This window comes from Callorhinchus milii, unplaced genomic scaffold (assembly GCF_018977255.1).
Source record: "Callorhinchus milii isolate IMCB2004 unplaced genomic scaffold, IMCB_Cmil_1.0 Scaffold3, whole genome shotgun sequence".
Lineage (NCBI taxonomy): Eukaryota > Metazoa > Chordata > Chondrichthyes > Chimaeriformes > Callorhinchidae > Callorhinchus > Callorhinchus milii.
In genome coordinates this window covers 6,293,743-6,437,921 of record NW_024704744.1, presented here as the reverse complement: position 1 = coordinate 6,437,921, position 144,179 = coordinate 6,293,743, and the positions used below count along the sequence as shown (strand labels likewise).

Here is a 144,179-nt window from a genome sequence, read left to right as displayed (position 1 = left end):
AGGGATAGAGGGAGAGTGTTCTAGAGCTTCAGGGTGTAGTGGCTGAAAGCGCAGCTACTGTAGGTGGAAAGGAGATCATGAGGGACAAGTAGGAGTCTGGAATCAGTCAAGCAGAAAGCAACAGGAAGTGGATTGGGGGTCAAGCAGGTCGAAGAGTTAGGGAGGTGCCAGGGCACGAAAGGATTTGAAGATGAGCGAGAGGATTTTGAATTTGATCCATTCGGTGATAGGGTACCAGTGGAGTCTGGCTAGAATTAATACGATGGGCGTATGGAGTTCAGTGTAAAAGTTTAGCTTTCCCTTCTTTCAAAGCACATCTCAAGATGTACCTTTGGACTGTGCTTTTGGTAATTTTCCCCTCTCCACCGCCACCCCACCCTCCGTGACCCCCACTCTCAGTTCAGGTGCCCATCCAGCACTGTAAATGTGCTGTAGAATGTCCATTTGATGTAAAATATGCCATTGTAATTGCATGGTACTTTATGCCGTTCAGGCTATGTAATGAAGTCACTGAGCTAAAGCCTTATTTATCTGTGATCCTTGACTCTATGTAATAAGCAACTTTCCACTTTGGGCTGAGATGACAGATAATTTGGTTCTTCATTCACACCAAGTTAATGTTTTCAAATTGGGGCCAACTAACTTATAATAATTAATAATAATAATAATAATTCTTGCATTTGATATAGCATTTTATCACATTGTTGAGACATCTCATAGCGTTTCATAGACATACTGTAAAGTGAATTAACTGTATATTTTATATAAATAATAATAATAATATTATATTATATATATATATTATAAATATATCATATTTTATATATTTCATACAGTCTTAGAATTGTGTGACAACATTTTGTTTTCTTTAAGGGATTATTACTATTGGAAAGTGATCCGCCAATCGACTAATAACCAGGTTCCTACTTACTGCTAGGTAAACAGTGATGCGTGGAGTAAAAAATACTTGCCGGAAGTTTCATCCTGCTCGGGAATTAAACCCAGGAACTCTCGCTCACAAAGCGAGTGCTCTAACCACTGCCCTACAGGACTCCACATCAGGAAACAGGTGAGTGTCATTTCACAGAACCTAATGATCGCTGTAGCTTCTGCACTTTAATGGTCCTCATTATTGCTGAATTTTTAAAATTTGCATTTAAATTGATTTTTAAAAATTAATTATGCATGTTTTACATAAACAGAACACTGGGTCGTACAGCATTTATTCAGGAGAAAGACCTTGATAGTTCATTCATGACTTCACCGCTTGTGAATTGTCACAGCTTCCGCGCACGCAGGACCAGCCCCCACTCCCCATTCCATGCAGAACGCACAATTTGCAGCTGGTGACCCTTGTGCAAGCGTTTTACGATGCCACCCCGAGTGAAAGCTTGCTATATAAATGTTTTTGTTGTGTGCAAAATTTGCGAGTTGTGCTAATGCACGTAGATGATTCTGGAATCCTTTTCATTGTTTGTTGATTACATCTCTCCACCATTTCAGCTGCTGTCCCCCTAAACTCTGGAACTCTCTCTCCCAATCCCTCCGCCTTGCCCCATCCTTCCCCTCTTTTTTATCATGACTGAAGATCTTCCTCTTCGACCATGCTTATGGTCATCTCCTTCCTCCCCTCGGCTTGGCACTAGGCTCTGCAATTGTTAAGCGGGCCGAGACGCTGCCCTGCGTAAAGCTGACCATATATATGCAAGTTGTTGTTGTTTTACTCAATGAAAAATTATCTGTAGATTTGCGCATGGTTAATCCAGCTCCCTATTGTCACCCGCCGTTAGTGTCGGCTACATCAACTGCCATTGGTGCCAGTCACATCACAACAACTTGTATTTATATAGTGCCCTTCATGTGGGTAGCATCTCAGAGTGCTTGCATATCACTTGCTTTGAGTATCAGTCACATAACCTACCATTGGTGTCAACAGGTTTTGACACCACACCATTGAATCAAATGATCAAATTATCAAATTAATGCATGCAACATGTTTACAACAAGAACAACAACTTTGATTTATATAGCGCCCTCCACGCCGGATGGCGTCTCAGAGCGCTTTATAGTAACGGATCCCGGGGCCTAGCCAGGGGGAGGGGGAGGAAGGTGACCAAAGGCGCGGTCGAAAAGAAAGGTCTTCAGCAGAGACCTGAAAATGGGAAGGGAGGGAGCGAGACGAAGGGAGTGAGGAAGGCAGTTCCAGAGCCTCGGGGCATAGTGGCTGAAACCACGGCCGCCAAGGGTGGAGCGGAGGACTCGGGGGACGAGGAGGAGGCCAGACCCGGAGGTTTACAACAACAACAACAACAAAATTACATTTATAGAGCGCCCTTCATGTCGGGAGGACGTCCCAAAGTACTGGAATTTATTCATATAAAAAGTTTTATTTATATAAACCTGAGGGTAAAACAGTTCAAATCTCTTCACGTAAGAGGCAAGATCCTAGTCAACCTCCCGCAATATCTCTCCATGGCTTTGATGCCTTTTCTGTACAATAGAAGCAACGATCCAACTGTGCCCTGTCCAATGTCTTTTTCAGGTTCAATAATGCTTTCTTGCTCTTGTGTTCAGTCTATTCCATCCAGCAGTATATACAAAAACCTACATGCTGTTTGCAAGAAATGTGAATTTGTTAGCAGTAATAGAATCATCTCAGTCACTGATGACACACTTGTCTTAATGAATATTTGACTTGGGAACTGTTATGTCAGACTATGTGCCAGCCTGGCACAGTGGTAGCACTCTCGCCTGAGTCAGAAGGTTGTAGGTTCAAGCCCCACCTTGGGACTTTGAATTCACAGTGTACATTAATACTCCAATGAAATGCTGAGGTGTGTGCTGTATTGTCAGAGGTTTGGTCCTTTGGATGAGACATTAAACTAAGATTCTGTTTGCCTGGTGTGGATGTCAAAAATCTCATGGCACTATTCAGAAAGAGAAGCAAATTTCTCCCAGTATCTTGACCATCATGGAGTCTGATACATATTGGTTAGAACACACACCTTCCAGATGAGAGGCCCCGGGTTAGATTCACGATTACCTTAAGCAAGTTTTGTTACGTAGGAATGCAGTTGCTAGTTAATTGATGGATAATAATAATAATAATAATCCTTGCATTTGATATAGCGCATTTCACGTCGGGAGGACGTCCCAAAGCGCTTCACAGAACACACTGTAAAGTGAATTGACTGTATATTTGTGGGCGAACGCGGCAGCCAATTGCGCACAGCGATGTCCCACAAACAGTCGTGGGTTGAAAATGACCAATTTATTATTGGTTTTGGTTTTGGAGGGATTATTATTAGGCTCTGTGTGGAGTAACGAAACTTGCCCAAGGTTTCACTCTGCCTGGAATTGAACTCAGGAATTATTACTCGAGGATCACTTTCCTCGAGTAATAATCCTTCCAAAAAATTATATATATATTTGGTGAAGTTCTTTGAGACATCTTGAAGACGTGATATGTAAAATGTACTAATTATTATTATTTTATTATTATATGATGCCTTCACCCGTCACTCCCTGTCCTGTGTGATCTCCTCCAGCCCTATGTTCCTGCCAATGCTCTCCACTCTTCTAATTTAGGTCTACAGCTCATTCCTCACTATCATCCTTCCAACCATTGTTGGCTGACCTCCACGTGCAGTTCCTCTGCTCTCTGGAACTCACTGCCTTTACCTGCTCCCGCTCTCACAAGAACATAAGAATTGCTAGACGATAGAAGACCAAGGTACATTCAGTTCGCCTTCCACCATCCTGGCAGTCACATACACATATCATGTCCCAAACTATGTACTGTATCCCAAGATATCATTTCCTAAAAGTAATCCATCTAATTGTCTCCCTGGCTTCAAAACCCTCTTAAAATCTCTTTAAACGTGCCTTTGGTCAACATCCTAAATTCCTCCTCCTCCTCCTCTCCCTGATCAGTGATCCCTGCTGTCTCTGTGAAGTGCTTTGAGGTGTTCATCCTACATGAAGGTTGTTATTAACGTGCAAGTTGTTATTGCTGAGAGGTGACGTTGTACATTAAACTTGATGGAAGGTTGCAATAACACAGCAATATAGCCATAATGTAGGAGGAATGGTCATAAATATGAAAAATATATGCAGATTGCAGTGAATATACCATGATGGGAGAGGGAGAGGCAATGCACTGGGTTGTACAATTTGCATGAGTTGTAAATATTCACATTTGCAAACACTGAATACTGTCAGTAACTAGATTTAGGTCATCCTAATCTGGGAGAACTCCTGTTAATATTCACATATCCATTGCAAATCCCATCACAAATACAGCATGATGGCTTCACTTAACTTGCGTTTATATAGCATCGTTAAGTAGGACAACATCTCAGAACACTTTGCAATGGCGGGGTGGGACACTGAAGTAGGAGGAAAGGAGGGAAAGTGACCATAGACACAGAGGGTTGAAGAGTAGGTTTCCAGGTGAGATTTGAAGATAGATAAAGAGGGGCAAAGTGGGAGGGGTTTGGGTGCAAGGGGGAGAGATGTGGGTAGAAAGATCCAGAGGTTAGGAGCATAACAGTAAAAATAATCCTACATTTGATATAGTGCCTCATTATTTTGTCGAGATGTCTCAACACAATCCATCATCCAGGGACTGTGCCCGGGAATCAGGGAAATTTGGTCACCCTATTGTGGATGTGTATAAAATTTTAAATAGGGTCGAAAAAATCAACCAAGATCAACAACAACAAAAATGACTGTAAAGCGTCCTTCACTCAGTGTAGTGCTTAATTAACACTTTAGAAGGCAACAAGACAAGAACAAGAGGACATAGAGTTGTGAAGGGCAATTTCAGAACAGATACCAGGAAGGTATTCAGAGGGTAATCAATGACTGGAATAGGTTGTCAGGAAAGGCTGGTTGAGGTCAGGACACTGGATTCATTGAAAAAGCAGCTTGATGTTGTGAGGGGTGATGGTCGGGTGGGTGTTCTGGGGGAATGGGATCAGATGTGATGAAGGGCCTTCTTCATCGGGACCAACCTTATGATAATTAGGACTACAACTCTCTGAAATGCTGCATAAATAGGGTAAATCTAAACTCAGTTTGAAATTTCTCCCCAGAAGTGTCCAGCCTACAACTGAGGTTGAGGTAGAATCAATAATCATTTTTAAGACGGTTTAAGGTGTCTGAAAAGACAAACAATAAAAGAATAAGGAGAAAGTGACTGGATAAATGGATAGGTTTTATAGAGTCACTGTAGGCAGCATGTGCTCCTTATGTACTGTGAATTATTACCATCATGCCAAGAGAAATAGGAATCTCAGCTTTGGAGACATCTGTGAACACAACTTACATTGTTTTTAAAAATGCTGATTTAAAAACAACCCACAGAATGCGATGTGAACCAAATTCAGATTCTGAGAGGAATGACATTCCATCTCAAGCGCCCAAGGACGAGTTCATAGTCTGGTTGTTGCTTCAACAACAACGAAAACAGCAACAACAAATTACATTTGTATAGCACCAGCCCACAGTCCCTTCGCTACCTCCCTTGCCTCCTTCAAGGTCTGTCTCAAGATTCTCCTCTTTGACAGCGCCTTTCGTCACTCTCCTACCCCTACCCTTCCTGGCCTCCAGACCCCCTGATCCCAACTCCTAGCTCGGCCCCAAATTCCAGACTGTCCAGCGTCTTGGGACGTCTCCCGATGTGAAAGGCGCTATACAAATGTAATCTTGTTGTTGTTGTTGTTTATGTTGGGAGGACGTCACAAGGCACTGGACATTCAGGGATTTGGACCCGAGCTGGGAGTTGGGATCAGGGGGTTTGGAGGACAGGGAGGGTAGAGGTAGGAGGGTGATGAAAAGCGCTGTCGAGGAGAAGGGTCTTGAGACAGACCTTGAAGGAGGCAAGGGAGATAGCGAAGGGACTGTGGGATGGTCACACACCGAGCAACAGAGAAGGGGAAGGGAGAGGTGACAAAAGGCATGGTTGAAGAGGTAGTAGGTTTCACGGTATGATTTAAAGATAGATGGAGACGGGGTGTGAGATGGAAGATAGAGGGTGGGAGTTCCAAAGGTTGGGGGCCTATTTGAAGTTGAGGTACACATCAGCCATGATCTAATACAATGGTGGAGAGGCTCGAGGGGCTGAATGGCCTACGCTTGTTCCTATGTTCCTAAGACTATAGGCTCTGCCATTGATTGCTGGGTGGAGGGGGTGCAGGGGAGGTGCAGCTGGCCTGGGTTAGCCAACAACAACAAAATTACATTTATAAAGCGCCTTTCACGTCTGGAGAACGTCCCAAAGCGCTGAACAGTCAGGTTTCGGGATCCGAGCATGGGGGAGGGGTGGGGTAGGGGTGAAGGAAGGCTGAGAGGTGGGAGGGTGAGGACCAAGCGGTGTTGGGCGAGCAAAGTAGTTGGGACAAAGAAGTCAAATCGCAATGATTAAAATAAAAATGTCAGAACGGTAAGTTCCCTGGCAAGTGCACTCACACATAACTGCTCGTTTTTAAAATATTAAGTAAAGCATCGCAGCAGCCTCCTAAGAAGCCAAGGAGTGTTTCTCACCATCCATAAATGAGAACCATTTGGTTCCTTGGAAGTTGTTCACCTGCAACAGTGTTTTTCTTTATGTTGGAGTCGAACTGGAGAAAACTAGAGAAATTTTTAGAGGCACTCTCTAAATAATAATAATCCGTGCATTTGATATGTCATTGAGATGACATACAATCATATCTTTAGAGTGCAATGCCACACACATTTACATTTGTGTAGCACTTTTTATATCGGGAGGACATCCTGAAGATCTTAAAGCGCTTCACAGAACATATTGTAAAGTGGATTAACTATGTATTTTGTAGGCAAAACAAAGCAACCAATGACCCACAAACAGTCGTGGATTGAGTGACCAATTATTTTTGAGAGATTGCTAGCCCCGGAAAATGATCCGCCAATTGACTAACAACTGAGCTCCTATTTACTGCGAGGTAGACAGAGGCATGCGGAGTAAGGAAATTTGTCTAAGATTACCCCGCCCGGAAAATTGATCGTTTGTCCTCTTGCTTGTGAGGCGAGAGTGCTAACCACTAGTCTATGGGACTCTACATTAGCTTGGCAAATCAACAGGGAGTGGGAGCCAAGAGGGGTGGGGAGGGGAAAGATGACCGAAAACGCGGTGCGAGAGATGCATCTTGAGACGGACCTTAAACTAGGTGAGGGAGGGAGGGAATGATTGGGATACAATACTGTATAAGCATCTCGGAACTCCCTAACAACTGCATTTCATATTCAAATACCGCTGTACAGTACAACATTAAGGACTGGTGACAGCCCATGCTTCAGAAGCTCCCTGAAGTACAACACAGAGTCTTTGTTGTGCGTTACCTTTCCTCTGGCACACCGTGTTCATTTGTTATCTTAACAACTCTGTGCCCACTGCACACTCGGGTGACAGCCTTCTTTCAGTAGCTAAATTTACACTGTACCTGTAGAGGCTCCGGAAGAGATTTTGTGCTGCTCTTAATTAATCGCCGCCAGTTAGAGAAGAACACTGAATTGATAATAAAAATAATCCTTACATTTGTTATAGCGCCTTTCACCTCGGAAGGATGTCTCAAAGTGCTTCACAAAACTTGTAGTGGTGTAACAAGATTGTGTAGTTTGTAGGCAAACGCAGCAGCCAATATGGGCGCAGCAAAGAACCACAAACAGCCATGAAAAGAATGAACCAATTTTATCTGAGACATTGTTGGCCAGGACACAGGGAGAAACTCTCTTCTCCCTTTGTGTAATGCTATGGGATCTGCCTTAACGGGTCTCATCCAAAGGACGGCATGCCAAACAATGAAGGAGAACCCCAAGTACTGTATTGGAGCTTTAGCCCAGACTGTGTGAAACTAAAGTAAGTCCTAACCTGGGGCTTGAACCCACTACCTTTTGGCTCAGAGGCGAGAGCGCTACCAGCTGAGCCAGGCTAACACACTTTTTGCGGTGCTTTATAGTGCTTCTTGTGATATTCACAAGTTATTCGAGATATTATTATCATTATAGCTCATTCTGCAAAGGGGTTGCAGATCTTAATTGGCATTCCCACGGGTATTTGTGCCCCACATGCAAGATTCAATATTTACAAGTACTGTAATTAGGACAAGGAACACTTAGCAAAAACATCATCAATTTCAACCTCTATAAAACTTCACTCCTGGGGCTCTCAATGGGAGTCTGTGCATGCATGTGTGTTTGTGTGTGTAGAAATTAACCAAATTATTTTACCTGTAGCTCAGTGGTTAGAGCATTCACCTTGCAAGCGAGACACCTGGATTCAATTCCAGGCAGAGGGCGAAACCTTGGGCAAGTTTCCTTACTCCATACGCCTAATAATAATCCCTCCAAAATAAAAAAATAATAAGTTGGTAATTTTCAATCCACGACTGTTTGTGGGACACTGCTGTACATAATTGGCTGTCGCGTTTTGCCCACAAATATACGGTCAATTCACTTCACAGCATACTCTGTGAAGCACTTTGAGAAGTCGAGAAGACGTGAAAAGCGCTAATCAAATGCAAGGATTATTATTATTATTATATCATTGGTTTCTTTACACCCTTCTTTACTAACTGTACCCTTTTCATCCACTGAAACCCCCTGAATGTTACTTTCACACCGAGAAGACTGAAGCTAAAATGTTAATAATAATACGAATTGTTACATTGGATACAGCAACATTCACGTCAGGAGGACGTCTCAAAGTGAATATACATGGGGGCGATTGTATCATGACATCCCAAGGCGCTGGGCAGTCAAGGGTTTACACCTGAGCTGCGACCAAAGTCAAGAGGGGTGGAGGGTAAGGAGGCTGATAGTGGGAAGATGACAAAAGGCTTGGTTGAAGAGGAAGGTCTTGAGGTGGGACTTGAAGGAGGCAAGGGAGAGGCGGAGAGCCTCCGGATGGAGTTCCAGAGGGTGGGTGCAGAAAGGCCCGATCTTTGATTGTGGAATGGGCAGGACAGGGGACGTGGAGTAGGCCAGTACTCAGGGAGGTGGTCACACAAGTAGGGCTGAGCAAGACCCAGGAACAATACAGAAATAATTCTTCTGCTCAGCCCGCTCCATGTGATTGATCGGTTGATGTAGTCAAAGCGCGTTATTCCTCCCCATTCAATAATTTCATCCGATCACATATAAGTGCGCTTATAAATAACTCTCCTGCCATTTTAAGAGCATATTCTAATTTCACAATGTTGAAGCTGTGTTATTTATACTTTAAACCTGCACTAGAATGGTTCAATGTTACGTTGCGCAAGCAGATATTTGCAGCAATTATCTTCTTCATCTATTGACATTTTTAGCTCATTATCCTCCTCTTATCTCAAATGGAACTGTCACGTCTCCTCCAGGGTTAAAGCTGCCTCCGAGAAGCTTAGTTTTGTCTCTGTGTAAATCAGTTCTTTTCCCTTCAACAGCTAGTAATTCCCCATAAAGGCAAAGTCAGTTCAAGATTTAGAAATGACTTGTCTGGCGAGGTGGGAGGGAGTGGTGGCGCTTTGATATAGCATCTTATCAAGTCTTTGAGACATCTCAAAGCACTTCACAGATTATCCTGTAAAGTGAATTGACTGTATATTTTGTGAAATATGGCACAGCAATGTCCCACATAAAGTCATGGATTGAGTGACCAATTAATTTTTTTTATTATTATTATTTTTGGAAGGGATTATTGCCCCCGGATAGATGATCTGCCAAGCAATTAACAACCGGGTTCCTACTTACTGTTAGGTAAACAGAGGCGTGTGGAGTAAGGAAACTTGCCTAATGCTTTGGCTGCCTGGGAATTAAACACAGGTCCTCTCGCTTGCGAGGTGATTGCTCTAACCAATATGCTACAGGATTCCACAATTTAGTCTTCCCTCAGTCCTTCTGACAGTCGCTACATAAATGTAAATTGCTGCTGTAATTTTGAATCAGGTTTCACATAGCTCTTTTTAACGACTGTTAAAAAACAGCTTCAGAATTAAGTTGCAATTTAAGAATTTTACCAAAATTCTGCATGATCTTGAATGACAAGACAATTGCCTTAAGGTCTCACACCATAGACTGCTGAAACCCTCATATGTGCATTCATAACATCAGGACGTGACTCTGCAAAGTACTTGCTTGTCGGCCTCCCAAACTCCTCCCTCCATAGGCTGTAGATGATCCAGAACTCTGCAGCTCGTGTCCTCTTTCGCACCAGGCTCTGTGACCCTATCACCCCCATCCTCGCCCGACTCTACTTGCTTCCCATCACACAGAGAATACCGTTCAAGATCCTGGTCCTCACCTTCAAATGGTACGTTGCTCCCCCTACTTCTGCGACCTCCTAACTCCCTACAACCTGCCCCCTCCCTACGCTCAGCGGGCTCCGGCTGGCTTCACGTCCCCGCCTCGCCCCCCTACCATTGGCGGGAGAGCCTTCAGCCACTCTGCCCCCACCATGTGGAACTCCATCCCGCAGTCCCACCGCCTTTCCCCTTCCTTTGCCTCTTCAAGACCCATTTCAAGACCCTCCTCCTCGACCGAGCCTCCAATCACCCTCTTTCACCCCTGCCATCCACCCTCCCGATCCCAAACCCCAGCTCGGGTCCGAAACACTGATTGTCCAGCACCTTGGGAGGTCCTCCTGATGTGAAACACACTATTCAAATGTAATTTTGTTGTTGTTGTTGTTGTTGTACTAATCCTCTCTCCTCTAACCTCATGGCTTTTCATGATAAAGTACAATACAATTTATATTTATCCAATGTATTTCAAGTCCTGAGAACACCTCAAAACTCTTAACAGCTTTCTTAAGCCTTAACACCTGAGCTGGGAGCTGAAGGACGTGGGGACGGAGAAAGATAACCAAAGCAGGGGGCATGGAGAAAGGCAGGTGCTCGCTAAGTGGAGGGAGCGGTTTGGTGAGTGGGGTTGAATAAGGTTACAGAGGTAGCGATGGGGTGAACCATGGAGGGATGTTAAAATGATAACATTCGATCCTTTGGGTGATAGGGAGCCAGTGGAGCCAAGCAAGGATTCAGGTATAGGGTCACGGAACTTGATACAGACGGGCACTTTGCTTTGATCAGCCAGATGTCTGAGACATCCACAAACCCATCACCATGCTTAAACACATCCAAACCAAACTGAGAGCTCTGTGCATCCCATCTACTCCTAGAAATTGCTATGTATTGAAATGGAATTCCGATAGTAATGAACTTTGACAGCTCTGGCCAAACATCTTCACAAACATTCGCAATGCTTGTCAGCAAGCAGAGGCATCCACTTCTTCGCTGTGGGCTGAGCTCAAAACCAGGACCTGTATAATAATATAATAATCCTTGCATTTGATATAGCGCCTTATCACATCATTGATACGTCTCAAAGTGCTTCACAGGAATTACTGTAAAGAGAATTGACTGCGTGTTTAGAGGGTAAAACACAGCAGCTATTATGCACAACCGTGTCTCACCAACCGTCATGGATCGAAGTGACCAAATTATTATTATCTTTTTTTAAGGATTATTACCCTTGGAAAGCAATCTGCCAATCGACTAATAATCAGATTTCTACTTACTACTAGGTAAACAGTGGCTTGAGAAGTAAGGAAACTTGCGCAAGGTTTCGTCCCACCTGGGAATTGAACCTGGTTCCTCTTGCTTGTGAGGTAAGTACTCTAACCACTAGAGCTAGACCTAGAGGTGAAAGGTCATTGTCCCAGCCATTTGGTGTTCAAGAGCTCTCATAGCCCTTTGTGCGAACCCACTCCCAATGTTGTATGTATTACCAAAATCAATAATAAATTGGTCATTTTCAATCTATGATTGTTTGTGGGACATTGTTGTGCGCAATTGGCTGCCGCATTCGCCCACAAATATACAGTCAATTCACTTTACAGTGAAGCGCTGTGAAGCGCTTTGGGACGTCCTCCCAACGTGAAAAGCGCTATATCAAATGCAAGGATTATTATTATTATTATTACATTTGATAAGTTCAAACAAAAGATTGCAGAAAAGTATTGAGTGTTGCAGGTCCATTCATTACCCCAGAGTCTTGGCATCAGTTTAGAATGTGTTCTGTGTTGTTTCAAGAGGTCCTCTCCCTATAGGACAACTATGCATCTTTAAATCACCATTAGTCATGGAAGAATGTAGCAAAGATTTCACAGGAGACTTCTGTCAGGGTTTTCACATCTGGTGATTCCTGCAAACTGCAAACTTCATCAAATTTGCATGCATATACATTATTCACTCAAGCACATCAGACTTGAACACCCATTACTTTCCTCCCTTCCCCCCTCCTCCCCTTCGAATCCTCATCAGGCTCCACTGGTTCCCTGCACTTCTTGTCCAAAGCAACACTGTGTGACAACCTGGCGCAGTGGTAGCACTCTTTCCTCTGAATCCCATTTCGGGATTTGAAATCATACAGCACTAAACTGACACTGTAATGCAGTGCATTTTCAGATGAGACGTTAAACCAAGGTCCCATCTGCCTGTTCAGGTGGATGGTAAAGATCCCATGGCACTATTTGAAAAGAAAAGGAAGTTTCTCTCTGTGTCCTGGCCAACAATCCCCCAAATAAAATTGTGGAATAATGCTGTGCGCAACTAGCTGCCACTTTTCGCCCACAAAATACACAGACAATCCGTTTTACAGTATACACTGTGAAGCACTTTGAGATGTCTCAACGACATGATAAGGTGTTATATCAAATGCAAGGTTTATTATTATTACTATTCTCAGAAGCAAGACGTATGCTGGCTGAGACTCCTAATAACCTGAGTCACATTTCCTGACAAGATCTGCTGGTGGCACTGTAGAAGGTTAGGATAACATTTCTAATTTGACAGCCCATTGACAGAGAGTGTTCCCTGCAAACCCATTTCCATCCCCACCCCCTAAAATCACGATCCTTGTTAGAATGTACGTCCTTTCCCTCCCTTCATACTGTGACCATTAGTGAATCACAAGGGGTCAGGCTCAGCCGAACGTCCAGAATTAGCTAAGCAGGATGTGTCCCTCCAGGGAGAGTGTGCGTGTTCCATTCCAAAAATCTATCTCCGGGATTTGCACGTGAAGGTGGGATGTATGGAATTCTCCATTTGGTTTGGATACTCTTAAACATAATGATGGGTTTCCACATGTGTCAGACACCTGGCTGATCATAAAAAAAATGGTGGGGCACGGTTCAAGACAAAGCAAAACACCTGAACACACATAACAGACGCGCTCACGCAACAAGCTCTTTGACTTTTTTTGTCGTACGGACGGCTGGATCATGTGCATCTTTGGAGAACAGAATGAAATGGCAGGTTTCTAGTGAGCACATCAGTCAACATCCGAATACAGATGGATGTGGTACCCTGACCAATGGTACTACAATTTCCTCCAGTTGCCAAAATGTTAATGACTGTCGTTACCTGAACAGCCAGCGGCAAAGCAGTCACAGTCACCGAGGAACCCTCAAGATTTGGCGCTATCAAAGCTTGTAACTAGGTAATTACCTCCCCAGTGAGCCTAAACTCTTGGACCCTCTGCTCCTCAGATAAGGTCATCTTCTCCTTGTTATCCTCCCACGTGCCTGCACTTCCTGTTCTTTCACAGACAAGATTTGTTTCTGTGCAGCTGTGAATGACACTGTAGGTTTTGCAATACTGTATTTATTCAACTGAAGCTGTTAATAATGAACCTTGCATTTGACGTTGCACCACCGATAGAGTCACAACAAAGCTCTTCACAGGTAATTGCTGTCAACTGTACTAATTGTGCATTTGTAGGCGAATGTGACTGTCAATTTTCCTACAGTAAAGTCCCACAAACAGCCAGAATGTGAACCATCAATTTATCTGGAACAGGGTGATCCAACTGGCAGCCCGCGGGCCAATTTAATCTGCCTCCCCCCCTCCCCCCACCACCCTCTGTTTCATCTGGCCCACTCACTCCCTCCATAATCAGTAAAGGTTATCTTTCTGGAAGGGAAACACAAAAATATTGCTTCTGCGGCCTGTTGACATTTCTCAAATAGGGCATCCGGCCCTCAGCAGCCAAAGGTTAGACCACCCTGATCTGTAAGATTGCTGTCCAGGACACTGGGAGACAATCCCTTCTCTTCTGTTTTTAAAGTAGTGCTAATAAGCTCAGTTTGTCTTCTCATCTAAAGGATGGCACCTGACAATGCTACGTTCCCCCAGCACTACACTGGTCTGTCAATCTGGACTTTGTTTGACCCAAGAGTAACTCAAAACAGAGATATTGTAAAGAATCGTAGAATCTGTAGCACAGGAGAAGGCCATTTGTCACATCCAACTAACTTGGTGCTAACCAATCACTGGTGCTGATTCCCTCATCTTTCATTGTGGTCTGTTAGATTCTTATACCTTCCTGTTCAGGTGGATGTTAAAGACCCCACTGGCACTGTATGATAAGAGAAGGGAATTTCTCCCAGTGTCTCAGCCAACAATCCCCCAGCAATTCACCCATGGCTACTTGTCGGACTTTGCAACATGGAAATTGGTTTCCACATACATCTATTTCTGGAATATTCATGTGATAGAAGGAATGCACGGAATTCTCAGTTTGGTTTGGATACTCTAGGTATGGTGACGGGTTTCCACATGTATCAGCAATGACAGAAACCGCTATGCAGAAAACCCAAAAAACAACGGCTGACCCAAATCAAAATCTGCAAATATTCTACGCACACTTTCTAGTAAAATCCTTCGAAGCTCTTTCAGATGTTTTGAAACTGTGGTAAGGTGCCGTGTTGAAGGTAAGGATCATTATTCTTCCTCTTCAAATGTTCATCCTTTGAAATGTTGCTCTGTTTTCAGCCTCGATCACCACTTTCGCAAAACAATTTATATGGTTGCAATAACCCTATGCTTGGAGAAAAGGTACCTCAACCATTTCCCCCACCTTAACATTTCTAGTAGTAATCATTGTAGCAGTGGTGTGGCTCTGTGACACCTTACCCTCTACCACCCCTCCAGGCTTTCCCTCAAAATCCAACTTGTTTACCCTCCCCCCAAGCCGTCCCCCACCTTCCTCTTGGATATCTTCACCCTCCTATTTTCCCTCCACCTCTGCTCTGAACGCCTCCTCATCTTCGGCGACTTCTACCTCCACTTCACTCCTCCTGCTCTAACTCTGCCGACTTCTCCTCCCTCCTCTCTTCCCTTAACCTCTCCCTTCTCATCCATTTCCCCACTCATGACAGTGGCCACCCCCTTGACCTGGTGATCACCTGGGGCCTCACCATCTCGGACATCACCATCATCGAAAAAGCCATTTCGGACCACCACTTCATCTCCCTCAATACCTCCATACCCTTTCCCCTTTCTCAACCCTCTACCATCCCATACTGTCCGTGGAAAAAATTTCCTCCTTCTCCCTCTCCACTGACCTGGAGTCATCTGAACTCCTACAGTTCTGGCCTTCTCTGCCTCATACTCCTGTAAATCCTCCAGGTACACCAGCCATCTCCGTTCCCTCAAGGTACAAGTGCGAGCTGCCGAACGCGCCTGGACCAAATGCAAACTAACGGTCCATCGGCAGATTTGGCTTCACCACACCAAGACCTACCACTGCGCTCTTGCCTCCGCCAAATCCTCCTTCTACTCCAAGGTTATCTTGGAGGCAAAGGGCAACCCCTGGCTTCTCTTTTGCACCACAAACCGTCTCCTCATTCCACCTTCCCACGCCTCGCCTATCCTCTCCTCAAACTCCAACTGTGAGGAGATGCTGGACTTCCTCAAATCCAAAATCGAGGGAATACGTTCAGCCACTGCTGCCCCATCCACAGCCACCCCCACATCACCTCTCCCTCATGACCCACCCGCCACCCATCCCCCCCTATACTCCTTCGACCCTATCTCTCCCTCCTCCCTCTCCGCCATCGTTCGCAAACTCAAACCAACCACCTGCCCCCTTGATCCCATCCCCACCTCTCTCCTCATCTCCCCAGCTCCACCTTCTGGCCCCCCTCCTGTCCGATGTCATCAACCTCTCCTTTCCCACCGTTCAGTTCCCACCCCTAAAAGCAGCCGTCATCAACCCCATCCTGAAAAAACCTTCCCTGGACCCATCCCTCCTCTTCAGCTACCGCCCCATCTCTAACCTCCCATTCCTCTCCAAGGTCCTGGAACAAGTTGTCGGGTCCCAGCTCCACTCCTTTCTCTCTCGCTACTCCCTCTTTGAACCCCTCCAATTCAGCTTCCGCGCTGACCACAGCACGGAAACAACCCTGGTCAAAGTCACTAATGACATTCTGAACATCTATGATCAGGACTCCCTCTGCCTCCTTTTCCTCCTCGACCTCTCTGCCGCCTTCGATATTGTCGACCACTCCACCCTCATAAACCGCCTCTCCTCTTTACTTAATCTTCACGGATCTGCCCTTGCCTGGATCGAATCCTATCTCTCTCACCATCTATGGTTTCTCCTCCAGCTCCCGCACTCTCACATCTGGCGTCCCCCAGGGCTCTGTCCTTGGCCTCTCCTCTTTAATATCTACATGCTCCCCCTTGGTGACATCATCCGCAGACATGGGTCAACTTCCATATGTATGCGGATTACACACAACTCTATCTTTTTGCCTCCACCCTCCACCCATCCAGGACCACTGCTGTCCTGACAGACTGCCTGTTGGACATCAAGTCCTGGATGAGAGAAAATTTTCTACAGTTGAATATGAACAAGACTGAGGTCCTCATGATTGGCTCGTGCCAGCGCCTTGCACTTCAGGCTCTGGCAACATCAATCTCCATGGTTGCACACTTCAACTCACCGAGCCTGTCAGGAACCCAGGTGTCTTGTTTGACTTTTCTTCCCCACATCCAAGCCAAGACCCACTCTGCCTTCCCTCACCTCCGGAACATTGCCCGACTCCGCCACTACCTCACCCTTCAGGCCGCTGGAACTCTTGTTCATGCCTTCATCACCTCCAGGCTCAACTCTGCAAATGCCCTGCTTGTCAGCCTTTCCAACTTCTCCCTCCACAGGCTGCAGATAATCCAGAACTCTGCAGCCCGTGTCCTCTCCCGCACCAAACTCTGTGACCCCATCTCCTCCATTCTCGCCCAACTCCATTGGCTCCCTATCCTTCAGAGGATCCAGTTCAAGATCCTGGTCCTCACCTACAATGCCCTCCATGGCCTCACCCCACCCTACCTCTGTGATCTCCTAAGCCCCTACCAACCCGCCCGCTCCCTCCGTTCAGCCGGCTCTGGCCTTCTCCACGTCCCCCGACCCACCCCATCATTGGTGAGAGAGCCTTCAGCCACTCTGCCCCCAACCTCTGGAATTCCATCCCCCAATCACTGTGCCTCACCCCCTCCTTAGCCTCCTTCAAGTCCCTCCTCAAAACCCTCCTCTTCGACCATGCCATTGGTCACCCCCCTTCCCCTCCATTCCCTTCTCCAACCCTGACCCCAGCTCGGGCCTGAAATGTTGTACACTGTCCAGCGCCTTGCGACATCCTCCCGACATGAAAGGCGCTATACAAGTGTAATCTCGTCGTCGTTGTTGTTGGTGTAGTGACTATCCTGAATTTGTGTCCCCAACTTAATGCTTATATTTTTTGATACAGGATATACTGTGAAATGCAGTGATTGTGTGTGTTCTGTGGGCGGCAGCTAATTTGTGCACAGCTTGTTACTCATTTCGCAACCAGACATCAAAATAGGAAATCGATACGCATCCAAATTAATCTCTTTCCTATCCCTCCCTTTTGCAGACCCAACAATTGGCCACGATTTTTCCCCACCCCATAATCATATCCTTCCGTGTTAAACCTGTGAAGGAATGTGCAGTGTGTAGTTAAAGCCACTTCTACTCATGTTTTTTGCTGAAGCAACACATTTCTGCTTGGCTGTAGGTGGCCACTAGATTCACCCTCCATTTCAGTGTTTGCAATACAAAGCTGCATCCCCTGAAGTAATTATTTCAACAGGACTTTATTTAAATACAAAGGCACTTTTGTTCACTACAAAAACCACAAACAACTCAGATTGTATTTCATTCTAAAAATACGATCAGTATAAAGTTGGACATAGTCAAGGTTGAAAAGAATAGAAGACATACAAATACCACACATTTTATATTTATACAGCACCTGTCATATCGGGGGGATGTCTCAAAGTGTTTGATTGAGCTGAGGGGTGGAATCCATCGAGAGTGTCTTTGATAATAATAATAATAATCCTTGCATTTGATATAGCGCTTTTCACTGTAAAGTGAATTGACTGTATATTTGTGGGCAAACGCGGCAGCCAATTGCGCACAGCAATGTCCCACAAACAGTCGTAGATTGAAAATGACCAATTTATTATTGTTTTGTTTTTTGGAGGGATTATTATTGGGAGTGTGGAGTAAGGAAACTTGCCCAAGGTTTCGCCCTCTGCCTGGAATTGAACTCAGGTCTCTCGCTTTCAAAGCGAGTGCTCTAACCACTGAGCTACAGGACTCCACTTGCATAATCCTTGCATTTGATATAGCGCTTTTCATGGTCTTTCAGACATCTCAAAGCACTTCACAGAATATATTGTAAAGTGAATTGACTGTATATTTTGTGGGCGAAATGCGGCAGCCAATTGCACACAGTAGTGCCCCACATACAGTCGTGGATTGACTGACCAAATTATTTTTATTTGTTTAGTTATTTATTGATTGGTTTTTATTTTATTTACTTTTATATAGTACATAATAATTATAAACATTATTAACAGGCATATTATGTAACTTACTATTAGGGAGCACTTCTATATAAATTATTGGTATTGAGTCTCTCTGTATAAATTATCAATAGTGAATGTCTATGTATAAATTATTAGTAGCGAGTACCTCTGTATAAATTATCACAGCGAACGTCTCTGTATAAATTATTACTTGCGAGCAACTCTATACTCAGGCTGTATAGTGCTTTAGTCAGACCTCATCTAAAGTACTGCACACAATTTTGGTCACAATGATATAGGGGGCTGCTCTGGCCCTGGAGCTAATGCAGAAGAGAGCGATGATAATCCCCCATTAGTTTGGATTCAGCTATGAGCAATGATGTGACAAGTTAGAGCTCTTCACTTTTGAGATAATAATAATCCTTGCATTTGATATAGCACCTTATCACATCTTCGAGACGTCTCAAAATGCTTCACAGAATATACTGCAAAGTGAATAGACTGGAGGAGATGATATCTTATAGGGGACCTTTTTATTGGGAATTTTTAAAAATATTAAAGAGTTTGAAAAAGTAAACTCAAAACAATACTTTAAGATACAATACAATTTACCTATCATTTTATGTCATAGGACATCTGAAAGCATTTGACACTGCTGGCCGAGTATCATCGGTGGGTGAGATTTCACCCTGCTCTCTGGAACTCGTGCCCTCATTTTCTCCCCTCTCTACCTTCAAAACACACCGTATTAATAATAATCTTTACATTTGATATAGGGCTCCATCACGTCGTTGAAGCGTCTCAAAGCGCTTCACAGGAGATACTGTGAAGTGGTTTGACTGTGTAGTTTAAGACTTATCTTTTGGACCGCGCTTTCAGATGTCTTCCCTGGTCCCCACTCTGGCTGCAAGTCAGTTGTGTGAAAACCCTTCAGACATTCTCGCATTATATAAATTATATCATTAATAGTTGATTGAAAGCCGGGGCGAAGTGACAGATCGGTCCTGCTGTGAGAACTGTACTTGCCTCTCTTTACGGCTGCTGCACTGAACTGCAGGCAATTGAGGGGGTGGGAGGTTGAAAAAAAACTCCCTCGTTGGGAAAACAGTAGCATAAGTGTTGCCTCAGGACTTAAAGTACATCTCCTGCAGGGAGACTCCAATGCACCATGCACATCACGCCAGTCTGCAGGACCTCAGTCCTCTTTGCAATCTGTTTCTGCTCTAGCAAATAGGGATGCCGCTGTGCGAGCAACAATGCAGGATTGAGCCGAGCCTTAAATCACAGCTTAAATTGACTGAAATGGGCTGAAATTAAGTCTTGAATAATTTTGACCTGCGGGCTCTTGTTTCATTGCGAGATTCATCCTCCACGGTTAAGAGAGCTCGGAATAAGGCAGCCGGAGCTATTCCATAAGTGGCCTATATAAAATGCTGTCTCTAATGGAGCACGCACTACATTTCTCATTTCACTCGCTATTATTCTATTCCTTTCCTGCGAGTCGAAGGAGACAAGTTCAGTGCAACCTGTGAGATATTAAAACATTTTTTTTTGTCAGATGAATGTCTGACACGTGCGGAAAACCCATCCACCGTGCTCAAGAGTAAGTATTCAAATCAGACTGTTTGTGGGACACTGCCTGTGCGCAAATTGGCTGCCATGTACACCTACAAATACAGTCACTTTACAGAAAATCTGCATCTCCACTTATATATACAGTCAATTCACTTTACCGTATATTCTATCAAGCTCTTTGAAACGTCTTGAAGACGTGATAAGCCGCTATATAATATGCAAGAATTATTATCATTATTATTATTACATAATCTACGTATTATAATAATAATAATAATAATAATCCTTGCATTTGATATAGCGCTTTTCACGTCGGGAGGACGTCCCAAAGCGCTTCACAGAACACACTGTAAAGTGAATTGACTGTATATATGTGGGCGAACGCGGCAGCCAAATGCGCACAGCAATGTCCCACAAACAGTCATAGATTGAAAATGACCCAATTTATTATTGTTTTTGGTTTTTTGGAGGGATTATTATTATTAGGCGTATTATCTACAAATGGAAATTTCCGTGTCTGGAATGGAATGCTCACTCTTTCCCCTGAGGGATACATCCTGCTTACCAAATCCTGGAGAGTATTAGGTGTAGTCTGACACAAGCCAAGGCTAGGGAGATCACAGAGTGTGGGTTGGGGTACTGCTGGACTTAAGCCAGTTAAATTTGCATGGCTTGCCAATGAGAGCACTGTGAGAAGATTCTCGTGCTCGTCCAGCTAGGAGAGGTGTGTTATACAGAAGTGTTCATGACTAATAGTCTCACGACTGATGGGTGGAGTCCTGTAGTGTAGTGGTTAGTGTGCTCGCCTCACAAGAAAAAGGACCCGAGTTCGATTTCTGGGGGGGGGGGCGAAATCTTAGGCAAGTTTCCGTATTCTCCTTCCTAATACTAAGTAGGAACTTGGCTGTTAGTCAATTGGTTGATTGTTTTCTGTGGATAATAATCCCTCAAAAAAAAAGAAAAATTTGGTCCTCAATCCACGACTGTTTGTGGGACACTGCTATGTGCAATTGGCTGTTGCTCTTCACCCACAAAATACAGTCAATCCACTTTACAATATATTCTGTGAAGCGCTTTGAAATGTCTCAATTACACAATAAGGTGCCATATCAAGTGCAAGGATTATTATTACTTTTAATAATAATTTATACAGATAGCTTCATTATACAGGTGGATGGGAGGAGAGGCAATCGAGGAGAAAATTAACTTTCATTAAAATTGAACACCACAAAGATAAAATTATAATGGCAACATTTATGGATCTGTCCAGCTAGGACCTCCCTGTGCACTAGGATTTGTTTTGCAGGGCTGAGGACAATAAGAGCAACACCAAATTACATTTATACAGCATCAGGAAGATGTTCCAAAGGTGCTGACAGTCAAGGGTTTTCACCCGAGAGGGTGTGATTGGGAGGGAAAGATGAATGAAGCCATGGTGGAAGAGAAAGGCTTTGAGATGGACCTTGAAGGAGCTGAGGGAAGGGGTGAGGTGAGTAGACTCTGGGATAGAGTTCCAGAGAGAGGGGACATACACGTGGAGTCTTGTAGCTCAGTGGTTAGAGCACTCACTTTGCAAGCGAGAGACTGGAGTTCAATTCCAGGCAGAGGGCGAAACCTTGGGCAAGTTTCCTTACTCCACACGCCTAATAATAATCCCTCCAAACCAAAAACAATAATAAATTGGTCATTTTCAATCCACGACTATTTGTGGGACACTGCTGCGTGCAATTGGCTGGCGCGTTCGCCCATAAATATACAGTCAATTCACTTTACAGTATATTCTGTGAAGCGCTTTGAGACGTCTGGAAGACGTGAAAAGCGCAATATCAAATGCAAGGATTATTATTATCATTATACAGACTGAAAGCCCAACACCAATGCTGGGGTGGGCAGAGTAGGGGATGTGAAGCATGCATTTATAGGTGAACATGGCAGCCTATTTGCACCCAGCAATGTTCCACAATCAGCCATGAAATGAATTACTGATTTTATCTTGGTGGATTATTGGTTGGGACACCAGGACATATTCCTTTGGCTGCCACCTTCATTGATCTGAATAGCTCTAGCAATGAGATATTAGCATTCTGCTTTGTCTTCTGCCTGGCTTTACAAGCCATTTTTTCGGTACCAGTGCAGTACAATACGACTCCACCAACACCAAACACCTCCACCCCCCCATATCAGCTCCAAGTACTACATGTGGAGTCCTGTAGCTTAGTGGTTAGAGCACTTGCCTCGCAAGCGAGAGGACCCGGGTTAAATTCCCAGCAGGGCAATACCTTAGGCAAGTTTCCTTAATCCACACACCTCTGTTTACCAAGCAGTAAGTGGGAGTCCAGTCAGTAGTCAATTGGCGGATTGCTTTCCGGGGATAATAACCCCTTAAAAATAATTGGGTCACTCAATCCACGACTGTTTGTGAGATACTGCTGTGTGCAATTGGCTAGCACGTTTCACCCACAATATACATAGTCAATCCACTTTACAATATATTCTGTGAAGGGTTTTGAGACTTCCCAGCAATGTAATACAGAGCGATATCAAATGCAAGGATTATTATTATTAAATCCAGGATGAATTATCCTGAGAACATTCAACATCAGCTGAACTTATTTCACATCTAACTACTGAATTGAATATTCAGAAAACTATGCAAATGAATTAATTGCAATATCCATACCTAGTACCAGGTTAGAGTGCAGCCGTGAAGCTTTTCACTGTTTACATACAGAGCTACTCCAAGTGCTACAGGCTTTGTTCTCTAACCAGACAGAATTAATTATTTTCAGATTAACACTGAGGGTTATAAATCTTCATATGTCAGTGAAGGGATATTAGGTTTTACACCAACCATTCTGTACTCTGTTGTACTGTTAGATAGATGTTATTGCTTTTAAGAATTACTAGCTTGTCACTATTCTGGGCAGGTGTCAACCTGGCTCAGTCGGTAGTACTCTAGTCTTTGAGTTAGAAGGTTGTGGGTTCAAGCCCACATCGAGACTATGAATCCTCAATCTGAGGCGAAAACTAGTGTGGGGGTTGGTGCTTCTTTATTGGAGCTGCTTCCTTCAGATCCGACTTTAAACACTATTGAGATAGATATTAAATATCCCTATTTGAAAGGAGAAGGGAATTTCTCCCTGTGTCTTGGCCAAGAATCCTCCAAATAAAAAATGATCATTCACTTCAAGGCTGTTTGTGAGACATTGCTCTGCAAGCTGGTTGGAAGTACAATCACTACCTATTACAGTAAATTGTGTAAACCACTTAAAAACATTTTGACAAAATGATAAGGCATTATATATGCTGGTATTATTATTATACACAGCCATATTCCTTTTATCCACCACTAAATCTAAATTCAACATCAGATCCCTATGGATTTCATGCACTTTACAAATAAATATCCTCCTAAACGTCATCTTAATCAATCAGGCACTTTAATTCCCGGTCTGCTGTTGGGTCCAGGAAAATAGCAGACTTCCTGGTGTGACCATTTTTTTCAGGTTTCATCCTGAAATTTCTGAGCCTTAATCTTGAAGACGTTAAGTTAAATCTAGTCTCCGAGCCACCGAATATCATTAAAGGACTTGTCCCTGCTAACTCTAACTGAAAACAAAGGAGCAATGAAGCTTGATAATGTTTTTCTCTGGACATAACCACTTAGCTCCTGTTAACCCAACGATCAAAGCCCTAATGGGTAGAATGGTCCTCGTGGACAAGCAGTGGATAACTTGTTAAGACGGTGCTTTCAATGGCAAACTATGCATTTTTAGTTGGTTAAACTGCAGCAGTTAACCCAATCTACATGTTTGGGTCCCAAGCCTTGCCAACCTGCAACTGGTACTCTCTGAAGCTAAGTAAACAGTGTGCATCCCTCTGGGTAGAGTGCACACTCCATTCCTGACATTGGGATATTCCCATGCATAGGTGGCGTGGAACTCTGTCTGGTTTGGACACTCCTAGAAAAAAGAAAAAAAAACATCAGTTAATAATCCTTGCATTAATGCAGCTGCTAAACACATTGTCAAAACATCTAAAATAACATCACAGGATCTATTGACAAATTTTATCCTGATACCTGGAGAAACTCACTTCTCTTTTTGAGCAGAGCTGTTGGGATCTTTAACATTGCCCTGAACAGGCAGACGGAACTCAGTTTAAAATCTCATCCAAAGGACAGCACCTCTGGCAATGCAACAGCCCCTCCAAGCATCATACTGGAGTGTCAGCCTAGACTAGAACTCAAAACCCCCGATGTGTGAGGGCTTGAATACACAACCCTGCAGAGCTGCAGAGCTATGAGACAGCATGAGTCGATATTTACGGCATTACAGATGCTAAACGCAGCCATTAACAGCATAGAATCATCTACAACACCTTTGCCTGGAGCACATGCGTGGGTTAAACACTGTGCCATATGTAAATAAAATCCGCACTGATCATCAAAGTACAAATACGCTATAAATAACATTGTGGCATGTGTGGCCTCATCTACGGGAGCTTATACTTACATTGAAACCCAGACAAATATGCTAAAAAGGCCAAATGAACATGGTTCATCAGGGATAATGACCATCATTAGCGCTAAAACAATACCAGTTTATCTCTCAATGCTACTGACGTGTGTGATAATCATATAACCATTAATTTGGGTGCAGTGACATGTGAAACCCTATCAGCCTGTGATAACCTGGAAAAACACAGCACATTAATGCCTTACAGTCAAGGGCTTGTAGATTGCATTTGCCTAATCTTAATCAGGGATCATTGTTGTGTGTCCCGTTACTATCCCGTTGGGGATTTTCTTTCATAAATAATATTCCGCATGACAGCCAGAGGTTAAAGGTGGCAAATGTCACTGAATTCAGTTGATTTGTTTTTTTTTCACTCTTAGAGGTGGAACCAATTGGGATGTTTAAAAGGCTTAAATAGATACTTAAGAAGTGAGGGAGTTTTGCAGGGCTGCGGAGAAAAAGCAGGAAAATTGGATTAAAAGATGTGGCTTGATCGCCTACAAATACACAGTCACTTCACAGTAAAAATCCTCTGAAGCGCATTGATGTTTCAAAAATGTGAAAATAATAATCTTTCCAATTGATATCACAACAACACCAACTTGCATTTATATAGCGTTCCTCTGCAGGGTAGCATCCCAGAGCACTTATAGATCTTTATTACTTCGTTGAGACATCTCAAAGTGCTTCACAAAATATATTGTAAATTGAATTGACTGTGTATTTTGTGGGTGAAACACGGCAGCCAATTAAGCACGGCAGTGTCCCAGAAACTGTGGTGACCAATTTTTTTTTGAGCAATTATTACCCCCAGAACAACCGGGTTCCTACTTACTGATAGGTAAACAGAGGCGTGTGGAGTAAGAAAATTTGTCGAAGGTTTCGCCCTGCCCAGGAATGGAACCCGAGTCCTCCTGATTGTGAGGCGAGCACACTCACCACTCGATGGGACGCCACAATTTAAGACGATATAATAAGGTGCTATATCAATTACTACGATTTATGATCCAATAAACTAACCGGGTAGTCTCAATGGGCTGCTCATCTCCTGCTCTTTGACTACAAATATACAGTCAGTGCACTTTGCAGTAAAATCATTTTGAGCTTTGAGATGTTGTGGCAATGTGATAAGGTGTCATGTGAAAATGCAAAGATTATTATTATATTCTTAATTTGTATTTATCTCCTCCAATATTAAAACCAAATCAATGCATATGCCAAGCGTTATCTGTCAAAGAATAAATCGTGATTGGGAAACTCAATAGGTTTTCCTGTAATAATAATTCTTGTATTTGGTATAGCGCCTGAACACACCATTGAGACACCTCAAAGCATTTTACAAGATTTTACTAAGAAGTGTAGTGACTATATTTGTTTCGCCCACAAATATACGGTCAATTCACTTTCCAGCATATTCTGTGAAGCACTTTGAGACATCTAGAAGTCGTGAAAAGCGCTATATCAAATGCAAGGATTATTATTATTATTATTATTATATGAAGTCCTGTAGCTCAGTGGTTAGAGCACTCGCCTCGCAAGTGAGAGACCTGGGTTTGATTCCTGGCAGGGTGAAATGTTGGGCAAGTTTTCTTTCTCCACATGCCTCTGCTTACCTCGTAGCAAGCAAGAACTTGGTTATACAATAAATATAAATAATTCTTGCCTTTGATATAGCGCCTTTCCCATCTTCCAGACGTCCAAATCGGTCGTTAGTTGATTGTCGGATCGCTTTTCCGGGCATAATAATTTCTTCCCCCAAAAAATAATAAATTGGTCACATCAATCCATGACTGTTTGTTGGACACTGCAGTGTGCAATTGGTTGCCGTGTTTTGTCCACAAAATTTACAATCAATTCCATTTATGGTATATTCTGTGAAGTGCTTTGAGGTGTCTCAAAGACGTGATAAGACCCTAAATCAAATGCAAGGATTATTATTATTATAGATATATATGTAGGAGAACACGGCAGACAATTTGTACGCAGTCATGAGGTGAATGACAAACTTTATTTGGGGGCTTATTGGCAAGGACACTGGGGGAAAAAAAAGTCACTTTTCAAATAGAGCTATGGGATCTTTAAAGTCCACCTTGACAGGCAGACGGAACCTCAGTTTAACATCTCATCTGAAAGCAGGCATCTCCAACAGAACACCCCCAGTACTGGATTGGAGTGTCAGCCTGGGCTGCAAGTTCAAAATCCCGTCATGGAGCTTGAACTCACTACCTACTGACTCAGAGGCGAGAATGCTATCAACTGAGCCAGGCTGACAATCTAGATTTAGTGTTGTGGAACCTGGCTTCACCTGTTACAGTACGAAATCTATCACTGATAACTCACAGGTTGGCAAGAATAATCACTGGCGAGTTCTCAATTTTATTATGAGTATTTACTTTGTTGTACTTTTCAATCACCCCTTACATGTCAAGCAGCATGCATTTGATTACTGAAGTACACTCCAGGAACTGTTCGGAATCAGTTTAGTCATTCACAACAACACATTACTGCACCTGAGGTAATACATCTATGGGTTAGTGCAATGGACATTTGAACAATCGGTTCTTATCTAGAAGTATTACTCTGAAGAGGAGATTGATGTTTGAGCACAGATTACTGTTTACACACGTACCGCAAATTACCCTCATTTGATTTTATTCAAAATGCTACAAACATCAAATAAATATTCGCGATAATAGTCATTGATTTCTTTCCGTTCCATTTTGTGCAAACTGATGTGTAGGAATAAATGACAGTATTTCCCATTCTGTGAAATAATTCTATCACACATGTATTGTCAGATGCACGGTTGAAAAGACCAAAAGCATGGTTGAAAAGAAAGGTCCCAGGGCGATCTTTACAGATGAGGAGGAAGGAGCAAGGTGAAATCCAGAGAGCGGGGGAAGAATGGTTGAAAGCTCCCTGCGCCAGAGCTCTCCCTAGGGACATGAAGGATGTTGGGATAAGTTCCACCTGGGTTTAGATTTACTCTATTTATGTCACAATTTAGAATGTCCAGAATTTTACAAAATCTTAAATACAACAACAACAACTTGCATCTTCTTTCGGGATAGCGTCCCAGAGTGCTTGACTGTCTTGCCTTGACTGTACAGTCTTAACCGTAAAGATGATATTCTGTAAGCTATTTTAAGAAACAACTGGGAAATAGGCTGCAAAGTTAAACATCAAAGTGGACAGCAAGCCAACCATAGAATCATAGAATTATACAGCACAGAAGGAGGCCATTCGGTCCATCGTGTCTGTGCCTGCTCTTTGAAAAGAGCTATCCAAATCAATCCCATTTCCCCGCTCTCTCTCCCCATAGCCCTGCAAATTTGTCCTCCCCAAATAATTATCTACTTCCCTCTTAAAAGTTATCAAATTGGCTTCCACCACCTTTTCAGGCAATGCATTCCAGATCCGAACAACTCACTGTGTGATAAGATTTCTCCTCACCTCCCCTCTGTTTCTTTTAACAACTAGTTTAAAATGGTACCCTCGGGTTACCAATCCTCCCAACGTTAGAAATAGTTTCTTCTTGTTCACCCCATCGAATCCCCACATAATTTTGAAAACTTCTATCAAGTTTCCTCTTAACCTTATCTGCTCCAAGGATAATAATCCTAGCTTCTTTATCCTCTTCTCATAACTGAAATCCCTCATTCCTGGTACCATCCTGGTAAATAATAATAATCATAATAATCCTTGCATTTGATATAGCGCTTTTCACGTCTTCTAGATGTCTCAAAGCGCTTCACAGAATAGACTGTAAAGTGAATTGACTATATTTGTGGGCGAATCTCCTCTCACTCTCACCAATGCCTTGATATCCTTCCTAAAGTGTGTTTCCCAGATCACAGTACTCTAGCTGAGGCCTAACCAGTGTTTTATACCCTCTATCATGGTCTCGAGAATCTGGTTCCTGTGCTAGGCTGGTTCTCACTACTCCAGGACATTGTTGATGATAGATCAGTCAGCCTGGTTTTTGGGCAGGTGTTAAAAGAGTCAGACTGGGGCAGGGATTAATTCCACTGGGCTTCTGTTAACCCAGTAACCTCTAATGGATAGGGTGGTAGGAAGCTTACCAGAAAGTGACTTTAATTGGCAAGCTACTTCGGTTTAGCTGGTTAGACTCCAGCGGTATCCCAACACACGGATCTCCAAAAAAAATGAGAAGATGCTCCTGGAAATGAATTTATGCGGATTTATGGGAGTATTTTTAAACTGATGAGAGGAAAATGATAATGCACACGCAAGTAGTCCATTTAATTTCAGAGTGATTGAACAGAATTTGAGTGCATAAACTATTAAAAAAAAAGCACTATATCGTCATCTGAGCAGGAGAATGCACACACAGGGACTCAGGAATGTAATTTTCAATGATCGGTGTGTTGTAATATCATTGCAACTCAGGTAATAGATTTAAAATACTGAATTCTGAAATAGTCAATATCCTTCATTGTTCAACAAATTGGTTTAATTATTTTCAAACATCTGATTTGTAATAATTGTTTGATACATCGCCTTTTTATGCTTTCTTTGTTCAGCAGGACCACCCTACCCATTAGGGCTTTGGGTTGCAGGCCGATGAGCCAGGCTTAAACTACTCAAAGTACTCCACAGTTCTTCCAATGAGACATTGCTTCACAGAGCTTTCTGCAAAGTGTTGTGACTGTGCATTTTTAGATGGATCCAGCAGTCAATTTACACACAGCAATGTCCCACAAACAGCCATGAAGTGAACGACCAATTTAACAGGAGGATTATTGCTGCTGATGACAGCACATCCAGCCTGGTTCATTGAAGAACTTAGAAGCGCAGACCAGTCACTGGGGCAGGGAATCATCCCACTCAGTTCCTGTTATCCCTGAAAACCAAAGCCTTAACAGTTAGGGTGGTCTAGCTGGACAAGCAGCGGGAAAGCTGAGCCAGACAGCAATATCAATGGCATGCTATGTGGTTTTAGTTAGTTAGACCGCAGCAGTACGTTAACTCACACACAGGCACTCACACACTGGGAGAAACTCCCTTCTCTTTTTGAGTAGTTTTGTGGATTCTTTAATGTCTACCTGGGATCTCATCTGAAGATCAGCAGCTCCAACAGTGCAGTGCTCCCATAACACTGCACTGGACTATGCACTGAAAGTCCTCGGCTTATCCTTGTGTTTGAGGGGGCTGTGCAGCTGAAGGGAAAATAATTTATACAAAGTTGCAACAATAATAATAATAGCAGTAATAATAATACAATACAACACAACACACATTTACATTTATTATAGTGCCTTTCACGTTGGTAGGATGTCCCAAGGCACTGGACAGTCCAGGATTTGCACCCAAGTTGGGGGTGGGGGCTGGAGGGATGGGAGGGGTGCAGGGGAAGATGGCAGAAAGTGCAGCCAAAGAGGAAGGTCATGAGGTGGAACATGAAGGAGGTGAGGAAAGAGGCGAGGCAAAGGGCCTCCGGGATGGAGTTCCAAAGAGTGTGGGCAGATTGGCTGAAAGCTCAACTGTCGATGGTGGGGCTGGACATGCAAAGCAGAGGGAGTGGCTGGTATAGTAAGGTTTGAGGAAGTCATAGAGTGAATTCATGGTTTGGACAAGAAACTTGAATTTGCTTCCCTGGGGGATGGGGAGCCTGTGGAATGTAGCGAGGATGGGGGTTGATAGGCTGATGCATCCAAGTATAGAAAAGGACACCAGCTTCCTAGTAACTGTCGTGAAATTGCCCTTCAGAACTCCAAACCAACGTCCTCTTGTTCTTCTGCCGTATTGCATCCTAAAGTATTGTTGAAATGCTCAATGTTGTCATTTCCATCATTCGATTATAATAATAAACCTTGCATTTGATATATTGCCTAACCTTGTCATTGAGACGTCTCAAAGCGCTCCTCAGAATATATTGTAAAGTGAATTGACTGATTATTTTGTGGGTGAAATAGGGCAGTCAATTGTGCACAGAAGTGTCCAACAAACAGTCCTGCATTGAGTGACCAAATTGTTGTTTTTTTTTTTGGAGGGATTATTACCCCAAGAAGAGATATGACAATCGACTAACAATCGGGTTCCTACGTACTTCTGAGTAGTGTGGAATAAGGAACTTGCTAAGGTTTCGCCCTGCCTGGAAATCGAACCCGGGTCCTCTCGCTTGTAAGGCGAATGCACTAACCACTGAGCTATAGGACTCCATGATTCACAAAAGCACTACCACTCTAATATTTATATTAGAATTGCTCACACGTTTAGAAACATTAACACTTCAGGTGGGCTTGGCAGCGGTGAAAAGCACTTTGAAAAAAACACTCTTTGTGGCTAACCCCAAATTAATAGAAAGTGCCTCTGGCAAAATTCACATATTTTCCATAAAAATCCTCTTACGGAAAAAAAACTGTGATTTAATTCTATAACACTTCACCAGTCACTGGGGGTACAGGCCAATTGGCATTCCCCCCAGAGAGACCACTTTGAATTTGCTTTCGGTTCACAATTTCCAGCATTTCCTTCAATTCAAAATGGAGCTAAATCCTCTGACATTTGCAAATTGCAAATTATTATCCATCGTTTAGCACCTGTTTTAATGCTGAACTATAAAGTGGTAATGTCTCCCGACAATTTTGTGCAAACTTCCATCTCACCTGAGAATCCAAAGTGCCTGTGAACAAATAAGGTTGAACAGCGTGGAATAATCTTTACTTTTCATGGGTTTAACAATCCTTGCATTTGATATAGTGCCTTTCACGTTGTGAGAACTTTTCAAAGCGCTACGCAGGACCTACTGTAAAATGTAATCACTGGTATTTTTGTAGGCAAATGCGGCAGCCAATTTGCACACAGCAAAGTCCTACAAACGGAGGTGAAGCAAATGACCAAGAAGTTCAGGGGTTTAATAATCCTTGAATTTGATATAGAGCCTTTCACATTGTGAGGATTTCTTAAAGCGCTACACAGGATCTACTGTTAAGTGTTGTCACTGGTATTTTTGTAGGCGAACTTGGCAGCGATTCTAATGGAAGTCTGGTGGTGCCTTTGTGAATTGAACGATGAACATCAATTTCCCAGGCAGGGCGAAACATTAGGCTAGTTTCCTTACTCGACATGCCTCAGTTTACCTCGCACCATTTAAATAGCACTTACCTGGTTTTAGTCTATTGATGGATCGTTTTTCCAGGGGTAATAATCCCTTAAAAAAAATTGGACCATTCAATCCATGACTGTGACCAAACCATGTTCTGGAGGGATGTGCAGTTGTTTCAATGGCTGAGTGGGGAGTGGTACAGCATTAAACCATACAGACCATCTGACAAACTCTCTTAACCCCAGTTCTAAGATCACAGATGTAATATTTAAAGTAGTGCAAGAATTGTGGAAAAGTTCCAAATTGAGCCTGAATTTTGAAAGCTTTTTTTAAAAAAAGATAACTATGGAAAAACAGCTTTTACATCAAGATCGAATTCAAGAATTCTCCACAATTCTGCACCATCACAGATTATAAAACAATAGGCTTCAGGCTGACACAATGGGACGTTTCAGTCTCCAAAATCTCAAGAAAGGTCGCAGTTTAGGATGTGAAAAGTAGTCTTGAGGGGCTTGAGCTGGAGAGAAGACATCAGACAGGATTCCTGCACTTGGTTGCTATCGAGTGATCACGTTGTTGAGATGTCTCAAAGTGCTTCACGGGATAGTCTGTAAAGTTGATTGACTGTATTTTGTGGGCAAAGCACAGCAGCCAATTGTGCACAACAACAACAACTTGGATTTATATAGCGCCCTCCACGCCGGATGGCGTCTCAGAGTGCTCAGTGCCCCACAAACAGTCGTGGATTGAGTGACCAAATTATTATTATGTTTTGAAATATTGAAGGGATTATTGAAGGGATTATTGAATGTGATCAGCCTAACAATTAGGTTTTTACTTACTGCTAGGTTAACTGAGGCATGTGGGGTAAGGAAACCTGCTTAAGGTTTCCCCCTGCCTGGGAATCGAACTCTGGTCTTCTCACTTGTGAGGCGAGCGGTCTAACCACTCAGCTACAGGAATCCACAAGTCTCAGAAGAAGGACAAAAAGCCAAAAGCCTTTAGAAGCAGAGAAAAAATTGGCAAGAAAAAGCCACACAGTGTCTTTGATTATTGCAGACATGTCTCTGAGTTAATGGAACCCCAGCGAGACCCCACTCAGGAATGCCCGCCAGCAATATAGTTTTAATCCATTTAACAGCGTGGTGGCATCAGGCAATAATGAAGATGTAAAGAACAAGGGATCTTCATTTTTCTCTCTTTGTTCCAATGCTTTTCAAGTGGACAAAAAAAGAAACCCCACCAAAATCCTGATTCTTCCAGCACTGAACGAGGAAAGCAAATGAATGGGGAGAAATTCCACCTGGATCTGGATATAATTTATTTATATTGCATTTCAGAGTGCGCGGATTTTTGGCAAATAAGTCCTTAACCAGTCCTCAACCAGCTTTCCGTGAGATTTTAACTTAATAATTATACAATTAGTAGCCTCAAAATCAAGACCTAATTCAATAACCTGGCAAATTCTGAATGCCTTGAAATGCCTCATGGAGTAAATCTACTCACTGCCTATAAAATACAATCCCATGCAGCCCCATAGCATATTGGTTAGTACATTCGCCTCGCAAGCAAGAGAACCCGGGTTCGATTTCTGGGCGGAGCAAAAACTTAGGCAAGTTTTCTGACTTTGCATGCCTCTGTTTAGCGAGCAGTAAATAGAAACCTGGTTCATAGAATCATAGAATCATACAGCACAAAAGGAGGCCATTCGGCCCATTGTGTCTGTCCTGGCTCTTTGAAAAGAGCTATCCAACTCAATCCCACTGCACCACTCTCTCCCCATAGCCCTGCAAACTTTTCCTCCCCAAATAATTAGCTACTTCTCTCTTAAAAGTTGTTATCGAATCGGCTTCCACCACCCTTTAAGGCAATGCATTCCAGATCTGAACAACTCGTGTGAAAAAAATTCTCCTCACCTTCTTTCTGTTTCTTTTAACAATTATTTTAAATCCGTGTCTTCGGGTTACCGACCCACCCGCCAGTGGAAATAGCTTCTCCTTGTTCACCCTATCGAATCCCCTAATAATTTTGAAAACTACTATTATATCTCCTGTTAACCTTCTGTGCTCCAAGGAGAATAATCCCAGCTTCTCTACCTCTCCTGATAACTGAAATCCCTCATTCCTGGTACTATCCTGGTAAATCCCCTTTGTACCCTCTCCAATGCCTTGACATCCTTCTTAAATTGTGGTGCCCAGAACTGAATACAATACTCTAGTTGAGGCCTAATCAGTGTTTTATAAAGGTTCATCATAACTTCCTGACTTTTGTATTCTATGCCCCTATTTATAAAGCCTAATATCCTGTATGTTTTTAACAGCTTTATCTATCTGTCCTGCCAAAATTTACTTATATGAAGCTCCAGGTCTCTCTGTTCCTTCACCCACTTTAAGATTATACCATCAGCTGATACTGCCTCTCCTCTTTCTTACTCCAAAATGCATCAACTTGCATTTCTCCACATTAAACTTCATCTGCCACGTGTCTGACCATTTTAGACTTCCTATGTCCTCTTGCAGTCTTGCAGTCATATCCACTTTTCAATATATTCTGTGAAGCGCTTTGATACGTCTCAACATCAATATCAAATGTAAGGGCTATTATTATTATTATTATTTTTGTTGCATTTCAAAGTGTGCGAATTTTGGCAAATTCTTAAATACATTCCTTAATCTTTAAAACAACTTTCGGTGAGATTTTATTTCAATAATTTACACAAATAGCATCTTAAAAGTTAAGATGGCATTCAATAATCTGACACATTCTGGATGCTACATGGAGTAATTCTACTGACCACCACCAACAACAACTTGCATTTATATAGCGCCCTTCATGCTGAGTCCAAGAGCTCTTGAAAATAGTCACTACAGTTTACAGTTAGCCCTGTGAAGTGCTTTGAGGCATCCTCCCAAAGTAAAAAGAACTGTATCAAACGGTTGGATTATTATTTATAAAAATCTGAACTAAAGTGGAATTTCTCCCCAATATTTGTGCTTTATTTGGAATTGAGTCGATGCTTTATAGTGGGCTTGGTAGTCTGGTTCCTGAGTCAGGTGTGTCCACAGTACTCCAGGGCACTGCTGATGACACACCTGCAAGCTAAGGCCCTACAGCACCAATAATAATAATTTGGTCACTCAATCCATGACTAGGACACTGCTGTGGGCAAAACTGGCTGTTGCATTTCACCCACAAACTACACAGTCAGTATATTTACAGTAAATCCCATGAAGCACTTTCTCTATGATGGGATAAAGTGTTATATCAAATGCAAGGATTATTATTATTGTAAAAAAACTGTGAATTGCCCGTGAGAAATGCTGAAACAAAACACATATTACGGACAGGAAAGAGCAACAAGCCTGAGCCTAACTGTAAAAATGATAAGCTATTAAGACAGTTCAAGAGAAAAGTTCAAGAAAGAGGGTGGCTAGGTGAAGACTTTGAAGTACATAAAATATAAACTCAGTGCGAGTCAAAACAGGAGGGCAAGGGGACAATACATGAAAATTAGTGAACCACACACTTAGAATAGATACCAGGAAAAACTTATTTTTTTGGTCAGCCAGGTGTCAGACACATGCGGAAACCCATCATCATGCTTAAGACTCAAGGATATCCAAACCGAACGGAGACTTACATGAATCCCACCTACACATGGAAATCCCAGAGATAGATTGTTGGAATGGAATGAGCACTCTTTCACTGGAGGGATGTCTCTTGCTTACCTAATTCTGGAAAGTATTAAGCGCAGGTTGGTAAGAGCCAAGGTTGGGGACACCAGAGTGTGAGTTGGGGGTAAGCAGCTAAAATCACATAACTTACCATTGATACTACTGCACGGGAATCTTTCCTGCTGCTTGTTCAGCTAGGACCAGCCTACCCATTAGGGCTTTGGGTTGTAGGGTTAACAGGAGCTGAGTGGGATGTCTCCCACCCCCAGCGACTGATCTGCCCCTCAAGTCCTGCCAATAAGCCAGGCTGGCTGTGCTGTCATCAGCAGTGTCCTGGAATACTGCGGACCTGCCTGCCTCAGGAAATGGACTACCGAGACCGCCACAGAGGGCTGGCTCGATTCCGCCATTCCATTGCCAGGCATGTCACCTTGGAGCCAGTTCAGCTCCAAGGACACCCCATTTAGCCGCAAAAAACTACTGAATAAAAGAGTGATAAATGCTTGGAATGATCCAGCAAGCGAGGGAACACATTAGGGCTAACTTAAAGTAAAGCTAGATAATATTAATAATAATAATAATAATAATGCTTGCAAATTTGATATAGTGCTTGATCATGTATGGAGGACATCTCAAAGCGCTTCACAGAACAAAATGTGAAGTATAGTGACTGTGTATTTTGTTGGCGAATACAGCATAGCAATGTTTCAAAACAGGGAGACTGGGACAGATATAGATTAAAACATTTTGACTAAAGGGGTGATAAAAGCTTGGAATATCTACTAAGCAAGGTAAGCAGAGATAATAATAATATTAATAATAATCGTTGCATTTGATATAGAGCCTTATCACGTTGTTAAGATAAACACATCAGGGCCAATTTACAAAATAACCAGTTGGTGTGATGGGAGAGTTAATACAGTAGAGAGATGAGCTTCAGTGGGCTGGATGTCTCTTTTCCTCATCCCCACTTTCACTTTGTTCAGGGGTGAATTTTGGGAGGTTCAAATTGCAAGATCAGAAGAATTTATTTGAATGAACAAGGCTCTTTGGCTCATTTGATCCCTTCCTTGAAGAACTCCTTCTAACCTCCCATCGCAGCATCACGATTCCAGTGCCCTGACCTCAACTACCCTTCCTGATAATCTGTTCCAGTCATTAATTTCCCACTGGATAAAGAAATAAATTCTGGTGCCTGTCTTGAAAGTGCCATTTGCAAGCCTAAACCTATGTCCTCTTGTTCTACTGTTTTATTGCATTCGAAAGTAAAATGCCTAGGTCAAGGTAACAAGATAACAAGAGAGATTTGGACAACTACTTCCATTTATATAGAGCTTTTTGGAGTGCTCTGTGGAAGCGAGGTTGGATGCTGAGCAAAGGAGAAGGGGTAGATATAATAATAATATTAATAATAATCTTTGCATTTGATATAGCACCTTATCATGTCTTTGAGATGACTCAAAGCGCTTCACAGAATGTACTGTAAAGTGTCTTGGTTGTATATTTTGTGGGCAAAACAATTATCTTATTGTGCTGAACTTTAAGTAGTGCTGGCAGATAAATGTGAGGAGCGTTGGCTCTTAGCAATATAGATAATCACAGGCGCGGTTGAAGAGGTAGGTCTTCAGATGGAATTTAAAGAGGGAAGGAGGTGGAGGGATTGAGGCAGAAAGTTCCAGATATTAGGGGAGTAGTGGCTGAAGTCACGGTCATTGTTAGTGATGTTTAAAGCTAAGTAGAAAGCATTGGGCGCCTGTGGTTCTTACAGATGTGGAATGTAAGAGCAGGTCTCTTGCTGAGAGATGGACTGGAAACTTTGTGCTTAAGTTATCAGCAGCAAAGCTCCCTTCTGAATTAAAGATACAAAAACTAGATATCTATATATTGTCCTCATAACATAAGAAACATCAATACATACCAATAAGTTACACGTGTTTATACATAGAGTATATATTTTTGAAAATAACTTTTTAGTTAGTTCATTGAATGGAATAGCAACCGACCCACCATGAAGCTTCTGAGGACTGAAATTTTACCTGGTTTTACCTTTGAGACCAATCGCCTTGACGTTTAAGATTGTACAGAAAAGTCTTAAACAGACGGTTTTCCACAGTTTTTAGACAGAAAGAACGCTTTCTGGAACCCTGAGCCCAAATAAGACCACTTTCCTCATTGAGACTGAAAGTATTTTCCATTACGTGCGAAACGGTTTTAAATCTCAAGACGATGGTTTTAAGACCAGGTGGGACTCTACACTTACACTGCCATTGCCTACCTGAACCGCACGATGCTTTGTCCTGCATTTTCCATGGTTAACCTGCTACCAGACACCTGAAAGGGAACACAAAGAAAAATAGGCTTGAGAGACGCAGAAACACAGAATGACTCACACTTCACACATTTAAAGCAGAAACGTTTAACCCTTTTTAACGCAAAACAAATTACACAACGATAACAATCGTGAAACAAAATCTCTCCGCATGCACCTCCAGCCGCAAGACTTGCAAGCTGAATATCTGCCTGATATTATATTATTTTTTCATTGTTACTATGAAAAAAGTAAACCAATCACAAGGACAAAAAAGTGCCGCTGTTTTGATATTTAACATAAAGCTACAGTAATAAGGAAAGATCAATAACACTTTTGGTTATCCTGAGAAAAATGATCGCAATCATATTCTTGTGTCCTTTTACAATTTAGTTTACACATTGTTTAGCAAGAGTTGCATTACTATTATTGGTAAATTTTAGTTTTGTTTATAGGAAGCAGGGTTATATATATACATTGATCGATACATACATTGACAAAAAGACAATTTGGTGATATTAGTTATTGCTAATTAGCTGTTTTATTAACCTACGTTCCTACTTTTGTTTATTAAATTTTGGAAGGTTTACTTTTTTAACTGACAGTAACTGTGTAATTGAAAAGATTTATAATAACGATTGCATGTGCAGCAAAAATTATAGAGTTATTATTAGTGTTACCTTGTACTTGCAGGGTGTTTAACGTTTAGTCATCCTTTGAGTCCTGCGATATATTCCCTTAATAATCAGCCATCATGTCTGATTGCCTCAAAAGAAATACCATCCCTCTAAACTGCCTTCACCATCCTTGAAACTCAGATTCACATTAGGCACTGAAAATTACAAATAAAGTTTTTAAAAGTTGAGTAAAAGAACAAGCTGTGGGCAATGACACTTGACGATTTCCTTGTAAAAACAACTGCTCGAATCTCAGTAATCCATTAAATGCGCTCTTTTGAGTCAAGACAAGAATGGGATATCCATGTAATGTTCACATGTTGATGGGATATTGAATGTGCAGGAAAACTCAAAGGTCCAACAAGCTAGGCATTTAGACAATCTAGAGTGGGAAGTGATAATCTTACCTCATTAATCTCCATTACATTGTCATGAGAGACATGCTAATACAAACAAGTCAATTAGAGTTTGGTGTTTAGCAAGATCAATCTTATAGGATAGTTTAAAATCCATTTATTGTTCTAAGCATTTTTTTTCAATTAACATATTATACATTAAAGGTTACGAAGCACGAATCACGTAACAGTTTAGCAAATGAACGTTTAAATTATTTAACATCCATAGGGTGTTAATACAGCGTTTATAATCTTACCACAAAATGAAAAGTTCTTAAAACCAACTAAGGGTTCATTTGGGTTTATATTGTAGAAAACAGTTTAGGCATTTCCTGCACAACAGAAGCAGCAGACATTTAATGCTAGAATGAAATAATTCAGAATTTTAGTTCTTTACAAAAGATTTCAGCTTTATTGACAAATTATGGCAAATGTATTTGACAAATTAAAGTCACCTATTTAGATAAGCTTACACATGGAACTTTATGCAATTTTACTACCACATACAGGTTAAAACACTGAACAGATCACTTTAATAAAGTTAGCTACATACATAGCTGATTGATTTCAATTCCATTAAACATCATTTGTTTTTAAAAAATAAATTTACAAACTAAATATTGAACATCTCGAACTGACAAATATTAAAATAAGACAGTTTAAAACAACTTATCTACAGCTTGATTATCACCTATTTCAAAAAAAAAGTCTTTTTCACAGACTTTTACTTCACCCGACCACCCCCCACCCTTGCCCGCACCCTCCCTCTAAACAAACAACACCTTTATCCAATGGGCCTGGAGACTTTAAAGGTTGTAACACGTTCATGCTACTGGAACACACTTCTACACACAGAACAATGAGAAACAAGTAAGAGAAACAGCATCTGATGCATGATCTACTGACAGCCTGGTCGTTCTATAAGTTACTGTCATAAAATAAGTTCGACTTCCCATCAAAGTTTTTTTTTAGGAAATAGAAGAAGTGCACAAAGTGCCTGAGAGAGAAGTTATCCCTACGGTGGAAAATAAATGAACTATTATTTCTCTTGTAGTTGTTTTATGTGGTGACCACAGGAAATTCATGTAGTCATTTTGTGATGAGGTCATGGGACAAGGGCTGCCTTCAATATCTACCATAGGGGTGTTCTCTGTAGGTCCCTCTTGATGACCTCGGTATTGGTGCCTTTAGACTTGCTCGGGGTACACCCCACTCTTCTTGACCTGAAAAGACAGAGTCCATGAGAGACCCGATTGGAAAGGGGATTGGGGTGAGAGGGAGAGAGGAAACCATCAATCGATCACACTCTTTGAAACCGCTCTTATCTATCCAGCTCCCTTTTAACCATCCAAATGCTGAAGAGTCCACTGAGATGATTAAAGGGAGATGGGTAGATACTTGGGATGCAAGGTATTAAGGGATATGGAAAAAAAGGAGAGTCAAAATGGGAATAAAAATTCTTCGATGATCAGCCAGGCTCAATGTACCGAATGGCTCTCTCATGTTCCTGATGAAACTCTCAATACTTTGGTCAATGTACCATACCAGCTGATTGTTATTGTGTATTTTACTAGCTTGTTCTTTATCCAGTGACTTAGAAAAAAAAATGCAAATGTTAAGTATACAAGAAAGAACATTTCAAAATATTAGAGAAGTGCTTGACCTACACTTTGAAAGAGGAGCAAGAACAGTCTCCCCCACTATTAATACTCCCATTGATGAATGGCCACACATTCTGTTGCCTGTGTGCAGATAGTGCACTACAATACAATACTCCTTCAAATTTATATAGTGCCTTTCACGATGAGTGTTGTCCCAAAGCAATTCATACTGAGATGGAGCAGGAGAGGGTAGGGAAGGGGAAATGATAACTGAAAGAATGGTTGAAGAGGTAAATCTTCAAGATAGTATAGTTAACTATGTAGTGCTTAACAGTGACGGAGCCTGACACCGAGCTGGTGGGAGGGAGGAGGTGACCGTAAGCACAGCAAGGATAGGTGAATGGCCACGCAGAGCTGTGTAGTGACTGCGTATTTTGTAGGAAATTGCGGACAGCAGTGTCCCACAAACAGCCATGGAGTGAATGATCAATTTTATCTGGGGGATTGTTGGCCAGGACATACACTGGGAGAAATTCTCTTCTCTTTTCGAATAGCGTAATGGGATCTTCAAAGTGGCCATCTGATCGGGCAAACAGGGACTTGGTTTTATGTCTCATCCAAAAGATGGCAAGTCCAACAATGCAACTTCCCCACCCTACCAGCACTGCATTGGAGTGTCATTCTAGACTATATGGGCTCATAGTCTTGGTGTGGGACTTGGAACATAAACTTTCTGACTCACCAACTGAAACAATCCAATCATTTAATACCGAGATGGATTTAATAGAGTACAACCTTTGAACCTAGAATGGGAATGAATCCCTGGGTTAGATATCTACTGTTTTTTGCATCAAGATGCTGAGGAATTGCAGGTTGTTTTACTGAGCAGCCCATTTCCCCCCACCCCATTACAAGGGACATAAACTGCAGGAGATAAAGCTATTGAGGAGGAAACTAGTTTTGCAGCCTATATTTTTTCCTGGTCTGAGCTCTGCATGGCCATTCACCTATCCTTGCTGTGCTTACGGTCACCTCCTCCCTCCCACCGGCTCGTTGTCAGGTTCCGTCACTGTTAAGCATTCCAAGATACCGCTCAGCCTGAAGGGCGCTATGTTGATTCATGTTGTTGTTGTTCACTGGTTCCCTCTTTCCCTACACTTTCCTGCCTCCCCCTGCTCTACCATCAGCAGCCAAGCTTTCAGCACTATGTCCCTGGTCTCTGGAGCTATGGCCTCAAATCTCTCCACTTTGCACGCTCCTATTGGGTGATGTGACATCTAACAAGTGGTATTCAAGCCAAAAACAAAGATGTTGCAGAGCAGGAAAGAGAAATAGCTATTTGAGCCAAGCTGACTGAGGACTGAAAACCAGCTGAAAGGGATTTAATGACATGTATTGGAGAATTTGATTTCAGCACTGCATGGAGCCTGGTACACCGAATGATAACCAGCCACAGACACGATGTGACCAATAACCCCCTCCGGTGCTGAAAATGCCTATGTTTCGGCAACCTGCTTTTCCCTGTCTCTGTAAATGTTTTGTTTTGCTTTTAGCAGCTGCGGCCAGCACTCCTCCATCCAAATGCTATTTCATAACAGCACAAGGACGTGTGGAGCAAGAAAAGACCCAAAAGTACATTCCTTCCTTGGACCATGTTTGGTCAATTTGATCCAAATAATGTTCAAAGCGGGGAGTGGAGGCGATGGGAAACAACAGCATTTACATTGTGCCTTTCACGCCGGGAGGTATCCCAAGGTGCTGGAAAGTTGACAGTTTGCACCCGAGCTGGGGGCTGGATTCAGGAGGTGATGGGAGGAAAGCGGGATTGCCATACTGTAATACCGATTGCCATGCATGTAAGTGAGATTTTTATTTTTGACGATGGGGCGGGGGTGTCAGAGAGTTGTTGAACACATGTGGAAACCCATCACCGTGCTTTAGAGTGTCCAAGCCAAACTGATTATTCCATGCATCCCACCTAAACATGCAGATTTAGATTCCAAACTTGTGAATTTCTATGTGTAGGCGACATACTTATGGGAATCACAGAACCTTACAGAACAGAAAGAGGCCATTCGGCCCATCATGCCTGTGCCAGCTATTTGAAAGAGTTATCCCACTAGTTTCACTCCACTGCTCTTACCCCATATCCCTACAAATGATTCCTTTTCAAATACATAACCAATTGAATATTCTTTTGAAATCTACTATGGAATCTGCTTCCACCACCCAATGTGGTGAGAATATGGAATTCTCGATTTGGCTTGGATACTCTTAAACACGGAGCCAGGTTTCTATGTACGTCAGAAACCAGGTTGACCAAAAAAAAATTGCATCTACATACATATTCCTACAGACTCAATGTCACAGGGTCTGATGACAGTCATCTTTCTGGCTGAATCACATCTGATCAGACTTATGTTTTACGATGCGTGTTTGAAGAAAATGAGAAGGCTATAATAATTGAAATCTAAGTGGCTTATCAGAAAGAAAACAATGCCCCCGTTGATTCAAAAATCTGCTACCAATTGCGTTGGGAAGAATAAAGCAGAGATATTGCTTTGGAGACCTATATTTTAAATTAAGCTCCATCAATCTGCATCCTTTGTCATACTTAAACAGCTACAATACTTCTATTTCGAAAACATAATAAGCATAGTGGACGGCATGCAGTGCACATGATTGACAGTTCCCATTAAGCTTCACTTGCTTTGCCAGTGTCAAATATTAATCAATGTAATGTTGCCTTTCACACTGTGATGGTAATCAGTCAAGCATCTCCCCACCAAATGAATGTGTCACATTTTGCAATATACACAAGTCATACCCTTGAATATCCTTGATTAAGGATTTTAGGTAATAAGTTTCCCGATGTACCTTTATTTCGAATGTGCCCATTTCCCCGGGCCCTTTAATTAATTTTGCTCTCATGCTTGCAGAGAGACTGTCAGAAGTTGCACGAGAAAGCACTAAACTCATTTGAGGTGTAATTTCCGTAGACATGCGAACCTGACTGCAACAAATTCAATACATTGCAATCAGCGCTGTTGGTAGAGGCACGTGCTGTTTTTGCTGATGACACCATTGTCCAGACGCAGCTCCATAGCAGAGTAAAAGAGCGTTATGTTGGCACCATGCATCACGCAAATTCAGAGGCTGCTTTTTGTTTAATATACAGCACTGAATGCTTGCCTGCTGTTTCGGGACAATATTGACAGTGCTGTCACACTGATGAAGCACAAATTGGCAGCAAAAAGCACTCTCAGCAGGCTCCCTGTCTCGGAGGAGAATGGATTGAGGATGGTTATTAATTACTCTGGAGTATTCTGATCAAATATGAACTGTGTGATTTTTTTCAACCCTTGAATCTGCTGTGAATTTCAAACCGCAGATCCCATAAACACATTCTGTAAAAAACTCATTTGTGACTCGAGGGTGTCAATAGTTTTGGTGGAGCATAAGGAGTAAAAGTGTGGCTTTTCTATTGGAGCAGAGGAGACTGACAGGGGATACCAACAGCATGTTTTAAGATTAAAACAAAATACAGAGAGGGAAAAAAATCTATAGTGGGGAAATCAAACGGACTTAGCCTGAGGTTTGTTATTTATTTTTCAAACAGTGCCATGGGATCTTTAACACCCAGCTGAACAGGCAGACGGGGCCTTAGTTTAATGTCTCATCTGAAGCGCTACCCCGGCATTGTACTGGAGTGTCAGCCTAGACTGTGATCTCCAAGTCCCAATGTTGGGTCTAAAACCAACAGCCTTCTGACTCACTGAGACAGGCTGGCTCAGAATTCACACAAATTCTTTGTTTAAGTGTGTAACCAACATGTCATTTAATCCAACAATCCAATGGTGAGAATATGAAAAGGAATGATTTGTAACGGATCAGCCTGCACTCTTTTAAGTTTCACTGGCTCCCCCCACCTTCCACCCAGCAAATTCAAGATCCTCGTCCTAAACATCAAATGCCCCATCTCACCTCTGTGAGCTCCTGCAACCCAACAAACCTGGCTGGTCTCTCCTTTCAGCAAACACCAGTCTGCTTCATTTCTCCTGCCTGATCGGCCTCACTATCAGTGGGCAGGCTTTCAGCAATTCTGCTCCCACTCTCTGGATCTTCATCCTGGAATCTCTCCGTCTCGTCCGTCTATTACCACCCGTCTTAAGACAATATTTTTGGCCATCTTTCTCTTCCCTTCTTCAGCTCCCCTCCATCTCTAGCTAAGGCTTGCTGTCAGCTATGTGAAGTGCTTTAAGATATCCTTCCAATGTGAAAGGTGATTATTTAAACGCCAATTGTTCTGTTCAAATTGGTCTTGATCTAGAACTTCCTGACCTTGAGGTGAGATTACTAGCAATTTGAGCTGAAATCACTAGCAACTGAGCCACTGTCTATATATACCATAAGTTTCTAAAAACATCATCAAAAATAGTGGGAACAAATTGAGTGTGATTATAATTATTCACAACTGTTCAATTCTTCAGAGTGGTGTTGATAGTTACAAACACTGTTGAGTTAACAAGCGGAATAGACTTTACCGTAAGTGTCGTAGACTTCTTCACTTGCTCCGTGTCCATAGTCGTAATATTCAGGACCACTATAACAAAAGAACAGAGAGAAGGAACCCATTGCTACACTGGCAACATCATAACTGTGTGAAAAACTTAGTGCAAATCTCTGAGATTCCAATTATGTATAGCCGCATACGCATGAAAATGCCTCTACATCTGGAATAGATTGCACACTCTCTCCCCCGAGGAGGAAACCATGCTTACCTAATTCTGGAGAGTATTAGGTGCAGGTTGACAAGAGCCAAGGCTCGGGAACCCAAGACATGCATTGGGAAACTGCTAGATTTCAACCAGCTAGAACTGCACAGCTTGACATTGACAGCCCTGTCTGGCAAGCTTCCCAGGTAAGGAATCTTGCCAGACAGTGCCCTCAATGGCAAGCTATGCTTGTCAAGCTAGGACCACCCTACCCATTCGGGCTTTGACTTGCAGAGTAAACAGGAGGTGAGTGAGAAATCAAAGCCTTACATCCTTCAAATCACTGAGGTTTCATGAGCATTTGTTTTCCACAAGAAAAAATATTTCAGTACAATCGATAGGTAATGAACGCTCCAGCCACCCACAATTGAATCTCTGTTGAAGAATTAAGGGAGAATAAATTGCACCTCTTCCTACTTTGCATAACTGTGGTGAATGCGTTCTTTATGGTAGGAAAATCATTTCATTTTAAAAGACACTTGTATCACACATTTCTTCACTCTTAGTTGAGTAAAATTCCTTTCAGCATTACACTCAGCACTGGGGTAAATATCATTAAAGGCTGATGTGGTCAAAGACAATGAGTATAATGCATTGGGCATGTAATGGACTTTCCAGACCTCTGAATTCTGCTCTTAAACTGGGGACTGGAAGAGCCTGGACATGTGTGCTACTGCCTGTTCCCATGGTAGCACATCTGATATCTCAGTCACCTTTCCTGCTGGGAAAGACAAGGTCTCATGTTTGACATTTTGCCTTACGCAGAAAGACCGACATAGGAATTTGAGATTACGTGACATGACTTTGGCGGAAAAGCAAAACATTGACACGAATACAATGAGTCGCAGTCTCCGACTGTGCTGTAGATCTTTATGGTACTATGGAATCTTATATGGTATAAAAAACATTCATTTGAGTGAAATGTTGTCAAATTCCCTTGAACTGTTCCTATTTACCTCTTAACATGACTGTGTTTTTGGTCCTCTTTGCCTTCCCCTTTTATTCACAAAATCTACCGTCCATTCACTTTGCAATACATTTTGTGAAAGGTTTTGAGACCTCTCAATGACGTGAAAAGGTACTGTATAAAATGCAAGGATTATGAATATATTATTATTTGTGATCTGTAAATACTACGGTGAAATGAAGTATCTGCTCAGTGACCAACATTTCACTGCATTTCTCATGAGCACAACTCTGCATTTGATACAGTAATACAGACTGTCCTGAATCTTGCTGTTCTTAGAGGTACTAGAGCATTACAAGGTGGAGTGTCAAGGCACTTCAGAGGGTTTCAAACCTCAGGTAAGTGCTCAGGGATCCTGACTGCACATTACTCTGTGGGCACCTTCTGCTGGTAACACCATCATGCCAACTTACATTTATCATAATAATAACAAGGATTGTTGCCTCTGATATAGTGCCTTATCATGTCATCAAAATGGTTGCTATGTGCTGTATTTATAGGTGAAAACGGCAAGAAATGTGCACACAGCAAAGTCCCACAAACAGCCATGAAGTGAATGACCAATTTTGTCCAGAGGATTGTCGGCCAGGACGCCGGGAGAAATTCCCTTCTCTTTTCAATTAGCGAACAAGCAAATGGGACACTGGTTTCATGTATCTTCTGAAGGACAGCACCACCTCCAACAATGAAACACACACCCAGCACTAGATTGGAGTGTCAGTCTAGTCTATATGAGTTCAAAGTCACGATGTGGGGCATGAACCCACATCTTTCTGACTCAGAGGCAAGAGTGCTATCAACCGAGCCGGGCTGTCACCTAATAGAATGAAAAAGATCCAATAAAGTGGCGACACAGGCTCAATGAGTTGAATGGCCTCTTCCTGTTTTAAATTTCGAAATGATAAGAAGCACAAATAAATGATAGCAGCTAAGGTTGCAATATTGTTTCAGGAAACAGCAAATTTAAATCAACCAATAAAAATACTGTGTAAATGACAACATTTATACCATGTTTTATTGGTTACTCTATTGATTTAGTACTGCCAGCAGATTTAATAGGTTTAGGTTTATTAAGATAAAATTTCTTTCAGTCTCTGAATCAAGGCAACGAGAAACTTTGAGTTAGAAATGTACAGCGCTGAAGGCGGCCATTTAGCCCAGCAGTCTTCCCAGCAGGAAGCTGGCCAAAGGCACGGTTGAAGAGGAAGGATCTTCAGAAGGGACTTGAAAGAGGCAAGAAAGGGGGGATTGCAGGATAGGGTTCCTGAGTGTGGGGGCAGAGATGCTGAATGCCCGGCCACCAATGGTGGGGTGGGAAATGCGGGGAACCTGAAGCAGGCTGGACTCTGCCGAGCGGAGGGAGCGGACAGGCTGATATGGGATTATGAGGTCGGAGAGGTAGGAGGAAGCAAGACTGTGGAGCACTTTGAAAGTAAGAACTAGCGTTTTGTACTCGATTCTCTGGAGGAATGGGGAGCCAATCAAGCCAGGCAAGAATGGCGGTGATAGGTTCCCGGAGCCTGGTGTGGGAGAAGGATAGCTGAAGGTCAGAAAGAAGGTTTTGGATTGGCTCGGTGAGGTGAAAAGTGCAGCCATGAATGATGATAGTGTCAGCGGCTGAGGTGAGGAGGCGCTGCCGGGACCCAAGCAGGAGGGCTTCTGTCTTGCCAACATTGAGTTGGAGCAAGGTGTTCATTGAACCCCACTGCCCTGCCCTATCCCCACACCCTTTCAAGCCTCTATCCTTCACATACCTGTCTGCTTCCCTATTGAAACCCACAATGTTTCTGCTTACCACCTTTCTTGGCAGGGCATTCCAGGCAGATGGAGGGTTTGGAACCCTCCATCCATGATATTGCTGAGTGAAGATTGTTATCTTAAAGGGAGGGTGGGTCGGTAATCCGAGGACACTGATTTAAAATAGTTGTTAAAAGAAACAGAGGGGAGGTGAGGAGAATTTTTTTCACACAGCGAGTTGTTCGGATCTGGAATAAGTTGCCTGAAAGGGTGGTGGAAGCTGATTTGACAACTTTTAAGAGAGAAATAGATAATTATTTGGGGAGGACACGTTTTGCAGGGCTATGGGGTGAGAGCGGGGGAGTGGGATTGATTTGGATAGATCTTTTCAAAGAGCCGGCACAGATACAATGGGCCGAATGGCTTCCTTCTTTGCTGTTTAATTCTATGATTCTTGCACTTATAGAGCGCTTAACAGTGGCGAAGCCCGACTCCGAGCCCGGGGGGAGGGGGAGGTGACCGTAAGCACGGTCGATGAGGAAAGTCTTCAGGCAGGACTTGGAGAGGGGACAAGGCAGAGGGAATGAGGGAGAGTGTTCCAGAGTTTTGGGGCATAGTGGCTGAAAGCGCGACCTCCGATGGTGGGGTAGAAGGTGCGAGGGACGACCAGGAGGCTGGTGCCAGTCGACGTCTCAAAACGCTTCAGAGAATATACTGTAACGTGAATTGACTGTATATTTTGTCGGTAAAGCACGACAGCCAATTGCGCACAGCAGTGACCCACAAACAGTCATGGATTAAATGACCAAATTATGATTGATTGATTGATTGATTGATTGATTGATTGATTGATTGATTGATTGATTGGTCTGTCTGTCTGTCTGCCTGCCTGCCTGCCTGCCTGCCTGCCTGTCTGTCTGTCTATTATTATTTATTTTTTTGGAGGGATTACTACCCCCCGGAAAAACGATCTGACAATTGATTGACAACTGGGTTTCTACATACTACTAGATAAACAGAAGCATCTGGAGTAAGGAAACTTGCCCAACGTTTCGCCCTGCCCAGGAATCAAACTCAGGTCCTCTCGCTTGCGAGGTGAGTTCTCTAACAACTAAGCTACAGGACTCCACTAAGCTATAGGACTAAGTATATCCCTCCAGGGAGAGAGTGCATACTTGTAAGCAGACAAATGGAAATCAAACACACGTGGTTTAGTTTGGAAATGGGTTTCTGGGTATGTCCAGGTGACTAAAACCAGTCATTATTTAGGCTTGTGATGCCTGTGGGATGTAATAAGGTACTAACAAGGTCTTCTAAATGAGGCATATTCAGCAATTTGAGTTTTAAAAACAATTTTTTCTGCCCAAAATGCTAACATTGCATTAATGTATTGTGCTAAATTTTCTCTCGCTCCCTTCCTTTCTCTCTCTTCTCTTCCTCTCATAAAATCTCTTGAGAAACAAGAAAAAAAAGGAAACAGGTTTAAAAAATAATCCCTCACTAAAATCCGGTCAAACGTTTCCGCAAACTATCTGGATGAACCTAGCTGGGCTTCCTTGAAATAATCTTTACTACTTGAATGGCCCAGCAGTGGTGAAGCTGATCCTATTTTATCTGCAGAAACTCGACCCCTGGATGAGTTTAATTGAGGTACTAAAACCTTGCGATTTGGTAGAGACAACTTATCACGCGTATCTCTGTATCCTGGATAATCCCCACGATCTTCTTGCAGAGAAAGGCTGCCTGTGGCTCAGAAAATAGGGCCAGCAGGGAATATCCTAATTTATTATTACCCAAACAGAGGCAACTGACATTCCGGAGGACATTGTAGGGGATACATCTCATATTGTTCCTCAGAGTTCTCCTTGTCCTATTGCTGTTGAGGAAAACAATCAGAAGAAATGCAGCAAAATTGAAACAGGGACAGCTTTACTTTGAGCTCAGTATTAAGGGAGAATGAGTGGCGAAATGCTGGGAAGGGAGATAATAGGGGAAGGAGATAATACATCATGTCGGGGGGATGTCTCAAAGCTCTTGATATTGCTGGCTGGGCAACCGAGCTGTGGGTTGGGTGGCGAAAGGGGTGGGGAGGGGAAAATGACCGAAAGCAAAGTCAAAGAAGTACGTCTTGAAGCAGACCTTGATGAGGGGTGAGAGGGAGCAGATTGAAGGGACCATGAGGATGGAGGTCCAGAGAACGGGATAGCTAAGAGCTCACCCACTGACGGTAGGGTGACGGGGAACATGAAGCAGGTCCGTGTTCGCTGAGCGAAGGGAGTGAGGAAGAGAGGAAACAATTTCACAACCTTGGAAGGTCCATGTGAGGCTAATGAGAAGTAGTGATTTGAGCTAAAGGGCTCTATTTTTGCAGTATTTCTAAACAAATTTCTTAATTAAGAAATCTAAAAGTCTGCAATGCCGACTTAATGATGGTAATAATCCTTGCATATGATATTTCACATCGGGAGCATGACAACAACAACAAATTACATTTATATTGGACCCTTCAAACGGGGTAACTTCCTGGAGCACTTGTCTAGTCGGGAACACCCTCAAGGCACTGGGAAGTCCTCCCGATATCTTAAGGGAGTCCTCCCTAGGACTACTCAATAGCTTCACAGGATTTACTGCAAAGTGTAGTGACTATGCATTTTATAGACCAAATCGGCAGTCAATTTGCTCAAGGCAATGTCCCATTTGATCTGATCTCTGGTCGCTCTGAATAACAACATGAACTGAGTAAGGTGAGGTGCTCTTGCATACATTGTAGAAGGCAACAGCAAGCACTTGGGAAAACTCGGTCCTATCCCAATACTCCTAGGTGGAAAATTGTGTCTGTGCGGGCGGCAGGCGGGAGGCAAGGACTTAAGAAAGATGGGAGAGAGAGAATATTTGTACGACAGAAGCTAAGATATTATTTTTGGACCAACTAAGTTGAAAGTATAAAGCTTTCACGAAACCCAATGAGCCCCTTCATCAATGAAGTTCATATCCTCAAAACTGATCCCTGGCCATTTTAATGCTGCCTGAACATCTGCTTTGAGCAACGATAGAAATCTCTTTACAGTTCAGTTATTTAACTCACAGTTCAGTACCAATGCAATCAAGGGGATTTTATGCATGCTGGAAAAACCCTGTCTACAAAAAAAAAGGCTTAAGACGACCAGGAAAGCACTGTATATATAAAAAAAGCAACATTTTCCATCCATTTGCAAGGTTACTTGTTCAGCTTATAAAACTGTTAAATCTGAAAGCATATAACATTTCCATTACCACATCTGGGCCACTGCGTATTGAAAAGAAAATCTATTAATAAGTTTGTATTTTTTACAGTCTCCTTACATGAAATAAATAGAGGGACTGAAGTATATTCAAATAAACTGAGTAGCACTACAACAATAACAGCCTCTTGACTTGTAAATTCACGCCACGGCTCTTAACGTTACCCAAAGGGAATCAAGTGTCTGCATAGCTGAATAATGGCAGACTTTCAACCTTACTTTAATGTACCCATGATCTTTCAACATGTCAAATATAATAGAAGACAACACTAAACCTTCAAATAATGTTTCCCCTTAAATTGCTGCACTCAAGCTATTTGATCAGAAGTTCAGACATAACAGAAATAAGGAACACACAATTCAACATACATTATATATAGTGTAACAGGTTAATATTGTTGAACCCCACTGTTTGTTTTAGGTCAATAAAATTTAACGAATATGGCATTGTTCCAACTACAGCGCTGTTAAAACTGTAATGCAGTACCGACTGTTTTTAACTGTAAAAACAGTCGGTACTGCATTACAGTTTTAACTCCTGGAGGTCTTGAAACATGTTTTAACATTCAAAAGACTTGCATGCTTTCTGGCACGATCCAGCACGATAAACTTCCAATCAGCGGTGTTGTTAAATACAACACCGACAACAACAAATTGGATTTGTGTAGTGCCTTTCATGTCGGGAGGACATCCCAAGGTGCTGGACAGGCAGGGATTTAGACACGAGGTGAGTGGGGGTGGGGTACAGTGGTTGAGATCAGGAGGAGTGGAGGGCAAGGAACGTAGGGGTAGGAGGGTGACCGAAGGTATAGTCTAAGAGGAGGATCTTGAGACAGGCCTTGAAAGATGCAAGGGAGAGAGCGAGGCGAAGGGACTGTCGGATGGAATTCCAAAGGGTGGGAGCAGAGAGGCTGAAGGCTGAAATAAAGCGTTGATAATATCAACATTTAGAGGCCAGATTTTAACAGGTTAATAAAGTTGAACCCCATTGTTTGTTTTACATCAATAAAATTTAACAAAAGCGCGAGATCATATGGGCTGATACAAACTTATTAATAGATTTTCTTTTCAATATGCAGTGGCCCAGATGTGGTAATGGAAATGTTATATGCTTTCAGATCTAACAGTTTTATAAGCTGAAAAACAGTTTGTAGGAGCACTTCAAATGAGCAGTATGCATTTGAAGCACCCACACAGTGAAGTACGCAATGCTCCACAATATAAGTACGTTGAGGCCCCTGTTATTCACTTTATGGCTGGACGCCTCTGGATATCCTAAGATAAGAAAAGAGGTTCTGATGAAGAAGGACCTTCGGCCCATATAATCTCATTGTTTCAGGATACCCATTCTACCATCCTCCCACTCTACCTGCTTCTTAAATGGGTACAGCATGGATAAGGGTCTTGGGGGCTTGAGGGAGAGGTAGTGGCGGAGGAAGACAATGTTGCGGAGATGGGGGAAAACTGAATGTGTCAAGGCAGAGATATGGGGGTTAAAGGACAGTTGAGAGTTGCTTCAAGATTCCGTATTGGTTCAGTGAAGTGAAGAGTGATGCTGTCAATGCCTGAGGTGAAAAGGCGTTGACGGAAGCCAAGCATGGGAGCCTCTGTCTTGTTGACATTCAATTGGAGAAAATTGACTCTCATCCAGCACTTGATGTCTGTCAGGCAATCGGTCAGGACCCAAGTAGTCTTGGAACTCAGGGTGGAGGCAGAGAGATAGAGTTGGGCATCATCTACATACATGTGGAAGTTAATCTCCTGCTTGAGAATGATATCACAAAGCGGGAGCATGTAAATGTTAAAGAGGAGAGGACTGAAGATAGAGCCCTGAGGAACTCCACCAGGGACTGTGCTAGTACGGGAGGAGTAGGTGTTGGCTGACACAAAGTTGAGACGCTGGGAAAGGTAAGAAGTAAACCAGGTAAGGACAGGACCGTGAAGGTGGAGAAAAATAGAATGATCAACATTGTCGAAGACAGCAGAGAAATCAAGTAAGTTAAGGAGGCAGAGAGTGCGTTGGTCACAGAAGGAGAGAATATCATCTGTAATTTTGACAAGGGCAGTCTCTGTACCATGATCAGAGTGAAATCCAGATTAGAGGGATTCATGCAGGGAGAGGAAAGAGCAAAGCTGGGAGGCAACAAAACACAACCAAACTGCATCCACTCTCTTTCCTTTCAATTCCTAATTGGCAATTACAGATACAAATTAATACAAGGGAAAGTTCCTGGCTCCACTGGCTCCCCATTCCCCAGAGAATAGAGTTCGAAAGGAGTCCTGTAGTTCAGTGGTTAGAGCACTTGCCTGGCAAGCGAGAGACCTGGGTTTGATTCCCAGCAGGACGAAACCTTGGGCAAGTTTCCTTACTCCACACGCCCAATAATAATGCCTCAAGAAAAAAAACAATAATAAATTGGTTACTTCAATCCACGACTGTTTGTGGGACACTGCTGTGTGCAATTGGCTGCCGCATTTTGCCCACAAATATACAGTCAATTCACTTTACAGTATATTCTGTGAAGCGCTTTGAGACGTCTAGAAAACGTGAAAAGCTCTATATCAAATGCAAGGATTATTATTATTGCTTTTATTAAAATCCTCATCCTCGCCTTCAAGGCCCTCCTGCTAACCCCTTATCAACCTGTCCGCGCTCTCCACTCAGCAGGCTCCGTCCTGCTCCCTGTCCCTTGCACCGGCCAGCCCCACCATGGGTAGTCGGGCCTTCAGCCTCTCTGCCCACACTCTTTGGAACTCCATCCCACATTCCCTTTGCCTCGCTCCCTCCCTTGCCTCCTTCAAGGCATGTCTCAAGACCCTCCTCTTTGACTATGCCTTCGGCCACCCTCTTACCCTCCTGCCCGCCACCCTCCTTTATCCCCAATCCCCCCACCCCCGCTTGGGTCCAAATCCTTGACTGTCCAGCACCTTGGCACATCCTCCCGACGTGAAAGGTGCTACACAAATGTAATCTAATATTATATTGCGTGAAGCGGTCACTAAGGATACGTTTTGTTTTTACTAGTTCCAATTTTCTTTGAGGCAATGCACCAGCAAAAATCCTCTCTACCTCACAGGGCAGGATGGTCTAGACTGCTGAATCTTTACACATTCTGTTAGCAGCACTCCGAGAGTGGATCAAGCGGGACAATTTGAATAATGTAATGGACTTTGTTCCCCTTCAACCCCTCCTCCCCCTGCTCCCTGCTGCTATGTGGCACTCCGCGAGGGATAGATGAGAGCTGCAAAGAAGTCACCCATCGAAAGCTTGTGGGTCTGTCTGACTGACTGGCAGGCAGCGACAGGCCTGAGACAAGCACACAAGAATGTTTGGTTGGCAGTCATGCACTCAGCATCCATTAGACCCATTGCCACTGGTAGATTTGCCTGTGGAAAAAGTACTGAAAATATTTTCGCCAGTTAAAAACTAATAAGAACATAAGAATTGCTCGTTGAAAGAAGACCAAGATCCATCCAGTTCGCTTTCCACCATCCTGGCAGTTGCTTGCATATGTCATGTCCTAAACTATATACTGTACCCCAAGATATTAATTCCTGTTATAATAATAGTAATCCTTACATTTGATGTAGAACCTTATCACGCAGTTAGGGTGTTTCAAACCGCTTCACAGAATACACTGTAAAGTGAATTGACTATATTTTATGGGCCAAACACAGCAGTCAATTGCGCACAGCAGTGTCCCACAAACAGTTGTGGATTGAGTGACCAAATTATAAGATAAATGTCTTCTCCATTATTCTCTTGCAAGCATTTCCTACATTTCTTGCATTGAGTGACTAAAGAACCTGGTTGCATAAAAGTGCTTCATTTAATATTTACTTTGTTTAACTAAAGTTGCCCAGCTATACAAATGGTCAGTACATATCCCTCCTGAATAAAAATATACTGTAACTCTATAGAACACCTGTGACAGGTGACTTACACACAGGTGTCAACCACTTGGGAAAATAGTTGAATCTGCAACACAGCGGATAACCATTTAACCCATTCTAATAGCGTAAAAGAGTTTGCTCCTACAATGAAGCCATCGAATCCCAATTCTCTGCTTTTTCTGCGTTCTCCTGTAAACCAGGAAATATTTTGTCTCGGGAAGCTGCCAGCACTTTCGCACAAATTAGTTTTCCAGAAGTAACATGCTGTCCTCGGGAGTCAGCCAGGAATTGTCCAGGTAAATATTCATTCCCTCTCCTCCTAAATAGGCAATAGGGCTTTATGGTTTGTCTCTGTTGTCTCATCTCCTCCAGGAGACGATTAACTGGCCAGGACTAGGAGAGATGTGTAGGTGAATATTGTAAGGAAGGTTGGGTAGGGAGTTTCACTTTATTTTGATCGGCCGGGTGTCTGACATATATGGAAACCCATCACCATGCTTAAGAGAGTCCAAAATTGAAACCAAACTGCGAATTTCATGCATTCCACCTACAAATGGAAATTCCCATGACTGGAATGGAATGTGCACTCTCTCATCGGAGGGACACATCCTGCTTAGTTAATTCGAGACAGTATTAGGCATAGGTTGGCAAGAGCTAAGCCTTGGGGAACCTCAGAGTGTGTGTTGAAGTACTGTTGGAATTTAACTAGCTAAACTGCTAAGCTTGCCATTAAAATACTATCCGGGAAGTTTCACACTTCTAGTCCAGCTTGGACCACCCTAACCATAGGTGCTTTGGCTCGCAGGGTTAACTGGAGCTGAATGTGAAAAATCTCTGCCCCCAGTGACCCCGTTTTCTTCTGAGAGAAAACATGATGGGTCTCTAGACTTTTTGCGCCTCCTTCCAATATATCTATGCAACAATGCATCTTTGCAATTTTGTAAATGTGTAGTACCTACACATTTATGTAATCTGTAGCATTAGTTGCATTAAGTTAATGCATTACTTACCTCTCCACTTGAGTTGCATAACTGTTGTCATAAGCATCGTAGCTTTGATCATCATACTCCCCTCCATAGCCGTCATCATAGCCCTGAAGAGACACAATTTTGCACATTCTGATGAAATTATGTCCATTAGAATGTAGATTAAATGAATGATTATTTCTAACAGTGCTCAAATAAGGAAAGGGCAGCACCAGAATTATCCTGATACACGACTTAGCAATAAGCCGACAGAGGAGAGCAGTCTGCTTAATATTACAACAGCATGATTGAATGGTGTTAGAGGATTGATTGGGGTGTGAGGTCCTGTGTAAGTGTCTGGCCTAGCCTAGCTCCACCATCACCATAATTAATATCAAGCACCTTCATCACAATCTTGCCCATCACAAATCACATAAAAATGAATGATATTAGTTTCTTTGGGCGACGATGATTCTTCATTTCATTTTTTGGGAATAATTCTTCCTCCGATAACATTGCATTTTTTTTCGTGAAGCCCGTTCTTTGGGTTCCTGCCTATTGCAGTGGAACTTTGATTGCAGTGGTCAGCCTCCTATCCCTACCCTCCCTGGCCTCCACTCCTAATTGGAATTGAGATACGGATCAGCCATGATCTTTAAAGAATGGTGGAACAGCTTTGAGGGGCTGAATCCTATGCTCCTGTATTCCTCCTGATCCTAACCCCCATCTTGAGTCCAAATCCCTGACTGTCCAGTGACTGTCCATCCTCCTGATGTGAAAGGTGCTGTACAAATGCAATTTGTTGTTATTTTTGTTATTGATTCTCTAGGATAACCAAAAGTAGTCATGGTTAAAATGCCAGGGAGCAAGGTTGGTGCCAAATAGAACCACAAGTTGGAACAAGATAGATTCTTCCCATTGATCTCATCCTTCCAGAATATCCACCCTACTGGCCTTCCATTGCAGGGTCAAATTGTTTCTTATACGGGTCCCAACATATTGCCTTCAACCATCTTTCCTCATCAAATTGTTAATTGTATTTTTAGTTGTTAATTACAGCCTTGTAGGTGTCTGTCATAAAATTGCCCTTCAGAAACCTGAACCTATGACCACTTGTTTTATTGCCTTTGAACTATAGAACTGCAGAAATGTACAGAAATATTAGGACTTTCAACTCATCAGTCTAAGCTGGCACTCCAGTGCAGTGCTGGAGGTGTGCTGCACTGTTGGAAGTGCCATTCTTTAGATGAGACATTAAACCTAGACCCTGGTCTGCCTTTCCAGCGAATGTGAAAGATCCTTTGCCACTATTTGAACAGAGAAGAAAGTTTCTCCCAGTGCCCTCGCCAACAATCCTCCAAATAACATTGGTCATTCACTCCATGGCTGTTTGTGGGACACATTGCTGTGCGCAAATCGGCTACCGCGTTCACCCACAAAAACACAGTCACTCCACCATACAGCAAATACTGTGAATAACTTTGAGATGTCCTCCTGAATGTGAAAGGCTCTATGTCAAAAAGAACAAACTAGTATTATATTCGAGTATAATATTGTTCCGTTAGAAATGTGTTGACCGTTAAGAACTGAACTCAAAGGGTAGAGAACAATTTTTTAAAATATGTAGCAGAATTTCTGTTCCAGCTCTTACCCCTCTTGCACTTTGTGGAGCCATCTTCCTCGTTTACTTGACCCAAAGGGTGCATGTGTAGTTATGTCTTATCACTATATGCGTACTTTGCTACTTTTAACTCACCTCTTACTATTTATTTTTATATACAGATCCCAGGAGGTGATGAGGATTTATTTTGTCACAACAGTGCCATTTGTCGACAGTTTTAAAGATGTAGCCATAGCTTTTAATAATAATAATCCTTGCATTTGATATAGCGGAGTCCTGTAGCTAAATGGTTAGAGCACTAGAGTGGTTAGAGAAACAAGGATTCGTTTGCCAGGCAGAACAAAACTTTAGGCAGAGTTTCCTTACTCTACACGCCTCTGTTTAGCTAGTAGTAAGTAGGAACCCAGTTGTTAGTCGATTGGTGGATCGCTTTTCTGGGTGTAATAATAATTCCTTAAAAAAAATAATAATATGGTCACTCAATCCACGACCTTTTGTGGGACACTGCTGTGCGCAATTGACTGCTGCGTTTCGCCCACAAAGAAATATACAGTGAATTCACTTTACAGTATACTCTGTGAAATGCTTTGAGATGTCTTGAAGACGTGATAATGCTCTATATCAAATACAAGGAATATTCTTATTCTTAAAGAGCCTTATCGCGTCATCAAGATGTCTCAAAGTGCTTCACAGGATATATTGTAAAGTGGATTGACTTTATATTTTTTGGGGAAAAAATATATTTCAAAATCTATATAGTTAATTCACATTACAGTATATTTTGTGAAGTGCTTTGAGACGTCTTGAATATTTTTATCAGCCAATTGCGCACATCAATGTTCCACAAACAACCATGGAGTGAGCGACCAAGTTTTATTTAGGGGGGATTGTTGGCCAGGAAACCGGGAGAAACCCCCTTCTCTTTTCGAACAGTGGCAGGGGATCTTCAACATTCACCTGAATAGGCAGACGACACCTCAGTTTAATGTGTTTTATTATGCAAATGACATTTGATTCATCCACTGAAGTGCAAAATGCAAACAAAGTAGTTAGGATATGGATTGCACTGTTGTGAGTGTGGTTGAGGCAGAATAATCTTTGAAAAGGGTACAAGATTAATATCTTAAATAAAAAGAGTAAACTACAGGAGTATGGGGAAAGGGCAGGTAAAGGAGTCATCACAGACATGATGGGCTGAATAGTCTTCTTCTGGTGCTGTAAATATCTATGGTTCTAAACAGGCTCGCAATAGTTTCCACTTACAATCCCTTCAGAAACCAGAAGTCTGTGAAGCTGACACTGCAATGAAATATTTAAGGAAAATTGATGAAATTGCACCGAGAATGTATGTGGTTTGTCTTTGAAAAAATCCACCAAAACCAAGTTTTGAACATAAATAGGCTGCTTCCATTCGTTGGTGAATCTATAAACAAAGGTATATAAATATAAGATAGACACTGGCAGATCTAAAAGAGAGGAGCATCTTTACACAGAGTGGTGGGAATGTGGAGCTCACTGCTGGAAGCCTTGCTCAAGCAGAAAGCAACAAAGCATTTCATGAGGAAACTCTATGCATTCATAAGGGAGAAGGGAATAGAAATAAATGGCAGAGGGGATTAGAGTGGGTGGATACTCATGCTGCAGTATAATCATCAGCATGGACTAGTTGATGATCTGTATTTGTGCTGTAGTAATAATATAATAATAATCCTTGCATTTGATATCGTGCCTTATCATGTTGTTGAGACATCTCAAAGCACTTCACAGAATATATTGTAAGTGGATAGACTGTGTATTTTGTGGGCAAAATGCAACAGCCAATTAAACACAGCGAGGTTCCACAAACATATGTGGATTGAGTGAGCCAATTTTTTTTGAGGGGGAAACGAGAGATTATTACCCCTGGAAAGCGATCTGCCAATTGACTAACAACTGGGTTCCTACTTACTGCTAGATAAACAGAGGCATGTGGAGTGAGGAAATCTATGTAAGGTTTTGCGCCACCCGGGAATCGAATCTGGGTCCTCTCGCTCGCGAGGCGAGTGCTTTAACCACTATGCTGCAGGACTCCACACAGCTTCTAGATTCAATGTATTAGTAGTCAATTTATATTTGCAGAATGATAGTTGGGGGAGTCTCCAAGTAATAGTTGAGAATAAAACTTAGTCTGTAGCAAAACATAATCTTTAATACAATCAGCCGGGTATCTGACATACGTGCAAACCCAACAACTTGCTTAAAAGTATCTAGACCAAACTATTGAGAGTGCCACATATGTGTGAAATCATATTGTCGCGACCAGGAGTATACTCGCTCGCCCCAGAGGGCTGCACCCTCCTAGCCCAATCCCATGAAACATAATAGGTGCAGATAAGGAAGTGTCAAGGAATGCTGCAGGAATTAAACCAGCTAAAACCACTGTAAACACTGGTTATCCAGCTCGAACCACCATCCTTTAGAGCTTTGGGTAGGAGTGTCAGCAGGAGCTGAGTGGTAAGAATTCCTGCTCTCAGTGACTGGTCTGTCCAAGTCCGGCCAATGAGCCAGGCTTGCTGATCTGTCAGTAATAGTGCCTCAGAGTACTGTGAACCTGCCTGGCTCAGGAACCAAACTACTGAGACCGCCACAGAGGGGTGACTCGATTTCGACATTCCTTCGCACGTACACAATCTATTTGATATTACGAAGACACTTGCTCACTAAAGTTTTTAATTAATCTTGCAATCTCTGTCATGATTGAATTATTTCTTTCAGAGCCCTGAAATAATGTTTGATGTACCTTCACAATGATTATTCAGATTAACTTCTCAGTCAGTGGGCATGCTTCCCTTTCATGGAAGCACACATATTTTTCTCATATGCCAACTGTTGGCTCTTACATGTATTCCTCTTGATAGATACAGTTCCTCGATATAGACACTTCACCATCAGCTGCTGTGCTTTCAGCCACGCTGGAACTTTCTGCCTCAAAACCTTTGCTTTGACCCCTCTTTTCCTGTCTTCACACCTGCTTACTTCCCAACCCACTACCCGTTGCCACCACTTGATCGGCTCCGGCCTCCTGCTTGTCCCTCGTGCCCTCCTTTCCACCATCGGTGGCCGAATTTCCAGCACTACGCCCTGAAAGTCTGGAACACTCTCCCTCAATCCCTCTGCTTTGCCCCATCCTTCCCCATCTTCAGGTCACACCTGAAGACCTTCCTCTTCGACCATGCTTATGGTCACCTCCCCTCTCCTCCCAGCTCGGCGTTGTGTTTCGTCACTGTCAAGCACTCTGGGACGCTACCCAGCATGAGAGGTGCTATATAAATTAAAGTTGTTGTCTTATAGTTCAGATAATACCTGAAGACTTTCCTCTTTGACCATGCTTATGGTCATTTCCCCTTTCTCCCTGCTCGGCTTCAAACTACACCACTGTTAAGTGCTCCGAGCTGCTAACCAGCATAAAACGTGCTCTTAAAAATGCAAGTTGTTGTTGTTCACAGCAATACACTTTTTCTTTGAAACTTCCGGGTGTTGAAATATTTTTCTATTTTTCTCTTATATTTATGTACCACCTTTCACATCGGGTGGACATCCCAACGTGCTTCACAGTACTGGATGGGGGTAGGAGCTGAGGGGGGAAAAGGTGACCAAAATTATGGTCAAATAGATAGGTCTTGAGACAGAAATTAAACGAGATGAGGGAAGGGAGCGAGTCTGAGGGTCCAGGATAGAATTCCAAGAGGAGGAGCAGAAAGGTTGAAAGGCTGAAATTGTCGACTGGTGTCAGCTGGACTCAGATGATGGCACGCTCACCTCTGGTCCAGAAAGTTAATAATCCTTGCATTTGGTATAGTGCATTATCAAAACTTTGAGATGTCTCAAAATACGTCACAAGGTTTGAAACAGCACATCGGCCACCCTTCCTGATAATTCCATTGCAGCCGTTAATTTCCCTCTGTGTATAGAAATTTTCCTGTTGTATCTGAAAATATTGTTCTGGGTTTACTTTCTCAATTCCATTCAACATCTTACATTTCTCTACAAGGTCCCCTTTGAGATATCTGTTGTCAAGCCTTCTCATTGTTTTTCTCTACACTACCTCAAGGGCCTCGGCAGCTCTCTTTAATCAGAACTATATGCACTGCTCCAGATGCAAACTGACCAGAGTGCTACAGAGCTGGAGTATATCTTCAGGGAATCTGAAATCAACTGATCTGGCCATATAGCCCGGCGTACTGCTTGCCATGTTTATTGCTGCCTCGCTATTTGACATAGTGAGCAATGAGTCAAACTCACACCCCTAGATCTCTTTTAGCTTCCCTCCTGGCAAATTTTATTCTCCAAGTATTCTGGCCAATAATTCTTCAGCTGCTTCAAATGGAAATGGCATTGCAGCCCCATCCTCCAAGGTTAGTTATAGCTCCAGGCTGAAGTCTATTTGTCACCAAGGAACTGACCGAATACCACAAGAGCCGGAGATATATGAACATTGCAGGTGTTAATGTCTGGCTTTTTTAATAAATGTATATAAAACGATACATTATATCATCTTGAGCAGAGAAGCTTGGGATACGTAAAATCGGAGCCATTTTCAGAAAACTTTGGGAAATTTTTTGTTTGAGATATTTTTCTGCGCAGAATTCAAGAACAAGGGGTCGTATATTCAAAACAAAGACAGTATGAGTGTAGGAAGTGTTTTTTGTTATACCCAAAAAAGTGTAGCAGCCTGAGTCGGGACTGGACCTGGAATCAAATAGTCAAGGCTGACACTCGAATGCAATGCTGGGGGTGTGCAGCATTGTCAGAGATACCATCCTTTGGATGAGATAATAATAATCCTTGCATTTGATATAGCGCTTTATCACGTTTTTGGGATGTTAAACCGAGGTCCCCTTTGTTTGTTCAGGTGGATGTTAAAGATCCCATGGCACTATTCAAAAAGAGAAGGGAGTTTCACCTGGTCTCCTGACCAACAATACCACCAAAATAGAATTGGTCACTCACTCATGGGCTGTTTGTGAGACATTGCTGTGTGCAAACCGAGAGTGCTACCAAGATGGAGTGAATGTCCAATATTATTTCAGGAATTTGTTTTGTCAGGACACCGGGAAAAATATCCCAACCCAAGAATGGCCCCTCCAACAATGAAACACACTCCCAGCATTGCATTGAAGTATGGATTATTTAGGTTCCATGTCCCGACCTGGGGAATGACCCCGCAACCTTCTGACTCAGGCCAGAATGCTACCAACTGAGCCAGGATGACACACAGCACATGTTCACATAAAATAATTCATCTTCAAGCACTTCATGAAACAGAATTGGTTGGAAATGAAGTGAATGTTGTTTTGCACTGCCCCTGAGAGCCTTTGATATATTATCAATTGTGATGTTAAAAGATAGATAGATACTTGGAAATTAGAGTATTAAAGGGAATGAATATCGGGATTGAGTCAACCTCTATCGAACTTTTAGTAGTCTGGTACCAGTCTGCATGCTCCAGGCCACTGCTAATGACAGGGCTGCCATCCCAACTCATCAGCAAGACTTGGTGAGGAAGACCAGTCACTTTGAGTGAAAACAGAACTGGTTACGGCCCTTTGTCATTTCAGCTTGCCCCAGTTTTGACGAAGGGTCATGGACCCAAAACGTTGACTCACTTTCCTTTCTCCATAGATGCTGCCTGACCTGCTGAGTGTTCTCAGCAACTTCTGTTTTTGTTTCAGATTTCCAGCATCTACAGTATTTTGTGTTTGGTCAATTTGAGCAGGTACTCTTTCCACTCAGCTCATGTTAACCCTGCATGCCAAAAAAACTAATAAGTAGAGTAGTCCTTGTTTGATAAGCAGCATGAACCTGTGTGCTTTTTGTTGGTTAAAATCTAGCAGTGCCCCCAATACATACTCTGTGGTCCCCAAATCTTGGTTCTTGCCAGCCTGCACCTAATACTAATACAGAATTAGTGAGGCAGTGTGCATCTCACAGGGGAACAGAGGACACATTCACAGGGAAATTTCGATTTTGGAGGATGGTGTGGTGAAAGAATTTGCTCCCATTATGTCCTTCTGAATCACAAGGCAGAGACGAAGTCTAAATTAATAACACGATCCAAACCAAAAGGGCTTGTGATCTGGAAATAAATAATAAACGTGTATTTAATGTAGAATGGAATTTTAAAAAAAAGCAGAGCGTGTTTTTCTGCAGGAATACAGTAATAATGGTGCAACAATCACCGCAGCATGAAATTAGAAGAATCTATTTCTCCGCCTCTAAAGAGTTTGGATATTGCTCTGCATATTTCTAAAATGGTTAATTGGAAAATGAAAAGCGATGGTTCTGTTATAAACATAGCGCAGTCTGTGCAAACACATAACTTTGCAGCAGGTCATTTACATTTCGGAGATTAAAATTTTTACAACGCATTACCCTCCACTAAGATTAGGCTCCATTGCTGTAAAAATTAACAGGCTTATTACTTGAAGGCAATCCTTTAACTAGGTTTCCCTGATATTTCTGGATATGTTAATGCATACGTACCAAATTCAATGTAATGTACATAGATACACATTTCAAATGAATAAACAAGCACATTTTTGATGGTCGTTGGCAAATGTGGGAAACCGGCAGAGATTGTGCCCATTCACAAGCCTCCACACTCTCACTTAGATGCTGCCCCATTAAGCTGCACGATGGAGTTTTTTTTTCCTGGGTCCCTGGTGGAGTGAGTGCTGACAGGCAATGTGACCGCAGCTGACTTCACAACCGACTTTGACCCACTGAAAGTTATAACATTTAAGTTCACGCAGAATTGTGGACAACTCTTAATAGGAACATAGGAATAGGAGTCGGCCATTCAGTCCCTCGAGCCTGTTCCGTCATTCTCCTATATCATGGCTTGACTCCATTTAACTCAACTCCATTTAACAAAAATCTATCCACTTCATTCTTGAAGATGGGAATGGATCCAGCATCCACAGCCTTTTGGGGGAGTGAGTTCCAGATTTCCATGACCTTTTTGTGTGAAAACGTACCTCCTGATTTCACTCCTAAATGGCCTAGCTCTAATTTTAAGATTACACCCCCCTTGTTCTGGATTCAACCACCAGGGGAAATAGTTTCTCTTATATCTAACCTATTAAATGGCTTTATCATTCTAAACACCTCAATCGGTTCGACTCTCAACCTCTAAACTCAAGGGAATACAAACCAACGTTATGAAACTTGTGCTCATCATTCAACCCTTTTAGCCCTGGTATCATTCTGGTGAATCTGCCTTCAGCACTGCACTGGAGAGTCAGCTTGGACTATGAATTCAAAGTCCCAACATGGGGTGTGAACCCACAACCTTTCTGATTCAGAGGACATGGTTGCACACTACAACTCACCAGGCCAGTCAGGAACCTAAGTGTCTTGTTCAACCCTCAACTGTCTTTTCTCCCCCACATTCAAGCCATGATCCGCTCTGCCTTCCCTCACCTCCGTAACATCACCCAACTCCGCCACTACCTCACCCCTCAGGCCCCTGAAACTCTTGTTCATTTCTTCATCACCTCCAGGCTCGACTATGCAAACGCTCTGCTTGTCGGCCTTCCCAACTCCTCCCTCCACAGGCTGCAGATAATCCAGAACTCTGCAGTCCGTGTCCTCTCCCGCACCAAACTCCGTGACCCCATCTCCCCCACTCTCGCCCGACTCCACTGGCTCCCTATCCTTCAGAGAATCCAGTTCAAAATCTTGGTCCTCACATACAAAGTCCTCCATGGCCTCGCCTCACCCTACCTCTGCGACCTCCTAACCCCCTACCAACCTGCCCATTCCCTCCGCTCAGCCGACTCTGGCCTGCCCTACGTCCCCCGACCCACCTGCCCCACTACCGGCGGGAGAGCCTTCAGCCACTCTGCCCTCAACCTCTGGAATTCCATCCCCCAGTCACTTTGCCTCGCCCCCTCCTTAGCCTCCCTCAAATCCCGCCTCAAGACTCTCCTCTTCGACCATGCCATCAGCCATCCCCCTTCCCATCCCTCCCTTCCCCCCACCTGACCCCAGCTCGGGTCTGAAATGCTATACATTGTCCAGCATCTTGGGACGTCCTCCTGACGTGAAAGGCGCTATGTAAATGTAATCTTGTTGTTGCTGTCGTTGACAGAGTGCTGCTAACTAAGCCAGGCTGCCACTCATGTAAACGGATGAGCTAAAAGATGGTGGATCAATTTTAACAAGAATGAATGTACTGTAATGCATACGGAGACAGGAAATAGCGCCCTGATTGAACAGAATGAAATGGTATCCATTAGCAAAAGATGGAGAAGGAAAAGCTTCTCGACATTGTTATTGATTACTCGCTGAGCGTTTCCAGTCAATGCGAAACTGCTCTAATAAAGCTAATCGAATATTATGTTACATCTTCAGAACGTTTGGCTGCAAATCAAACACGGTGAGCGTCAAGTGACCTACAAGGGCTTCCCTGAAGGAGATGCACTTGATGCCTGAAGTGTTTTTTTCGGTGACACCATTTTCCCGACAAACCAGTTGTCAGTCTGGCTCAGTCGATAGCATTTTCACCTCCAGGGTTATGGGTTCAAGCCCTATGTTGGGGCTTTGAGCTCACAGTCTGGGCTGATGCTCCAATCGAAGTGTTGCGGAAGTGCTGCAGTGCCAGAGGATATGTCCTTGAGATGAGATGTAAAAACTGAGGTTCGGATTGCCTGTTTGGATGCACATTAAAGATCCCTTGGCGCTGTTTGAGAAGGGAGTTTTTCTCCCTTCTCCCTTGTTGTCCTGGCCAACAATCCTCCAGATAAAAATTGGTCATTCAATTCATGGCTGCTTGCGGGACATTGTTGTCCTGCGCTTTCAGCTACTACACCCCGAAGCTTTGGAACTCTCTTCCCTAATCTCTCCGCCTTGCCCCCTCCTTCCCCGCTTTTCGGTCAACTTCCTCTTCGACCATGTTTGCGGTCACCTCCTCACGCCCCAGGCTACGCCACTGTTAAACACTCCACGATGCTGCCCCACATGAATGCGCTATATAAATGCAAGTAGTTGTTGTTGTGCACAAATCGGCTGTTGTGTTTGCACAGTTCCTTAATTTTGCAGAAACTTTGACACCGTGTGATAAGGTGTTATATCAAATGGAAAGATTATTTGGATTATAAGTGGTGAAGAAATGGTCTTGATACGATAAGCGACCTTTCCTCACATCCTATGACTGTCTTTGGTACTTTTAGGTGCTTGCTATTTCCAATTTTCACCTCGTCTTCAAGATGTCTCAAAGCTCTTCACAGAATAAACTGTGAAGTGAATTAACTGTATGCTTTGATGGCGAAGGTTTGCAGTAAATCCTGTAAAGCATGTTGCAATGTCCTGTTGAATTGAAAGGCACTGCATCAAATGTAATTTTTTTTATTGCTATTATAATTTTCACGATGATATGTTTAAGGTGTATATTTGTTGAGTAGCTTGAGGGTACTTTATTGACTTCTCTTGGACAACAACAACAACAAATTACATATGTATAATGCCTTTTACATCAGGAGGACATCCTAAGGTGCTTAAGAGTCAAGGATTTGGACACCATCTATTGGGTTCCAGACTTGCCCTGAATATAGAATTAGTTTGGAGTCGTGTGGGAATGGTTTGATATAATCAGATAATCAATAAACACTACAATTTGTAGTCTACAGCTGTAAAACCTGTTTTATCTGGGTCGGATAATTGTGCAGACAGACACACAAAGAGTTGTGAGAATCCACTGACTCAGAAGGCTGGAAATGTGCAATCGATCGGGATGCTTAAAAGGCTGATTGACAGGGAAATAAAGGTATTAAGAAATATGGAGAAAATGCCCAGAAATAGAATTAAAAGATTCCCTATAATCTAAAAATAATTTCCCCCAAAAAGTGGAGTCATGCATTAAATACCTTTACTTCTCAAGTTTTCACCCACAAAATGCACAGTCAATCCACTTGACAGTAAATTCTGCGAAGCACTTTGAGATGTCCTCCTGACTTGAAAAGCACTATATCAAATGCACTGATTATTGTTATAATTAGATCTAGTTAAAAGGTGATACACCACGATGAAGTATTAACCAGTACTAAAGTTCAAAATCCATTTTTGTTGTATATATAATCCTAGATTTTGTAGCAGAGAAGAGTCCATTTCACTTCAAATACTTTTATTTAAGTTCCCTTGTAAATACTCTGTAGCCTTAGCTTCAAAAGGAACTGAGGTGAAACAGTCTGTGTTCAAACAGTTCTCTGTGTGATAGAAACTAATAAAAATCCTTGTGTTTGATGTAGCACCTTATTGTGTCTTTGAAACTGATAAGTGTAGAGGTTGTATTTTGTAGGTGAACAAGGCAGTGAATTTATACACAGCAACTTCTCACAAACAGCCTCCAATTGAATGATCAATTCTCTCTGGAGGATTTATTGGCCAGGACACAAGGAGAAAAATCTCCCTTTGCGATAACCTCACCCTCCCTTTAACACTCCCAGTGTTAATCCTTGATCGTATCCCCATGTTCAGCAGCTGAATTAGAAGTGAACCATTTTTAATATGCCCTGTCCGTCCACAGAGGTATGTCACATCATTAAAATATTCAGGGCATATAAAGCTCCTTGAATTCATTGCTAATGCTGGAGATGATAATTTGATTCGGTGATTAATGTTCAATTTTCCTCTTGCAATGATTTCCTCATCAGGCTCAAACATTCCCCCATGCTAATAAAAAATTGATATCTAATTTAAACAAGAAGTTCCAGCTGTAAACCTCTGTCATCTCATTTCACACAGAGTGGACAACTCCAATGGTCAACTTTTATTCAAATTGATAAAACCTTTTGCCACAAAATCCAGCAGCCGGTCATGTAACAAAATTTAAATAAAATAGAATATTTGGGCCTGCTGCAAAATTATCGTGGAAATAACATTTGAAAAAGAGTTATGTCAGCCCACAGAATATTCATCTGTTCTTTATGTAAACTGGCTTTCAACTCTGGAACTCCCCGCCTCAAACCTTTCGCCTTGTCCCCTCTTTGCTGTCTTCAGATCCCATCTGATGCCCTTCCAGTCACCTCCCTTCTCTCCCTAGCTGGAAGTCAAGCTTCCAAATGTTAAACTGTTAAATAATAATAATAATAATAATAATCCTTGCATTTGATATAGCGCTTTTCACGTCAGGAGGACGTCCCAAAGCGCTTCACAGAACACACTGTAAAGTGAATTGACTGTATATTTGTGGGCGAACGCGGCAGCCAATTGCGCACAGCAATGTCCCACAAACAGTCGTAGATTGAAAATGACCAATTTAATTATTGTTATGGGTTTTTTGGAGGGATTATTATTAGGCGTGTGGAGTAAGGAAACTTGCCCAAGGTTTCGCCCTGCCTGGAATTGAACTCAGATCTCTCACTTGCAAAGCGAGTGCTCTAACCACTGAGCTACAGGACTCCACAAATGCTCTGAGAGGGCACTCTGTGTGATGTTCATGATATAAATGCAAGTTGTATCTTTTCATTAAGAATCTTCTTCCCTTTTACTCCCCTACTCCTGCCCTGACGCTGCTGTTGAGTCTTGCTGGCTTGGTTTCACGGGTGCCCTCAGACCTCAACTCTTTAAACTAAGTGTCCATTAATTTACACAGTGTGAGCCCAAGAGCCTAGTAGACCTTGATCTAACCTTCAAATGTCTCAATGGCCTTACCACATCCTACCTCTAATCTCCGTGATTTCCTGATATCCTTCTTCCCCCACCCAGTTCCTGCGCTCTGCCGACTCTGGCCTTTACCTTACCCACCCGGCTGCTCTCTTCACTCAGTGAGCACCGGCCTGCTTCATGTCCCCCGCCCTAATCATCCCATTATCGGCAGGTGAGTTTTCTGACTTTTTACCCCCACTCTCTAGAACTCCCTCCGACTTGCTCCGACCCTCATCTCGTTCAAGCTCTGCCTCAAGATACCTCTTTGACTGCGCTTTCAGTTATCTTTCCCATCCCCACCACACACAGCCTCGGCAGCCACCCCCGGCTTGGGAACCCAGCCAGTTCTGTTAAGTAATGTGGAAGGTGCTTATATAAATATAAACTTGTATTGTATTATATTGCTTCATGTTCCTGCCCCCACTGGTGGGCGAGCTTTCAGCCATTCTGACTCTCGCCCCCCACCCCTCCCACTTTTTCCCTACTTTTAAAACTCATGTAGAAACCTAACACTTTAGATTGTGGCTTCAATCATCTCCCTCCTACCCCATCTCCATCATTTTGCATCCAGCTCAGGCTCCCACTCTTTCTGGATAATACACATTGAACTGGTTTCCTACTGTTTCTACATGAAAGGCTCTCTGTAAGTGCACACTGTTGTTATGAGAACCATCAGACTCTTTAATAGCCCTCACAGCAACATCTTGTACTTATAGAGCCAATCCTAATCCTGTACCCTCACCCAATGTTGCATTCACTTGGCGATCAAGAGTAAGATTTCTTTCCCTTGTTTAAGTGCTCTGAAATGCTACCCCACATGGAGGGCGCTATATAAGTGCAAATTGATGCTGTTGTCAGGAGAGATGAGATGCCACAAAGATTTCCAAAACAATTTGGACTTTGTTTTTGGACTTCTGAGCTGCTTGATCAGCTGCCGTCCTGGTTCAGACTTGAATTGGGCCTGTATCCCCCCTGGATTCCAACCCCCAGCTCGGGAATAAGCTCAACAGGCCTGCTTTTATTTCCTTCAAGGCTCATTTCAAGACTTTCAATCTTTTGATTGCGTTTTCGTCCCTACCCCCCATCCCCCTGGATTCCAACTCTCAACTTGGGTGCAAATTCTTGACCCTCCAACCCCCTGGGATCATCCTTCCGATGTGAAAGGCGCTGTATAAATGTGATTTTATTGTTGTTGTTGAACATGAGCTTCACTGGGTTGGAATCCAAGATATATTAATAATTCTTACATTGCAATCTTAAGTGCCTCTGCCATATCCTCTCTCAACCTCCTCCCCCAGTGCAGTCAGTTACCTTTCCTGTGGTGCATGTAGTCTCAGACCAATTATACCAGTCAGGAGTCTGTGCTCCATCCTTCCCATTACTCTGACATGCTTCCTGTAACGGTGAGGCAATCACAAGTGGGGAATATCGGAGTGGATTTACGCAGACTTCAAATCACATTGCTCATGTGGTGAACACAAACAAATCTATATCGTCCCAGAATCTGAGCTAGACGAGAGCAAAACTGCAGGGGTATCCTGAGAAATTTACCTGTTGATAAGTAAGATAGATTGCGAACAACAGAGACGTAGATATCACAAGAACATTTCAGATAGAATAGATTTTCCACTGGGTCTTGTTAAACAAAAAACAACATATCTTCTGATATCATCTGGCGAATTCCCTGTCTGGATGGTTATCAGAGAGAGGAACAATAAACCTCACTTGAAAGGAAGCAGCGGGTGTGGTTCAAAATAGTGATAACTCATTGTAACACATGGTGACGAGCTTGAAAGACACATGTGGAATATTGCTTTCTGGTGACTAAGTCATTGAGATGACTTGATTCCCTATCTCAGTCCCTCCATCTCACCCTCTTTATCTCTATATGCGTCAGTCTGGCTCAGTGGTAACACTCTCATCTCTGGGTCAGAAGATTGTGGGTTCAAGCCCCAGGTCAGCACTTGGAATCACATGGTCTAAGCTGACACTTCAATGCAAAGCTGGGGTGTGTTGCAATTGTCGGAGGTGCCATGGGTGACACGTTAAACCGAGGTTCCAACTGCCTGTTTAGGTGGATGTTAAAGATTCAATGGCACTGTTCGAAAAGAGAAGCGATTTTCTCCCAGTGTCCTGTGAAGCGCTTTGGGGCATCCTCCTGATGTGAAAGGCACTTCTCAAATTAAGTGCAAGGATTATTTATTATTATTTATCTTGAAATCCCACCTGAAGACCTACTTCTTTGACCGTGCCTGTGGTCAACTCCCCTTCCTCCTCTACTGTATAGCGCTATCCTGCATGAAGGGCACTATATAAATGCAAGTTGTTGTTATAAATACATATGAGGTGATCGGTGTGAAAGGTGCTATATCAATGTAAGGATTGTTATTATTTAAAAGTTTAGGTTGAATCTGGTCGTCTCCATCCTCTAGTGCTTTTTCATCCTCATAGGAACAACCTTTCACAAGATGCAAGATAGTGATTTCCTACTAAATGGTGAACAGGCATATCTCAAAAACAACAGTTCTCTATTTGAAAACATAGAATAGAATAATTTTACAGCATAGAAAGAAGCCTTTGGCCCATTGGCTCTTACGAACAAGTTGTCCATTCAACCCTACTGACTTGTCCTACCCACATACTCCTTCAAGCCTTGTTCTTTTATCTACATGTCAACTTGAGATGTCCTCCTGACATGAAAGGCTCTATATAAATGTAAATTACGTTGCATTGTATTTCTTTCTTGATACCCACAATGGACTCTGGCTATACCAACTTACTTGGCAAGGTATTCCACGTCACAACAACTCTCTGCGTGAAACAAATTCTTGCACTATGCTCTTATTTTACTCTTTTTGTCACTATCTTATATACTTGTCCTCCAATCACTGATTCCTCTACTAGTGATTCATACTATAGATGTAAAACACATAAGCTAAGATTTGTGTCTGCGATGTGTTAAAACTAATTCATAGGCTGACTTTACCTATTTGCGTCAGGCATATTTACAAATACAATGTGAAAACATATGATACAATCTAGCACTGATCATTCATCTGCAAGGTGAACTGTGACCTTTTACTCCAAGCATAAATGTTTTTCTTTGCTGGAATGATAAGTTCACCCCCAAAATATACAGTCAATTCACTTTCCAGTATATTCTATGGAGCACTTTGAGACGTCTCAAAGACTTAATAAGGTATTATATCAAATGCAAGGATTTTATTGTTATAATAATATTCTTTGCATTTGATATTGCGACTTATCGCGGTTGTTGGGAAATGCTTCACAGAACATATTGTAAAGTGGATTGACTATACTTTGTGGGCGAAACATGGCAGCCAATTGCACACAGTAGTGGCGCACAAACTCTAATCACTATGCTACGGGACTTCACAAAGTCCTGTAGGAAGGTTTAAGCCATGGCATTATTGCGATAAAAAGGCTTTAAGGCGAGCAGGTCTGGAAATCAAAGCTCAGTCTGTTTGCATTAAAGCACAAGCCTCGAGAATCTTGAATGTTATCATTTCACAATCATAAAACCCTGCATTAAAACATTGAGTGCTAATTTGCAGAAGCCATAAAACAGAGGGTTCTAAAATTTAATTTTACCCCTAGGCTGAACACGACTCAAAGGCAGCAGCAACAACAACAACTTGCATTTATACAGGGCTCATCACACAGGATAGCATCCAGGCTGAGAATTTGTTCTTCATCTGAGAAATGTACACGAACGGCCAATCATACTGCAAATTGCATTGTAACACAAGCAAAACAGGATATACTGTAAAATGAATTGACTGTATATTTTGTGGCCGAAACGCAAGAGCCAAATGCGCACAGCAGTGTCCCACAAACAGTCGTGGATTGAAGTTTATTATTATTATTTTTTGAAAGAATTATTATCCCCAGAAAAATAATCCTCCAATCAACTAACAAGCGGGTTCCTACATACTGCTAGGTAAACAGTGGCGTGTGGAGTAAGGAAACTTGCCCAACATTTCGCCCTGCCGGGAATCAAATCCAGGTCTCTCGCTCTAACCGCTTAGTTACAAGACTTCACAAGTACCATTTTAACATGTGGAAGATGTAAGATTGCCTAACATCCTGAGCTCTGCTTTGCTGTAAAAGAATTAATTGCCTGCTCAATTAATGGCTTCAAACTCGAGCTTTAAAAGCCTGCAGATTGCAACACAAAGGAAACTAATTCAAGGGAGACTGCTCCTCAGTCCAGGGAAAGAATGAGATAGACAGGAGTAGGAGGTAATGATACATTTTTGAATTCAATCGAGTGAGGAGGAAGAGCGAAAACAAGATGGTCAATTTGCAGTTTCACAAGGACCAGAAGGAAGCAACAATCATCATTTTCCCAAGTATCTGTCTAAAAGATGAATACTCAGGAAATAGGAAAAATTACAAAATACACAGTCACTACACTTAAGAATAAATCATGTGAAAGCACTTTGAGGCGTCTGACTGATGTGAAAGGCGCAATGTCGAAATGTAAGGATGATTATTATTATATTAGGGTGTGTGGAGAAAAGCAGAGGAAATGGAATTGAAAGACTTGCCATGGATCTGATAAACTGGCATTGGCTTGATTTGCCTACAAAACACACAGTCACGACACTTTATATAGTGAATTCTGCAAAGTACTTTGAGATATTCTACTGACGTGAAGACACTGTATAATAATATAATAATTCTTGCATTTGATATAGAGCCTTATCACATTGTTGAGTTGTATTAAAGCACTTCACAGGGTTTTACATGACGGTTAGTAGGCGAACGCAATTGCACACTGAAAATAATAATAATAACATTAATCCTTGCATTTGATATAGAGCTTTTCATGTCTTCGAGACGTCTCAAAGCGCTTTACAGAATATACTGTCAAGTGAATTGACTATATTTTGTGGGCGGAAGAAAATTGTGCACAGCAATGTCCCACAAACAGTCGTGGACTGAGTGACCATATTATTATTGTTTTTTTTCTTGAGGGATTATTATCGGGAGTGTGGAGTAAGGAAACTTGCTCAAGGTTTCGCCCTACCAGGAATCAAACCCAGGTCTCTCGCTTGCGAGGCAAATGCTCTAACCACTAAGCTACAGCACTCCTACCCCACAAACAGCTATGAAGTGAATGACTAATTAGATCAAATGTAAGGATTATTATTACAGTATTATTTTTTCCTTAGTTCCAACTGCTACTGTTGCACATTTTGCCGTGAGGTACAACATACAAATTACAATACAAATTTACATTCATTATGTATATTTACATTCATTATGTTCATTGTTGTTGTTGTTGTTGTTGTATATTGATTTAATTAATACAATGTATATATACATTTGTATAGAGCCTTTCACTTTGGGAGGATGCCGCAAAGCGCTTAACAGTACTGCCCGGGACACAAGCTGGGGATGGGAGCTGAAGAGTGTGGGTGGGGGGCGCGGAGGGAAAAGATGACCGAATGCGAGGTCAGTGAGGTAGGTCTTCAGGCAAACCTTGAATGAGGGTAGGGAGGGTATTGGAGGGACTATGGGCTGAAGTTCCAGAGGGTGAGTGCAGAATAGCTGAAGGTAGAAGCCTGAAAGCAGAGCGAAGTGGAGTGTATTATCCCCACTGGTACCATTGCTGATGATATGGCTATTAAACACTTTGACAACTCTCTGTAATGCGTTTTTGTATTTAAAAAAATAGATATTTCCTTTGATATCCAGCTGTTTTTTTCAGATGGAATAACAACTTACCTGTCCCTCAACCTCACTGCTCCAGTACTGTCACTGCCTCCAGCTCATCTTTGTCTCCTTACATTTGAAATTGGAATTGAAAACAAGCCACCAGGGTACCTTTCAGACAGACACATGGACAGGAACAATCTGTACTCCCACGTCTACACTTCCTGCAGCAACTATATTTCCTCTCCTGCTCTATCAAGGTATGTGTTACTTACTGGCTCTGGCCTACCTACGCCCATTAATAATAGTAATAATAATCCTTGCATTTGATATAGTGCTTTCACATCTTCTCGACGTCTCAAAGCGCTTCACAGAATATGCTGTAAAGTGAATTGACTGTATATTTGTGAGCGAAACGCAGCAGCCAATTGCACACAGCAGTGTCCCACAAACAGTTGTGGATTGAAAATGACCAATTTATTATTGTTTTGTTTTGGAGGGATTATTATTAGACGTGTGGAGTAAGGAAACTAGCCCAAGCTTTCGCCCTGCCTGGAATTGATCCCAGGTATCTCACTTGCAAGGTGAGCGCTCTAACCACTGAGCTACAGGACTCCACAGGGTAGTGGAAATCTGGAACTCTCTCCCCCACAAGGCTGTGGATGCAAGTTCTTTTCTCCTCCTGCCCTCCATCCTCCCCAATTCCGATCCCCAGCTCGGGTCTGAAACTCTGACTGTCCAGCGCCTTGGGACATCTTCCCGACGTGAAAGGGGCTATACGCATGTAATTTTGTTGTTCTTCTTCTTCTTCCTTCCCAACCATCCCTTGAATGTCAAAGAAAATTCCTGTATCGCTTTGCTTTTACCTCCACACAAGTCAGAAAACAAATGAAAGAAAGAAGGCAAACACCATTACTGTTAGAGGTGTTCAAAATTATGAGGGGATTTGATAGAATGAACAGGGAGAAACTGTTTCCAGAGAACACAGATTTAAATTAGTTGTCAAAAGAACCAAAGGGGAGATTAGAAGAATTTTTTTCACACAGCGAGTTGTTCGGATCTGGAATGCATTGCTTGAAAGGGTGGTGGAAGCTTTAATAACAACTTTCAAGAGAGAAGTCGATAGATATTTTGGGAGGACAAATTTGCAAGGCTATGGGAAGAGAGTGGGGAAGTAGGATTAATTTGAATAGCTCTTTCAAAGAGCTGGCACAGGCACAGCCGAATGACCTCCTTCTGTGCTGTATGATTCTATGTGACTTTGTCCTTCCCACCCCACATCTGATCCCTGACCAGGACCACTTTCCTCCACCGACACTTCTGTCCATACCTCACTACCAATCAGATGAATCCCTCATTCATGCATTTGTGACCTGGTGCCTTGATTTTTTCAACGCCCTCCTTGCCAGTCTCCCCAGCTCCACCACCCATTAAATCCAACGGATCCAAAACTCTGCCGCCTGTATTCTCACCTATTGCAAACACCTACCACCCATCACCCCAGTCCTTGCCTGGCTCCACTGACTCCCGATTGTACACGGTTTGATTTCAAGATCCTCACACTTACTTACAAATCAATTCACGCCCTAGCACCTACCTCTCCAACCTGCTTGAAACCACTCCACTACCTGTCCCCTTTGCTCAGCTGTTGTTATCATTGGTGTTACCCTTCGATGAGTTAGGGAAAGTTGCCTGTTTCTATTTTACATCACAAGCTTATTAAAAAAAAGTGACGCACAACAGAGTGTTACTACGAACTGGCATTGGTGCTGCCTCATTTGTATTATAGCCGCGGTGACTGTAAGTTGAAGGAGGCATAAATCAATAATGTACCATTGAAGTGTGAGTGCATGTACAAACCATAACACTTCTCCCCCTCCCACCCCATTCACATGACTCCAACTGTGTCTGTTTAAGTCCAACAAGTGAAGCATTGGATAGAATTAATGAAAACTGATGAAATATAATAAGAATGATCCTTGCATCAACAACAACAAACAACATTTGCATAGTGTCTTTGACGTTGGCCGAATGCCCCAAGGAGCTGGACAGTCAAGGATTTGGATCTCTCAAAGCCTCAAAGTATCAAAACCTCTCATAGCTCTTCAGAGTTCCACAGAGTGTAGTGACAGTGCACTTTGTAGGTGAATGCAGCAGCCAGTTTGGACTCAGTGGATGTCCTGCAAACAGCCATGATATGAACAAACAATTTATTATCTGAGGGACTGATTGTTTTCTCGGACACCAAAAGCAACCCCTTCTGCATGGAAATAAATCCATGCTAAAGTTTGCGCCATTTGATAATTAGCGCTGGCAATAATTCCACCAGGTGGCAGCAAACTCCTCTCGGTACATTGTTCGGCCACTTTTTTAAATAAAACGTAATTGAGCGCGGTTGGGATCTACTTTAAGACTTTGTTGCTCTTTCAAAATCTGGACAAAATTGACATGAAAATATTTTTTCCCCTTTTTTTTGTCAACTAGGTGTCTGACTCATGTGGAAACACCATGAGTAAGAGTTTCCAAACTAGACTGAGAGTTCCACATATATATGCCACCCAAACATGGAAATTTCCCTGTTTCTGGAATGGAATGTGCACTCTCTCCCTGGAGAAGGCACACCCTGCTTACCTAATTCAGGAAGGTATTAGGCGCAGGTTGGCGAGACCCAAGGCTTTCAGAACCTGGGTGACTCCAGAGAATTTTCTAAAATTTTGCAAACTCTTACATTATAAGATCATTGTCTATGAAGGCTCAAACCATGAGAAACTTCAGGCATGTGACCTGTTAGTTACTGCAGTTGAAACCAACGTTCAGCAGTTGGGGAATTTTCCGACCGTTAATAAGACCGCAAGCCAGAGGACTCTGGCCAGGTGAAACCATAGGTAAATTTCCTTACTCCACACTCCTCTGAATACCCAGCAGTAAGTAGGAACCCGGTTGTAAGTCGATTGGTGGATCATTTTCCCGGCGTAATAATCCCTCCAAAAAAAGAATTAATTTGATCATTCAATCCACAACGGTTGGTGGGACACTGCTGTGCGCAATTGGCTGCCACATTTCACCCAAAAATACACGGTGAGACCACTTTACAGTATATTCTATGACTTGCTTTGAGATGTCTCAATGACTTGATTTGGTTCATTTCCTTCCCCTACCCCTGCTCTCTACACTCTTTCACTGTTTTTCTCTGTCTGTCACATACACATATGCAAAATACCTAGGAAAGAGAGCAAGTAAGTGACCATAAAACTGACCACTACCAATATTGCTCTGACTCGCATCCAATACCAGGATGGAGACGAAAGCTCCCGGGAGCTAGACCCCCATCAACGTTTCCACCCTCTTATCCACTTTCCACAATCCCGTGGCTCTCTGCCCACTCCCCATATGAGACGTTAAACCGAGCTCCCATCAGTTCAGGTGGACATTAAAGATCCCATACCACTATTCAAAAAGAGGAGACACTTCCCCCCAGATAAAATGAGTCATTCATTTTGTGGTAGTCCGTGGAACATTGTTCTCAAATGGGTTACCACGTTGTATACAGTCACTACTTCACTCGTGAATTCTGCGATGCGCTTTAAGACATCCTCCAGATGTGAAAGGCAAAAATCAAAAATGCAAGGATTATTATTGATCAACAGCATCACCTGAAAATATCCAGTTGCACATAATGGTTATAAATAATTTAGGTGCTAATTCATATGGGAGTTGTATATGTTGTAAATTCAACATGGTCTTAGCCTTAAGACCATTGCCTTAAAATGTAAGCTTGTGCAGAATTATTGAAATATTTTTAATATACAGCTTTAATTTGGTATTGAGTTTAACTGCATGAGGCGAGGCTAGGTTAGAACATCTCTTGTTGCTGCAGCAGAGAAGGTTGGGAGTGATATGTTCCACTCTTCTCATCAAACATTAAACCAAGGACTGTTCAGGTGGCGCTCCTGAAGCCTGGCCAACAATCCCCCAAAATAAAATTGGTCATTTTACTTCATGGCTGTTCGTGGGACATTGCTGTGCTCAAACTGGCTGCCACGTCGAGAAGCCAAGAACCGATATCAATAATTATGGTTAGAAGTGCAATATTTAATGGACACAGTTACCAACTACAAAATAACATTTATATCATGTCTTTCACATCACGAGGACGTCCCAAGATTCTGGGCAGTCAGGGATTTGGAGTCGAGCAGGGAGTTCGGGATCAGGGAGGGTGGAGGGCACGGAGGTTAGGAGGGTGACCGAATATGCGGTCTAAGAGGAGGGTCTTGAGACATGCCTTGAAGGAGGCAAAGGAGGGAATGTGGGATGGAGGTTGGTTAAGTGGGATGGAGTCCCAAAGGGTGGGGGCATAGAGGCTGAAGGCCCGACCGCCGATGGTGGGACGAGACGGGCGGGGAACGTGGAGCAGGCTGGAGCCTGCTGAGCTGAGGGAACGGACCGGTTGATATGGGGTTAGCAGGTCACAGAGGTAGGAGGGCGCAAGGCTGTGCAGGGCCTTGAAGGCGAGGATGAGGATTTTGAACTCTATCCTCTGGGGGATCAGGTGCCCTCCGGGACGCTACTCTGTGTGAAGGGCGCTATACACATGCAGGTTGTTGTTGTTGTTGAACCAGTGGAGCTGGGCGAGGGTGGAGGTGATTGGGTCATGGAGCCCGGTGAGGGAGAGGACACGAACTGCAGAATTCTGGATGACCTGGAGCTTCTAGCGCCTTGGAACGTCCTCCCGACGTGAAAGGTGCTATACGAATGTTAATTTTGTTGTTGTTGTGGAGGGAAGGGTTGGGAAAGCCGGCAAGCAGGGAGTTGGCGTAGTCGATCCTGGATGTGATAAATGGATGAACCAACCAAAATAAATTGTTATCAATCAGTACAAACTCAATTATTGAAGATTCGGCATTAGAATGTTTTTATCTTTGTACAGATTTTTAGTTAAAACTATAACAGTGTGACATTGCCCACAACAAACCTATCTGTGGGATCAAGCTTATTATAGATTTAATTGTTTTACGCAGAAAGTAGTGGATGTGTACAACAGACTACCCAAGGAGCTGCTGTAGACAGATTGTGTCAGCAAATTCAAGAGGGAATTAAATAGCAGTTTGGAGACAAAATCAATAGAGAGAGGTATGAGAGATAGAATACAGCAGGATTCTTTTTTGGTCTAAAATCTGCATCTCCTTGCTAGGGCTGCTATTGCTATCGTCTTTTGTCTTGGTAGATTCCGATATTCCTACTCGAAATATAAGTGTTAAAAGTTGCGCCAAGACAAGTCAGCCCAGGATATGTGCTCATCACGGTGTAGGGATTGCCAAGGTCGTTGGAACAAAATAATCCTTGTATGTGATATAGAACCTCATCACGTCATTGAGACATCTGAAAGCGCTTCACAGAATATACTGTAAAGTGGATTGACTGTATTTTGTAGGTGAAACACTGCAGCCAATTGTGCAAAGGAGTGTCCTGCAAACCTCATGGATTAAGTGACCACATTTTTTTTTGGGGGGTGTGGAGGGAATTATTACCCCAAGAAAACGATCTGCTGATCGATTAACAACCGGGTTCCTACTTACTGCTAGGTAAACAGATGCGTGTGGCGTAAGGTTTCACCCCACCCAGGAATCGAACCTGGATCCTCTCGCTTGTGAGGTGAGCGTGTTAACCACTACGTTACAGGACTCAACAAGATAATAGTTGCTAAAATAAATTAGGACCCTTACAGAGCAAAGAAAGTTGCAATGTGATATGCCCGCTCCCCACGAGACATTAAACCGGGGTCCCGTCTGCCTGTTCAGGTGGACTTTAAAGATCCCATGGCACTATTCGAGAAGAGAAGGGAATTAAAAGACTCCACTAACTGATCTAAAATGATAGGACAAAAAGCGATTAGATGACACCATTTTTAAGATTTTGTGGAGTGTCACAAGAAGGGGAGAGAGTACAAAGGTAAGTATCTTCCATAGTCCAGGATTAGTGGAGAGTGAGGGAAAAAGGAAAGCTTGACACAGATATACCATATTGCGTCGTCAAGATGTCTCAAAGCGCTTCACAGAATATACTGTAAAGTGAATTGACGGTATATTTTGTGGGAAAAACTTGGAGGCCAATTGTCCAAAAAACAGTCATGGATTAAGTGACCAAATTATTATTATATTTTTCATTTTTTTATAGGATTATTACCCGCATAAAAGGGTTCTGCCAATCTTACTTACTGCCAGGTAAACAGAGGTGTGTGGAATAAGGAAATTTGCCTAAGGTTTCGCTCCACCAGGGAATCAAACCTGGGTCACAGAATCATAGAATCATAGAATTATGCAGCTTAAAAGGAGGCCATTCGGTCTATCGTGTCTGTGTCAGCTTTTTTAAAAGAACTATCCAAATCAATGCCACTCCCTCGCTCTCTCCCCATAGCCCTGCAAACTTGTCCTCCTCAGGTCCTCTGACTTGCAAGGCGAGTGCTCTAACCAATACGCTAGAGGACTCCATATAGGTGCAACTTGCCTCGCAAGCGAGAGATCTGGGTTCAATTCCCAGCAGGGTGAAACCTTGGGCAAGTTTCCTTACTCCACATGCCTGATAATAATCCCTCAAGAAAAAAATAATAAATTTGTCACTTCAGTCCACGACTGTTTGTGGGACACTCCTGTGTGCAATTGGCTGCCCTGTTACACCCACAAATATACAGTCAATTCACTTTACAGTCTTCTGTGAAGCGCTTTGAGACATCTAGAAGACGTCAAACACAAGGATTATTATCATTATTATTATTAACTCATCAAGTCTGAATCACCTCAGTCGACAACATCATTTCTACGGTGATAAATCTAACAGCAAACTCTAATGCTTGCATGATATTTATTAGATTGCATGTCACACTGCTAAGTAATAGCAATCTCGCCTCTGAGTCAGAAGGTTGTGGGTTCAGGACTTGGTATCACATATTCTAAACTGATACAGTAATGGTGTGTGTTTGTGTGTGCTGCATTGTTGGAGGTGCTGAACTTTGCGTGAGATGTTAAACCGAGGTTCCATCAAGTTAAAAATCTGCGGCACTCTTCAAAAAGAGAAGGCAGTTGCTCCAGCTGTCCTGGCCAACAATTCCCCCAAATAAAATTGTCACTCACTCCTTGGTCGTTTGTGGGACATTACTGCGTGCAAATTGGCTGCTACATTTCACCCACAAAGTACACAGTCAATCCACTTGACAGTATATCCTGTCAAGAACTTTTTGAGACCTCGGTACCATGTGATAAAGCACTATATCAAATGCAAGGATTATTATTATAGATTACAGGTATTTGGGCGTCTATTTTCTGTAATTGAAGAGAGTAAAACTATTATGACCTGAGAATGTTGAATTGCTTCTTGCCATTATCTGGTGCATACTATACTGTTACACTAATCAGAGAGTCAGCACACATCATGGTTTGCTGTGTTTTCCAGTATTTCTATGCTGAGTGTCTGATTGCCCGCTTCAATCAGGTTCAGAAACAAAAGAAAATGATAAGAAATTTTGATGTGAGGTTTGCAATAGATCTTTTTTCTTGACAGGCTTTCTGTCTCTTTCTCTTTCCCTTTGGTTTAAGCTTTGATCTTCTCTCCTTTGATTCTTTAATCCTCGTTGCATTCTCTTTGCCTCACTCTCCCCTCCACCCTCTGTCCTGTTATAGCGCTAGCAATTCAGAGAATACTGAGGGCTGTGCGTGAACTGTAGGAGAGTAAATATTGATAATAATAATAATAATAATAATAATCCTTGCATTTGATATAGCGCTTTTCACGTCGGGAGGACGTCCCAAAGCGCTTCACAGAACACACTGTAAAGTGAATTGACTATATTTGTGGGCGAACGCGGCAGCCAATTGCGCACAGCAATGTCCCACAAACAGTCGTAGATTGAAAATGACCAATTTATTATTGTTTTATTTTTGGAGGGATTATTATTAGGCGTGTGGAGTAAGAAAACTTGCCCAAGGTTTCGCCCTGCCTGGAATTGAACTCAGGTCTCCCGCTTGCAAAGCGAGTGCTCTAACCACTGAGCTACAGGATGGTGGTGGCGGGGCGGGTGTTGGTGGGGGGGTTGGGGAGTGTTGTCTATATAAGTATACTATACTTATTAAACTACATTGATGGAAATAATCTAAATATTACAATATAATAATAATGTGGCTACTCAATCCACGACTGTTTGTGGAACACTACTGTATGCAATTGACTGCCAAGTTTCACCTGCAAAACATACAGTCACTACACTTTACAGTATATCCTGTCTTCAAGACATGATAAGACCCTATGTCAAATGCAAGGATTATTATTATTACATACAATGCAAGGATTAGGGTTATTAAGCAGCATTTAAATGCTGAGCCAGAGTTTGCAACGACAACAGTGGGCACTAAAATCTTTGGAAAGGCGTTGAGCTCACCCACTGTGCCAGATGATGAATGGTTTTGGGAGTAGAGCAGAGGAGAGTTAATAATAATAATCATCCTTGCATTTGATATAGTGCCTTATAACGTTGATGAGACCTATCAAAGTGCTTCACAGAATATACTGTAAAGTGGATTGACTGTATTTTGTGGATGAAACCAAGCAGCCAATTGCACACAGCAGTGTCCCACAAACAGTCGTGGATGAGTGACCACTTTTTGGGGGCTGGGGGGAGGATTATTACCCCTGGAAAGTGATCCGCCAATCAACTATCAACCGGATTCCCACTTATTGCTAGGTAAACAGGCGTGTGGGAAAAGGAACCTTGCCTAAGGTTTCGCCCTGCCCAAGAATCGAACCCAGGTCCACTCGCTTGTGAGGCAAGTCCACTACGCTCCCGGTCTCCATGTTTTACCCCCAAGGCCAGATAATTATCAACTGGTTTGATTGCAATTTTAGTCAATCTTATAATCATTGTTGGTGATAATTAGCACATCACAGGCTTTTTGTTTCACCCCATTTATCCTGATAGAATTAACCTGCGGCAATGTTCTCGAGAACATAGGCCATTTACATGTATTCTGCGCGTGTGTGTGTGTGCATTGTTGGTGTGGAGGAAACAGAGGAAAGAATCAATCCTAAAGCATTTTGTGGAATAATCTAAAGGACACAGAGACCTCAAGAAGTATTGAGCGTAGGGTGAGATCTGTGGCATTTGATCGACCCGTGATAATTATCACAAGGAAGGCATTATCGAAAACACTACAAATTTCACCTCAACGAAGCCACACTTTGAGAATCGATCGGAATTCTTGGAGGGGTAACGAATGGACAGACACCCCTTCACAGCCTCACAAATTGTAATCTGTCCACTTCTTTAAACATCCTAAATTGTTGTGTTTTGACATTTCCCTGTCTGTAGTGATGTGGATACTTGTATTTCTGGACGAATGTAAAAAAACAACCCTACTCCGATTACTATGGACGTGCAGACAACCGAGACAAGATACACAGCTCGAATGGCAATTACCTGAGATGGAGAGATTATTTCCATGTGATCTGCTGATAACAGTGGATTTTCAGGATACACTTTTAAAACAAGTAAGTTCAATTTTTTTCGCTATCGAGGACAAGTAGTCATTCTTCAGGTGTGAGGCCGACAGTGAGTTTTGACAGGTTATTTGACTGTGGGCGACATCAAAGCCAAACACTTTCCTTTATTAAGTGCATCAATATAGGTGCACTTACCACAATACGAAGGAGTGTGAGTGCATGTGTGTTGGGGGATTGGAACTGACTGAGTTTCTCTGGATGAGAACTGAGTGCCTGAAACACTGTCCTGCTACATGCCCCCCCCCCCCCCCCTCCCACCCCCCTCTATCTGCCTCACAATCAGCTGGTGAGCTTTCAGCCATTCTCTCCCACTTCTCTGGAACTCTAACTCGCTTCCTCTCTCCTGTCGCTTCAGCCTTTCTCTCCAAACACACCTCTTTGATACTCTTTCAGTCATCCTTCTCCACCCCATCAACCCCCTTCAGCTCCCATCCCCAGCTCAGGTGCCCAGCCATTGCTGTAAAGTGCTTTGAGACCCCCTGCCGATGTGAAAAGGCACTGTATAAATGTAAATTGTATTGTATCAATTGTCGTGTTCTGTTGAGGCTACAAATGAGATGAGCTAATTCAGCCCAGAGCGAAGATTAAACCTCAAATCCTGTTGCTCTTTATGACGAGCTTCCCTCTAGGCAATAGTTTTTGAGAGAACACCTTTTAGTCATCCTTCTCCTCCCCTCAAAATACTCACTGAATTACGGAACTTTTTCAGCACCGAAAGAGATCATTTGGCCCATTATGCTTGTGCTGTAAGAGCTATCTGTTTAATCCCACTTGCCTGCCCGACTTTTCATTGCAATAACATTTTTGTTCTATTACCACGCTGTTTAAATGATAGCCTTTTGTGCACATAGAGATAAAGTGCTAAACCGAGGGCAAAAATCAAGACTTATAACAATAACTTAGGAATCTTTACATTTGATATACCGCCTTATCATGTCTTTAAGATGTCTCAACGTGCCTCACAGAACATATTGTCATGTGAATTGACTGTATTTTGTGGGCGAGTCATGGCAGCCAATTGCACACAGCAGTGTCCCACAAACAGTCGTGGACTGCGGGAACAAATTATTATTATTATTATTTTTATTGAAGGGATTATTACCCCCGGAAAGCGATCTGCCAATCGACTAACAACTGGGTTCCTACTTACTGCTGGGTAAACAAGGGTGTGGAGTAAGGAAACCTGCCTAAGGTTTCACACTGCCTGGGAATTGAAGCCGGGTCCTCTCGCTTGCGAGGCGAGAGCGCTAACCAATAGTCTAAGGGACTCCCTGAGACTTGACTCCAAACAAGTCAATTACTATGAACAACGATGATATATTTTTGACTACAGTGCTGGACTGTAATATTATTCTGCCATTATAGCATCATATAGTTGAACAGACTCACAAGATTGGTTCGGATGAAGAAAGCTGTTCAACCCATTTAATCTCATCCTTCCAGAATACCCAGTTTACCATCCTCCCATCAAAGCATCAAGCTATTTCTTTAAACAGGTTCAGTGTCCCTGGCATCAACTCTTCCTGGTAACCGTGTTCCAGTCATTAATCCAGCGTCGAGGTAAAGAGATACTTCCTGGTGCTTGTCTTGAAATTGTCTTTTGCAACTCTGAAATGTAGGTCCCCTTGTTCTGCCGCCTGAGTACATCCTAAAGTTAAAATGTAATTTGAAGGCATAGGACATTTTCTTGTCTCACAGTGAAGAACTAATAATAATAATACTTGTATTTGATATAGTACCTTATCACGTATTCAAAACGTCTGAAAGCGCTTCACAGAATATACTGTTAAGTGATTTGGGCTTTACAGACTGGTTGGACTGAATGGCCTGTTTTGGAGCCATATGAACAACAACAAAAAAATTGCAGTTATATAGCGCCTTTCATGTTGGGAGGATGTCCCAAGGCACTGAGCAAAGCTGTGTAACTTTACAATCCTTGCATTTGATATAGCACCTTATCACATCTTCAAAACATCTCAAAGTGCTTCACAGAATATACTGTGAAGTGAATTGACTATATTTTGTGGGCAGAACATTTGGATAGCTTACAATGGTTTTGTTTTCAGATATTTGGATAAGCCCCCAGACCCCCTATTCACTCTCACCGCAGACTCCACTTCTTCTAGAGCACTTTATATTTAATGAAGCAAGATATTTATTAGGATCTACATTTTTGATATTCATTTGCAAAACCAATTAACTGCAGCTCCATTGAACAAATGAACAGGGTATAAATCAAACGCGAATACATCTGAAGAGAACTGGCTTTCCTGTGATGAGTGTGCTGATATGCCCATGGCTTTTATATGAAGGCTATTCTTTTTATGATGGGGGTGGGGGGGAGGGAATCATAGGTGCCGACGTTTTTCTTATTGAGAAAAGTAGATTAAGGGCGAAAGCTCATCCATTGTGCAGAGTTCTGGCAAGGTTGAAAAAAGCATAGGAGGGCCGTCAAGGTAAAGTAAGGAGCAAGAGTTAGGAGAAGAAGCGAAGGTGGAGGTGCAGAAGGTAAGTGAAAGCAGTTATAGTTTCACAGCTTTCAGTCACTCACTGAAACTTTCCGTTGTAAACTCTCTCTCGTTCTATGTCTTCTCTCTCTGCCTTCAAAATCCTCTCACAGAAAACTCTCTCTATGGTCAAGAGTATCAAGCTCCCCTTCCTTCCCACTCGGTTCTATGATCCCCATAATCGTTGCAAAAAGCTTTTAGACCTTATCCTCCATGAATAGCACTTTATAAGTGCAGGTTTGCTCACAAAATATCCAATCACTGCACTTTACTCTCGCAAACAAGAGGATCCAGGTTCGATTTCCAGGCGTGATGAAACCTTAGGCAAGTTTCCTTACTCCACATGTCTCTATTCACCTAGCAGTAAGTAGGAACCCGGTGTTAATCGATTCATGGATCAATAAACACAGAGGCGTTTGGAGTAAGGAAACTTGCCTAAGGTTTCACCCTGCCTGGGAATTGAACACGGGTCCTCTTGGTAGCGAGCGCTCTAACCAATCCACTACAGGACTCCACAGGTTCCTAGTACCAAACGTGGGACTTGAACCTGACTCAGACACGAGCGTGCTACCCAATGAACCGGGATGACACACTACACAGTTGTCACAGAATTAAATGGCGAAGCAGACCGCTGGATTGCATCCTGGTGGTGTGTCGCTGAAAAGGAAGAGCCTGCCTTTTCTCAGTGTGGGGGAAAAAATCTTTAAACCTCTAAGAGTGCAACCAATCCGAATTCCCCTGCCACAATCTCCTCCATGTGTTCTTTGGTTAAGAGCAGATAACAATTACATAGATATGATCAATCTATCGAACAATTCTCTTGTTCAAACGACTCTGTAACCAGAGTTAATTTAATCTATTTTGCTGCTGCTGATTTCAACCAACAAAACCTTTCGCCTGGGGCTAGAAAATTTTGAAAGCTTCCAGAATTTGGCGAACTGTTGAATTCTTAACGTTGAAGCTGGTTTTCTTAAAAGAAACTTTGAAAAAATTAAGGCTGGTGTTAAGGAATTGACTAATTCTGCAAACTGGAAAAATTAATAAAATGCTAGTAAGCTAAGCCTGGGTGAAAGTTCTCCTGTTACTCATGGGAGGCTAATTCTACATTGGTTTTAATTTCTGTTTGTTCCCTCTGGGATTTCTCGTTATTTGATCTCTGCCCTGTATCAATCTCGGTTCTTATGTTAACTTTCTAAGGACGCAATGTGTGAGAGAGAGAGAGAGGGAGAGAGAGATGTGACAGAGAGAGAGAGAGAGAGAGAGAGGAGGAAAGTGGAAGGAACAGAGAGGAGGGGGTTTATGTGATTTTTTTCGTCAGCCGGGTGTCTAATACATATGGAAACCCATCACCGTGCTGAAGAGTATCCGAATCAAACTGAGAATTTCATGAGTCCCACCTACACATGGAAATCCCAGAGATAGGTTGTTGGAATGGAAGGCCCTCTCTCTCACTGGAGGGAGGAATCCTGCTTACCCAATTCCAGAAAGTATTAGGCGTAGGTTGTCAAGAGCCAAGGCTTGGGGACCCCAGAGTGTGGGTTGGGGTAACTGCTGGAGTCTAACCAACTAAAAGTGGACTGGGGTTTGTGTGAGGATGGGGAGGGGGGAAGGAAGTGAAGGAGTGGAGGGTATATATATATATACCCTCCACTCTATAAATGAAATCTTGTTGTTGTTGTTATATAAGGGGGAAGAGAGAGTGAAGGGTGTTTGAGGGAGAGTAAATAGTGGATCTACATTCTGAAGCACTAAGAGCTAATACTCGGGCAATAGACAACATACTGAATAAAGGTATAACAGCCTCAGAAGAAGGAAGCATAGGACAGATTGTAAATGTCAAAGCCAAGGGAAAACTGAGCTGGGGGTGGGAACAGAGACTGAGAATGCAATATATTTTTAAAAAATCACTTCGATGAAAGAAATTCTGGTGGATATTATTAGCCGTAGGTTCTGATTGTAAAGCTGAGCTCATTTTAATAATAATAAACAATAGATAATCCACACATTTGGTAGAGATCGCCTCATGTAGCTGAGAACAATGATAGCAAACAACAAAATGACATTTGTTTAGTGCCTTTCACGTCATGAGGACGTCGCAAGGCACTGGACAATCAGTGTTTCGGACAGGGGCTGGGGGTCAGGATCGGGGCGGGTGGAGGGCAGGGGTGGAAAGAGGGTGATCGAAGGCATGATCCAAAACGTCCCAAAGCGCTTTGCAGGATATACCACAAAGTGTAGTAACTGAGTTTTGTCGGCAAACTCAGCAACCAACATGCACAACAATCACAAAAACAACCAACTCGCGTTTATAGAGGGAAGCTATCAAAGGCCAGGACGGAGAACGTGGATTTGCTCTACGCTGTCAGACATGACCAGGCCACTTTGAGATGATATTGCCTATGTGGGCTGGGACCAAGTGTCTGGCATACTGAAAGTGGCCGGGTTGGGCAATGTGCTGTGCATCACTGTCCCAAAGGTCTCACAACATTTAACACAGTTTTTGTATCATGAGCATGTTACACAGGCCTGAGCAGTCTCTGTGGGAGTTGCCTGAGGGCGAGGAGTTGAGAAAATGGTATGCTGCTGTGCAGTGACCCCAACCCAGATAAAAGATAAACAATCATTCCGTTGGTTACATCACCTTATCACGTCAGGAGACATCTCAAAGTGCATTGCAGGATATATCGTAAAGTGTAATGACTATAATAATAATATGCCTTGCATTCGATATAGCGCCTGATCACGTTGTTCAGACGTCTCAAAGTGCTTCACAGGTTACAATGTAAAGGGAATGGACTGTATACATTGCGGGCGAAATCCAGCAGCACAGCAGTGTCCCACAATCAGTCGTGGATTATGACCAGATTTGTTTATATATATTGTAGGCGAACAGCCATGAGTTGAATGACCAATTTTTTCAGGGGTGGGTTGTTGACCAGGACATTGGGAAAACTCCCTTCTCCGAATAGTGCCACAGGATTGTTAACATCCGCTTGAACGAGCAGATGGGACCTTAGTTCAACTTCTCATCCGAAGTACAGCCCTTCTGACAAAAGAAAGAGCCAGCGGGCACACTTATTGCTTCCTTTACAACTAGCGGTGACTGCGTAAATCACCAGCATTTGATAATTGCGTTGTTGTGTTTGCAATAACCCCTGTAGTTTTCTAAGTGAACATTTGGTGCTAACCTTTCTAATATTTCCCTGTAATCTTTCTCTATTTAGGGGATTAGGTGGGGAAGGGGGAGCATTGGAGGGGAGTGCAAGAAAATCTCTGAGCCACACAACTTCTGTTTAATGATCTCCCACATCAGTCACGCAGCTGCTAATTTGCAAGACAGTCCGCATCTAGGTGCAACTTAGCAACACACAGCAAATTACACAGGAACCTAGCATTTACTCTGAAGTCATTAATCATTCACGGCACCTGGGAGAGACAGCTGGGCATGACACAAATAGCTGATACAAGGGCAAACAGCATGCAACACACATCTCCCGAAAAAAAAGTGAATATTATACCCAGACGAACACGATAAACTCATGGGGTTTAGTGTCTTGCAATTTATTCTGCTGTAAAAAATAAAGAGATTTGCACTTGCTTTCTTTGTTCTTTTTACTACATACCCGCAATTGGCTGCCGCGTTTCTCCCACAAACATATACAGTCAATTCACTTTACAGAATATTCTGTGAAGCGATTTGAGACGTCCCGAAGACGTGACAAGGCGCTATATTAAATGCAAGGATTATTATTATTATTCTATCCCATCCTCTCCCCTCTTTGTATCACGGAGGCATCGTTTGCATGACCTTTGCAAGCCCCCGTGAAAGACATATACCGATACAGAGCTTTGCAAACATGAACCGCGGGAAAAGGAATGATCGGTTGCAGTTGCAGGCTTTCATAAATATTCATGTGGCTCGTAATAGAAATCTATTACCTAACTCTTCTGTTGTTCAATGATTTTGCATTCTGGAAGGAGGGTTAAATGCAATAGACTGGTCTCCTCTGGAGATACGGTGACGCTGTAGTGAAGAGGAATGCTGTAACCAGCAGCATGTTCTGTCAGGGCTAAGGGAAATGGGACAGGCTGAGGTTTGGATGGATGCCTGGAATCCAGAATAGATAATAATAATAATCCTTGCATTTGATATAGCATCTTATCACGTTGTTGTAAATATACTTTAAAGTCAATTGACTGTATATTTTGTGGATGAAACACGGCAGCCAAATGTGCACAGCAGTGTCCTACAAACAGTCGTGGATTGAGTGACCAAATTTTTAAAAAAAATTGGAGGGGATAATTCCGCCCAGAAAGCGATCTGCCAATCGACTAACATCTGGGTTCCTACTTACTGCTATGCTAGGTAAACAGAGTTGTGTGGAGTAAGGAAACTTATCCAAGGTTTTGCCCTGCCCGGGAATTGAATTCGGGTCCTCCAGTTTGCAAGGCGAGTATTCTAACCAATACCCTACAGGATGGATCCAAATCCTAATCTGTGTTGAGCAATGTTCATGAAAAGTAAATCTTTCAAAGCTCCCCTTTCTTCCTACTGCTGCATCTTCCACTTGTAATATTGATAATAATAATAATCGTTACATTTGATATAGCGCTTTTCACGTCTTCTAGACATCTCAAAGCTCTTCACAGAATATAGCATAAAGTGAATTGACTGTATATTTGTGGGCGAAACGGGGAGGCCAATTGCGCACAGAAATGTCCAACAAACAGTGGTGGATTGAGTGACCAATTTAATATTGTTTTTTTCTTGAAGGATTATTATCCGGCATGTGGAGTAAGTAAACTTGCCCAAGTTTCGCCCTGCCAGGAATCGAACCCAGGTCTCTTGCTTGCGAGGCGAGTGCTCTAACCACTGAGCTACAGGCCTCCACTCCATGATAATCTTTACATAAGATAAAATGAAACATCTTTAACTGCACACAGGTAATTGCTGTCAAGTTTAGTGACTGTCTCTTTGTAGGGGAGGTTGTGTCCCATCTGGGAAAGAGTGGGAATTCCATTCCAACAATCTATCTCTGGATTTGAATTCTCAGTTTAGTTTGGATATTCTTAAATATGATGATAGAGCCATGGGATCGTTAGTGTCCACTTTAACAGCAGATAGTTTAATGATTCACCTGAAAAATTATACCTCTGACAAAGCAGCACTTCCCCAGCACTGAACTGTAGTGTCACTCAGGATTATCAACTCAAGTTTTGACGTTGGTGGACAATCTGAAACAAATGCTCTGGTTTGGTGGGTCCGAGGACAACACGATGCAGGGAACACACAACAGTAACTCACACTTTAAATAGCTCCTATTGTACCAAAGGAGCATCAGCAAAACGCTTAATAGCATGAGATTAATCAGTAACAAATATACAATACAATTTACACTTGTCTGGTGCCTTACAATGAGGGTGGCCATCTCAAAATGCTTTCGGTCATCTATTCTTAATAGCATGAGATTAATCAGTAACAAATATACAATACAATTTACACTTGTCTGGTGCCTTACAATGAGGGTGGCCATCTCAAAATGCTTTCGGTCATCTATTCTCTCCCACTTCCCCCTCCTCCCCACCTCCTCCCCACCTGAGCTGTAGTGGGGGGAGCTGAGGAGGGTGGGGCGAGGGAGAGAGAATAGATGACCAAAAGTGCGGTCAAAAAGTTTAAGTCCTAAAAGCAGGCTTCACAAATGGGAAGTGAAGGAGTGAGGTGGAGGGGCTCTGGGATGGAGTTCCAGAGCACGGGAGCAGAATGGCTGAAAGCTTGTCCACCACTGGTGAGATGGATTTAACGGGGGGACATGTGGTAGGCTGGTGTTCTCGGTGTTCTCTGAGTGGCTGGAGCAGTAGCTTTGCAGGAGGCCATGGAGGTGGGGATGGGGTGAAGCTATGCAGCAGTTCGAATGCGAGGCTGAGGATCTTGAATTCGAACCGCTTGGGGATCGGGAGTCAAGCAAGGGTGGGGGTGATGGGTCAACAGAATATTATAATGGAGGCAAACACGATGGCCAATATATGGCAGCAATGTCCTGCAAACAACGAGATATGTAGCCAATTCCTAACAATTTTGGGGGTGAATTTGGGCAAGGAAGAATGAAGACAACTGGGAGCAAAAACACTTTCCTTTGAAATAGTTACTGGAGATGAGAGAGCGTTACATCCAATACAACAAGAACTTGTACATGTAATAGCACCCGCCACACAGGTTAGTGTCTCAGAGCACTTAAATACAGTGCTGAGCAATGACACAACTAGTAGAGGTTGCTGTAGTGGGACCAGAAGCAAGTCCTGTAGCTCAGTGGTCAGAGCGCTCACCTCACAAGCGTTTGATTCCCGTGCAGAGCGAAACCTTAGGCAACTTTCCTTACTGCACATGTCTCTGTTTACCTAGCAGTGAGTAGGAACGCAGTTGTTAATCGATTGATGGATCGCTTTCCGGGGCTAATAATCCCTTCGAAAAATGACAATAATAATTCAGTCACTCAATCCACGACTTTTTGTGGGACACTGCTGTGCGCAATTGGCTGTCGCGTTTCGCCCACAAAATAGACATTCAATTCACTTTATATTTTGTGAAGCTCTTTGAGATGTTACAAAGATGCGATAAGGCGCTATATCAAAAATGTAAGGATTATTATTATATTAACAACTCTGGCTGGTTATCCCCTCTCTAATCCTGAAAAAGTTGGGGCCAATTTAACCTCCCCAATTTAGCTGAAGTATTGCTGCTATTATATTTAAAAATGAACTAATTTTAACCCAGAGTCCTTTAGATATTTCCTTCACAAAGAGCTATGTGATGAGGAACTTTAACAAGTTATCATATTAGTATAAACTGGCAATACTGGCAGCTCTTAAAATATTTTTACTGACAAGAAATTTGTACTAATGACAATTGCACGTTGTTAGCTTTTGTTCTGGGCTGTAGTTACATCTACATGTATTTTTCACTGACAGGTACACCTATTTTACTTTATTTTTAACATTGACTTTGATTTTCATTTCACATTCTCATTAAAACATGCTTAAGAAATTCTGTTCCTGTCATAACAGCATGACTGGTAGTTTTGGTATCCCCTAAATGGTAATGCCTGGTTTGGACAATTTAACGTCAGACCATGACATTTTTCTTTCCAATTTTGTCTAATCAGCTGGAAAGTCCAGTCCATCATCCTGTAAATGGTAACGCTGCTATTGCACTTACTGACTGCATTGAATCGCGGAAATAGTCTGACCCATTGACACATGTGCACTTACTGGCTGCACTGAAGTACGTAGATGATATGATTTATAAAATACGACTAGTGCAAAGAAATCTAAGTAATTTTTGGTAGAAAACTGAATGGGACTCGGTTGCATGTATGATTTAGGCATTTATACAATACATAAAGTCAAGAGTTATGTGAGTTTTACTAGATTTTTCTTTCCAAAGCGGAGAAGCTACAGAGTCCTGTAGCTCAGTGGTTAGAGCACTTGCTTTGCAAGTGAGAGACCTGAGTTCAATTCCAAGCAGGGCGAAACCTTGGGCAAGTTTCCTTACTCCACACGCCTAATAATAATCCCTCCAAAAAACAAAAACAATAATTAAATTGGTCATTTTCAATCTACGACTGGTTGTGGGACATTGCTGTGCGCAATTGGCTGCCGCGTTCGCCCACAAATATACAGTCAATTCACTTTATAGTGTGTTCTGTGAAGCGCTTTGGGATGTCCTCCTGACGTGAAAAGCGCTATATCAAATGCAAGGATTATTATTATTATTATTATAAGGTAAACCTAGTGATCTTACTCATTGAAGTTTTTATCTAGCGAGCTTATTAGAAGTTTTAAAGGTTATGAAAGTTTACGACAGAGTAATGGATTATTACCACTGGTCAATGAGTTATTAGAGATCATACGTTTTAAGATAATTACAATAATATGGTACAAAGCAGGATAAATAACAATTATTATAATAGGCATTTGGCAAAGCGCCTTTCATGTCAGGAGAACATCTCAAAGAGCTTCACAGAATATAATGTAAAGTGGGTGACAATTTTGTGTGCAATTCTTTACACAGAAAGGGGGTGGTGTGACTCAGATATTCTCTGCCATAAACCATAGTTTATATTTATAGAGTTTATAAAGTCTAAGCGCTCGAGACATTGTCCGGGATGAAGGGGCGCTATATCAATGCAAGTTGCTGTTGTTGTATAGTTTCACCCACAAAATATACAGCCCATTCACTTTACAGTATATTCTGTGAAGCGCTTTGAGACGTCTCAGCAACATGAACAAGGCAATATATAAATGAAAGAATTATTATTATTATTATTTGAGTTGAGGCAGAGTCCAGTAATTCTTTGAAAAGGAAATCAGACAGATGCCTGATAAGGTATAAAGATTATTACCACTCGTCAGTGAGTCATGAGCCTTGCCCCTCCCTCTCCATCTTCAAGACATCCTTTACGATCGTGTTTACCGTTACCTCCTCCCCTCCCTTTCCCCCGGCTCATTGTCAGAATCCCACCACTGTCAAGCTCTCTGGGACGCTACCCTGCATGAAGGGCGCTATATAAATGCAAGTAGTTGTTGTTGTAGAGAACGGGATAAAATTAAATAACTCATGTGGAGGAAAACACCAGTGTTGACTTGACGGTCTGAATGGTCTCTCTCTCTGCTGTAACGTTCTACACTTTCATGATTACATTTTTTTCTATAACTACAGGGAACTCTCCGAACATAAACTCCTCCCCGAGGCTTTCCTTCCACTTTAATTACTTCAAAGTCTGTGCGCAAATCTTGCTGCAAGTCAGAGTGTCAGACGGGGCAGGAAATGGTATACACACGTGAAATCATCAACCAGTGTTTGAACAATGTGCTATGTATTCCTGATAATGCAGCCAGTCATGAAAGGTGTTGTGTTGAAAGTTCTTCTGCCTCATACATTTAAAAATATCGCCAGAAGTACATTTTGCACACTGAACACACAATGTGGGTGAGATATTCCACCTGGGACTAGATTTTCACTCTATTTTCTTGCATTAATTCAGTCTTGACTTGGCTGCAGAATATAGGCTGTGTTTCTGAAATCTGCTCTTGAATGCTACAGAAATAGAATAAATTGCAGGTTGAATTGCTACCCCTATTTAATAATAAATAATGATACTTGCATTTGATATAGTGCCTTATCACGTTGTTGAGGCATCGCAAAAAGGCTTCACAGAATATAATAAATAATAATAATCCTTGCATTTGATATAGCACTTTTCACGTCTTCTAGACGTCTCAAAGCGCTTCACAGAATATGCTGTAGAGTGAATTTGTGGGCGAAACGCGGCAGCCAATTGTGCACAGCAGTGTCCCACAAACAGTTGTGGATCGAAAATGACCAATTTATTATTGGTTTTGTTTTTTGGAGGGATTATTATTAGGCGTGTGGAGTAAGGAAACTTGCCCAAGGTTTCGCCCTCTGCCTGGAATTGAGCCCAGGTGTCTCGCTCGCAAGGCGAGTGCTCTAACCACTGAGCTACAGGACTCCACTCCATATACTGTAAAGTGAATTGACTATATATTTTGTGGGTGAAACGTGGCAGCCAATTAAGTACAACAGTGTACCACAAGCAGTTGTGGATTGAGTGACCAAATTGTAGTTAGTTAGTTAGTTACTTACTTAGTTACTTACTTAGTTACTTATTTATTTATTCATTTATTTATTTGGGGAAGGGATTATTACTCCGGAAAGTGATCTGCCAGGATATGTTCATTCATCCCTCCCACTTCTCACTCAAATATTCGGCAGCAGAAAAATACAGAGGTTATGACGCACATAACAAAAAAAGCACATGATTCACAGACGGATGTAAAGCTGGCGAAATAAACTCAGCTAGGCACAGCTACAGGTGCACTGCCCTCTATGTTGTAAATAGGTTAGATAGCATGATTGACGGGCGAAACTGCAAAGTGTGACACTTTGACAGTCTACTATAAGTCTGACAGGCTCACATTGTGCTTTTTTTCTGTTTACAACTCATCGCATTACAAGGACCCTTTTCGCTTTTCGCTGTCTCCCCTCCCGCGCAGGCAGAATTTGCATTTTCACTTCAACAACTGAGTTAATGGCCTCAAATGTACTTTTTGTCATGTCTCATTACTCCTGGCCAATCGTCATTGAACGTGCCAGCCCGTGGCTGCGATTTAAGGGGCTTTAAATTGGTAAATAGTACAAAATCATTTCGAAAATGTTCTCCGTGCGATTGCACGGGAAATGTCTGCCTCCTTCTACACTTAGCATGTTAAACAAATGCAATTTACCCCACCCTGTGAGATCAGTGCTCCAGTGCCAAATGCCATCGGCTCTGTGGGGCTTTCTTGCTGAGTTTAACCTCGAGCAATGTTTATCTAGTATTTTTCCCTCTCTCTCTCTTTCTCTCTCTCTCTCTTGAGACCACAAAGATTGCTTGTTCCAGCAAACACATGACAAAATGAGGCCACCAGTTTGAATCCTCTAATGTCTTCTTCGCTCTATGTAATCATGTCTCAGGCTGGAGTAAGAACCAATGAGCTAGAAACAGTTTGCTCCGGAGGGTATCGGGGCTTGCAGACGGAAACGCTATAGACAATTTTTTTTTAGCACGTTTATCATAAAAGAACTTCATTTATCTGAGTCTGCGCACATGTGGTACAGACGTGTACTCTTTACATAATCTGTAGTGTAGTGATTAGAGCACTCACCTCACAAGCGAGAGGACTCGGGTTCGATTCCCGGGCAGGGCGAAACCTTAGGCAAGTTTCCTTACTCCACACGCCTCTGTTTACCTAGCAGTAAGTAGGAACCTGATTGTTAGTCGATTGGTGGATCACTTTCCAGGGTTAATAATCCCGTCAAAAAACAATTTGTCACTCAATCCACAAATGTTTGTGGGACACTGCTGTGTGCGATTGGCTGCCACATTCGCCCGCGGTCAATCCACTTTATCACAACAATGTGATAAAGGGCCACATCAAATGCAAGGCTTATTATTATTACTATTATTATTACATAGAGCTTTATCACTCGTCAAGACATTTCAAAGTGCTTCACTGGTTGTACTGTAAAGTGCAGTAACCTTATATTCTATAGGTGAAACGTGCAGCCAATTTGCACACAGCAGTGTCCCACAAACAGCCATGGAATGAGTGACCAATTTTATTTTGGGGATTTGTTGGCCAGGACACCAGGAGAAACTCCCTTCCCTTTTCGAATAGTGACATTCGATCTTTAATATCCATCTGAACAGGCAAACGGGATCTTAGTTTAACGTCTCATTCAAAGGACGACTTTATTGGATAACCTGAGAGTTAGACTGCCTCTGCTGTTACTTTGCCAGGTGTCAGCAGTGGTTGTTTAGCTTGTTTAGCACACCGCACAATAAGCAGGGTAACTCTGTTTGCCCCCAAAATACACGCTTTACATTATATCCTGTGAAGGGCTTTGAGACAGTCTCCTGGCGTGAAAGGCGCTACAACAAAAGTAAGGATTGTCATCATTATCAGTGACTCCTGCGTGTTCCTGCACATAAAAATATTTTGTTAGCAAACCACAATCCAGGTCATGTCTTTCATTAACCATTGTCCAAAGCCTCAGAGTTTCCTTATCTGTGTTTTGACAAACATCTGCCTTCAGGGTGGTGATGTTTGATGTTGGTGGAGAGATCTTTGCAGAGCAGCTTTTGACATGTCAGCACAATGACATTCTAAAGGTCCAAGTCCAATGTCACACACAAAGCGTGATGGACACAAGTGCTTAATCCATGCTTAACGGAAAGTGCTTTGGCAGAGAGACAAGCCTGCCGTGAGCTCTACTGCCTCCAGTGCCCACTGTGGCTGTTCAGTGTAGGTCTGAGCTACCCTCCCTGCAGAAGTTTACCCATTTCGCTCATGATCCTGGATCTCACACATGATCCGCAGGGAACCTTTCCACTGCAAGGCTCGTAGCTCATCTCCAACAGGAGATCTGTTTGGACACACATCCTGCACGCCACAAGCTTAGCTGTCATTAGGACTTTGTTTTGCTCAAAGAGAGAGAAAAAAGAACAAAGAGTGCCCTTCTTACCACAGACCCGAAAACTTGTCTCAAGACCTTCCTCTTCGGTCACCCTTCTAAGCCTACCTTTCCTGCCCTCTACCCCTCTTGATGCCAACCCTCAGCTCGGGTGAACCTCCTTGACTGTCCAGTGTTTTGGGACATCCTCCCCATGTGAAAGGCGCTATACAAATGTAATTTGCAACAAACATGGAAACCCAACAACATGCTTAAGAATGTCCAAAACAGACTTCTGTGCTGTAAAGTTCTATGGACTGAGAGTCCCATCAAGGAGAATAATCAAACACAAATCAACATTTGGAAATCATAATAACAATAATCCTTACATTTGATATAGCATTGAGACGTCTCAAAGCGTTTCACAGAATATATTGTAAAGTGTAGTGACTGTATTTTTGTGGGCAAATTAATTAAAGGTTGGTATGTTTGTCTACAAGCACATAGTCACTAAATTCAACAGCAACTGCTTGTAAAGTGCTTTGAGATGTTTTGACGTTCGCATATCAGAATGCAAGAGATGATTTATTTTCTTTCATAATACATCACCAACTAAAGTGAACTAAATTAGAATAAAATGTTTCCTTAATCAAAAAGACAAAACTGACCCAATGGAAATTACTGGTAATTCCTGGATAAAGAAAGGACCTCCCATTGTTTAGGAATACACCAGAGCGGAACCATCATTAGAAACAAGCTTCTCAACTCAGACGCTACTGAATTAACCAATTAGCAGTATCTGGGGAAATTTTTCTTAATAAAATGTGGCACCGAGGATTCCTCAGTAAAAATGAGAACCGTACAAAGCAAGATTGGAAGAAAGATTTTCCCTTTGGAAGGTTAAAAATCCAAGGGAGAACAAGCTTGCTGGTCTGCATGGTTTGAGGGAATAGCTGTGACGTGCAAACAGACGAGATTTGGTGTCTGACTGAAGTTGCCTTCAAAATACTTCATGTTGGTCAAAAGGAGGTCAAAACAAGAACGTTCACAAGATCGTCTCATTGAATAAGCAACTGTGTTCTTTGGTCCACTGATCTTATCCCTCCAAAACACCCACCCATTACAGCCCTTCCATCACTGTATCAAACATTTTAAATGAGTCCGATGACTGGCTTCAACCACCCTTCCTGGAAACCTGTTCCAGTTATTAATCCAGGTATTAGTCACAGATTGAGTGATCAAATTATTATTATTATTTATTTTTGAAAGGATTATTACCTCCCGGAAAAGCGATCTGCCAATCGACTAACAACCAGGATCCTACTTAGCATAGAAAGTAATAACTCTGAGAATCTACAATTTTCTGCACAATCTTAAATTTTAAGGCAATGGTCTTAAGGGTAAGACCTTAAATCTTAAGGCTCAGACCATATGTGATGTTGGGCCTTTGATGGACAACATACACAATTCTCATGTTATTGGCACCTGAATTATTTATAACTATTATTGATCAATAGTAATAATCCTTGCTTTTTTGATGCATGCCTTTCATGTCGGGAGGATATCTCAAAACACTTCACAGGTTTGTGAAGAGAAACTCTCTTCTCTTTTGAAATAGTGTCAGACTTTTATCATCCACCTGAACAGGCAGACAGCATTTTGGTTTGAACATCTCATCTGAAGAAAGACACCTACAACACCACCCCTACCCAGTAGTGAATTGGAACGTCAATCTAGAATGTGAGTTCAAAGCCCCAACCAGTTGGACCACCCTGAAATAAATCAATCAGCATCAGTTTGTCATTGTGAACACTGTCCGGTAAAGCTGCGTGCCCAGCTCGGGCCACCCTACCAATTAGGGCTTTGGCTTGCAGGTTAACAGGAGCAGAGTGGGAAGAATCCCCCTCCAGAACAGCATCACATTGAACACAGACTCAATTAACAGACTAAATCTATGGCAAAACATTCAAATCCAACTCAGCTCAGCACTAATCATGTTCGCTGTAAAAATATGTTGTTATTTATGTGATTATGATTGAAGCAGGTTGTTAGAAATTCTTACAGTACTAAAAAAAGGATCACTTGTAATTTGTATCTCTACGACCTGCTGAGTGATAGGAGATCAGTGATGTGGAACAACAGCCTTCAAGCATCTCAGAAAGCACAGAATTGGTGATAGCCAATCTGTTCCAGTCGATAATTACCACTGAGTAAAGAAATGCTTCCTGGTCTCTGTCCTGAAACTGCACTTCACAACTCTAAACCTGTGCCCTCTAGTTCTACTGTCTCGGTGTATCCTAAAGCATTGATCTGGGTTTCCTTTTATCACTCCCATGTATGGCGGTTCCTAAAAAGGAACCGATTCCCAAATTGAGACATAAACTTAAGAATTTACCACAATACGGGCGCAATCTCAAATCACAGCGAAATGGTCTTGCAGTCTGAGACTGGGTGAAATTTCGGGTTTCTAATATATATTCGTCAATTATTTAAAACAGTATGGTTCAACCTTTTGGCTGCTGAGGGCCAAATGCATTATTTGCCGCATAAGCAATATTTTTTCCCTTCCAGAAACATAACATAACATTTATTGGTAGTGGAGGGAGTGGGTGGGCCAGATGAAGTAGAGGGAGGGGTGCACGGAAGAGCGTAAAATAAATAAACTCTATTACCATCGTTAAGTGGTACAATTCCTCTGAATACTGCTGCTTTCAGATGTTTCCTGCCTACGTCTGGTACTCACGTATTCATCGTAGGTATCTTCCTCTGGAGGAGGTGGAGGCCTGTAACCAGCCTGTGCCCCTGGGCCACCCCTTGCTCGAGGTGCTGGTGTCCCACGGGTGGTGTGGGGGAGCGGGGGGGGCACGCCACGTGCAACCGGTGTTCCTCTGGGTGCCGGAACTCCCCGTCCTGGCAGGAGCGCGACTCCTCGTCCCCTAATGGAACAACAGACAAAGATGTTGGGAAATAAAAGGAGCTCCTTACAAACACGTTACATTTGTTTGTAACTCCTTCCTCCATAGGCTGCAGATCATCCAGAACTCTGCAGCCCGTGTCCTCTCCCACACCAGGCTCCGTGACCCTATCACCGCTATCTTTGTCCGACTCCACTGGCTTCCCATCACACAGAGGATACAGTTCAAGATCCTGGTCCTCACCTTCAAAGCCCTCCATGGCCTCCCTCTCCCCTACCTCTGTGACATCCTAGCCCCTAACAGCCTGCCCACTCCAACCGCTCAGCGGGCTCCAGCCTGCTTCACGTCTCCCACCTCGCTCGCCCCACTATTGGCAGGCGAGCCTTCTGCCACTTTGCCCCCACCCTCTGGAACTCCATCCCGCAGTCCCTCCACCTCGCCGCCTCCCTTGCTTCCTTCAAGACCCATCTCAAGACCCTCCTCTTCGACCGTGCTTTCAATCACCCTCCTTCACCCCTGCCTTCCACCCTCCCGAATCCCAAACCCCAGCTCGGGTCCATAACACTGACTGTCTAGCACCTTGGGACGTCCTCCCGACATGAAAGGCGCTATACAAATGTAATTTTGTTGTTGTTGTTAGGTCATTGCGAGCTATACGTAACATAATCCTTGCATTTGAAATAACATCTCAAATCGCTTCACAGAATATATTGTATATTCGATTGACTGTATATTTTGTGGGCAAAACACAACAGACAATTGTGGTCAGCAGTGGCCCTCAAACAATTGTGGATTGAGTAAAAAAAACATTTTGAGGGATTATTAATTTTGGAAAGCAATCTGTCAATCGACGAACAACTGAGTTCCTACTTACCGCTACGTAAACAGAAGTACATGGAATAAGGTTTCACTTCGCCCAGGAATCAAACCTGGATCCTCTCGTTTATGAGGCGATCGCACTAAGCACTACACTATGAGGCTCCACACCACCCCCAGGTTCCTCTCTATGTCACACACTATCCTGGCTTGGAATTATTGGTAGAATTATTTCCACTTGACTCCTGTTAACCCTGCAAGCCAAAGCCGTAATGGGCAGGGTTGGTGGTCCCAGCTGGACAAGCAGCGGGAAGCTTGCCAGATATTGCTTTTGATGGCAAGCTATCTTTGGTTTTAGCTGGTTAAACTCTAGCATTTACCCCAATGCAATCTATGGAGTCCTCAAGGCTTGGTTCTTGTCAACCTGTACCAAATACTCTCCAGAATTAGGTAAAAGCAGGGAGACAGTGCACATTCCATACACAGGGAAATTTCCATGTGTTGGTGACGTACATGTGTGGAACTCTCAGTTGGTTTTTAAACATAGTGATGGATTTCTGGGTGTCAAATACCTGGCTGACAAAAAATAATAGACTGACCTGTACACATATCAGCATCTTTGCTTTATTATCATGGGGTCAACTCACTAAATCTCCCTATTTAACATTGTGGGAGCACCATTGCCATAAGCAGCAGTTTCAAGAAAAGGTCCCATGATCACCACCTTCTCAGAGCAATCAGAGATGGTCAATAAATGTTGGTTCTGCCAGAGTTACCCACATTCTTCAGATGGGACGTTAAACCGAGGTCCCATGTTCAGGTAGATATCAAAGATCCTATGGCACTATTTGAAAATAGAAGGGAGTTTATTATTATCCAACTGGCTGGCCCATTCGCCCACAAAATATATAGTCAATTCACTTTACAGTGTGTCCTGCGAAGCACCTTGACAACTATCAATTACATGATAAGGCACTATATCAAATGTAAGGATTACTATTATCCTAAGAATGAGTAAAAAAATTGGACTAAAACTTGCAATCATTTAAGCATTAATGGTGTTCATTTACGTAAGTCAGTCGGCAGCATCCTGGTAAGTCAATTCTTCGTCCACAGAGTAGATTGCCGACATCGTTGACAATACTGAAGCAAAGTAACTTTTGTATTGTAAAGTGTAGGTTGGAGAGCAACTTTTAATTTTGTTTTAAATTCTTTTCCAGTATTCAACTACCAAAGAGGGGTAAGATTCACGCTGTCATGTGGAGATTAATTGGGCCGAACAACCTGTTTCTGTTCCATGTCATTCTCCCCAGTCAAAATACTTTTTTAAACATTTGGCCTTGGGCTTATTAATAAATAGTTAATTTTTGAAGTCACTTTTAAAGCTCTTAAAGTAACGTGAGCTGCACTTCTTGCACATAATGTCCCTACCCGGCATACAGGAAGTGATATCATTGAGAAGCTCCCTGTGTTTTAGCACGCATGCACACAGGAAATGACATCTGTGGCAACGGTGACTACCTGGATGGTGGCCCATTTTTATTTAACAAAGGAAGACAACTAACCATACTTCTGATTAGAGTGGGTTCAAAACACATCTGGATTAACGAGGGAGTACTGTAATAAGGGTTGTTCTGCAAAACAACATGAAAAAGTGATACGACCACATATTGAATTCTTTGAAACATCGAATTCAATTTGCTTCACGGCCAGATGAATCCTCAAAGGTCTCCTGTCATCCTATCCGCCGCTCCTATTGCCAATATAAATTTGTTTGCCAACAAATGTGGCCACTGCACTTTGCAGTAATTGTCTGCGAGGCAATTTGAGATATTTCCTCGATAATAAGGTGCTCCGAAAATGCAAGCTCTCCTCCTTCAAAAAAGGCAGGATTTATCAAAATGTATGGTGAACCAGAGATATTATGGCACGATAGAAAGCAGCAGCAGCAATGTTAGTCTACCCCGACTCAAGGCTAGGGGTCGAATTTAAATATATGCAAACGCCCAAAGCTTTTTGTTCTGGAGGAGAATGAGATGCTGGAGGCAGGGCTAATGATAAGAACCCAGGCAACTGTTTCATTGTTTGGAAAAAAACAAGTGTATAAAGGTTCTTGTCATTTCCTAGGCAGAATCCACATGACATTATTTTTGGCTGCTTTTTTTTTGGTAGCTCGTCCTAAAAAATGTTGGGGCTGCCCTACCGCATTTCTCGATTTGTATTACAGTAACTGATACTCTGTACTGTTCTCCCAGGAGAAAGATTTAGGAAACTAAGAGCCATAGAGGAACAAAGGAATCCAGGGGTTCAGTTTCACAAGTCTGTTTAAATAGCAGTTCAAAAGACTCCATGAAGAATACAAAAAGAATCCTTGGCTTACCGTCCAGAGGTATAGAGTACAAAAGTAGGACATAATGGTACCAGAATGATACCAGGGATGAGGGACTTCAGTTATGTGGAGAGAGTAGAGAGGCTGGGATTACTTTCCTTAGAACAGAGAAGGTTGAGGGAAAATTTAATAGAGGTGTTCAAAATTATGAGGGGTTTTGATGGAATAGTTAGGGAGAAATGTTTCATCTGGCGGGTGAGTCAGTAACCAGAGGGCATAGATTTAAAATTATTGGCAAAAGAACCAGAGGGGAGACGAGGAGAATTTTTTCTACCCAGAGAGTTGGTGCGAATGCACTGCCTGAAAGAAAGTGAAATACCTCTCTCCGAAAGCCGCTGAAACCCTGGTCCATGCCTTTGTCACCTTTCAGCTGGACTATTCAAACACCCTCCTCGCCGGTCTCCCCTCCACTACCATCCATAAAATTCAGTTTTATTCAAAACTCTGCCGCCCATATTCTCACCCGCACCAAACTCCATTCCCCGATCACCCCAGTCCTTGTCAGACTGCACTGGCTGCCTGTCCCAGACAAGATCTACTTCAAGATCCTCACCCTTGTCTTCAAATCCCTCCACTCCTCTGTACGCCCCCTACCTCTCTGACCTCCTCTCTCCTCAAAACAGTGCCCGTTGCCTTTGTTCCTCCGGGTCTGGCCTCCTCCTCGTCCCCCGAGTCCTCCGCTTCACCCTCAGCGGCCGTGCCTTTAGCCACTATGTCCCGAGGCTCTGGAACTCCCTTCCTCACTCCCTTCATCTCGCTCCCTCTATTCCTATTTTCAGGTCTTTGCTGAAGACCTTTCTTTTCGACTGCGCCTTTGGTCACCTTCTCCCCCTCTCCCTGGTTCGGCCTCAGGATCCATTACTGTGAAGCACTCTGAGAAGCCGTCGGGCGTAGAGGGAGCTATATAAATCCAAATTGTTCTTGTTGTTGGTGGAAGCCGATTCGATAATAGCTTTCAAAAGGGAATTGGATAGGTACTTAAAAAGGAAAAACATGCAAGGCTAGAGGTAAGAGCGAGGGAGTGGGACGAGTTGGTAGCTCTTTCAAAGAGGCACAAAAAAGAGGCACAGCAGACAACTGGTGAGTAAGCTGCCCCACTTTTCCTTATATTTTTTGGGGGGCTCAGCCGGGTGTTGACATGGGCGGAAACCCCTTCACCATGCTTACGTGTATCCAAACCAAACCAAGAATTCCATGCACCCCACCTACACCTTTCGCCCACAAAATACACCCTTTACAATATGCTCTGTGAAGCAGTTTGAGATGGCTCAATGATGTGATAAGGCTCTATATCAAATGCTAGGATTATTATTACACATGGAAATGTGTCTGGAATAGAACATGCAACTCTCCCTGAAACGAAACACCAAATCCAGGAATATTGGATGCCGGTTGGCAAGAGCCGAGGGTTGGAGACCCCAGACTGTACACTTGGCGTGCTGTAGCCAACTGTTGTGGCAAGCTTTCCTGCTGCTTGACCAGCTAGGACCACTTTACCCATTGGGACCTCGGCTTTCAGGGTTAACAGTAGGGGAGCCGAATGAAATGAATGCATGTTCCCCATTGTTCCTTTAATGAAGGTTAGTACCTTGCTGGGGGTGTGAGGGGAGATCGAATGGCTCGTCCTCTCGTGCCTCGCCCTCGACTGGATTCCTCTGAACCATTCAGATACGACAGCTCTCTTAACTGCTCCTGACGGATTTCATCATTGTAGTCCTTCACAAAGAGAAAACAATGTTCAATTTCCACCAACCAATTTCACTCAGACTGACATATCTCTCTGAAGGATAGTGTTCTTTTCAAAGAAAAACCCTTTCAACAGCACATTTTCTGTATTATTGGCAACAGAGAAGTGTACGTGCATGTGTGTGTATGCGTGTGTATGGATGGCAGATATCAAATAACTAATGTTCTGTCTCACACACACACAAGGAAACAATTGTTGAGGTTTGTTTGAAAGCTGTGTCAAGGCTAATGTGCAATGTGTAAATTTGTAAATACAACACAATGGTCGAAGGGAGAGAATATCTTTTGCTGTTAAGTGAGAGGAATTGGATAATTTGTGCTTACAATGGAAAATTTCCACACATTATAAATGGTAACCAGCTCACACAACAAAACTCTGCCACCTGCATCCTCACACACACCAAATGGCATAGTCTGGTGCTGAGCTTGAGAGAAAATGGAAAGTAGGAATGTAGGCATGGTCAAAGAGGATAGACTTCAGGCGCGATTTGAAAACGGGCAAAGAGGGGACAAGGCGGAGGGATTGGGCAGGGGATTTCATCCAGAGGTAACATATCTTCCAACATTTAGGCACAGCTGTTTTGAAGCCTGTCCCATCTGCTTCGGGACTCACCAGTGTATTAATTATCGACAAAACGCAAAATACTGCAGTTGTTGGAAATCTGAAACAAAAACAGAAGTCGCTGGGAACTCTCGGCACGTTGACACGAAAGTGAGTCAACGTTTCAGGTCCACGACCCTTCATCAGAACAAAGGGTCATGGACCCGAAATGTTGACTCACTTTCCTTTCTCTATAGATGCTGCCTGACCTGCCGAATGTTCTCAGCAACTTCTGCTTTTGTTATCAATTATCGACAGAGGCTTTTTTAGATTGCACGTATTAATTAGCATAGTAGCAAAATTGATGCTAATTGACACATCCCTCATCATTATTTCAAACCCTCCCCCTTTTTTCAGTAAGAACAACCCATATATAATAATATACCACAAAGTGAATTTACTGTATTTTTTGTGGGCAAAACTCGGCAGCCAATTGGCCAGCAGTGTCCCACAGTGGATTGAAGTGAACAATTTATTATTACTATTTTTTTTGAAGGAATTATTACCCCTGGAAAAACGGTGCATCAATAAATTTACAACTGGGTTCCTACTTACTGCAAGGCAAACAGAGGCGTGTGGAGTAAGGAATCTTGCCCAACATTTCGCCCAGGTCTCTCACTTGTGAGGCGAGTGCTCCAGCCACTGAGCTATAGGATTCCATTATAATCAACAGCCCGATATGGGCCGCAGTCTAACTGTTTGCAGATCACAAAACCCTTTGTTATCAGATATAAAAAATGTTGCACATTGTAGTACAGAGCAAAACACACAAATATAAATTTATTACACCTGTGTGCTGCCTTCAAGTGAAATCTCGCAACCATGTGTGCATTATGGTACTATATCCTGGCAAAAGTTTAACTATCGTATTGAGCCTTGTTGGGATCACTTCCTACATGTAAGCGCAGCAATTTGCACTTCATTATTTCGCAGACTCTTCAATCATTCATTCATTGGTGGTATTCAATCTAAACAAAAAACAGACTTGACCAAAACATATTTAATATTTATACAAAATTGATTTAGACGTCCAAATCGATTGCAGTCTCTTGGTAATGCCTGGTAGGAAATTGGCTCAATCCAATGCATTGCACATTCAGGAAATGTTTTTTTTAATCTTACGTCAGAAATCCTACACAAGGGAGATCTGACAAATTGAGGGAAGTATGTCTGCAATTATCTGGATTGGTACAGAGCAAAGTAACAAATGGAACCCATTCAATTCTATATATCTCTGTAACACTATCAGATAAGCCTGAGATCTCTCAAGGTCTTAGCCTTAAAACCACAGTCTTAAAATTTAATACTACATATTTTGTTTGCGAAATACCTTAAACTCAAGTCTTAATTTGGAAACTAGTTACTTTTTAAGAACTGCGGAAAAACAGCTTCTAAACTACGACTGAGGGTAACAAATATTTATGACAAAAATCATTTTGGAGCCTTAGATCACGAGAGCTGTTGGGCTCTTGCTGGGAGCCTTAGATAATCCTAATAATAATAATAATATCCCTTGCTTTTGATATAGCACCTTAATGTTGTTGAGATGTCTCGATGCACTTCACAGAATATATTGTAAAGTGGATTGACTGTATATTTTGTGGGCGAAATGTGATAGGCAATTATGCACGGCAGTGTCCCACAAACAGTCGTGGATTAAGAGCCCCAATTTTTTTTTGAGGAATTATTACGCTCGGAAAGCCAATCGATTTACAACCGTGTTTCTACTTACTGCTAGATAAAGAAAGGCTTATGGAGTAAGGAAACTTGCATAAGGTTTCACCCCGCCCGGAAATCAAACGTAGGTCAGCTCGCTTGCGAGGCAAGCACTCTAACCATTATACGGGACTGCTCGAGACTATAATTTTTGCATTTGATAGGGCCTTATTACGTAGACATGTCCAAAATCACTTCACAGGATATACTGTACAGAATAGTGACTGTATTTGGAGGTGAATGTGGCAGTCAATTTGCACTTTGTGGACCATAAATTATGGGGTATGGAAAAAAGACAGGGAAAGGATAATAATAATAATAATAATAATCCTTGCATTTGATATAGCGTCTATCACGTCGTCGAGATGTCTCAAAAGTGCTTCACACGATATGCTATAAAGTGGATTGACTGTGTATTATTCAAAATATATTTTACATTTTTTTCAAAGAGCTACAATAATCCAACAATAACAACAACTTGCAACAACCGAGAAGCCATCCTCCATGCCGGATGACTTCTCGGAGCACTTAAACATCGGTAAACATCAGGGCAAGGGTTCAGGGTGTGAAGGGCAATTTTAGGATAGCCACCAGGATGCATTACATTACACAGAGAACAGTGAACAGCTGCAAGGAATTTCTATAACAGGAAGCCGGCAAGGCTGACACACTGAAAGATGAGAGACGTGAGCCAAAGTGCCTACTTCATTAAACCTGTGGAGTCCTGCAACATATTGGTTAGAGCACTCGCCTCACAAGCGAGAGGACCCAGGTGTGATTCCCAGGCAGGGCGAAACCTTAGGCAAGTTTCCTTACTGTGTTTACCTAACAGTAATTAGGAATCCAGTTGTGAGTTGATTGGCGGATTGTTCTGCAGGATAATAATCCCTTCAAAAAGTTGTTTTGAACACGGCACCCAATTGCACACAGCAGTGTCTCACAGACAGTCGTTGATTGATTGACCAAATTATTATGATTATTATTGTTTTTTGAAGGGATTATTACCCTGGAAAAGTGGTCCGCCAATCAACTAAAGGGTTCCTACTTACTCCTAGGTAAACACAAGCGTGTGGCTTAAGGAAACTTGACTACTGTTTCGTTCTGCCTGGGAATCAAACTGAGTTCCTCTCGCTTTTGAGACGAGTGCTCTAACCACTAAGCTACAGGACTCCACAAGAGTCAACAGTAACTAGCTTGTGCAGTTAGGTCAGCTCATTTAACTGGATACTTTATAAATAACCAGAGCAGAAGGCAATTGATATAGAGTGGACATTGTTTCCGCCAATCTTCAACAAGCGAGCCAAAGTCACCTCAAAATCAATGGCAATCTTCTTCTCCAATACATCAAAGCCCCGATAAACAGAATTCATTCAACAGCCAAATCTGATTTGACATTATAGAAACTCCTACTGCTGCACTGTCTTGTCATCTCTCTGCATAACGCAGAAAGATTAATGGGTCAATCTCTTCACATAGCTGCCACCTGATTTTCAGTACTTTAAACAGGCTTAACCGTGAACAGCGAGAGAGAAAAATGCTTATTTTCTACATTGGAGGATTTTTAAAAAATTACTGCAATGTTGTAAAAGAGAGCGAGAGACTCTTTAAGGGCTTTGCTGGGCAGAAAGACTTTATTACAGCTTTCGTCAATTTCCTGCCACTTCTGGACCACTTCCTACCAGCGCCTTGGGACGTCCTCCCGATGTGAAAGGTGCTATACAAATGTAATTTGTTGTTGTTGCTTGGGTTTCCACTTCACAGGAAACTGGAAACAGGAATAAGTCATTCAGCCCCTCATCGCTGTTCCACCATTCTATTAGCTCATGGCTAATCTATACCTCAACTCCACTTACCCGCCTTTGATCCATATCCCTTGATAGTCTTACCTAACAAAAATCTATCGATCTCAGTCTGGAAAATTTTAATTATTCCAGCATCCACTGTCTTTTGGGGGAGAGAGTTCCAGATTTCGAAAACCCTTTGTGTGAATCCCTTGATCATTTTAAACACCTCAATCAGATCATCCCAACCAATAATCGCGAGATGCAAACTCCCCGAAGTTATTTACGTGTAAAGCATTCCGAGTCCACTTGCTTTGCTACATCAGATAAACCCTGTAGCAGAGAGACTGAAACCATCTGCAGTTCACATCTCAATCCACGACTGTTTGTGGGCCACTGCTGTGCGCAATTCGGTGTTGCGTTTCGCCCACAAAATATACAGTCACTTTACTAGTATACTCTGTGAAGCATTTTGAGACGTCTCGAAGACGTGATAAAGCTCTGTATCAAATGCAAGGATTATTATTGTTATTTATTATTAGCCCTCAACCTTCTAAACAAGTGAATATGTACCTTCGGTCGCCACCCCTATCTCCTTTCTGGCTCGGCTTGAAGCCATGCTGTTGTTAAGTGCTCTGAGAAATTACCCGCAGGAAGGGTGTTATACAAGTATAAGTTGTTGCTGTTGTTATAAAGAAGCAGTGTCACGTGGACAATACTTGACAATGGGAACTGTAAGAATTCTTCATCTCTTGCCGCGATGTTCAATCCCTGGAATTCACCATCTGATCTTATCTGGAGTGAAATGTTCAGTGTAGCAGTCAGCTGAACGTATAAACATTTCCGAAGTGCTCTCCCTGTCTGACAAAGCTTAGTGAACAGTATTAGCTCAAAGTATTTACCACGACAAGCTCTAAACAGCTCATCCTCTCAGTTCACTGCTGATAAGGTGCAGTATTGATCCTAATTACTTGCAATGGAAAACAAATCTTCCAATCCAAGCCTGACCTCTGAGCAACTATGCTCAAATAGTCACTGTTGCTGTTGTGAGCGCCAGATACACATATTGATCATTAAATATGTTGCCTATTTAGTCTGTATTTAAGCATCAATTATTCTCATTTCCATTGCTCAGCACAATGTAAGTGTTCGACCCAAACGATGAATGTTATCTTTTAGAACCCAAAGTGTCAGTGAGCCTGACACCAAGCCGGGGGGAGGGAAGAGGTAAGTGTAAGCATAGTCGTAAAGGAAGTTCTTCAGTTGTGATCTAAAAGCGGGGAAGCAAGTGGGAGAATGTCCTGCTTATCAGGAAAACAGCCGTATAAATAGAGCCTCTGCGCTCGCAAATCGCCTCAAGAGGTACAGTAAAGTGGGTCTCACGCACACTGAACTCCATGTACATCAGACCGACCTGTTTAACCTCGGCTTCACCCCATCAACCCAGTCAGAGCAACTTATATTGGATTCCCTGTACAAGGTGATTTCAATTCTTTTTATTCTGGCATTGAGGTATTGTTACACTGCCTGGAATTGTGATGAGCGCTTTACAACTCAGGGCTCATCCACACGTTGTAGAAGTGTTTTACTCGTAAGTCATTTGTTACATAACGGATTCAACCTGATAATACAGTTTTTGTCCTTTTATTGAAACTAGGGGTTCTGATCCAGATATAACAAATCTTTAAAAGCTAGTCTTTACAGTTCTGCTGTGTAGCTTTGTTAAACCGAAAGAACCCAAAGGAGAGATGGTGTGCGTTTGACAATGTAGGTTTACTCAGGGAAATCGATTAACATTGCACCAAAGCATGCAAAGCTTTCTAGCACACGGAGCAAGCATTATGCTGTTCAGAACTGTTCCTACAGTCCGAGTCAGGAACAAGTGAATGTGTCTATTGTACAGAGATCTCTACAGGAGTAGTGAGTCCTTAATAATTGCTTAATAAGAAAACCAAGAGTGCGTCATGCCAACCAGTAAGATCTCCATTCCGACACAATCTATTTTTGGAAGCAGCATTTCTGTGGATCTGCATAAATCATACGATTGGTTTGGATTAAGAAGGTCCTTCAATGCATTCTATCTCATTCTTCCAGACTATCCACCCTACTGGAGTCCTGTAGCTCAGTGGTTAGAGCACTCGCTTTGCAGGTGAGAGACCTGAGTTCAACTCCAGGCAGGGCGAAACCTTGGGCAAGTTTCCTTACTCCACACGCCTAATAATAATCCCTCCAAAAAACCAAAAACAATAATTAAATTGGTCATTTTCAATCTACGACTGTTTGTGGGACATTGCTGTGCGCAATTGGCTGCCGCGTTCGCCCACAAATATACAGTCAATTCACTTTACAGTGTGTTCTGTGAAGCGCTTTGGGACGTCCTCCTGACGTGAAAAGCGCTATATCAAATGCAAGGATTATTATTATTATTATTACTGCTTTCCCATCACAGCATCAGGCTGCTTCTACCTTTCATGCCAACCTATTCCTGTAGTTAATTACCCTCTGTATAAAGGAATACTTCCTGATGTTTTGCCCTTTACAGCTCTAAGAGTATTGTTCTTTTTTTTGCTTCAATCCCATTGAAAATGTTATATTAATCTGTAAGGTCACCTCTGAGATATCTCCTTGCCTATATTTTTAGGGTCATCTGTCTGATCCATGTGGAAACCTATCACCATGCTTAGAGTTCCATGCCTCCCATCTGTACATGGAAATTCCTGATATATTTATTGGAATGGAATGCGCACTCTCTCCATGAGACGCACACTGACGCACAGACGCACACCTACCTAATTGTGGAGAGTATTAAGGGCAGGATGATGGGTTTGGGGAATCCCAGAGTGTGCGTTGGGGGTATTCCTGGAGTCTAATCAGCTAAAACCGATACTGATAAAAATGACCCTTTGGGACTGATGCCCCTTGAGTTTTCTAATCACTACGCTCAATGTCTTTGAGCCATGCAGAACTATGATTCTGCACTTGGGTACCTCATGTGAGATAGCTGGCCTAACTGTTGTTCATGGCTCATTCCTCTAACAATGAGTGTGTGTAATCTACTATCAGTTGCAAGAAGATGTTTCCACTTGAGTTCCTTACTAAGCCTAACACCATTGCATATTAGACTCCATAACTATTTCTGGAAAGTGGATAAGTTAGAAAAACTTTTTTCAAAGTAAAACTCCTCTGACTTAAGATAACTGTTTCTTGGTCCTCTCTCTCCCTCTCTTTCTCTCTATCTCTTTTCCTTTTCAATCACCGGGGCAGGTATTCTTCTCACTCAGCTTCTGTTAATCCTGCAAGCCAAAGCATTAATGGGAAGAGAGCTTTTAGTTGGAAAGCTTGCCAGAGAGTAATCTCAATGGGGAGAGAGTGCACATTCTATACCAGACAACGAAAAATATCCATGTTTATGTGAAACTCTCAGTAGTAGACCTGTGTTTAAATGCATTATTGCATTGAGTACTGGAACAGCAGAATGACTGTCAGCGCTCCATCCTTGGCCCTCTTCTTTTTCTCATCTTAATGCTCCCGCTTGGGGATGTCATCCGCAGACATGGGGTAAACTTCCACATGCATGCGGATGACACACAAATCTACTTCGCCTCCTCCAGTACCAACTCCAGGTCCACCGATGTTCTATCAGACATCAGGGCCTGGATGAGTGCAAACTTCCTGCAGCCGAATGTGGACTAAACAGACTCCACTCTCCATACTACTGCAGATCTGAACTCCTCAAACCCCCTGGGTTCTCCCTCAGAATCACCAAACCAGTGAGCAATCTAGGCAACCGGTTCGACTCGCAGCTGTCTTTCCTCCCCCACATTCAGTCCCTGACCAGGACCACTTTCCTCCCACTCCGCCACATTGCCCACCTCCAACTGCAACTTACACCAAATGCAGCTGAAACCCTCGGGTATGCGCTTATCACCTCCCGCCTGGATTACTCCAACGCACTCCTCAACGGTCTCCACAGTTCCACCATTCACAAGATCTAGCTCATTCAGAACTCTGCCGCCCACATACTGACCCAGACGAAGCTCCGTACCCACATCTCACCAGTTCTGGCCCAGGCTCCACTGGCTCCCCATCACCGAATGGATCGACTTCAAGATCCTCACACTCGTGTTCGAATCCATTCCCTCCCTGGCACCTCCCCCACCTCGCCGACCTCCTCACTCCCCAATCCACCACCCGGTCTCTGCTCGACTGGCACCAGCCTCCTGCTCGTCCCTCGTGCTTTCTGGTCCACCACTGGAAATCACACGTTCAGCAACTACGCTTCAAAACTCTCGCCCACAAATGTACGGTCAATTCACTTTACAGTATATTCTGTGAAGCGTTTTGAGACATCTAGAGGATGTGAAAAGCGCTATATCAAATGCAAGGATTATTATTATTATTATTAGCACCCTCCCTGAATCCCTCCGCCTTGCTCCCTCTTTCCCCTTTTTCATGTCCCGCCTGAAAACCTTCCTTTTCGACCATGCTTACATTCACCTCTCCTCCCCCCGGCTCGGAGACAGGCTCCGCTACTGTTAAGCGCTCTGAGACGCTATCCTGCGTGGAGAGCGCTATATGAGTGCAAATTGTCGTCGTTGTTGTAGTGGTCTTGACATATTCTACTCCATGTTTTACGACAGAAGCAGTCAGCTCATTGATTTAGATAGGAATAAATACAGAGCTGGGAGCACATGGCTGAGGAAGATAGCAATTGTTTTATGGAGATGCCCTTAACACCATGTTGTCAGAGTTCTTCAGACTATTCCTTTGTATTAAGTCCATGCAGAATATTTCATGAGCAATTCATATTTTGTAGGGCAAACAAATAAAAGGTTAACACTGCGGAAACCTAAGGATGCTTAATATATATATATATATATACTTGAATGGACCAGTGCGCTAGTAATTCTTAGTTATACCACAAAATCACAAGAGAGGTTAGGAATATACAACAACAACAACAACAACAAGATTCCATTTATAAAGCGCCTTTCACGTCAGGAGGACGTCCCAAGGCGCTGCACAGTTGGGTCATGACCGAGCAGGGGGGAAATGGTCAGGGTGAGGGAAGGGAGGGAGCAAGGAAGGGGGAAATGGTCAGGGTGAGGGGAGGGAAGGGAGGGAGCGAGGACGGGGAAGAGAGTCGAGAGGGAGCTGAAGGCACGGTCAAAGAGAAAGGTTTTGAGACCGGCCTTGAAGGAGGAGAGGGAGGAAGCGGCGAAGGCACTGGGGGATGGAGTTCCAGAGCCTGGGGGCTGAGAGGCTGAAGGCCCGACCACCGATGGTAGGGCGGTTGGGGCGGGGGATGTGGAGCAGACCAGAGCCAGAGGAACGGAGGGTACGGGCAGGTAGGTAGGGGGATAGTAGGTTGGAGAGGTAGGAGGGAGCAAGGCCGTGTAGGTGAGGATGAGGATCTTGAAATATACAATAAAGAGGAGACCTTCCAGCTGATCGAGCTTGTCCCTCCAGTTTATGATAATAATCTTTACATTTGATATAGTGCCTTTTATGTCAGGAGGATCTTCAAAAGCTCTTCGCAGGACATATTGTGAAGTGTAGTGAGCGTATATTTGTGGGTGAAACGCAGTAACCAATTTCCACGCAGCAATGAAGAACAACAAGCAGCCATAAAGTGAATGACCAATTTTATAAGAACGTGACAAAGTTTTCAAATCCATTTTCTCATGTTTTTGACACACTCCTCAAGTCCTTTAGAGTCCCAAGCGAGAAGACCTGGGTTTGATTCCCAGGCAGGGCGAAACCTTAAGCAAGTTTCCTTACTTCACACGCCTCTGTTTATTCAGTAGTAAGTAGGAACCTGGTTGTTAGTCGATTAGCAGATCGCTTTCCGGGGGTAATAATCCCTCCCAAATAAAAGTTGTCACTCAATCCACAACTGTTTGTGGGACCCTGCCCCCCAACTGGTTGCCGTGTTTGCCCACAAAATATCCAAACAATTCACTTTTGCCTTCCAAAAGGATTAAGCAGTACCTCAGATTTTTCAATACAGTTTGCACATATAATGTCTTTGTTACTTGATTAAATAATAAACCCTCCAAAAAACAAACAAATAATAAATTGGTCATTTTCAATCCACGACTGTTTGTGGGACACTGCTGTGCGCAATTGGCTGCTGCGTTTTGCCCACAAATATACGGTCAATTCACTTTACAGCATATTCTGTGAAGCGCTTTGAGACGTCGAGAAGACGTGAAAAGTGCTATATCAAATGCAAGGATTATTATTATTATATTCCGTGAAGCTCTTTGAGACGTCTCAATGATGTGATAAGGCCATATATCAAATGCAAGGATTATTATATTCTTACTTCCAAATTTTCTTTTCCCTTTAATCTCACTTTTTATCATCCAAATTGTGTTTGCCTCTACAGCCTCCAGGGGCAGCACATTTCATATTTTTATAATTCAGGGTCTGAAATATTATTTTCCGATCTCACTTCTAACCTCCCTAGTCCTAATCTGAAGATGATGTCCTCCTTGTTTTGGATCCCGAGGGATGAGTCTCATGTGACTAGCTTGTCAATTCATTATTTTAAACGATGAAGAAGGCCCTTCTGCCCATTTGATCTCGCTTCTTTCGGGACGCAATTTCACCATTGTATTATCAACCACCCTTTAGTGAGTTAGTTCAGCATCTTGCCCTCTGCCACCCTTGCTGATATCCCCATCCAACTATTGATTATCCTCCATGTAAATACTACCTGATGCCTGACCCGAACTTGTCCTTCGCAACCCTGAACCTGTGCCTTCTTGTCCTTGGAGTCCTGTAGCTCAGTGGTTAGAGCACTCGCTTTGCAAGCGAGAAACCTGAATTCAATTCCAGGCAGGGCGAAACCTTGGGCAAGTTTCCTTACTCCACACAGAGCCTAATAATAATCCCTCCAAAACCAAAAACAATAATAAATTGGTCATTTTCAATCCACGACTGTTTGTGGGTCATTGCTGTGCGCAATTGGCTGCCGCGTTCGCCCACAAATATACAGTCAATTCACTTTACAGTATATTCTGTGAAGCGCTTTGGGACGTCCTCCCGACGTGAAAAGCGCTATATCAAATGCAAGGATTATTATTATTATTATTGTTGGTGGATCATAAAGTATTTCATTTCTTTATTCCATCTTCACAGAACATAGCACAGTTTTCAAGTCTGAAAGGCGTAGTCCCTCACAATGGCAAGCTACACAGCTTTTTGCTGTGCTCAATTGGCTGCCGCGTTCGCCCACAAATATACAGTCAATTCACTTTACAGTGTTTCTGTGAAGCGCTTTGGGATGTCCTCCCCACGTGAAAAACGCTATATCAAATGCAAGGATTATTATTATACAGTTCAGGTTGGTTAAACTCCAGCAGTACCCAAACACACACTCTAAGGTCCCCAAGGTTTGGCTCATGCTGATCTGTGCCTAATCCTCTCCAGAATTGCATAAGTAGGAGGTATCCCTCCAGGATGAGAGTGCACATTCTATTCCAGACATGAAAATTTTCCTGTGTATGTGGTGCACATATGAACACAAGCCCCATGTCGGTACTTGCAACCCGTATTGTTTCTGCTGACACATCGGTGCAATGCTAGGAGTGTGCTGCATTGACGGAGGTGCTGTCCTTTGGGTGAGACGATAAATCAAGGTCCTGTATGTCTGTCTGTCTAGGTGGACATAAAGATCTCATGGCACAATTCAAAAAAAGAAGGGAGGTTTCTCCTGGTGCCCTGGTCAACAATCCCTCAAATAAAATTGGTTACTCACTCAATGGCTGTTTGTAGGACATTGATATGCACAAATTACCTGCTGTTTTCACAGTTGAATCATTTAACAGTATAATCTGTGAAGCACTATAAAAAGTCTTGACAATGTGATAAGGTGCTATATCAAATGCAAAGATTATAATAGTCAACAACTGAACATTGTGAACCATGTTTATCAGTGGTGTAATAATTAACACCAGTGGCAATTAATCAATCATTTTTCATCCCATAAATACGCAGGCAATTCACTTTACAATATATTTTGTGAAGATGCCTTGAAGACATGATAAGGGGCTATACTAAATGCAAGTATTATTGTTATTTATGGAATAGGTTTATTGTGGACAGCACTTCAGATTTTCAGGTCATTTCCCAATGTTGAGATGATGGTTAGACAACTGTTTCAGAGTTACTGATGGAAATAATAAAGCTTAAATCAAAGCTACATTTTCAATGATGCCATGAAATGATCGGGAGTTGGAAGTGAGGAGAAGGGTGTCTATCACATGCAACTTTTTCTTTATCTCTTGGTTCTAGGCTTTCCCGAATAAATAGGTAACAAAAAGATTATTTCTGCTCAATCGGCAAGTGATACACTGTGTAGTTAACTGAATGTCACAGTGATGAACAATGTAGGTGGACAGCAAGAGTTAATATACTAAGGTTACGCTTGTACAGTACATCTCATTTTATACATGACATGACTACTTAATTTTTCATTCCATTTCCTAAATCTAATAGCACGGTATAGATTGAGCATTTAAGCTTTCAAATACGCATCAGTAAAACGAAAACCTTGATGTAAGTAATTGAGAACATTTTTGCTGCTGCACTAGACTTTAAAGATTTAAAGTAGCTTTTGTGGTTAGATCTGCATCTTTCTTCAACATCCCCGAGTTAAAACTCAGAGTATTAAGGTGGTATTTAGCATTTGGTTCAGACTTCTCAGGGATTAGTGTCTTAAGATATTTCCTAGGGTTGTCAGACAGGTCAATGCTAGTGATTCAGAAAATGAATTAAGGCCAGAGGATTGGAAAGTAAATTGTGACGAGCAAGTTTAGGATAAATTTACAATAACCGAAACAGGTTACTGCAAAGGGAAGGATTCAAGCCAGCACCTGGGACTTATTTATTACTACTACAACAACTTGCATTTATATAGTGCCCCTCATGCAGGGTAGAGACCCAGAGTGCCAAGCAACAAGTTGATATTAATAATAATAATACTTGCATTTGATATAACGCCTTATCATGTCGTTGAGACATCTCAAAGCGCTTCACAGAATATATTATAAAGTGGATTGTCTGTGTATTTTGTGGGCGATTGGTAGACAGTAGTGTGGGTATCGATAATACTCTTTGCATTTAATATCGTGCATCTACTTTGGGAGCAGATCTCAAAATGCTTTGCAAGATTTACTGTAAAGTATTGTGACTGTAGGCAAATGTGGCAGCCAATTTGCGCACAGCAATTTCCCACAAATAGCCATGAAGTTTAATGAACAATTTCATTCAGGGGATTGCTGGCCAGCACACTGGGAGAAACTCCCTTCTATTTTGAGAAGGGCCAGGGGATCTTTAACATCCATTTGGACAGGCAGATGGGACCTCAGTTTAATGATTCATCTAAAAATGTCACCTCCAAAAATACAGGGAACTCCCAATACAACAATGGCGTGTCAACCTAGACGATTTCACCTCAAAGTCTCGACGTGGGACTTGAACCCACAACCTTCATTTTCAGAGGTGAGAGTATTACCGACTGAGTCAGGCTGACAGTTAAGTTTTATTTTAGAAAGCTGAGATCAAATAGCCAAAGGCCAGCATTTATATGCCTCTGAAAAAATGGTTTCCGAACTGGAAATGCAATCAATTGTTGCTGACATTTTCAGATCTTTTGCAATACATGACAGAATTACAAGAGAGGTTCAAATGAAAAAGGTATGTTGGTATATTTGATCTCCAGAATACATATTCTACCATCCTTCCATTAATGCATAAAACTAAGGCTTAAATGAATCCATCATTCTCATGTCTACCACACTTCCTAGTACCTTATTCCACCCGGAAAGCGATGGGGTTAATAATCCCTCTTGTCGATATTACGCAATGGAAACACTTTCCCCTTTTGACATTTAACAAGGTATACCATATCCATTTACCGAGTGAAATTTCCTAAACAGCATATCTGCCCAACAATGAACCTTGGCTCAAATGTGGAAGAACACTCATACTGCAGCATTGTGGCAAAACTAATTCCCACAACCAGACATCCTTACAATCTCTCTGAGAAAGATTGCTAGGTTATTGCTGTTTTACAGCATGGCTCCATGCCCACTAGGAAATGAGTTGAAGCTGCCCATACTCATTTAACGCACAACTGTTACAGCCAACTGATTAACAATTTGAGCTGTGTCAGAGAAGTGAAAGGCTGTGTCCCAACATATTCTACTGCCCATATACCCTATACCCCAGCCCATCTCACCTCAATGTTGTGTAACATGGTTAGATGATTGGATCTATCTAAAGCTATTTGCTTTATGGCTGTTTGTGGGACCTTGCTATATGCCAACTGGCTGCTGACAAACACACAGTTACAACATACTTCACAGCGATTATCTGTGAAGCTCTTTGAGATGTTTCACGGTTACAAGTGCTGTATCAAATATAATAATAATAATCCTTGTATCTGATGATGTAGTGCTTTATCACGTCATTGAGACGTCTCAAAGCGCTTCACAGAATATACTGTAAAGTGAATTGACTGTGTATTTTGTGGGCCAAACACAGCAGCCAATTGTGCACAGCAGTGTCCCACAAACAGTAGTAGATTGAGTGACCCAATTTTTTTTTGGAGGGACTATTACCCCGAAAAGCGATCCACCAAGCGACTAACAACCAGGTTCCTATTTACTGCTAGGTAAACGGAGCCGTGTGGAGTAAAGTGAACGTAAGGTTTCACCCCACCCAGAAATCAAACCCATGTCCTTTCGCTTGCGAAGCGAGTGCTCTAACCATTACTCTACAGTCTGCACAAATACAAGGATCCAGAGGTTCTGGCATGAGGACAAACACTTGTGAGACGCTTAACTCAATTAGTGGGTGAATCACTATCTTAAAGGGGGGGGGGGGGGCAGCGTAAGAAGTGTATAACAAATAGCGGCACAATGGCTTTGCCTGGAGGTGTAGAAGTCAGAACAAAACAGACATACGGTAGAATAATAAAATCCATTTGAGTAAAAATTCCCAAGTCACAATTGCCCTTGTGAAATCCAATTCTTCTAAAAATCGGCCCCCTCCACCATCTAAACAAGCCATCATTTCCTATCACTGCTGCACTTCAGCTGCCAGTTAGCATATTTTATTACTAGTCCTGCAGTTTTACATGTCCCCAGTGGACATCATACTCACATCTAATAGAATTGCCAAGTGCAAGGGAAAGACGACCTGAGTAGCCCTTTTTTTTTAAACTAACTTCAACAAGGTTTTGTTTTTCAGCTCGACCACTGAATGTGGTGTGAGTGGTTACACAAGGTCTTCTGCAAGTGCAGGTAGACAGTGGAAGCTGCTCTCGACTGGAAACAAACCAATGAATGCTAAACACTCGCCCAATCTATTTGACTGCGACACAACATCTTCTGTGGGGTCATTTTCCAACTGGTTCTAGATTTACTCTATTAACTTACGATACAGAGAATCCGGAATTCGGCAAATTCCTAAATACACACTTAAATTTGAAGGTATTTTTCCTGTAAGAACCACAGAAAACTAGCATCAAAGTTAGGACTGGAATCAACAATTTACCAAATTCTGCTTCTTCTAAAAACGCTACATAAACAAAGTCAGTCTAGATGCAAGGGGGGGGGGATTTGTGTTTTGTAGATGCAGGGGAGATTTGTCCCCCATAGTTTTCTTGGTTTATGGTTTGACTCACTGTAGAGGTGGTGGATTTTTTAAAAAAAGTTGGAGACTGGACAGATGGATCTAGTCAGAGACTGGCCAAATAGACTGAATTGGAGAATGGCCAGGTAGACCTAGTTGGAGACCAGGTGGACTCAGTTGAAGGCTAGCCAGATAGACCACAGAGTTCCTGTCTAAGTCCTGTACAATACTATGGAGGGCAAAATGCTGAGACACTGTGTTAATAAGCTCAATGGTGCCACAGGCAGCCTTTAGATCCAATTAAGTTAAGGTGACGGGATGACGGGGTGATGGGGCATGAGATCAGACATCAACTGAGACAGATGAGCAGAATTTCTGACCATATGACAATGTGATAATATCACTTGTGAAAATTATCACATTTAATGTCGCATTTCAGAACAACAGGGCAGAAATGCTATTATAGAAATGCTGGTATACACTCGTGCAACCACTTGTGCAAAGGGCAATTCAAGAAAAATTCTCAGGTCTGTTGAACTGAACGCTGACTGACTGAGGTTTCACGTGATTTCAGTCAGTGTGAAATAGTACAAGAGATGGATTATTCATAACCTCCAAAAGTACAAATCTCTCAATTTTAATTGAGCCGTTTTTCGATATCTCCTCAGATGCTGGCCAATCCTTTAGTCTAACGTATTGTGAATTGTGAATGTGTTCGACTGCAGGAATTACAGTCCCGTGGACAGATACTTTTGTCTGTTCTGACAGAGCTCCACCTAGCAGCCCAGTTGAGTTTGATCCCTGTGAGTTTGATTAGCAGATCAATCACCACTTGCTTGAATTCAGATCTGTAGTTTCAGTTTCGAGGGAAGATAAAAGTACCCAAGATACTTTATTACCACACCGTGATGTAGTTTAGGAGATCTTGGTTTGGATTTCCTTTTGGCAAGCAAGCAACTTTCACCCACATAATGCACACTTAATTCACTTTGCAGTATATTCTATCAAGCATTTTGAGACTTCACAACAATGTGATATGGCGCTATATCAAATACAAGGATTATTATTATGTGTAAATGCTTTTAAGAAGAATTATATGTGAACCAAACAGCTAAAATTGGGTAAAATAGCTTTGCCACAGTATGTTGGGTTGGCTCAGCAGATTTACTAGCTGTCTCACAACTCTTCAATTCTGAAATTCAAGAAATAATAATCCTTGCATTTGATGTAGTGGCTTATCACAATGCAAGATGTCTCAAAGAACTTCACAGGATGTACTGTAAAGCACTATGAGTGTGTGTCTTTTGTGGATGGATGCGGTAACAAATTTGCGCACAACAATATCTCACAAACAGGGGACACAAGTGCAGTTTATACCGGTACAGTACACATTTATGGGTGTCTTGTGGACAAACCTATCATTTCCTGGGTGGCCAAGTTTCCTTACTCCACACGCCTTTGTTTACCTATCAGTAAGTAGGAACCTGGTTGTTAGTCAAATGGCGGATCGTTTATCAGGGGATAATAATCCCTTTTTAAAAAAAATTGATCACTCAATCCACGACTGCTTGTGGACACTGCTGTGTACAATTGGCTGCTGCATTTCGCCTACAAATATATACAGTCAATTCATTTTACATTCTGTGAATATATTCTGTGAAGCGCTTTGAGACGCTATATCAATGTATTATTATTATAATAACTCCGTTAAGGAGTAAATGCACCTGGATGCCTTAGATCATGTGCTTAGCCCACAATGAGCATGTGCCACTCTCAACGAGTGACAATTTGCAGTGCTTCAGACCGAAGGTTGCAGAATTGTGTTTGTTAACTATTCTGGGCAACGAGACCTTTCAGCTTGAACAAGGCGAAAAACAAAGCAACTCATCAGTTTGCAAGTAGCGTTCATGCGTTTATCCCTCCATCTCTGATCATTCATTGTTTCCTCGTTTGTCACGTACTCTACTGTGGCCTTGATGTAGTATTCTCTGTACCCCAGTGACCCGCTTCTGACCTGACAAGTTTCCTTACTCCACACACCTCTGTTTACCTAGCAATTGACTACCGTGTTTTGCCCACAAAACACACAGTCAATCCACTTTACAATATATTCTGTGAAGAGTTTTGAGATGTCTCGATGATGTGAAGGCCCTATATCAAATGCAAGTATTATACATTATTATAAAAAATATTTTATAATATGTTCTTATAAATGTGCGATTTTAAAATAAAAAATAGCCCCTAAAAGGAAAATGTTTGAAGAAAACATATTTAACAAACTTTGTATTTTTACTCACAAATTTTCTCATCCAATTTACTCCCTTCCTTTGAAGGTATTTGCCTTTTCTTTAGCTTTAAAACCATTTCGTCTTAAAATTTAAGCTTGTGCAGAATTTATATTCCATCTTAATTCAGGAGCCAGTATTTTCTGTTAAAAATAGCTGGATTCCAAATTGGGATTGAATTTTAAAATTTTCCACAATTCCACAGGATTTTACATTTAGGCAAAATCCTCGTCTTTAAGGCTAAGATTTCAGGCATGAAACATGTCTGTCCTTTGGATGAGATGTCAAACCAAGGTCCCATCTGCCTGTCCAGGTGTCTGTTAAAGATCCCATGACACGATTTGAAAAGAGAAGGGAGATTCTCCCGCTATTGTGGCCAACATTTCCCCCAAAAAAAGTTTGTGGGACATTGCTGGGCGTAACTGACAGCTGGATTTTACCCACAAAATACACAATCAATCCACTTTACAGTATAACCTGTGAAGCACTTTCAGAATTCTCAAGCGACCTGATATTGCTCTATATCAAGGATTTATTATTATTATTTTGAAGAACTACATGTTCCTGACCTTCCTGTCTGTGGGCTCTGGGTGATGATCAGGAGCTACCTTGGCTAGGAAGGGCAATTTGAGGCCAGGCCATACTGGACTCGCTTTAAAGAAAATACTTTCAGAGAATAACACTCCTTATGTTTGATGCAGCACATTACACATTGGGAGGATATCCCAAAGCTCCTCATGGGGATCAAGGGTTCTATTGCAACACTGGAACACAAGGATGATGGCAGGGTGGGTAAAAAGACTGAATCTATCTGGGTCGAAGTGAGAAATAAGAAAGACAACAAGGATATGTTGGAATGGAAAAGCAAAGGGACTTGGGGGTTAATGTAAACAAATCTTCAAAGGTGGGAAGGTAGGTAGACAAAGCTGTTAAAAAAGCTAATGGAATCTTAAGTTTTATAAATAGGGGTGCAGAATACAAAATCAAAGAGAAAATGCTAAACTTACATAAATCGTTAGTTAGACCGCAGGTAGAATATTGTGTCCAGTGTTGGTCACCCCAACTTTAGGAAAGATATCAAGGCGATAGAGGGAGAGCAGAGAAGAATTGCTCGAATTATACCGGGGATGAGTGGTTTGGCCTACGAGCTGAACCTGGAGGAACTGGGACTTCTTTCACTGGAACAAAGGTTGAGGGGTGACCTGATAGAGCAATCCTCTCAGTCCTGCTTAACTGCCACCCCCTCCCCGTATTCCCATAGCTGACTGTTTTTAAGGTATTTGTTTAGTGCTATCTTGAAGGCCAATATAGATTTTTTCTCAAACAAAGGGCCTCCACATACTAATTACTCTGTGTGTGAATACATTTCTCCTAACCTCCCTATTTGCTCATTTACTAACCATCTTAAATTGATGCCTCGAGTTATTGACTCAGTGAGGAAATAAGTTCACCTATTGACTCTATCAAAACCCCTGTAATATTAAGTATATCCTGTGAAGCGCTAAGGGACGTCCTTGTGACATGAAAGGCACGATACCAAATGCAAGGATTATTATTATTTGCACTGATTACATTGCAATATCCTCACTCAGGCTTTGCACAGAGCAATGTGTGCTCTACTCATAAATAGCACCAATTTAATCTTATTGAGCCTGTAAGTGTACATTGCAAACAAATTATAGATCGTAGGTTGTGGGTAGAATGCTTCTCTCTTGTGATGTTATCTGAATTTTAGAGTAAATTGCAGCCTTATTGCACACTATTTGCCATCCGTAATTCAATAGGTCAATTGCGTCTGTTTCTCTACTGTATTGGAGTCAGCTGTGCTGGGTTTGAAAGTAATACCAACGACTTGCATTTATTCAATGTAATGTTCCAGCTTGTACTTTCGGCTATAAAATACACTTTACAATATATTCTGTGAAGCACTTTGAGATGTCTCAATAACGTGATAAGGCACGATATCAAATGCAAGGATTATTATTAGTAGTACCCAGAGCTCTACACGAGGGGTAGGTTCTTGGAGCACTTGAGTAACAGCAACAACAACTTGCATTTATATAACGCCCTTCACTCAGGGCTGGAGTGGTTGAATAGCTCGTGGATAGGAGTAATAGGAGTAATAAGTGGGAACATTACAGGGATCTCAGATTCAAATCAAAGTTTTACCATTGCAATGTTAACCTTTACAATATTACAAACATCTGAACTCTGCAAATCAGTCTTGCAACCCTCCCCCCCTCCCTCCTCCCATAATAAAACGAGAGAAACAAATGTATTTTTAAAACAATCTCAACAGGATATAGTCCAGAGGAACGGATATGTAACAATGATTACCAGGCAGTAATTTCATCGCAGGTGCACAATGACACCTCTTGTAAAATCATTCAGGCAGGAAAATGAATGATCACAGGAATCGTTTATTGAAGCTGAAGTAAAAATCTTGGATCAATACAATAGGTTTACTCAGGTTAACAAAGCACTTGTGCTTTCGTCAGCCACAGTCAGGTTCATCACTTATAAGCGAAAAGAAAAACTTCACCATAACTATTTTTTTTAGATTAAATCATTACGTTTGATATAAAGCCTTATCACGTCGTTGAGCTATGAAACAAAATTCCGTTTGTAAAGCGCCTTTCACGTTGGGAGGACGTCCCAAGGTGCTAAACAGTCAGGGATTAGGACCCGAGCATGAGAGGGGGGTAGTTGGGATCAGGGAGGGTGGAGGGCAGAGAGTTCAGGAGGGTGGCCAAAGGCATGGTCAAAGAAGAGGGTCTTGAGACGTACCTTGAAGGAAGAAAGGGAGGGAGTGAGGCAACGGGAATATGGGATGGAATTCCAGAGGATAGGGGCAGAGAGGCTAAAGGCCTGACTGACGTCGGTGAGGCAGGCCGGGCGGGGGAACATGGTGCAGACCGGAGTCTGCTGAGCGGAGGGAGCGGATAGGTTGATAACGGGTTAGCAGATCAGAGAGGTAGGAGGAGACAAGGCCATGGAGAGCCTTGAAGGTGAGCACAAGAATTTTGAACTCGATCCTCTGAGGGATGGAGAGGCAGTGGAGCCGGGCGAAGGTGGGGATAATGGGGTCACGGAGCCTGGTGCGGGAGAGGACATGAACTGAAGAGTTCTGGATGATCTGCAGCTTTTGGAGGGAGAAGTTGGGAAGGATGACAAGCAGGGCATTGGCATAGTCGAGCCTGGTTGTAATGAAGGCATGTATGAGGGTTTCGGCGGACTGAAGTGTGAGACAGAGGTGGAGTTGGGCAATGTTGCAGAGGTAGGGGAAGGCAGAATAGGTCATGGCACGGATATAGGGGAGAAAGGAAGTTGAGGGTCGAACAAGATACCCAAGTTCCTGACTGGCTTGGTGAGGTGGATTGGGCACCATGAATGCTGATACTGCCAGTGCCTGAGGTGCTGAAGTGCTGGCGCAAGCTAATCAGGAGGGCCTTGGTCTTGCTGACATTCAGCTGTAGAAAGTTGGCTGCCATCCAGGACTTAATGTCTGACAGACATTCTGTAAGGACATCAGTGGTCCTGCAACTGAGGGTGGAGGCAGAGAGATAGAATTGGATGTCATTCGCGTAGATGTGAAAGTTGACCCCGTGTCAGCGGATGATGTCACCAAAGGGGAGCATGTGCAGGTTGAAGAGTAGAGGACCAAGGACAGAGCCCTGAGGAACTCTGCACGAGATGGTGCGGGGGCTGGAGGAGTAGCCATTTGTCCACAGTATCAAAGGCAGCAGAGAGCTCAAAGAGGGCAAGGAGGCAGAAGGAGCCCTGTTCACAAATGGTCAGAATGCCATTTGTCACCTTGACCAGGGCTGTGGACAGCACGGAAACCTAATGGAGGGGTTCGTAAAGGGAGTGGCAGGAGGGGACAAAGTGGAGCTGGGAAGTAATATCTCTTTCAAGGACCTTGGAAAGGAAAGAGAGCTTGGAGATGGGGTGGTAGGTAGTGAGCAGGGATGAGAAGGGAGAGATTGATGAGGTCTGAGAGTAAAGGAGCAAGACGCCGGGAGGTAAGGAGAGTGGTAGGGATGGGGTTTTGGGGAACAGGTGGTGGGCTTAATGCGGTTATGATGGTGGTGAGAGAGGAGGGGGAAACAGGTTCAAAGGTGTGGAGGGAGGCATGGGTAAGGGCCAGAGTGTGAGGGAGACATGGTGAGGGGGTGGCAGTTGGGAGGGCAGAGGTGGCTGAACGGATCCCCTCAATTTTGGTCTCGAGGAAATCCAGTATCTCCTTTCAGCGGGAGTCAGGGAGAGGATGGGCAAGGCGTGAGAGGGTGGATGGAGGAACTGGTTGGTAGTGGAGAAGAAAAGCCTGGGATTGTTCTTGGCCTCCAAGATTATCTTGGAATAGAAGGAGATGTCTCAAAGTCTTCACAGGATATACTGTAAAGCGGATTGACTGTATTTTCTGGGTGAAACACAGCAGCCAGTTGCACACAGCAGTGTCCCACAGAGAGCCATGGAGTCAGCGACCAATTTTTTTTTATTTTGGAGGATTGCTGGTCCAGACATCGGGAGAAACTCTGTTCTCATTTCGAATAGTGCCGTGGGATCTTTAACATCCACCTGAACAGGCAGATGGGATCTTGGCTTAACGTCTCTTACAAAGGAAGGATTTTTTCTCGATATCCAAGATAAACCCGACGTCAGAGAAACAGTTTCGATAAAAGAGAGGAAAAAAAGATTCAGAATTTGATCATCTTATTTAATATTGGGTCAAAACTGCAATGGTTCTCAATGCATTCCATCGGGTGTCAGCCTGACTCAGTTGGTAATAATAATAATAATAATCCTTGCATTTGAGACGTCTCAAAGTGCTTCCAGGATGTGGGCGTTTCACCCACAAATATACAATCAATTCACTTTACAATTCTGTGATGCGCTTTGAGACGTCTAGAAGACATGAAAAACACTACATCAAATGCAAGGATTATAAGGATTATTATTATATACTGTAAATTGAATTGACTGTGTAATTTGTGGGTGAAACGTGGCAGCCAATTGCGCACAGAAGTGTCCCACAAACGGCCGTGGATTGACCTTTTGAAGGGAGGGATTATTATCCCGGGAAAGCGATCTGCCAATCAACTTGCAACCAGGTTCCCTTTTTACTGCGAGGTAAACAGAGGCATGTGGAGTAATAATAATAATAAACCTTGCATTTGATATAGCACCTTATCATGTCTTCGAGACATCTCAAAACGCTTTACAGGATGTACTGCAAAGTGAATTGACTGTATACTTTGTGGGCGAAGGTAAGGAAACTTGCCCAACGTTTTGCCCTGCATTAGTACTCTTGTTTCTGAATCAGAAGGTTGTGGATGTAAGCCCCACTTTGAGCTCATAGTCCACGAATACAAAGACGAGTCTCTTAACGAATGTTGAACCGATGTCCTTCCTGCCTGTTGAGGTGAGTGTATAGTGGTACTATTCATAAAGCAAAGGAATATTTCCTGGAGTCGTGACTAACAATTTCCCAGATAATAAATAAATTACCTGCAATGTTTGCCTATAGATACAGTTACGACAATTTGCAGTAAAATCCTGTGAAGCATTTTGCGGATATCAGTATCCCTATCACACCACTGTCTCCCTATCACAGAACCGGTGCATGCTCTTCACTGTTTTAATCTTATTGAGCCTCTAAGTGTACATTGCAAAAAAGAAATTATAGATCGGAGTTTGCGTGTAGAGTGTTTCTCTCTTGCGATCCTATCTGAACCTAATAGAGTACATTGTAGCCCTATTGCACACTCCTTGCTATCCGTAATTCAATAAATCATTTGCATCCCTTTTCCCCTCACTGAGAACCGTTACATCCAAAGGATGTTTCAGTTCTCTTTGGAGGTGATGTGAAGGGCCTTTGCTTTGACAGGTCACCAGTTTTTGCAGGTGAGAGGCATCTTACAGCACTTTGATAGCAGGGGCAAGAACGCCACTTCCAATGTCACCGAAGCAACGAGGATGGTTTTAGACATCACGTGACTGTGACCGAGATGTGCTGTGCTGTTATCTCCTGCAAGAAGATCCCGGCTTATTTGCCCATTGATTCTCCAGCTTATTTTGTGTGTGAAATTTAATCTTACGGTTATAGATGGCAGAAATACTGCAGCTGGAGGCATATAGGGATCACTGATTGTTTCAGACTCAAATAAACACTTCAACCTGATGTTATCTGCAAAATTTCCCCAGGGTTTTCATCTATTGACCAAAAGTAGGAATCATTAACATAATTAGGAATCTCTACTTTTCACCATTGTTTTACTACTGAGTATAGATGGGATGAACAAGAACAACAACTTGCTTTTATATAGCACCCATCACGTGGGGCAGAATCTTGTAGCGTTTAACAGTGGTGGAGCCTGATGCCGAGCCGGGGGGAGGGAGTAGGTGCCCGGCTCCACTGGATCCCCATCCCGCAGAGGATAGAGTTCAAAATCCTCGTGCTCCCTTTCAGGTCCCTCCACGGCCTTGCCCCTCCCTACCTTTGCGACCAGCTGAACCCATATCAACCTGTCCGCTTCTCCGCTCAGTAGGCTCTGGCCTGCTCCACGTACCTCGTCCGGTTCACTCCACCATCGGCGACCGGGCCTTCAGCCTTTCTGCCCCCACCCCATGGAACTTCATCCCACATTCCCTTTAGCTCACTCCCTCCCTTGCCTCCTTTAAGGCATATCTCAACACATTTCTCTTCGACCAAGCTTTCAGCCACCCTCCTACCCTTCCTGCCTCCCACCCTCCCTGATCTCGACCCCCAGCTCTGATCCAAATCCCTCACTGTCCAGCGCCTTGGGATGTCCTCCCATCATGAAAGGCGCTATACAAATGTAATTTTGTATTGTATTGTATGAAATGGAACTTCTCCAAGGATGCAGAGCAGAATGTATTTAAAAGGAAATTTAAGGCAACTTGAGGGAAAAGGGGATATAGGGGTTATGCAATAGGGGAGTGGTGGCAAACCGTTTTGGTCGGCCACCAAAATAAATTTTCGCGATTGAATATTTTTGGATTGTTGGCCACACAATAAACATTGCCACTCAGTAACTACTGTAAACAAAACATTGATTTGAAACAGGTTCACCTAGACTAGTGCAAATGTTTGGTGGGTCCCTTCATGCCTGCAGGCCATAGGGCATGAACTAGTTGGGCCAAATAGCCTGTTTTGGTGCCATATCAGTATATAGAGTGGAGTCCTGTAGCTCAGTGGTTAGAGCACTCGCTTTGCAAGCGAGAGCCCTGGGTTCGATTCCCGGCAGGGTAAACCTTGGGCAAGTTTCCTTACTACACGCTCCTGATAATAATCCCTCAAGAAAAAAAAACAATGACAAATTGGTCACTTCACTCCACGACTGTTTGTGGGATACTACTGTGCACAATTGAGTGCTGCGTTTCGCCCACAAATATAGTCAATTCACTTTACAGAGGACCCGGGTTCGATTCCCAGGCAGGACAAAATGTTGGACAAATTTCCTTACTTCACACACCTCTGTTCGCCTAGCAGTAAATAGAAACCCGGTTGTTAGTCGATTGGTAACAATCAAAAAAGAATAAACAATAATAATAATTTCATCAATCAATCCATGACTGTTTGTGGGACACTGCCTCTGCGCAATTGGCTGCTGTGTTTCTCCAACAAAATACACTGTCAATTCACTTTACAGTATATCCTGCAAAGTGCTTTTAGACGTCTCGAAGAAGTAATAAGGCGCTATGTCAAATGCAAGGATTATTATTATAATTCTATGTAAACTAGAAAATTTCCACTGTTTCTCAGTGGTATAACGTATCACTATGAAGACTCACTAACTTCTCTGAGATGAGAACTAGTGACCTATCTGTTGCAACTGGACATTCAGAGGTAGGGATTGGAGAAGCTGATGATTACACATGATTTTCCTCTGCCCCGACATTTGCCCTGCCTGCTGACCTTTGCTTTCAATGAAGACCTTCCTCTTTGACCATGCCTCCGGTCACTTTTCCCGCTCCCCCCCTCCCTATCCCCCACCACCGGCTCAGTCGAGCTTTGCCACTGCCAAGTGCTCTGGGACACTGCCCTGAGCGAGGGGCGCTATATAAATGCAAGTTGTTGCAGTTGTTAGTGATGTGGGAGAGCAATTGGTGGATTGCGAAGTGCAGTGTTTCCTTTCTGCCTAAGACTAAGCTTGTGAAAGTGCAGCATAAATGGCGGGTGCCCCCACTATTGCTACCAACAAGTATGGTGACAGGCAGAATACTGGAGGCTGATGTGGACCCAACCATTTTGAGAATGGGACTTTGGGAGCATTGTTGAATCGGAGTTTATATTAATACAGTCAAGGGCTGACAAAGCAGTTCTTAATACTTCAGACCATGCTTTCGGTCACCTCTCATCCTCCCCCTGTCTCGGGGTTTCACTGACAAACACTCTGGGACGCTATCCTGTGTGAGGGGGGCTATACAAATGCAAGTTGTTGTAATTGTTTTCTTTTGGAGAGAGAAAGCGGCTTCACTGTTAAGAATCAGCCACGTTCTGGAAACTTGGAAATGCTAAGTAAATCAGAGTAAATCTAGATCCGGGTTGAATTTCCCCTCCAAAAAATGGTAGTAACAGCCCCCAGTGCTTTGGTGGGAATTGGATTTTCCTGCTCCTGCCCTTTGAGTGGATTTGAGTGGATGCCAAACACTGAACAAGTTTGCGGATCCCAGACTGTTACTCGGGCAGACTATAACTGTAACAATGCAAAGAGGACTCACGGGAACTAGGAACTTCTTCACTTCTTCTAAGGCATGGCTCATGCGGGAATAAGCCTCTCCCGCTGGGGCAAAGACCTCAATCAGCACGTGCAGCTCATCCCCTAAATGTGCGTATTTGGCTTCTCCCCCTTTCCTCAGGTCTTCTTCCTGTTGAAAGAAGAGACAATGTTTTAGACTCTTTTCTCATCCTCCACCTCGTACATACGACAATTTGCATTTATATTGTGCCCTTCACACGGGGTACAACCATCAAGTTATTATCTAATCTGCTTCCACCACTCTTCCAGGCAGTGCATTCCAGAACGTAACAACTCACTGCGTTAAAAAAATTTCTCCTCATCGGCCCTCTGGTTCTTTTGCCTTCTGTTCTTTTCTCCCGCATAGAAATTTACAGCACAGAAGAAGGCCATTCGGCCCCATTGTGTTTGTCCTTTCTCTTTTTTAGTGTCTCTGCAGCATTTTGGAGCTTTAATAATAATAATAATAATCCTTGCATTTGATATAGCGCTTTTCACGTCGGGAGGACGTCCCAAAGCGCTTCACAGAACACACTGTAAAGTGAATTGATTGTATAATTGTGGGCGAACGCGGCAACCAATTGCGCACAACAGTGCCCCACAAACAGTCGTAGATTGAAAATGACCAATTTATTATTGTTTTTGGAGGGATTATTATTAGGCGTGTGGAGTAAGGAAACTTGCCCAAGGTTTTCCCTGCCTGGAATTGAACTCAGGTCTCTCTCTTTAAAACATAGAGTTGCATAGAGCATCTTGACACAGAAAGAGGTCATTCTATCCAACTAGTCCGTGTCTGTGTTTATACTCCACACAAGTCTCCACTGCTCCTAATTCCCTCTCCTCTTAAAATTATAGAATCATAGAATCCTACAGCACAGAAGGAAACCATTCAGCCCATCGTGTCTGTGCGGACTCTTTGAAAGAGCTATCGAACTCGTCTCACTTCCCTGCTCTTTCCCCATAGCCTTGCAATTTTTTTTCAGAAGTAAACACTCAATTCCCTTTTGAAAAAGTTGTTATTGAATCTGCTTTCCACCACCCTTTCAAGCAGTGCATTCCAGAACGTAACAGCTCACTGTGTAAAAAAAAATTCTCCTCATCTCCCCTCTGGTTCTTTTGCCCTCTGTTCCTTTCTCCCCCATGTATCATGTTTTCTCTTAAATACACTGATACTATTTGGTTCGACCAGTGTCCCCCCCCAGTGAGTTCCACATTCTGACCACCCTAGGCGTGCTGAAGTTCCTCTTAAAATGCCTATTAGATCTACCTCTGGCTCTCCTATATTCACCCTTTAATTATGCTGTTTTTTCCCTCAAGTGTACATCCAATTCCCTTCTTAAACGCTGCTCTGGGCTTAGATTCAGCAGTAAATAAAAGGAAAGATTTACAGCGCTCCCTTTCATTTACACACCAAATACAATTAAATGCAAATAAAAAAGTCTGCTCATCCTTAAAATTCACAGAGCACAATGACGAGCAAACCACACAATTTCATGGTCCAGTCGTAGTCTCAATGTACATGCAGGGCTCGGCTGCCTTAAGCCTCATTGATTTTATGAATGTTACATTTTTTCTCTACCAACGTACAGTATAAAGATTCAGTCCAATTTCATATATCGTAGTTTGTGAATTTCCTGTGCTCTCTGCACAATGAGCACGCTTAAGTTCTGCCTCAATTTAATATCTGTTCCTGCTCTCAGCCTTGCAATGCAAAGTTTGCCACAAAGCAGCTGTTTATTTTAGAATTTCCTTGGGTCAATTAGAGAGAGCATCATTCACAAGTAAAGGGAGTATTGCACTTTCCATCCCACTACCTCCACTCCCAAGATACCTCCACCTTTAATAATTCTTGCATCTGATATAGCGCTTTTCACGTCTTCCAGACGTCTCAAAGTTTTTTCACAGAATATACTGTAAAGTGGATTGACTGTATATTTTGTGGGCGAAACGCAGCAGCCATAACATAACATAACACGTAGGAGCAGGAGTAGGCCATTCGGCCCTTTGAGCCTGACCCGCCATTCAATCATGGCTGATCTTTTAATCTGACTCCAACTAATAACCTGACCCTGCCTTATCCCCATATCCCTTAATACCTTTCCCAATAAGAAATCTATCTATCTCAGTCTTGAATATGTTCAAGGACTGAGCGTCAAAAGCCAATTGCGCACAGCAGTGTCCAGAAACAGTCGTGGATTGAGTGACAAAATTATTGTTTTTTTATTTGAGGGATTATTAACCCCGGAAAAGTGATCTGCCAATCGACTAACAACCGTGTTCCTACTTACTGCTAGGTAAACAGAGATGAATGGAATAAGGAAACTTGCCCAACATTTCATCCTGCCAGGAATTGAACCCAGGTCTCTCACTTGCGAGGCAAGTGCTCTAATCACTGAGCTACAAGACTCTACATTTGTTCCCTATTCTCCTGCTGAAGGCATTGGCCCACGTGGGAGTAGATATCCACAAGCACTAACAAACTTCCAGTGGAGTCCTGTAGCTCAGTGGTTAGAGCATTCGCCTCACAAGCGAGAGAACCTGGGTTTGATTCTTGGCGGGGCCAAACATTAGGCAAGTTTCCTCCTCCACACGCCTCTGTTTACCGAGCAGTGAGTAGGAACCCCTTCAAATAAATAAATGCAATAATTTGGTCACTCAATTCACAACTGTTTGTGGGACTCTGCTGTGTGCAATTGGGCTGCTGTGTTTCACCCACAAAATACACAATCAATTCATTTTACAGTATATTCTGTGAAGCGCTTTGAGACCTCTTGCAAGACATGATCAGGAGCTATATCAAATGTAAGGATTGTTATTAATTATTACCTCATCAGGACTTTGAAGTCGCATAGTCTCGGCTGATATTCCAGTGCAGTGCTGGGGAAGGAGAGGAGGGAGGGAGGAGATAGGAAACTGCCACACGCATACTGCAGTCAGTGCTCCAAGCATCAAAGGTGTCGCTGAACTAACTCAGCCTGTTACATTTTTATTAATTTCTAACGTTGTCCACCACCTTGCCTTTGCCTTTATTTCACCGTTGAATTTTTTTTTCCGAGCTGGTTGTATATTTCACAACTTAGACATTTTCTCACCTGACTGATTCACTGTCAGAGCCAGATATTTTTGCACTTTATTACTGTCACTTTCAGCCCTGGCGCAGTTTAAGCACAGTAATAGAAAATAGATGAGCAACAGAAAGGAATTTCTGCGAAATTGTCTGTCCTATCAATAACATTTTATAGGGTGTCATCCTCCTGAAACCAAAACAGCAACAAACAAAGGAAACGAGTTACTCAAAAACAACTAGTGTGCATTTTCTGGAAGGAAACACAGAACAGATAGTTGTTGCAGGCAGCAAAGGTTTTAAGTTCACCACCTACCAAGGCAGTCAACAGTGCCATCGCTGGGACAGTGCTTCGCGCTGTCTGCAATGCATAATAATAATCCTTACTGTTGATATAGCGCCTTTTCACCACTTCGAGACAACTCAAAGCGCTTCACACAACATCTTGTAAAGTGAAATGACTGTATATTTTGTGGGCGAAATGCGGCAGCCAATTACGCACGGAAGTGTTCCACAAACGTAGTGGATTGACTGTCCAAATTTTTATTATTTAAAAAAGATGTTTTTGAAGGGATTATTAATCCCGGAAAAGGGATCTGCCAATTGACCAACAACCAGGCTCCTACTTACTGCGAGGTAAACAGAGTAAGGAAACTTGCCTACGTTTTGCCCTGTCTGGGAATCAAACCCAAGTCCTCTCCCATGTGAGGTGGGCGCTCTAACTGCTACAGGGCTACAGGACTCCAATTGGCTCACAGCCAAACGGATGTCCATTAAATTATCACAGAGGTGCCTGTTCCATCACTAAACTCTAACTGAATGTATGACTGCCTCTTGCAATGTCAATGTAACCACATTCCATGGTTAAATGAAAGCTCTACCTTGTCTGACCTCTCGTACTCACCAACCCAGTGACCTATGCGATGGGGGAACAAGTGAATCAATGAAAGGCAAATAACAACAAATCACTCTCAATTGCTCAGAGTGCAAAAAAAAATGACTTAAGTAAAAATCAAAACGCATCTCTAACTCATATTTGTTGACACTGCTTTATCTTATCTTTCAGCCAGACATTATTATGACATTATTATTTTTTAAACTCGCAGGTTTGATCTGTTCAGCCCCAGTAAATGAAAACTGAGCAAGTTGCACATTTTCAAATGGTTTAGCAGGGAGAGCGTTGAACAGCTAGGATGTTAAAGCCGGGTGCTCTGGGCCACGGAAATCTATCCTGACACTTATTCATTTCTTGGATTCTTGTATCAGAGAGACATTCTGTCCTCATTTCACTGAAGTGTGACCTTTACTGGGTATTTGTGCATTACTGCGTGTGGATGAGCATTTGTGTGAGTTTCTGAGAGCGAGTTTTTGTGTACATTTCTATGTGTGTGTGTTACTTACTGTGGGAGTGTGTATGTAATAATAATAATAATCTTGCGTTTGGTTTAGCATCTTTCACATCAGGAGGACATCTCAAAGCGCTTTACAACAACAACAACAACAAGGTTACATTTGTATGGCGCCTTTCACGTAGGGAGGACGTCCCAAGGCGCTGGACAGAGTCAAGCATTTCAGACCTGAGCTGGGGTTGGGGTGGGGAGGGAGGGTAAGGGAAGGGGGGTGACCAATGGCATGGTCGAAGAGGAGGGTCTTGAGGTGGGACTTTGAAGGAGGCTAAGGAGGGGGTCGAGGCGGAGTGATTGGGGGATGGAATTCCAGAGGATGGGGGTAGAGTGGATGAAGGTTCTCCCGCCAATGGTGGGGTGGGTCGGGGGATGTGGAGTAGGCCAGAGCCGGCTGAGCGGAGGGAACGGGCGGGTTGGTAGGGGTTTAGGAGGTCACAGAGGTAGGGTGGGGCGAGGCCATGGAGGGCCTCCCTCGGCCTTTCCCCTTACTCCTCCGGAACCTTCCCTTCCTTTTAACACCTTACCCTCTACCTCCCCTCTAGGCTTTCCTTCAAAATCCTCCTTGTTTACCGTCCCCCAAGCCTTCTCCCACCTTCCTCTCGGACATCTCCACCCTCCTACCTTCCCTCTCCCTCTGCTCTGAACGCCTCCTTATCTTAGGCGACCTCAACCTCCACTTCACCCCCTCCAGCTCTGCCTCTGCCGACTTCTCCTCCCTCCTCTTTTCCCTTAACCTCTCCCTCCTCATCCACTCCCCCACCCCCTTGACCTGGTGATCACCCGGGGCCTCACTGTCTCAGACATCACCATCGTCGATAAAGCCATCTCGGACCACCACTTCATCTCCCTCAACACCTCAGTACCCCTTCCCCTTTCCCAACCCTCCACCATTACATACAGTCCAAGGAAAAAAAAATCCTCCCCCTCCCTCTCCACTGCCCTGGAGTCATCTGAACTCCTACACCTCTGGCCCTCACTGACCGATCTCCCCTCCTCACTCTCCTTTCTCCACAACTCCCTCTCCTCCATTCTGGACTCCCTTGCCCCCCTCACCTCCCGAACTGCCTCATATTCCCGTAAATCCCGCTGGTACATCAGCCATCTCCGTTCCCTCAAGGCACAAGTGCGAGCTGCTGAACGCGCCAGGACCAAATCCAAAATAACGGTCCATCAGCAGATTTACAGGATATACTGCAAAGTGCAGTGACTGTGTGTTTTTGGGCTAAGTTATTTGTGCATGGATGTGTGTGTGTGTGTTTCTGTGTGTGTGTGTGTCCATGTATGGGAAGAAGGAACATGCCAGGATCAGAATAATGCTATCCATCACATGCAGAATCTTCCCCCATCCTGATTCATATAATCATAGAATCTTACAGCACAGAAGGAGGTCATTCAGCACATCGTGCCTGGTCTGACTCTTTGAAAGAGGCATCAACTAGTCCCACTCCCCCGCTCTTATCCCACAGCCCCGCAAATTTTTTTTCTTTTTAAGTACCTATCCAATTCCCTTTTCAAAGCTATTATCGGATCTGCTTCCACCACCTTTTCAGGCAGCGCATTCCAGACCGTAACAATTCTCTGGGTAAAAACAATTATCCTCTTCTCCCCTCTGGTTCTCTTGCCAGTAATCTTAAATCTGGGTGCTCTGGTTACCGACCGGAGGAAATAGTTTCTCCCTATTTACTTTATCAAAACCCATCATCATTTTGAACACCATTATTAAATCTGATCGAGTTAGTTTAGCACATGTCATCCTGCCTGGGTCAGAAGAGAGCTTCAAGCTCATGTTGGGTATTTGGAGCTCCCACAACAACAATAACTTGCATTTATATAGCGCCCTTCACCGGGGGCAAGGTCTCAGGAGTGCTTAACACTGGTGGAGGAGGTGACCATAAGCACCGTCGAAGAGGAAGGTCTTCAGTCATGATCTAAAAAAGTGGAAGGAGGGGGCAAGGTGGAACGATTTGGGGAAGAGAGTTCCAAAGCTTCGGGGTGTAGTGGCTGAAGGCACGGCTGCCAATGATGGAGTGTAGGGGACGAAAGACAAGCAGGGGGCCAGAGCCACATTGGAGTATTGATGGGGGAAAGTCAGAGCAATCCCTCTCTGTTTCCATTCTCCTCCCTCCTTCCCTCCCTCCTCGTTCAGTTTCTCTTTCCCTCCCTCTTCACCTTCCTTTCTCAATCCCTCACTATGCTTTCTCCCTCTCCCCCTTCTCTCTCTCCCTCTCCCTCTTCTCTTCCCTCCCCCCTCTCTTCCTCTATGCTCCGTCTCTCTCCCCAACTTCTTTCTCCAACTCTTAAACAATTTTTTTCCCTCTCTCTCAGCACCTTCCTTTCTCTCTTTCTCCCCCTATTAAATTGAGCCATTAAATCTCACTCTGATTCTCTCGCCTGGCTTTTTCCCTGTGCAAGGCTCAGCACATCTTAACTTCCATCCTCGCCAAGCTGAATTGGCTCCCAGTACCTCAGAGTAATTTTTAGACCCTAGTTGTGCCTTTCATTTCCCTTCATAGTCTCATCCCCCCTAGCACTGAATTCTGGCACACATAAATAGAATAATCCTTGCCTTTGATATAGTGCCTTTCACATTAGCAGGAAGCCCAAAAGCCCAACAGGAACTATTCTAAAGTGAAGAGGCTGTGAATTTTGTAGGCTAACACTGCAACCAATTTGAACACAGCTGTGTCTCACAAATAGCTATGAAGTGAATGACTAATTCGGATGAGACATTAAACACTGTCTGCCTGTTCAGGTGGATGTTGAAAAGAGAAGGGAGCTTCTCTCTCTGGTGTGCTGGCCCGCAATTCCCCTAATAAAAGAATTGGTCACTCACTCCAAGGCTGTTTGTGGGACATTGCTGTGTGCAACTGGCTAATAACTACAACTACATTTGTAGAGCACCTTTCATGTCGGGAGGATGTTCCAAGGCACTGGACAATCAGGGATTTGGACCCAAGCAGGGCATTGGGATCAGGAGGGGTGGAGGGTAGGGAGGGGGCTGACTGAAGGTGTGATAGAAGAGAATGGTGTTGAAATGGGCCTTGATTGAGGCAAGGGAGGGAGCAAGGTAAAGTGATTGTAGGATGGAGTTCCAAAGAATGGGGGTAGACAGGCTGAAGGACTGCCAATGGTGGGGTGGGGCAGACGGGGGACATTGAGCAGGGAGGAACCTGAGCGGAGGGAGAGGGCAGAGGTAAGGGGGAGCAAGGCTGTGGAGGTGAGGATGAATATTTTGAACTCTATCCTCTAAGGGAGCCAGGGGAGGATGGCGGTGATAGGGTCATGGTGTCTTGGTCAACAATCCTCCAAAAGCTACCGCTTTTCGCCCACTAAATACACAGTCAATCCACTTTACAGTATATCCTGTGAAGCACTTTGAGACATCTCGATGATGTGAAAAGGCGTTATATCAAATGCAAGGATTATAATTGCTATTATTATTTTATGTGGATTATTGTTCACCAGGACATCAGGAGAAACTCCCTTCTTTTGCGAATGGTGCCATGGGATCTCTAACGTCCAACTGAACAAGCAGACGGGATCTCGGTTTAATGTTTCATCCTTCTCTCTTTCGACTCAGGTTTAAAGCCCTTTGAGATGTTTCGATGCGATAAGATGCTATAAAAACACAAGCTCGATCTTACAATGTGTTGGAAAACAGCACAGTTTTTTTGTTTGCCTCTCCATTCAACTGTTTCCAGTCTCATTAATCTTGTCATGAAGATGATAGATGAGGGGATGGTGGCTGTGACATCTCCTTTCTCTCCTACACCGTTGCGGAAGTAGCAACTTTTCTACTTGTAGAAAATTATTCACCCAAAACTATCTTCCCCATTTAAGCCAACAGACGTAATGAATGGAAGCTTGCGTTATACGCAGCTTTGTACAGCAAAAATAATCCATGCATTTGCATTTCATGTCAGGAAAACGTCTTGAAACACTTCACAGGATAAACTGTGAAGTGCTGTGATTGTGCATTTTGTAGGAGAATGTGGTAGCCAATTTGCACCCAGCAATATCCCACAAATATTGGTCATTCACTCAGCCATGAAATGAATGACCAATTTTATCTGGGGGGTTGTTGGCCAAGACACTGGGGAAAAACTCTCCTCTTTTTGATTATGCTGCAGGATCTTTAACATCAACCTGAATAACTGGCAGACAGAACTTTGATTTAACACCCAAAGTGTTCCCTTCCTAACACCGTTCCCTTCCTAACATTGCACCGGAGAATCAGCCGGGTCAAGTGGGGCTTGAACCCCATTATGACCCAGAGGCAAGAGAGCTACAAACTGAGCCAGGCCAAAGTGTGTTTGGATGAATTATGTCTGACTGTAGAGTGAGCTTTAATTAACATCGGAAACTGAGATAAATAATAATAATAATCCTTGCATTTAATATAACGCATTGTCATGTCGTTGAGCCAATTGTGCACAGCAATGTTCCATAAACAGTCGTAGATTGAGCGGCCAAATTATTATTATTTTGTATTGTTATTTTCAGCACAATGGTGTTGCACGTTCACTACCAGTGACGGTTGGAGGGTAAAAAGCATAAAAAGTGTTTCTGAATATTATCAGTAAGACTTTGATCCTGTGTTCTCTCCCCCCACTTTCCCCAGATTTTTTTTNCAGGCTGAGAATATCAAGTTGAGCAACACTGTTACCTTGGCATGTAAATAGTGTGGAAATATTATTTTCATTTCCACAGTCCTAGGACTCTGCAAGGTTGCGGAGTTAAAGTATTATTTGCAAAACCATAAAAATATCAAATCATCATAAATTATAGAATAACAAAGTAAGTGCTTTTCACCGCTCTGGGTACAACGAGGACACATATTTCAAGGAGTATTATTTCCACGATGGCAAACCACCTTTCTATTACAGAAAGGCAACATCTGGGAAATAATGGACATGGAGACACTTAACTGCGCTGAACACTGATCCTAATATTTCACTCGTGATTACTTTCAACCCACAGGATTGTTTTAATATCTGAATTCATCAATTTGCCATTTGCAGTGAAACTATTTTCATATTCTACCCCTCTACCTCCTTTCCGTTCTCATTGAGATGAGGGTCGCTGGTGCTGTTTAAATGGAACAGATTTTTATTTTGTAATGGTGTCAACCTGGTTCAGTCAAGAGCACAGCCTTGATTCAGAAGGTTATGGCTTGAAGCCCCCATGTCAGGAGTTTGAATAATAATATTGCCTTATCACGTCTTCGAGACCTCGCAAAGCACTTCACAGAACGTACTGCAAAATAAATTGATTTTATTTTTTTGTAGGCGGCAGCCAATTGCACACAGCAGTGTCCCACAAACAGTTGTGGATTGAGTGACCAAATTATTATATATTTTTTTGAAGGGATTATTGCACCCAGAAAAGCAATCCGCCAAATGCCTAACAATGCTAGGTAAACAGAGGTGTGTGGAGGAGGAAAACTGCCTAACGTTTCGCCCTGGCAAGGAATTGAATGCAGGGCTCCACATAAAAGTGCTTTACATATTATTGAGACTGGACCCAAGGACCCTTAAATATACTGGGGAGGAAATATTTATGTATAACTACTGGTGCTTCTGCTATCTCCTTCCTCGTTTATATATTTAAGAACTCTGTAGAGAAATGAATCGTGCCAATGAACTGACGATTGGCGAATGTAATTTCCATTTTATTAAAGGAGTTAGAGCTAATCCAGGAAACTACAGGCCAGTTATCTTACCATTTGTGGTAGGGAAGGTATTGGAATCTATAATAAAGGATTCAAATAATTAATCATTTCGAGAAGGAGAGTGTAATTAAGAGCAGCCAGCGTGAATTTATGAAGGGAACGTCATACTTGACCAACCTTATTGGATTCTTTGAAGAAGTAACAGATAAAGTAGATAAGGAATATCC

At 42.8% G+C, this 144,179-nt stretch overlaps 1 protein-coding gene and 1 non-coding gene across 2 annotated transcripts; one reads left to right on the top strand and one right to left on the bottom strand.

The window, feature by feature from the left end:
* Nucleotides 1–39,266: 39,266 nt before the first annotated feature.
* Nucleotides 39,267–139,106, bottom strand: LOC103179019 (KH domain containing, RNA binding, signal transduction associated 2). Its single transcript, XM_042332753.1, has 7 exons — nucleotides 139,074–139,106; nucleotides 133,795–133,941; nucleotides 106,863–106,990; nucleotides 101,898–102,090; nucleotides 56,149–56,231; nucleotides 45,029–45,087; nucleotides 39,267–40,106 (listed from the first exon to the last, which is right to left on the bottom strand). The coding sequence occupies exons 1-7, from the start codon at nucleotides 139,104–139,106 to the stop codon at nucleotides 40,009–40,011; spliced, it is 741 nt and encodes a 246-aa protein (XP_042188687.1). The 3' UTR covers nucleotides 39,267–40,008.
* trnaa-ggc lies at nucleotides 53,521–53,592 on the top strand. Its single transcript has one exon. It is a non-coding gene; the product is annotated as a tRNA-Ala (tRNA).
* Nucleotides 139,107–144,179: the final 5,073 nt, after the last annotated feature.

Coding starts and splice junctions, on each gene's coding strand:
- LOC103179019 (XM_042332753.1), bottom strand. CDS start 139,106: ATGGCTTTATCGACGATGGTGATGTCTGAGACA. Junction 133,942..139,073: donor CGATGGTGATGTCTGAGACA/GTGAGGCCCCGG, acceptor TTCTTTCAACAG/GAAGAAGACCTGAGGAAAGG. Junction 106,991..133,794: donor TGAAGAAGTTCCTAGTTCCC/GTGAGTCCTCTT, acceptor CTCTTTGTGAAG/GACTACAATGATGAAATCCG.